General features: G+C 48.9%; 2 protein-coding genes and 1 long non-coding RNA gene across 4 annotated transcripts; 2 read left to right on the top strand and 1 right to left on the bottom strand.

The window, feature by feature from the left end:
* Positions 1-302: 302 nt before the first annotated feature.
* Positions 303-11,968, top strand: LOC102457691 (uncharacterized). Of its 2 annotated transcripts, none has more exons than XM_006120579.5 (2): positions 303-649; positions 5,788-11,968. In XM_006120579.5, exon 2 carries the CDS (start codon positions 5,920-5,922, stop codon positions 8,656-8,658), a length of 2,739 nt encoding a protein of 912 aa, XP_006120641.3. In that variant the 5' UTR covers positions 303-649; positions 5,788-5,919; the 3' UTR covers positions 8,659-11,968. The 2 variants fall into 2 exon arrangements, with proteins under 2 accessions (XP_006120641.3, XP_006120640.3); XM_006120578.5 differs by having other exon boundaries at positions 5,785-11,968.
* An 18,243-nt stretch (positions 11,969-30,211) lies between these two features.
* On the bottom strand, positions 30,212-71,992 carry GARS1 (glycyl-tRNA synthetase 1). The gene is made up of 17 exons (XM_075922871.2): positions 71,793-71,992; positions 66,214-66,315; positions 60,080-60,182; positions 56,618-56,759; positions 55,415-55,503; positions 53,474-53,550; positions 51,403-51,548; positions 49,819-49,968; positions 47,215-47,377; positions 45,209-45,373; positions 41,891-42,003; positions 40,845-40,985; positions 36,987-37,072; positions 36,352-36,461; positions 34,903-34,996; positions 33,276-33,466; positions 30,212-30,538 (listed from the first exon to the last, which is right to left on the bottom strand). The coding sequence occupies exons 1-17, from the start codon at positions 71,952-71,954 to the stop codon at positions 30,398-30,400; spliced, it is 2,175 nt and encodes a 724-aa protein (XP_075778986.2). The 5' UTR covers positions 71,955-71,992; the 3' UTR covers positions 30,212-30,397.
* A 20,434-nt stretch (positions 71,993-92,426) lies between these two features.
* On the top strand, positions 92,427-101,021 carry LOC142827401 (uncharacterized). Its single transcript, XR_012902134.2, has 3 exons — positions 92,427-93,029; positions 96,228-96,411; positions 96,990-101,021. It is a non-coding gene; the product is annotated as an uncharacterized LOC142827401 (long non-coding RNA).
* The last annotated feature ends 34,661 nt before the right edge of the window (positions 101,022-135,682 follow it).

Raw genomic sequence — 135,682 nt, 5'->3', positions numbered from 1 at the left:
AGCTGGTACAGGGTGCGTATTCCCAGTAGGGCTGCCAGATGGTTTCAACAAAAATACCGAACACACTTGACATTACAGCACAATCGAGATTCCATCCGATTTGGAAAACTCCGGACATGTCTATGTTCTCAATTTGTTTCCCAAACAGAAAGCTCAAATACTGGACTGTCCCGTTCAAAACCAGACACCTGGCAACCTTAACCCACCTGCCCAGCATCAGAACAAGATCCCAAATCGAAACTGCAAGCAGCACCTGCCCCCGCTGGCCAAGACTACAACTCCCAGCAGGACCGAGCACAGCTGCAGTGAGCATGCCCCTGCAGAACAGGGGCTGTGCATAGACGGCTGCAGGGCCGAGGGGTAGCTAAGGCTGGCCAGAAAGTCAGGGGGGCTGGATCCCAGTGGTTTCCAAGCCCGCTAGCTTGCCCTACTCCCTAAGCCCCTCTCATCCCTGAATCAGATTGTTTCTCTGACTTCCCTCCCCCGGTAGTTTTTCCATTCCTGACACAGACTTCCTGTGAGTCATCGCAGCAGACATTAGAGAAGTAACTGGAAGAAGAGATCAAGTGTGGTGATGGGGTATCCGGCAAGTGACAGCTGATGAATTAAACCCTTCTCCTTGGCTAATTCTGAGGGCAATGAGAGGAAGGTAAGTAAATGACTGACGTGGGATTTTAGGGACTGGGGTAACTTCTCTGTGCCCACAGCAGTCACCAGAGCGAAGTAGGAAATGTCAGGAAGTTTCGGTTGTTGCGAAACTAAAGTGTTTGGGAAAGGGTTGCTTCTGAGATCAGAAACAGGGCAGGCGTGTAAAGAAATCTTGGGACCCAGAGGGTCTCAGGTTGCGACGGACACGCTCGGGTTCTGTGTGAAGACTAGTGGCAAAGGCACCAGCTTCGAGAAAAGTACAACTAAAAATCACAGGAAGGGAAGTTGGTTTTTTTGTTTGTTTGTTTTTTTTAAAAGGCTGCCTAAAGGGATGCTGCAGAGAAATCCCCCACTGCCTTTGCTGCAGCATCACAGAATGGCCCTCTTTGCACCCGTCCCAGGGGCCACGGCAGGTCCCCAGGAGGTGTTTGTGTGTTAGTGGATCAGAGCCCTTTTCCAAGGAAGAGGAGCTGAGCAGGGATTCAGCAGCTGAGAATGGAGCTGGGATCTTAGATCATCTACAGAAAGAACTCACACGCTAAACACATTCAGCATCCCTGAAATGCAGCCACCTCTGGGGTACAGCCAGCATGCTGCACACAAGCCCTGAGAGAAAGTTTGGCCAGAATCATCTGTGCTTCTGAAAAGTGCCAGGGACCCTTTAGGGCTACGCAGAGCGGTTGGACCCCAGGTTTTAAAGTCTTATCAGAAATGTCTGCAACAGAGCAACATGCAAGGTACCAGGTTAATCTACACAGGCAGCGGGACAGTTCAGTACTTGAACAAGAGCAGGTGGGGCTCTAGGGCAAAGGAGATGGAAGAAGCATTGGCAGTGGGAAGGGAGGGCTGGATCAGAGTTTACTGCTCGACTGGAGGTGTCAGTCGGGAGAGGCTGCTTTGGGGCCTGGTGTCTCTCTAGGGCTGGAGGGGCTCCTGCAAGGTCTCACCAGGAATTTGGCTCTGGAAGCCTCCCCCACCCACAAGTGGCAGTGGGAATTCATTCCAAGGTGTGGTCCCAGTTTGCCCTTCTTGTACAGCATATGCAGATCCCCCTGTACTACCAGCTGGTCCACCTAGGAGGATAAACGTCTACTACTGCCAGTGAATGGTGTTACTCCTTCAGCTCAAGTAAGAGGGGCCCGTGCTTTTAGCACCCATGAGGGCTCCAGCTTTTATATCAAGCCTTGACTCAGGGATGTCAGATCAGTCCGAGCCCTCCATACACCCTACCCAGCTGCCAGGAGGGAGTAGGACCTCCCCGCATGATCCTTGAGGGAGCTGGTTCTCAGCTTCCCACAGCCTCCTCCACTCCTTTGCGTTGCTCAAGTGCCAGGCCACAGAGCAGCTGGGAGGTAGCTGTCAGTTTCACTTCTGCCACAGTAGGTCCGGTGGGGAAGCTGGGCCCAACTGCGCTCTGTTACTGCCGCTTTTCAGACAGACATCAGCCTCTTCCTGATACACTTAAAAACTAAGCCAGCACCCCGTGATGTTCATGGCGCTGTGAAACAGACAGGGTGGGAGCTGTGTGTTTAATTAGGGATGTAATTAAACACGATCATTTAAAAAGCTAAGCAGCTAAACACTGTTCAATGAGTTAACCACGCACCAGTCCCCTACCTGCTGCATGCAAGAAACAGCAAGAGGCAGGCAGGGGGCTGCTTCTGCCCGGCCAGGCCCTGCCGGGACAGGATACAGGCTGGACTGAACCTGCCATGCTGTGGGTGGGGGTTGCTCAGGCCAGACTGGGTCTGCCCACCGTGCCACAGGTGGGAGGCCTGCTCTGGCCAGGCCAGGCTGCTGGTTAGCTAGTAAGCATCACCCAATTATCCCTAGTTTTAATTTCACACCTGGGCTAAGACCATGGCCCCCTGGCGCCCGGCGGGCGAACGGCCACGCCCCCTGGCGCCCGACAACCTCAAAAGGTTGGGGACCACTGCACTAGGGCACTGGAGTCCTGCACTTGCCTACTCCTTCCCTCCCAGCACTTTCGGAGCACCATGAATCCGCAGTGGTCAAGCTCTGGGGGTATGTCTACACTGCCACCCTAGTTCAAACTAGGGCGGCTAATGTAGGCATTCGAACTTGCAAATGAAGCCCGGGATTTAAATATGCATGTTCCCAAGTGCTGCCCTTTTTAAATGCCCCGTAGTTCAAACTACCTGCACGTGGCTACACACGGCACTGACTAGGTAGTCAGAATTCAAGCTCCTAATTACTACTGTTACTCCTCATTGCATACCCCTAATTCATTCATGTTGCCCTTTTCTGAGTTACAAGCAGGGAGGGCCCAGCAGTACATCCAGTGACTACAGCAGTCCCCACCCTCCCATGCAGGGAGCCTTGATAGTGGGGCTGCAAGCAACATGAGCATGACCAACCCCAGTCACCCAAACAGCGGAATGTCACTAGAGCCACATGCTATTCCCATAGCAACACCGCACTCCAGCACAGGCCCAGGTTCAAAAGCTGGCCCCTCGGTGCAACAAGGCCAGCATGCTGAGCTCCTGCACAAGGACATTTCAGCCAAGCGCCCTGCCCCACACATGACAAACCCACACACAGACCCCTGAAAGTTCCTCATCTGCCATTTAGGCCCCTCACACTGCATGTATACCCCCAAAACCTTCAATCAGCCCTTCTTCCACTCATCCCAGCAGCTCGGACATACATCCCATTTACTGACGGCTTCAACACCTCAGCCACCACTCAGAACACCCCCCCAAAAACCCTACATCCCAGCCCCCCTTCCCAGCCTGCTCCCAACATCCCCCCTAAACACCCCCCTTCCCAGCCTGCTCCCAACACCCCCCTAAAACCCTACATCCCAGCCTCCCCGCCCAGCCTGCTCCCAACACCCCCCCCCAAAACCCTACATCCTAGCCCCCCCCCCAGCCTGCTCCCAACATCCCCCCCCAAAACCCTACATCCTAGCCCCCCCCCAGCCTGCTCCCAACATCCCCCTTAAAACCCTAAATCCTGCCCCCCACCCCACCTGTAGCATAGCCCTCGGGTTACAGGGCACCATGGCCCAATGGCCAGAGTCTCAGGGGTTTGGGGCAGCAGCCCTGGTAGGGGGACCAGAGCCCACCCTGCCCCAGGCCCTGTCAGTGGAGGAGGGATCTGCCACTCACTCAGCAGGGAATCCCATTGCCACACACTGAGCTCCCTTGGCTGGGAGACACCACTCATGCTCCCTCTCTGGGTCACTTCCTACCAGTACAGGTGTTGGGGTGATCCCCATGGCTTCCAGGTCCTCAGGCTCCACAGCACCAGTCTCTCCCTGAGGCTCCACCAGCTCAACATCATCTCCCATGTCTCCAGCTCCTGTCATCAGGGTCTCTCACTGGGTTCCAGCTGGAGCTCCTGCAGCAGCTCCCACCTCTTTAGCATCCAGCCTAAACTCAATGGAGCTGCTCCCTTTTATACTTGCCCAGCACTTGGAGCATGCCCAGTCTGGCTAGGGGGCGGGACTTCCTCTGCTCACGGGGGTTTTAACCCATTCTGTGCCAGTGCAGGATATGCACACCCTGTCACACCTACATCCAGGTCCCCTACCCCCACCTACTTCCAACATTCCCCCTAAAACCTTAAATCCCAGCTCCCCAGCTCCACCTGCTCCCAACGTCCTCCCTAAAACCCTGCATTCCAAGTTCCCTAGCTCTACCTGCTCCTAATGTCCCCCATAAAAGCCTATATCCTGTCCCCAGACCCTCCCACTTCCTGCATTCCTCCTAAAACCCTACCTCTCAGCAGCCTAGCCCTTCTCCCATGTCCCTCCTTCCCCCGGCACATCTCCTTAGCTCACAGCCTGTAGCCCCAGCAGTGCCTGTTGACCCCAGACCTCTTCAGCAACTCACCCCCAGGCTGTCACCCACCGCCCCTGAAACCTTCCTGGCCACTCACCAACCACCCCTAACTGCCACCTCAGCTCTATGCTCCGCTCCTGTCTTTGGTTGGAGTGGCTCTCTCCAATTCCACCCACCACTCCACTTGCTCCCACCTTCTGCCATATAGCCTCACAACCCCATGCTGCTCAGGTTTGCCCTGCCAGCCTGCCCCAGGATTGCAGCACAGCTGAGTTTTGGGGTTTGTTTTCCACCAATTGCCTGCTAAAGCCAGATATTAACTCTGGCAATGTCTAGACTATAGTCTTTTATTGGAAAAAGCTACACAAATTGCACTCCGCAATGTACGTAGGTTTTTCCGATTGCTTTTCCAGAAGAGGCTTTTTCCCCACTTGTCTCTTTCTAGACCGAGCCAAATGGCGGAAAAGCCTCCTCTTTCGGAGGAGCCCTTATTCCTTGTAGAACGAGATATACAGGGCACCCCGAAAGAGCGCATTTGCTCTTCCGCGAAAAAAGCGGAAGAGCAAACGCATTACCTGGATGTGGCGGGGGTTTTCCAGAATACCTCCAGTATCCTGAAAAACCCCTGCAGCCTAGATATACCCTCTGTCAGTGTTGGTTCTTCTCTGTATCCTTCCACTAGCCTTTAAATCTCACTGAAGTCAGTGGAGTGTGAGGGATGCTTAGTCCTCGACAATGATTGGCACAGTGGAGGGGTCTTTTAGCCCCCAACAGACCATTGCTATTTTCTTGGAAATGCTGATAGCACCACAGTGCAAGTGACATCACAATGTGGTCCGTTTCTCCAGGCTGCATCGGCATTGGTGGAGGTCGGTCCAAGGCAGCCCATAGAATCCTTTAGTATTTCTACAAAAGCATCTTTTCAATGTTACTGTAATTATCCACATTTGGTGGGGTTTATTGGCGCCCAGGAAATTTGCCATGTGTATTCATAGCTTCCAACTCCAGAAGGGACACTTGTGGTCAGCTAATATTACTTTCTGTACTACACCGGCCACGGGACTTCTCTAAATTCCTGTGTGAACTAGACCATAGCTTTTAGAAAAACCATCCAATAAAATAATTTAACGATTGCCAGTGATGGAGAATCCACCATGACCCTTGGTAAGTTGTTTCAATAGTTCATTACACTCACTATTAAAAATGTGTGTTTTATTTCCGGTCTGAATTTGACTAGCTTCCTCTTCCAGTCATTGGATCTTGCTATGACTTTTCCTTCCACACTGGCCTTTGAAATAAAATCTGACTGTTTTTTTATTTTTGAACCCAGCAGATGAAGGGAAATAAGAGTTACCACCCAAAGGGGAGTAATGAAAACTGGCATCAGCGCCTTTGGAGGCTCAGAACTTCCCTTGAGCCTCAATGGGCCAAGAAAGTTGGAGGACATGGCAAGAAAAGACCCTAGATGATCACTCTTCTTGTGCATGAGCTTCCTGCCAGCTCAGCCCCAAGAAACCGGATGATGGAGAAGCTGACGGTTATTAAGGTGGAAGCGGAAGACCTCATCAAGCACCCCCGGGAGAAGACGTACACTTGCACTATCTGTGGGGACAGCTTTAATCACAAGGGCACCCTGGCCGTGCACCAGAAGACCCACAAGGAGGAGATGCTGGTGGAGCCCCAAGAGCAGGAGGGAAGTGCCGTTGCAACAGGAGAGCTGATGAGCCAGCAAGCTAGCGGAAGGGAAGAGGATGCCAGCCAGGAGGGCACGAACCAGGAGGGAGATCTCTCAGCACAGAAAGAATCCCTGCAGAAAGCAAAGCCCTACTCTTGCACCGAATGTGAGAAAAGCTTCAAGATGAAGGTGGACCTCACCAAGCACCTCAGAACCCACACCGGGGAGAGGCCTTTCCCATGCACTGAGTGCGGGAAGAGATTCATCACCAAGTCGCAGCTGAAGGAGCACCAGAGGATCCACACAGGGGAGCGGCCTTACCAATGCTCCGAGTGCGGGAAATGCTTCACACAGAAATCACAGCTCATCGTTCACCGGAGAATCCACACTGGCGAGAAGCCTTATAAGTGCGGCAGCTGCCAGAAGAGCTTTGTGGACAAGTCGCAGCTGGTCGCCCACCACCGTATCCACACAGGCGACCGCCCCTTCAAGTGCGGGGTATGCGCCAGGGGGTTCCGCCAGAAGATCACCCTCATAAAACACCAGAGGGTCCACACTGGGGAGGGGGCACGGCGGCACGGTGGGACCCATGCTGGCAACGCCTCACAGCTCATCGTGCCCGAGTCGACACCGGATGGGGAGAGGATATTCCGATGTGGCACCTGTGGGAAGCAGTTCAAGAAGAAGTCGATCCTAGTGACCCACCAGAGGATTCACACCGGAGAGGAACCCTACCAGTGCTCCGAGTGTGGGAAGCGCTTCCGGCAGAAGATCCACCTGATCCGCCATCAGAGGACCCATGCCAGGGGGGAGCCCCACGTGTGTGTCGAGTGTGGGGACGGCTTCAGCAGCAAGGGGCTGCTGCTGAGGCACCAGCGGTGCCAGCACCACAGCGAAGGACCCCACACGTGTCCCAAGTGTAGGAAAAGCTTTAGCCAGAAAGTAGGCCTCACCGCACACCAGAGAGTCCATGACAGGGAGAAGGGAGATGGGAACATGGCCGCCTCTGAGGGAAAACCTAAGGAGGCAGCAGACGGGAGACTGCCTGCCAAAAACGGCGAAGGCAGCAGCCACCCAGGGGACCTGACGGTGCCATGTAAGAGCCAGGTCTATATGTGTACGCTGTGTGGCAAGACGTTCACCAAGAAAGGGAACTTTGCTAACCATCAGCGGGCCCACACGGAGGAACGGGCCCACCGCTGTGGCATCTGCGGCAAGAAGTTCACCAAGAGGGGGGAACTGACCAAGCATGAGCGGATCCACACGGGCGAGAGGCCGTACGTCTGCGCCGACTGCGGCAAGCGCTTCACCCAACGCACTCAGCTGGTCACTCACCAACGCATCCACACCGGCGAGAAGCCCTACCCCTGTGCCGACTGCGGCAAGTGCTTCATCGACAAGTCCCGGCTGACCGTGCACCAGCGCATCCACACCGGTGACCGGCCCTTCCAGTGCGCGGCCTGCGGCAAGGGCTTCCGCCAGAAGATTGCCCTTATCAAGCACCACCGTGTCCATGAGAGGGGCCGGACGGATGGGGATACACAAGGGGCTAAGGAGCACAAGTGCTCCCAGTGCGGCAAGGGCTTCGGCACGAAGGAGAACCTGGCCAGCCACCAGCGGCTTCACACTGCCGAGAGGCCCTTCAAGTGCGGCGAATGTGGGAAGAGCTTCACGCAGAAGGCCCAGCTGGTGGTGCACCAGCGCATCCACACCGGGGAGCGCCCCTTCCGCTGCGCCGACTGCCACAAGGGCTTCATCGACAAGTCCCGGCTCATCGTCCACCGCCGGATCCACACCGGCGAGCGGCCCTTCAAGTGCACGGCCTGCGGGAGAGCCTTCACCCAGAAAATCGCCCTGACCACCCACCAGAGAGTCCACGTGAGGGAGCAGGAGGCCACCCTGGAGCCCTACAAATACTCCAAGCGCAGCGAGAATGACATGGGCAAGACCGAGCCGGGCGAGGAGTGGCCCTTCCCCTGCCACGTATGTGGCCGGGGATTCCGCAAGGAGATAGCCCTCATCACCCACCAGCGGGTCCACACCAAGTACGAACCCAACAAGTGCAGCAGGTGCGGCCAAGTCTTCCCTGACAAAGCCCAGCTGCTCCTGCATCAGCCCTCTCACGCGGAGGACCGGCCCTTTAAATGCAACACCTGCGGGAAGGACTTCAAGCGGAAAGAGATCCTGATCACCCACCAGAGAATCCACACCGGAGAGGTGCCTTTCAAATGCACGGAGTGCGGGAAGAGCTTCTCCCAGAAGGCCAACCTCATGAAACACCAACTTACCCATATCCGGAGGGGCCCCTTCATTTGCTCCGAATGCGGGCAGAGCTACACCACCCTGGGGCATTTTAAAAGGCACCAGAGGAACCATCTGAGAAAGAGAGCCCCTTCTGGGGAGGGGAGAGACTCGGGGGAGGAGCCAGATGCAGATGAGCTGCCGGAGACGGGCGTGCACAACGGGCCCATTATCGTGGTGAAGACGGAAGTCGATACAGATGACTTTGAGGTCCTGCAGGTCCCGTGACCTCACTCCCAGCCAGGAGTGGTGCACGTGTAAAGGGATCTTCCAGGGGCAACGAAGGAGTGAGGGCCCCCGTGGAGGGTCAGTGCTGCCAACCCTAAGCACTCAAAGAATCCCAAGTCACGCCACCCCCTCACGTGAGGAAATTGACAAAAATGTCACGAAATTTGAGAAAAAAAAACACACTTGGGATTTTTTTTTTCAACCTTAGGGGAGGGGGGGGTGTCACTTTTTCAGGCTTTTCTCTGCATGGGCCAGAAACGTACTTTTTCAAATGAAATCCGTGATTTCGCATGTCTTCCCATGACTCCTGGAGCTGGGTCTTTATTGAAAAAATACCAAATATTCTGCAAGTTGGCAATGCTGACTCTTCTGTGGGTCCACGAGGGAGCTGGGTTGGCCTGTAGATCAAAAGCCTAGCACTCAGCAACACCAAATATCCATATTAAGCCAACAGGCCTGGGTTGCAGATGGCCCTGAGGGGAGCATCAGCAACTTACTGCCGCATAAAACCTCCATGGTCGTCATTCCATAGAGCAATAAGAGAGGCCAATATCATCACAGGGCACCAGAGGTGGTCCCATGCAGTGCCCTGTAGAAATTCACGGGCTCCCCATGAGACGCAGACGCCCCCTGTATGGAACAGTTTGCTGGGTTAGGGCTAAGGGACCTAGAAAGAGAGCACCTATTTGAAGCCTGGATCCTCCAAGGGATTTAGGTGTCTAATTCCCATTGACATTCAAAGAGAGGGAGGTGCCTAAGTAGCTTAGAGGATCTGGGCCATAGTGTTCACTTCAAAGCCTGATCTTTTGGGGATGAGCACACTTTAAAATACGCTCCCGTGTGCCAGTGGTGCCATTTTAATAAAGGACCTTCATTGCACAAGCGCCATGCTGGGGGAGATTTACACGCCCTGGTTCACTGTTCCGCTATTCCAGTTCCAATCGGCTGGCGGCGGTGCAGCGACACCGGTGTAAAACGGGGAGTTAGAAGGGGGAATCGGGTCCGAGCTAGATCCAATCCTGCTGTCAGCTCTTCCGCTGCTGCCCGTTGGCAGAGCTCGACTGACGCCACCGGAAGTGCCCCAGCTTGCTTGAGCAGAGAAGCTGGTCCATGGTTCCCACAGCAAGCGTGTCCTGTCTTGGTCAGTAGTCCCGCCGCCAGGAGCGCAGGGGAGGATGTTTGTGCAAGAGGGGGACGTTTGGGGTACTGGAAGGAACTGGAACTTTGATATCCTCTCTGATTTGCACTGAAATTCTTAAGCGTGGCATTGCCCGGCGCTAGGGTCCTTCCCCCTCTGTACAAAGCCCATCGGCAAGGGAAACACAGACATGATCCTGACAACCTGTAACTCCCCTGGCTTCCAACAGTATGATCCAAGGGGACTTGTGTCCCAAGTGTGCCAATCCCAGGCCATTTGGAAGGCAGCGTTCCCCCCTCTTCTCCCTCGCACCGCGCTCTCTGGCTGTACGTCTGGGTAAGGGCTTGTGCTGCCGTTGCTTCCTGGCACCCCTGAGTTAAAGATGCCAGGATGGCTGTGGAAAGCAATGGTGGCTTTAGGGACAGCCACGCTTGGCAGCTCCCTCCGTCCCACCTGCCCCGGGGCAGTAGGGGCGACTGCTGGGCTCAGCTTTGCTTTGGAAGGGACGTCGCAGCATTTCATCAATGCCTGCCACCGTCTGCGCTCTCCCCTCCTTTCCCAGGCGGGTCAGGATTCACATCACACGCAGGGTCTCGGGTCCTCCAAGCTGTGGAAGGGAACCCAGCCCAGGGAGTTAGCAGGGCTCATGCTAGCGCACTCCAGCATAGCTGTGTGGACATCCTGGCTCCAGCAGCGGCCAAGACTAGCCAGGCAAGCTCAGACTCCCCCTGTATGCTGGGTGGGAGCTCAGGGAGCTGGCCTCAGCCTCCGCCAGAAGCCACGGCGTCCACGCTGTTATGTTTGTACGTTCTAGCCTGAGTCCCACAAGCAGGAGTCTGGGTCCTCTCCTGTGCCCGAAGAGTTCACAGACCCGTCCTGACTCCTCTCTTCCTGAAGTCAGCATGCTCCATTCGCGCCAGCAGAGACGCATGGGAGCGAGAGGTGGAAAAGCCTCATTCGGTCACATCCCGTCCAGTGCAGGGTCTCCCACATCGCCCCAAGTTTTGGCCAGTCCAGTTATTAAATGTCCATTGCTGGCATTTTCCCAGGGAGGCCGTTCCCCAGGCTGATAGCTGTTGAGAAAGTTCCCTGGATATTCATCCTCAATGTTCCTTTCTTAGGCTCCTTCCATTCCACTGGATAGTACCAATACCGTGAGAATGAGGCACAGCGTTTTAGCACAGAGGGTCTGCTGAAATTCTGGCCTGGATCATGCAGTATGGAAGGGCATCGCTGATTGCAGGGAGTGCCAAGAGGAGCAGCATTAACTAAACAGTGACCCAGGGTACAATAAGTAGATGACTATACGGATGCTGTGAACCCCAAAGAGGGAGAGGAATGATGTAGGCCCTGGTCCTGCAGGTGTTTTACACAAGGTTAGGTCCATCAGAGGCTATTAGCCAGGATGGGGATGGTGTCTCTAGCCTTTGTTTGTCAGACACGGTGAATGGGCCACGGGATGGATCACTTGATTCCCTGTGCTGTTCATTCCCTCTGGGGCATCTGCCATTGGCCACTGTCGGCAGACAGGATACTGGGCTAGATGGGCCTTTGGTCTGACCCAGGATGGCCGATCTTATGCTCTTGTGTATAACTTTAAGCACATGTATAGGCCCTGTTGACTTAAACAGAACTATTCACATCGTTCAAGTTCAGCATGTGTAAGGGCCCTAATTACTCCTCTCCTGCTTCAGCGTTCACATCATTCACATAGTCATCGACTTATTATACACTTCCCCATTGTTTAGCTCATGCTGCTTTTCCCTGAATGCCCCTCCTCCTCTCAGCAATCCACTCCCATATCGCATAATCCAGACCAGGGTTTAGGCAGACCCCATGGGGTAAAACTGCAGCATAAATACCGGTCGAGAGTTGACAAAAAATAAATACTGTAAAACTTTTAACTGTTTCATTTAGCTTTTTTCCACAAAAAAACTGACTATTTTTTTCGGTTTTGAAATCTTCCTCCAACTTTTTTAAATTGTCTTCTTTTATTCTGAAAAAAAAATTTTTTTGATGTTGAAGTAGAAAATTTTTGGTTTAGAAAAATTCAACCATGTGGCCCACCCAATCAATCAAAATGGGCCCCAGAATGTGAAACGAGTAAACAAAGTAGGTGAAAAAAGAGTAGATTGAAAAAGGGAAAATGAAAAATAAAAATGAAAAATCCAACTGTTTTCCAGTATTTGCTGAGGGAGGGTTCCTAAAAGATGATTTCTTGGGTCCAGTATATTTTTTATTCAAAGATTTTTGATCAGCTCAACTGTTTCTCAGTCTGTGAGTGACAGTACAACAGCGGCTTCAGTGGACGATTCCATGTTTACTATATCTGGGTGTATCTACACTACAGGAGAAAGTTGAATTAAGATACATGACTTCAGCTACATTAATTGTGTAGCTGAAATCAAAGTAGCTTAACTCAGCTTTTGGCGCTGTCTACACTGTGGGAAGTCAAAGTCCAACTCATCCTTCAACTCATTTTTCAACTTCCCTTACTCCTAGCGAAAGAAGGGTTACCAGCATCAATTGGAGTGCCCCTCTCATTTCAAATTAGCTAGACCACTAATTTGAACCCTTTAAGATTGACAGTAGCAGCTTTGATCTTCCTCTGTAGTGTAGCTCCTGAGTTACACAACAGCTTTGAGTAAGTTAGGGGGCTGGAGCATATGACCTATGAGGAGAGGCTGAGGGAGTTGGGTCTGTTTAGTCTGCAGAAGCGAAGAGTGAGGGGGGATTTGATAGCAGCCTTCAACTTCCTGAAGAGAGGTTCCAAAGAGGCTGGAGCAAGGCTGTTCTCAGTAGTGACAGATGGCAGAACAAGGAGCAATGGTCTCAAGTTTGTGGTGGGAGGGGTCCAGGTTGGATATTAGGAAAAGCTATTGCACTAGGGGTATGTCTACACTAGCTCGGTAGTTCGAGCTAGGTAGGCAAATGAGGGCAAATGGAGTTGCAAATGAAGCCCGGGATTTAAATATCCTGGCTTCATTTGCATCTTCCCGGGCGCCGCCATTTTTAAATCCCCCTTAGTCCGAACTCCGTGCCCGTGGCTATACACGGCACGGAGTAGGTAGTTTGAATTAGGATATCTAATTCGAACTACCGTTACTCCTTGTGGAACGAGGTGTACCGGTAGTTCGACTTAGAGATCCTAATTCAAACTACCTACTCTGTGCCGCATGTAGCCGCGGGCATGGAGTTCGGACTAAGGGGGATTTAAAAATGGCGGCGCCCAGGAAGATGCAAATGAAGCCAGGATATTTAAATCCCGGGCTTCATTTGCAACTCCATTTGCCCTCATTTGCCTACCTAGCTCGAACTACTGAGCTAGTGTAGACATACCCTAGGAGAGTGGTGAAGCACTGGAATGCGTTACCTAGGGAAGTAGTGGAGTCTCCATCCCTAGAGGTGTTTAAGTCTTGGCTTGACAAATCCCTGGCTGGGTTGATTTAGTTGGGATTGGTCCTGCCTTGAGCAGGGGGCTGGACTTGATGACCTCCTGAGGTCTCTTCCAGTTCTATGGTTCTATGATTCTATGATAAGTTATCCAGCAAATGCAGCCCTTTATTCTGTGTCTCATTTTCCAACTGATCCTGATTTCTGACCCTCAATTGGCAATTTGCAAGTATGCCCCAATTTATATAAACAAATTTGAGTCCTGGTGAATTTGGGAACTGTACATGTGGTGATGTGTGATTGGTCACCTAAATTGCATGGCATTGTTTACCATCCATCTGGATAACTACCATTTCCAACAGGAGCACAACAAATGAAATAGCGTATGTTGTTTGCAGGCAAATACAACTATACAATAAAGACTAGACATTCCTCAAACAGCCATGCCAACAAAATCCCCTTTCATGCAAAGCTTCAAGAATAACCAATAATATGATTATAAAACCCTTTGGAAACTGACTTGACTCTGGATTGGCAATTGGCAGTTCTCCAGAAAAGTTTGACTTCAGAGGGGGATCTGGTAATGTGAGCAGATGTAGTCTTAAGATAACAAAGATCCTGTTTTCTTGCAAGTACTCAAAAAATAAAGTAGAAGAATAAAACTGATGCCTACTGTAGACAGATGCTCCAACTGGTCTATGAGATATCTGGGCTCTGTAAAGCCATGTTGGCCAGCACCTCCCGCAAGAGAAAGATCAACGGGAAAGCATTTTAAAGACAGTCAATAAATGATTGTCATGTGAGAAGAAGGGAAACATTAGATGGGTTGGGACTCTCTCTGCCGACAGTACCCAGAGAAGGCACTTTTGTCAACAGCACAGCAACAATAAAATGCCCTGTCAAATAACATCAGAACAGAGCAACCTTTCAACTTAGACTAGACTTCCCAGACACGGAGAAGAGATTAACTGGAATGGTTAAAAAGAAACCACCACTTGTATCTGTTGCTTTTCTTGCTCTATTGAGAAGGACAACAGTACCTCACGGTGCCTTGACTCAACCGTGGCCCACTTGTATCTCAAAGGTTTGCCTTTCCAATCACAGTTTGCAGGAAGGACCATCCAGCAGTTGGCACAAGAAGGAATGATTTTTATTTATACACAACCGCCTGCCTCAAGCGAAGCCGGAGATTCAGAAGAAGTGGAATGAGGAATTAGCACCACAAGAGGCAAGGATCTATTTGCTTTGCACTGTGCCCTGACCTGCTCCGTGTCTATGGTCCCATTTTGATTCCTAGATGGCACTAGAGGACGATAGAGAAGACAGGGAGATGTTTTGCAGAGAAGGAAGGGTGGGAAAAAGCCAGTACAGACCACACAGATGGGGATTTCAATTCCCCAGCTCTATTTTTACACTTTATTTATTATAATACCAACGGTATCACTGCAGAATATTAATTGACTAGCAAGAACCCTGAACCTCACCTGTTAATCCATGTTCAGAACATGTGTGTTCTCTCAGCAATCTAACATACATATCATTGATCTTATTTGCCACCTTTCTCCTCCAGGTTTCCTTTATTTTAAAATTAATATAATTTTTTCTGTTAGTGCTTTTTCATTCAATCGTTTCCTTTTCTGCGTTGTGTGCAATGTGATCCTTAAGATTATCCTCCTCCTTAGCTGAGATTTTTACTGTAATCCTCATTTTGAAGTGCTCTGTTTTTATTTTTCTGAATAAAAAGCTTTACTAAAACACAAATATGCAATGTCCCTCTTGCACCTACATCATCCCTCCCTGGAAGAGGGAGAGGTAAGAGCACAGACCTGGACTCTAGCGCCCTGCCTCCCTGACCTCTTTGTGGTATTCCTCACTGAAATCAGTGTGGGGTTCACCGCAAGACTGGGTCCTTGCTACAGCAACCCTGGTCAAAAGGCTCAGCCTCGCTGTGCCTCAATTTACACATCGGTAAAATAGATGTAACACATACCTCGGACACCATGGTCATAATGCTGTTGTAGAGAACAAAAGCACCATGTAAGGCCAAGAATATTTTACTAGCATGCGGGAACATGGGGTGTTTTCATCAGAGACCACTTGTCACATACCTTTAGATACTTCTATTTAAGGCACTGGAGAAGTGCACTAGCCCAGACTCTGGTTTCCAACCAGGCAGCAAAGGATGGTGCAAGAAATGCTGCCAGGGACAAGAAGGAAATATCTGTTCATAGGACACGATTCCCCTTAGCTCCAGCCACTTAGTCACTGGCCTGCAATCTCCTCCATGCAAGCAGAACCCTCTGCCCTCTCAGCTTCCCTCCGCCCCTCTCCAAAAGGTGTTCAGGACGGAGCCGTGTCCTTGAACAGGAGGGACTGCTGGCCTGTCTCGCCAGCCCCGGAAGGAACAGCTCCACATCCCATGGTTACTCTTCATTCCCAACTACCAATGGTAAAGGAACAATTGTTGGAGTGGGGGAAGGGACTGAGCTGTTGCTCCCCTTACCTCTGTTCACACCCCTCACAGCCCCTTAGAACGGAGGCCAGCAGCCAGGACCCCGCATGTGGGGCCAGTGGCCAGGGCGCCAGGACCTGGCGGCTGGGCGGGACCTGCATGTGGGGCTTGGCAGCAGGGACTGCAGCTGATTGGGACCCAGGGCCAGCAGCCAAGCTCCTATGTGCAGGGACAGCAGCTGAGTGGGACCCAGGGCCAGCAGCCAAGCTCCTATGCACGGGGACAGCAGCTGAGTGGGACCCAGGGCCAGCAGCCAAGCTCCTATGTGCAGGGACAGCAGCTGAGTGGGACCCAGGGCCAGGAGCCAAGCCCCTGCGCACAGGAATGGGAGCTGAGCAGGATGAGGGACCGGCAGCCAAGCCCCTGTCCACAGGAACAGAGCAAAATGGGACCTGGGCCTGGAAGTGGAGCCCCCAGAGAACAGCAGGCCTAGTGGTCAGAACCCTGATCAGCAGGGGCATGTGGCTGGGATGCTCAAAACATGGGGGTTGCTGCAGCACTCTTCTCCCCTCCCCCCGTACCCTTACTTACCACACCTATGCTAACCAGCTGATCTTATTGGGACTCTGTGAACAGAATCACCCAGCACCAGGTCCTTCTGGGTCAAAATAATCAGGGACAATAACCCTTGTCATCCTCCTTCAGATGATTTTCACTTTATTTTCCCCTCCACACCAGGACTCAGATTCAGTGACAAAAGTTTAGGTTCCCCACGAAGAAGTTTCTTGCTTTCCTAGGTAGTTACAATCCCCTCTCTCAGCCCCGTGGGTCTGCTACATTAAATAGTGTCTCCATTGTGACCTGTTCTGACCCACCTAGGGCCGTTTAGCCCTTTGGTAGAAGGAGACACTGGATCCTTCATACTGATTCTAGGCCAGGGATTCTCACAACCAAGGTTTGGTGGCCTCAGCATGCGGCCACCAACTCTTGCTGACACTTTTCCCTAAAATACTTACTTAACTGTGGGAAAATTAAATATGCACATCCAAATCATTGGCATTCATGTAGGCTGGGGTGGAGGGTGAAGGTGGACTCAGAAATGCTGCCGTGAAAAGTATTTGTATGTTTGTTAGCATCACTTTTCTCAGTAAGCCCCAGGAAAAATTATACCTGGGATTCAGAGGAGGCAATGGGGGCTGCGGCCACATGGATGGAACTGGGGGTCAGTGTCCAACCACCTGAGGACAGAAGGCTGAGCCCCATTTGAAAAGGGAGAGGACCAGTCATCCTCCACCAACTATGAGGGGAGAGATCAGCACAGCAGTCTCCCTTCTGCTTGACCTAACGGTGGTGCGTCATGTGATCCTCCTCCTGCCACTACTATTCACAGGACCACATGTACCTCCCATGCAGAACCTGAGGCCTGGCATTGGAACATATATGTCGATATGAAGCATGTGAACTTCAGACCTCTTATCCAGCATGAACGGAACTTCTTCACCCTCTGACCTTTGCCCGCCAGCAGCCTCGGCATCTGGACCAGACTGCTGGCCAGTCAAGGAACCTGATTTCCCTTCCACCTCCTCATGAAATACTTGTCCCTGGGAACAAAAGACTATGCTCCCATTTTGTTTAAGCACGTTAAAATTCATAGGCAGCAGCTGCAGGAAAGGCAAAACGTTTCTGAACAGCTTAGTCCTTGTCTGCACCGTACGATTAAAGTTATTAAAGACTTTTCCTTCATGCATGGCCTTTCATACGCAATGAGCCAACACAGGTCAAATGACGCTGCGCCTCAAGCCCTCTGGATTACAGGGGATTAGTACCCAATCCATCTGGCAGTATTAGGGCCCAGAGAGGTTTTGCCCAGCAGATATATATTTATTATTTCATATCTGATTTCCCAGAACAGGCAGAAGATTGAATAAAGGGGTTTTGCAGTGGTCATAGGCTCCTTACCCCTGCTCTATAGGCAGTTACAGAGCTGGTGAAAGCTGCCAAACAGCTGTGAGGGGCCGTGCATGCTCCCCGTTTTCCATCCCACTCCCCCAGAACAATGGAGTTCTGCCCACTGGTACCTAGGATATGCCACGGGGTTTGGGACTAATCGGCTGCAGCATTCCCAAGCGAGCCGGTTACTACAGGCCACTTAGAGAAATGCCATCATATTGAGCGCACGTCACGGCAAGCTTCTGCTAGTGCTTCCCCGTGAACATCCCAGGGGCACCAACCTCTCGCACGCAGCCCTTTTAGGCCCTACGCACTACATGGGAAGAACAACAGCCCTGGCAATGTTGGATTCCAACAGCTGAGCCTCCCCGTCACCTGCTCTCAGCCGGTCTCAGGAAACCATGGCGGCTTTGCTTTTATTCTGACAGCAAACCTGCGAAGCCCATTCACAAAAGCCAACGTCTGCTCAGAGTATTGTCCCGGAAGTCTCTTTGTTAGCCTGTAAGAGCAGCCCTTTGCATTTCAGCCGGGCACCCGTTGCAGATTGAGAGTCTCCCTTGGGTGTCAAGAAGACATTGAAAGGCTTTTAATACATTAGCTCCAACTAACGCGATTCTGCTCACGAGGTTTTCCATCTCTACCAAGCCACCTCGTTCCCAGTACCAATCCTCAATGCTCTTTGAACGTTGCCTTCTACCATTTGGCACCTGCCTCGTGTGTAAATCCAGAAAGTCCTTGCATTGTGCTATTCCTCTCCCTCCTTCAAATCCATCTCTGCATTCACCTTTGTGCAGAGCCTTCTGATTATTACATTAATGGGGATTAATTCCCTGCAACCCTTCTCCAGCTCACCAGCTTTAGAGTTAGTTGGAAACTGGGCATAAAAGGTGATGGCTGGTTTTCCTCTCCTTTTCCAGTGACATTCAATGTTTTCTCCAACTTTTGTGCCGCTCTTCTTTGTTCGGAGCCCGGCCACATTACACCAAAGACACTTGCAACAGCGACAGAAGGAGTTCGTCTGATCTACCTCTCCAAGAAGCAGTAGCAGATTGACAGAAGACTTCTTCTGATGGCCTACCAACGACTATGCTGGAGCTTAGATCAGCTTCCTTACACCACACAGGGCATGACGTTTTTCACAGCCCCTGAATGATATAGGTACATCACCCTATCTTTGGCTACGTCTACATGACAGCCTATGTGGGCAAAACTTACATTGCTCAGAGTGTCAGAGGGGTAGCCGTGTTAGTCTGAATCTGCAAAAGCGGCGAGGAGTCCTGTGGCACCTTATAGACTAACTGAAGTGTAGGAACATAAGCTTTCGTGGGCAAAGACCCACTTCGTCAGATGCCCACTTTGCTCAGAGTGTGAATATCCACCCACGAGTGACTAAGTTATAGCACTGTGCAGATGTCAATGTGTTGGCAGGAGAGCTTCCCTAGCTTCTGATGCTTGCGGAGGTAGGGTTTTAAGCACGCTCCTGGTGGCAATTAAACCAGCTGAACCCCCCCGTGTAGACAGCATTAAGCCGATGGGAGAATTCTTGCTTCTTGGGGAGATGGATGAACCCTAGCACTCGGAGAACCCCTCCCATCAGGTAATGTCTCCACTGAAGCGCTATAGCATTTTAAGTGTAGACAAGCCCTTAAGTTGCTGTGTAACGGGTTCGTCTCCCCACAGCACAGCTCTTCCTTCTGGGTGCTTTTGGGGAAGTAGCTGGCTGTTCCGAAGCGCCCCCTTGGGTGTGATGTTATCTTTAGGGCACTGCCCTCTGGCAGTGCTCACTCTGCTCTTTGTCTGCACCCCCTTCTGGGGAGTGGTGGTCCTTGTTCTTCCTCCACTTGTCCAGGGTCCTCCCTAGGGCCCCCAGTTCTTCTGTTTATGGCCTGGGGCTTCCCTGGTCTCCTGTCTCTTCCCTGTCTCTCGCAGCCCAGCCCTTCATGACTGCCTCTCACAGCCCCAACCCCCCGGCTGCCTCTCATAGCCCCTAGGGACTCTAGCCTGGGTTTGCTAGGCCAAAGTCACCTCAGCCCTGCCCTCTTCCAGGGATCCTCTTGCTTCCCTGGCAGTCATGTCTCTACTGCTCTCTGTCCAGAGCAGCAGGCAGGTCCCTCTCCTCCTCCCAGGAGTTGCTCTTTAGAGCCTCCAGCTGGGCTCTCATTAGCCTCCTCAGCTGGGCTTCCCTCAGACTCCTCTCTCAGCCCCTTAAAAGGCCAGTGCAGGGCAACGCACTGTCACATGCTGCCACACCTATTATAGCAGGTGGAAGTTGGTCTCTGTGAGCTGCGCGGGGGCAGGTAAATCTGGGTGCTGGACTCCTGACACACTGGCTGTAAGTGTCACAGTGGGAGGCGCTGAATGCTGAACAGAGGGTATGTTTACACTGCAATAAGGGACCCATAGCAGGCCTGGGTCAGCTGACTCAGGCCCTGTCTATGCTACAAAATGAAGTTGACCTAAATGACATTGGCATGCAGCCACCGCATCGCTTGTGTGTGTCTACACTTCGCTCCTTGTGCGTGTCCTCGCCAAGAGTACTTGTGTTGATTGGACAGCCACCCAGGAGAGATTCAAATGCCACCCAGCTGACTAGCAGTGCACCCAAAGCTTTTGCGCAAAAGGGCCAGTGTAGACAGCTCAGATTTGTTTTCCGCAAAAAGGCCCCGATCGCGAAAATGGTGATCAGGGATTTTTTGCGGAAAAGCGCGTCTAGATTGGCACGGATGCTTTTCCGCAAAAAGTGCTTTTGCGGAAAAGCGTCCATGCCAATCTAGACGCTCTGTTCCGAAAATGCCTTTAACAGAAAACTTTTCCATTAAAAGCATTTCCAGAAAATCATGCCAATCTAGATGCAGCCCATGTGTTTCTACTGGTGGTGCACATCCACACATGCCTTGGTGCACACAACAAAATTCATCCCACACATGGATGGAAACAATTAGAGGGAACACTGTAGACACTCCCATACTTAGGTCGGTGAAAGCTGCATTGCTCCAGCCTCACTCTGAAGACCAGGGCTCAGGCTTATGGGATTCAGGCTCCCATGCTATAAAGCGGCAGTGCAGACAGTCTGGCTCGGGCTGGAGCCCAGGAACAGATACTACGCGAGCAGGGAAGATCCCGGAGCCCAATCACCTACACTACAATTTTATAACCCCACAGCCGGCTCAAACCGCCTGGGCTGGTTGTGGGTTTTTACTGCAGTGGAGACAAACCCGTATGCAACTCTGGCCATGGTGAGATGCCTAAAGGGGAGCCGAGCTGAAAATCAACCATTTCGGTGGGACTTGGACACTTGCAAATCTGATCTGCCATCACAGAGCCGAGTCTACCGGCCGGGGCAGCCTCCTGTTTCAGAACATGCTCAGCCCATGTGGGAACAGACCAATAACTGTCCAGAGCAGTGAGGGGCAGGTGAGGCTAGTGACTGGGCTGCACACGTGCCCCCCCCTTCATCTCAGTGGGCCGCAAGATTGTCAGAACCAAGACGGTCTCCCGGAATAGGGCAGTTTTGCTCACTGCATTTGCAGGGGATGCCGATTAAACCGTAGCTGCGCTGTGATTGGATGCAGAGAGTGCTCACGGCTCTCGCTGTCAGCATTGTGTGCAATCAGCACGCGCCTCCCTTCATGAGCCCTTGCTTGACAGGTGTATCACTTCCATAACTCCGGTAGGAAAAAACAACATTTATGGAGACCAGTGGAATCTGGCAACCCTGCACAAGGGGGGACACAGAACCCCGATGGGCTGCAGATTGCCTACCATGGGGCTGGCTCCTTTAGCAGCCCATCGCCAGCAGTGCCGGAGGCTTCAAGAGAAGCTATGCGCTCCCCAGCAGCAACTTGGCTTTGCCACGCTGGCCCACGGCCGCAGCCCTGAGATGGCTTTTACCGTCACAACCCTTTGGAGCCAGGCCATGGATTATGGCTCCTGAGCCTCTCAGATTCTCTCTACACATATCTGGGAGGGAAAAAATGAGGATTCCATCCAGTTGCAAGTAACTCACTGCCTTAGCACCAGGGCCTACGGGGATCAGCCTGCCCTAGATCACTAGTTAGAAAGCATCCACTGGATTTGCCAGCTGACTTGATTTCCCATTTCGTAGCGTTAGCTAAATTAAAATGGAACGAATGAACAATATATGCCATGGCCTCGGAGAGTAGACAGCAGCAGATTAAAGCAGCCAACAGCGGGTTACAGGATCAGCTAGGACATGAACATGGAAATGAGCGTGGCAGAAGGATGAATTAGAGGCATGTTCTGTAGCCTTTGCCTATAAATATTTAAGCATCGTTATCTCTTTTGAAAGGCAAATTTCAGGTCACAGCAAAGATCTGAGTCCCAAGGGATTAAGCTGAATTTCCAAAGTACAAACCCTAACCTGTGTTAGCCCGGTTCCCAATGATCCTTATGCATCGCCGCCTGTTTTTTAGCATGGAGTGGTGCTCCTTTCTGCAGGAAAGCAATCTTTGCATGACACAGACCCCCCTCCGGTGTTTGCTCACTGCTTTCCCGTCACTGTAGTACGCTCTGATGGCAGCGGGCATTTTACACCTCCCGGCCCCGTTCATTTCATGCCGCCCGTCTTGTTCCAGCGCCCACTGATGCTGTCACAAACACTCCTACTGATTTCCAAAGCCGATAGCTTGGACCACGAGCGCACATCATGTGGGGCCAGGTGTAGCAAGGCAGTGGGCACTTCTCAGGAGGCACTGAACAGCCTGGATTCCCACTCACGTCAATGGGAATGGAGGGAGCCTAGCTCAGTGCAGAATCTGGCCTTTTAAAAAAATCAGCAAGGGCACTTATTTTCTTACTCGCTCTCTCTCCCCTCCCTGCTAGATGTTGCCTGACACTCACCGCGGCAGTGGGTCTGAGCCCGATAGGGTCCACATGCTACCAGGGATCCCATTCTGATCTCTGCTTCCAAACACAGGGCTTGCACTGGGCTGCAGCCGGTTCTCAGAGACATCAATGCCCACCTGGAGCTCTTTCACTGAGGCCACGGAGTTAGTCCAGGTTTACACCGGCACCACTAAGAGCAGACGCCACCCTGTCGTGTTTCCCCTTCCGCCCCATGCACGGTCAACCTCATCCTCCCCCAGAGCCCGGCCACAGACTCAGCTGTTGCTGAAACATTCCAAAAGAACTTCCTTCCTAAAACTGCCTGCTTGTAGTTCACTACTGGCTCTGGGCTGTGAGAGAACCCCCCAAGTTGGGCTCCATGGTGAGGGGCTGGGCAGAAAAATGCCTCAGGTAGGGCAGCTCTGTGGTTTTACATCACACCCAGGAGCCTGACTCTTTAGAAGTGGTAATATACTGACCAGTGCTATCCCAAGCCCTGCGCCGTGCCTAGTCAAAAGAGCCCGCATCAGATACCAGGAAACAGAGGTCAGAGCCGGTGTCAGGAATCAAACACCAGAAATCAAGCACCAGGAATAATGCATAGAAGCTGGGGGCTGGAAAAAGGCAGGCGGGCAGAAACCCCAAATATATAAATCCATAGAACACCCACATCTTGAATACTGCGGGCAGGTGTGATCGCCTCATCTCAAAAAAAGATATCTTGGCACTGGAAAAAGTTCAGAAAAAGGCAGCAAAAATGATTAGGGTTTTGGAACAGCTGCCATATGAGGAGAGATTAATACGATTGGGACTTTTCAGCTTGGAAAAGAGACGACTAAGGGAGGATATGATAGAGGTCTATAAAATCCTGACTGGGTGGAGAAAGTGAGTAAGGAATATGTTACTTGTTCCCATAACACCAGAGCTTGGGGGGGGGGGGGGGGGGGGGGGAGGGGAGACACCAAATTAAATGAATAAAAAAAGCAGGTTTAAAACAAACAAAAGGAAATATTTCTTCACATAACCCACAGTCCACCTGTGGAACTCCTTGCCAGAGGATGTTGTGAAGACCAAGACTTTAACAGGATTCAAAAAAGAACTAGATAAATTCATGGAGGTTAGGTCAATCCATACTTATTAGCAAGGATGGGTAGGAATGGTGTCCCTAGTCTCTGTTTGTCAGAGGCTGGAAATGGATGACAAGAGAGAGATCATTTAATGATTCCCTGTTCTGTTCAGTCTCTCTGGGGCGCTGGCATTGACCACTGCCAGCAGACAGGACACTGGGCTAGATGGACCTTATGTCTGACCCAGTGTTCTTATGACCAGAGCAAGGCAGGACTCGGGAGTCAGAAAAGAAGGCAGGGTCCAATGCAGCTGCTAACCAGATTTCTCAGGTAACATCCTTTGACTTCTTGTGGCTTAAATAGTGAGACTGAGCCAATTGGGAGCTTCACAGGGGGTGCTTTTAGTGAGCCAGGCTGCACCAGCCCCAAAGGTGAAAGTGGGCCGGGCTGGTATGGAGTACCAGTAAGAAAATGGCCACCAGTACACAGCTGCTGTTAAAGTGCTAGTAGAGCTGCTGCAGCACTTTCGGGACAATACCAGCAGGGGAGCAGGCCAAAGGGGTAGCTGCCGCAGGGTTCGGTGATTTAGAAGGGCCTGGTTCTCCCAGCCACAGCTACTGTGGCAGCATCCTGATCCCCTGTCCCTTTCCATCACTGCCAGAGACCGCTGTGTACTATAGAGCAATGGCACGTATATACTGAGTGTTTTGAACTTTTTGTTATTGCAAATGACATTAAAGAAGAGAAGGCAAGAGCTTGTATTTCTTGCCAAGGTGTGAGGAATGCACCTCAGTTGGCACCTCTACACCCATGGGACTGGCCTGAAAAACCGTGGCAACATATTCATGTTGATTTTGCTGGCCCATTTGAAGGTAGCATGTTATTGGTGATGGCAGACGCTCATTCCAAATGGCCGGAAGTCTGTATAATGACTTCCCCTACTGCTGAGAATACTATCCAAAAACTATGGGGAATCTTTTGTCGTTTTGGTCTTCCTGAGCAACTTGTGAGTGACAATGGTCCACAGTTTGTCTCCCAGGAGTTTGGAAATTTTATGAAAGCAAACGGGATCCATCACATCACTTCAGCGCCGTATCACCCAGCCACAAATGGATTGGCTGAAAGGTTTGTCCAGACAATGAAACAAGCTTTGAAATCGGCTAGAGGACATTCACTCGTACAAAAGAGTCTGGACACCTTACTATCCTACAGAAACACTCGTCATGCTACAACCAAAGTGTCCCCAGCTTTTCTAATGATGGGACGTCAGCTGCGCACGTGCTATGATTTGCTGAAACCTTCAGAACCGCAACAAATTGTGCAACGTCAGCAGCAAGGTCAAGTCATCAGGCGTGCGTCCAGAGCAAAAGATCGAATCTTTAGTCCTGGACAGCCAGTTTTGGCTCGGAACTATGCTCCTGGAGCTAAATGGGTCCCTGCCACTATTACTGCTGAAACGGGACCTGTTTCCTATACTGTCCAGGATCTCATCTGGCGGCGGCACGTAGATCAGTGATTGACAGGTTATTCCTGCCCTCAAGGCACATCTCCAGTTGAGCTACCCGTCCTTCCCACTGCTGGTGAGCTGCCGTGTCAAGAATCACCTGCTCCTGACTCTCCTCCTGCATCACCACCAGCCACGAACAATAACCCCCTCCCAGAGCAGGCTGATCCAACAGCCTCCCCTGTTCACACTTCAAGTTCCCAGCCCAGTGTCAGGCCTGCACCCATAACATCTTCGGGTGCGAGAACGCCAGATGTCTGCTGTAATCCACCTAGAGAAAGGAGGCCTCCTCAACGGCTGGACCTTCCGTTGAGATTAACTCACAGATGGGGCAAAATAATCCCCAGGGTTAGCTGGGAACTTGAGGCGGTCACCGTCATTTCCTAGTTAGTTTTTGTTTGCTTAAAGGGACGTTTTTATTAAGGGGGGAGGACTATGTTGTGTATTGGGTTGTAGATCTAGATCTTGTTGTCACAGTAACTGAGTGAGGTCACTGGGGTCAGCCCAGCTAGTCTGGGCTTGTTCTAGTGCTATGCAATAAAATGGACACTTGCAAGTATGCAAGTTTCCTATACTGTGAAACTCCCCACAACATAACAGAGACCTGAGTGGCATAGGCCAGGCAGCACTGAAGAGCTGCCCTGGGGAAGCTGGCCCCCAGCCCTGCCCCTTTTTCCTGAGGCCCCTCCCCTTCTGGACCCTATAAGACTTTTAAGTTACTTTCACTCCTGACCATCCCCTCATCCCCCCCCCTGCTTGTGCTAGCCAGCTACTGGGTGGTGACTGACACATGCCTGTAGGCTTGGGGACATAGCTCAGGGCCCCTCACAATACTCCGTGGAAGCTGAACCAGATGCCTGTGTTAAGGGCCTCAGCTTTGGGACGAGGCTGGAAATGTTACAAACGCTTAGTTGAAAGTACTGAATGCCTTAAACGCCAACACTGCCGTTCCTGAGCTAACGGGCGGAGGCACTAGGAGCAGGGCACCAGCCGCACAATGAAATGAGAGGCAGTCAAAATGGTTATTTCTTTATCATAGTGCTTTTACCCACTAGGGTTGCCAGGTGTCTGGTATTTGACAGGACAGTCCGGAATTTGCCCCCCTCCCCCCTTTTTTTTTTGCTCAACCAATTCCCCTCCCCCTCACCATTGGTATTTGTGAAAGTGTTACCTATTACCTGCCAATAACCCACACTTCAGCTGGGCTTGCTGTTTGCTTAGTCACAGCGCCCCCTTGTGGCCAGATGGCAAAGTCTAGCATCAACTCCCCCTTGTTCCAAATTAAAGGATGGGGCCTGATTCGTTGGCACCTCATGGCTGCTCTGGGTTGCTCCAGTGACTCAGAACAGCTGTGACTCCAGCTTGGCTAGCAGTTTAAGCCTGGTTCATGGCTGCTTTGGGAAATCAGGGCCCTGAAATTGACACTCTCTAGGAGCAATGAGGCATGGGCAGTGCTCCACATCAGCCTGATTGACAAGCTACCGAGGGAGTCGTGGGGGAAGGGGGAGAGATATATCTCCATGTAAGCTGGAATCTCCTGGCTCACAGAGTGAGGCCGAGTTAAGGAGAGAGCTGGGGCCAGAGCTGAGCTGGGGAGCAGAGCCGGGCCAGCCAGAGAGAGCCACAGAAGCAGCCCATGGAGCAGATCCATGCTGGGAGCAGAGCTGCAGCAATGAGAGCCAGCAAAGCAACATCCCTGCTGAGGAGAACGGAGCTGGAGCCGGAGCAATGAGCAACTGGCTCCAGCAAGGAGGGAAGGAATGGGCACAATGCAGGGAGACACCCCCAGTAAAGAGGCCTTGCAGGACAGATTTGGAGGGGGATCATAATCCCAGTGGGGGGGCTGATGCTGGGGAAAAGGGTCCTGTCACCTAAAGCCATGTGGCCATTGCCAGAGCAAACATCTAACCCACAGCATCCCTGCAGCTCAGCCAGGGCCCGAGACGTGTGAGGAACAGCTTGTGACCCGCCCTTACATCCCAGAGCCCCTGTTTGCGAGGTCCCCACGCCACAGTGAGGTGACATGGTTTCCTTTAGCCATTTGCATTTTTTTCCTTTTTAAAAAGGATCGCTGTCAAATCGCTTGTCTTTGTTTTGAACGGTACGCAGTGATGAGTGAAGTGAGCACCCCACCATGGGGACACTTTAGCCCCTGTCCTAAGGGAGCACTGTGCCCAAGTGGGGATGGCATTGACTCTGTTCACATCTAATGTTGCATGCAATGTCTACGGTCCTGTGCTGCCCTGTTGTAACTCTGTGTGCGCGCCTCAGTTTCCCTGGACACAGCACCGGTGCCCGGCTGAGGAGGGGAGTTTTGGGTGTGACTCTCACTGAGGGAGGTTGCCCAGCCTAACACCTATACAATGGCTTAGGCAGTCTTGTAACCTGAGCCTAGGTGGGAGATGCAACCAACTAACACCTTTTGCCTGGGAAGCTGGACAAAGGAAGAGATGGGGCTGCCTGCAGCGCTGGGACCAATTGCTGAGAGTGTCTCTCCCCACTGACTTAGGATAGAGGGAGGGGGCCCAGGGCCCTCCCTCCCCAAGATGAATTATACTGACTGCTTCTAGTTCTTGTGTTAACAAGTCTATTCTATGTTGTATCCCTGTGAACCAATAAACCTTCTGCTCTAACCTTCTGGCTGTGGATGGGGGTGCAAGGCCTGGTGGCTCCCCATGCTCCATGACAACCGCAACAAGGGTTGGGATCAAGCCCCATAGGAATCCTGGGCCCAGCCTTGTTGGGGTTATGAGGACTCTGACACACAAAGTATTGCAGTCTGTGTGGCTGGCAAACAAGAAAAACCAAGCGGGAACTTGAGCTGTGTGGAAGAATGTTTGTATGTAATTCTAGCTGTTTTCAAGGAGAAATGCTTCTTGTCTAAGACTGGTTCCCTGCATTGTGGACTAAAGTTTGGATATTGACTTAACTGGGAGCAGTATTTGACCAAAGTGTCCCTCTGGAGAATGTAATTGACTCTGGACATGAATTTATTTCCCTTCAGAGTGAAAGATGCATGAGATACACCAGCCTAGCTGGGGCAACCAGTAATGTCTTGGATACCACAGCTCCCCTGGTGCTGTGCGGCTATTCCTGCATTTAGAGACAAAAAGTGACTAGAAAAACCAGGCAGCCTAGGCTAGGAGCAGGTAGGTGGTGGGAGAAGGGGTCAGAGGAGGGAAGAACATAAACTTAGAATAGTGATAGAAATGTAGCCGTGTTAGTCTGGTGTAGCTGAAGCAAAATACAGGACTATGTAGCACTTTAAAGACTAACAAGATGGCTTATTAGATGATGAGCTTTCGTGGGCCAGACCCACTTCCTCAGATCAAATAGACCCACTTCCTCAGATCCACTATTTGATCTAAGGAAGTGGGTCTGGCCCACAAAAGCTCGTCATCTAATAAACCATCTTGTTAGTCTTTAAAGTGCTACATAGTCCTGTATTTTGCATAAACTTAGAAATTCTTTTAAATTAAAACAAAACCTACTTGCAAAGCTCCTGTTCTTGTAAACTGGCACGTCACATTAGCAAGGCTGCTGTTATTGCGTAGAAATGGGAGCCGAGACCTGGCAGAGACTGAGTGGAGCCTCTCCTCTTTCTGGCTTCAGAGAGCTTCACGGGAATAGAAGTGGCGTACGAGCAGGGAGCAATACAAATCTTGTCATTGCAGGGTTTACTGGGTGTCAGCCAAGCAACAGGGATGATAAGAAGCCACCCTCCTGATGGGAGCATAAGTGTCTGGAGAAGACAGATGGCCAGGGGAGCCAGAACAGAAAGAGCAGGAACTAAATTCTGGGCTTCTCCCAGATGCCGGAAAGGAAATGTTTGAGGCCAACCACTGCCAAGACTGACTGGTGATGACGGTGTCCAAGTAAGGTTGTCAAATTTCTAATCGCACCAAAGCAAACACTCCTGCCCTCCCCCTTCCCTGAGTCCTCACCCCTTCCCGGCTGCCTCACTCCCCACTCGCTCCATTGTTTGCTGTCCCTCATTCCCACCAGGCTGAGGTAAGGGCTCTGGGTGGGTCTAAAGAGGGGTTATGCCATATGTGCAGTCAATGGCATGCAATTGGGAATGGCACAACCTGCCTTCAAGCTGGTGCATCTAATAAAAAATGGCTGAAGTGCATCTCTGCACGGCCTTTTGCGGTAAAGGAGCATCTGGGCTCAGCCCATGTACAGTATGGAGGTGGGATTCATTTTAAATGATGCTCTGGCCCAATGACTTGTTTCGAAACATAAGCTAGCTGGTTTGAAAAATCCCAGAAGATAAAAGGCTGACGTCAAACTACTGTTTTGAGCGACCGGAACCAACAAAAAGTTCTGTTAAGCAGTTAATCGTAAGATTTAACGGATTAATCTGGATTTAAAATCCCTAGCCAGGGTGGTGCTGTGCTTGTTCTCCATTAGCCAAGCAGGATCATTTCCCTCCTGTGCCTCTTCTCACACGTGTAATATTCTGCAGGGCAAAGTAGGGCCTCTGTGACCTCATTACCATCAACGGGGCTAGCCAGGTGTAACAGTGACATTTAGCAAACCATGAGGTTAGCACCCACCCCAGGCTGCTGAAGGCAATGGGAAGGAATATTGCCGTTCTCATCTGTGAGGGCAAATCAAGCCTTCTCTCATTCAAGGAACAGACTCCAACTCTCTTGCTTGGCTGCGTTGGCTGTGCCAGGCTAGCAGGAATAACGACGCTTAACCCGAGACACGCAGCACAAAAAGCTCTCCAGCTGGAGAATGCAGAGCGAGGCTATTAGAGGGTTGGCTTCCTGGCATTCCACGGAGCTTCCCAAATAGCCAAGCCTGCCAACAACCTCACGGATGCTCGTATTTCTCTCTCCAGAAGAGATGAAGGAGCCCCTTCTGGGCACATGACCAAACTCAGCCCATGACTCTGTCCATCCAAGGTACTTACATGCCTCATTGTACCTGACTACGCCTCACACTCCAATGCATTTCACCTCACCACATGCCTAAGGGGTAAGGAAGTGTATTAACCCCACTTTACAGAGGGTGAAGGGAGGTACAGAGTAACTTGCCCAACATCACACAGGAATGCATGGTAGAGAAGGGACCAGAACCCATGTCTCCGAATGACTGGATCATCCTTCTTGTGTGCACCCAGAATACCCATTTGGGCCCACAAGAACTAACCAAAGGCCTCAAAGCAGAAGGCTGCACAAACATGGAGAAGCAGGCAAATGCAATGGTGTTTTTATTCATAACACCTTTAATTACCATTATTTCAGTTTAAAGTTAAAATCAGGCAGCAATTGAGGAAAAAAAACAGAGTCCCTGGGTGCACAAACGATGCAACTTTGAATAATACACATGATAGTTTATTTCATATTAACATGAACAGTAAAAAGTGGACAGCATGGGGTTTATTTCAGGTAATTGTCTTCCTCTATTGTCTCCTTTTTGCTCGTCTCTTGTCCCTCAAAGAGTGGATACTTTGCCTCCACATCAGCCCAAGCTAGACAACCATTTGCCAGGTCCCGGACTATGGTAGGCAGTTCAGAGACCTAGGGGAAGAGTGCAAAGAGAGAGGCAAGGCATGAGGCCATGCAATCACCAACTTGACTGCTTTCCTCCTACATGTATGTGGATAATGGTTAGCACTGTATTACAAATACCGCCACACGATCAACTGTCACCGCAGATCCGTCAAACACTTCCATGTAGTATTTTTCCAGCCATAAACTTTTCCTCAAACTCTGGAACATCAAGTGATTGAGTCTCCAAGCAAAAGGGCATTTAACGATCACTTTTCATTGTAGTGAATTAGGGATGTAAGTGACAAGGTTGCTCCCCCACACCTTGCTGCCTCTATCAGAAAGAGGCAGCAAAGGGGCAGGGCGGGAAGAAGGGGATGCTGGGGGGAGCGGGCTTAAAAGCTGGTCCCCCCCCACTCCAGCTCCATGGGAAGGGGCAGGGATGCAGTGATGGAGTTCCACTGGGGCTCTTGTACATTTCAAAGCAGAAGCACCTGCATGGAGCCTGGGGCCAGAGGGGGACTTGCTACATTTCAAAGCGGAAGCATCCTTATTAACTAATCGAATAGTCAATGGAAATTCCATCAACTATTGGATTAGCTGATTCATCTCATTTGAACAATATATAGTGAATAGTGATCAACTATTCAGAGCACTAGTGAACTGCAGCCATCTCTTGGGTGGAGCACAGCGGCACATGGCAATGTCACCCAACGCTTTGGGAAAGGCAGAGAAGAACGTACTAGCCCAAATGAACCTGCAAGCAGGGGATTTTGACAGGCCCATGGCAACATAACACAAGTATAAACAAGAGCTGCCTCAGGAGCTGGTGAGCTCTCAGCTATTGTGAGTGTGTGATCACGGAGGCCGAGTTAAGAGCTACAAAGACCAAGTATAAACTGACTGAAGGTCAAATGGAGAAAATCAGACCCACTAGATACACTGGCATTCCCTAAAAATCAATGGGAGTCTTTCCAGTGTCTTCAATGGACTTTGGACCAGGCCCAGGCCAGCTACTGTGCTGCCTGTACAAGGGGCCGAGCAAGAGATTGCTATTCACAGTGGATGCAGTGCCATCCCCGGCAGGCATGTGACCAGCAGGAGACTGTCACTGCAGGAGCATGTGTCCTCTGCATCATGTGGCTACCATCTTGGCTCCCTTCCTGCTGGAGAATCCCTAGGCTGTCACCGACCTCTGCAGGGACGCTCGAACGATTAGTGTTAGTGACAGCGTTTGGCGCATCTGACACATACTGTGGGGCAACTAGTTCATCACAGGGGCTATCTGGGGAGCTGAGCCTATCCACCTAAGGAAAGGGGGAGGAGACCCTTCCTAACAGTCACTTCAAAGTTTGCACTAAGGTTCCTTAAGAGCTATTAATCTTAATGGCTCTAGCCCACTCTCTGGGCAACATCCAAACCAGTTTGAACAGGGCAGTACGTCAGACAGAACCCCTCCCCTAGGCCTGGTCTTTCCTAAACACTAGATCAACCTAGAAAGATGAGTTAAGCCAAGCCAAGCCCCAGTTCAGACAAGGCTATGTCAACAAAACCTTCTATCCATTAGCTACTGTCTCCCATTGGGCCAGAATCATCCCTTCTGTTGCTGTGGCAAATGTTTACATCATGGTGCTACATTAGCACAATCAGGCCACTGTAGCCTCTGTGGTGTAGACAAAGCCTGAGACGCCCAGACTCCATAGACACACAGGAACATCTGGGCTTGCTGGGAGAATGTATGTTGGTTCTGTTCTGCTCCTATACTTAGAGAACCACTAAGGTTTATCTGCAGAAGGAAATTTACAGCAGAGCTACACTGGTGTAGTTTCACTGCTACAGTTATGCCGGTAACATAGCAGTGTAACTACCCCAGTACAGGTCCGCTAGTAAGTCTACCCATGTAGATCCACCTTTCGTTTGTTGTGATGTTTAAGATTAGACTAGCCCTGTCCCAAGTGCTGAATAAAAACATTGCTGTTGGTCACTATCACTAAATGCAGGTGCTGAAACCCGGTCAGACCTGCAGGGAGATCAGTGGCTGCTGGGCGCAGGGTGGCAGCCCAAATCCTGGTCTAAGTAGAACGACTGTGAGATTCCTCCCCAGGCGAGGTAAAGGCAAGAAGCCAAAGAACTCCAAGGACTGCACTCAGAGACAGGCCCGAGGTGTGGCTAGCTCAGGAGCCATGACAGTCACTTGAACAAGTCGATCTGACCAAGTGAAAACATCTCAAGAGGCCACAGGGGTTAGCTCACCAGAAGCAAGGGCTCCAAGATGGCCATTTATAGGGGACACGTGGCTGAACAAGCTGCAAACAGCCTGTGGAAACACCAGGCTGGTCGAGGGAGGGCATTGCAAATTCGCACTCATGTGAAAGGCGCCAAGGAGGGCCTGTCTCCTCCCCTCCCCGCCAAACAACTGAGACAGGCCATCGTGGGATTGTCTGAGAACAGCTCAGTGCTATGTACACAAGTTGGCAGCTACCCCCACAATGGCCCATGTTCACAGAGAGCGGTGCCAAAATAGCTCAAGGCTCCTTCAGGGGTAACCTCTCCTGCTGGCTCTCCAATTCAAAGCAAGCCCTGCGTTCATGTCACTGGCAGGCTGGTGGGCAATACTCTCTCACCCTCACAGCACAGGGACTGTACAGGAAGAGTCCTGCATAGCTCACCACCCAGCCAGCACACCCACAGGTTCAGAGGCAACAGGCCGAGCCCCGCACTAGCTAAGGCATTAGCTCCTTCCTGCACAAGCACGCAGGTGTGTTACCTCAGCTCGTATCTGACGCATTGAGTCCCGGTCCCTTAGAGTGGCTGTGTGAGGTATCTTGTTCACCGTGTCAAAGTCTATTGTGATGCCGAAAGCCACGCCGATCTCATCGGTCCTGGCGTAGCGCCGGCCAATGGACCCGGAGGAATCGTCCACTTTGTGGGAGATGCCGTTCCTGGTGAGTGCGTCAGCTGGAAGAAGGGGAGATTCCCAGGGTTAACAACAGGACACAGAACCACAGGGCAACCAACAGAAAAGGGGGAGGGGAACGCCAATGGACAGGTCTTACTGTCCAGGCAAGGCAGACCCGCAAGTACCCTGTGTGCCTCCCCAAGCTGGTTACTCGCTCTTAAGTGGAAGTTGTTCACACAGGGTGCGTTGGCACCAACTCTTCACTATCACTCAAGCCAGCGTGGGAGATTCAGGCTCTTATGTTTTAAGCTCTGCAGGGTACAGACTGGTCCTTACTCCATGCTTATAAAGCTCCTAGAGCAATCTGAGTCTAACATTAGTAATAACTTGGGGGAGGCCATATGTGCTTGGGAACCAGAAAGAAAGAAATGAAAAAAATATATATTTTTTTTGACAGAAGGTTTTGGGTTCGAGGCCCACACAAAGGTATAGGTTCATATCCATGCACCACGCAAACCCTCCATGCTTTGTGAAAACTCTTCTGAAAGAGGACACTGAAACAAGGATCTCTCCAGCCAGACAAGAAAGGTCTTACAGGGAAACACTAACTGAAGAAGGGGTTAAACTCAGAATCTGGGCCCTGCCACATTATCTTAGGGCTCGTCTCCACAACACTGGGGATCAACACTGCAGCGATGGATCCACCGGCCATTGATTTATCATGTCTGCTTAGAGCGCTCTCCCGTGGACGCCAGTACTCCACCAGAATGGGAAGGATAGCCGGCATCAACAGGAGAGCAGCCTCCTTCCCCCGAACCTTACTGCACCCAAGACACTGCAGTAAGAACATCGACTTCAGCTACGCTATTTGCCCAGGTGAAGTTGCGTAGATTAGAGCGATGGTGGGAGTTAGCATAGACCTGCCCTCAAAGAGTGACAGCAGGAGAATCAAGCAAGCCCTGATCTGACATTGTGGCCATCCCACCAACTCACACGGCGATTGCTACTGCTCTCCCCTGTATGCTTTGCAAAATAGGAGGCACTACTCTGAAGCTACAGCCCAGGACTGGGCACCAAGAGGTCTGGGTTTTATTGAGAGGCTTTATGGCAACTGAGTGTCTGAGCTGGGAATGGGATAGAGCAGTCTGCGCGCCTGCCCTGCGCCAGCCACTAAACACCCTACCCACCACAGCCATTACATCAACAGGGTGGGTCACTTCTTTATTGGCACACAAGTAAATCGTTTTTTCATTAGGACCCATGGTGAATTGCAAAGCAGCAGAGTTTGTGCCTAGGCTGAAAAATTTATGACACATTTGTAAGGCTGGCTCGTATCAGTCAATGCAGAGGTCTGAAATGACAGAAGCCGCTGAAAGCTTTGGAGTTCCTTGTACCCCAGGGGCGTGGCTTACACATGCGTTACGAACAGCTTCTGGAAAGAGTTATCTTTTCAATCCACAGTCACATGGCTACCCGCAGCGCTGCATTTACTCACAGAGCTCCTTGACGAAAGGCATGAATTCCTGATTCTGGCTCAGAGGCAGGACCGAGCATTTGAAGGGCGCTACCACAGCAGGAAAGCTGAAGAACTGCACAAACACACACACGTGTTAAATTATTAAGCAGGTACAATTTGGGCCAAGTTTTTGGCTGGGGTAGAGTCGGCACTGCTCCAGTGATATCAGTAGAGCTAAGCCAATTCCTTCCACCTGAGGGTACGGCTTCACTCTGCAGAAGATTGTTGCTGGCATGCTCTATCTTCCAGAGTTTGATTTAGCAAGTCTTAACTAGACTCGCTAAATTGAACTCTGAGGGTGCCCCTGCAGGCATCAGGTACACCTGCTCCTTCCAGGAGTAACAGAAGCCAATGGGAGCATTTGCTCCTGTCAGCCTCCCACTGCGGGAGACGCCACCAAGCTTGGTTTAAAGTAACCAACTCCATCTACGTATTTTACATAGTTAGAGTTGTGTACCTTAAGCTGAGCTAGCGGGTTTGGTGTAGACCTGGCCTGAAGAGCTGCAAATCATTAAAGCTTCAGAGGGAAAGGCAAACTTGCCCTGAATTGCCTGAAAAAACATGGAGTGACTCAAATGTTTAGTCCCAATACATCTCCCTCAATGGTGGTACTTAGAATCTAGTACATCCCCTTCTCCAATTCATACAAAGACTTGATTAAGACACAGAGCAAAGCTGTAAATAGTTCTACTGAGATCTAGTTCATTATTAAATAGTTAACCAATGTTCCAAAGGGAAGGGAACTGAGACTAAAGTTCTTGCTTCCGCCTTTGTGCTCCCATCTAACCCCCTCCCATCCCTACCTACTGAAAACAGTATATAGGCAGATCACAACTCAGAGAGATGAGATCACAGATCATCTTTCTTCCTCTCCCCCTGCACCTCCTCCACTTTTAATCAGTAGCTGGAAAAGGAAAGTTCTTTTAGCAGCTTCTTTAAATGCAGTTTAGCAGAAGGAAACAAAGGAGCCAGCATCAGGTGCTCTGGTGGCTCTCCATGGGCCACTTGCAAGGGCTCCTTGGACTGTAATTTGGGGAACAATGATAACACTATGGTCTGTCACATAACATGCACCCTTTCCCTCCAACCTCAGCAGCAGGGAGGTCTCACTAGCCAGGGTTGTGAGGATGCCTGCACAGAATGGAGATTGTAAAAGAGCACAGACAATTCACATTAAAGGACTTCGCTCCTTTAGAGGGAGACCTGCCAAGCTGCAGTCCACAGGAAAGAGTTGTCTGCTCCAAAGGTGTAGGGAGAGCTTACAGTGCAAATGGCCCCAGATAATTATAAGTGTCTGGGAACAACCTGCACCTGCTCTGTTTAAAATATACAACTCCACTGTATATTTTAAACCCCACAGCCATATGTGGTGGCGGGATTTTAATGAAATCAAACGTCCACAGCTGCTAAAGGTACGAGAAAGCTCACCGTTCGCTGTTCATCTCCCTCCCGGACATGGAATGTGTGTTCAAACACTGTGTACATGATCCTTCCAATACCGAATGAGGGCTCAATCACATTCGGGACTATTTCTTCCACTAGAGCACAAAACACATTGCATTCAGGAAAGTAGTCTATACAGCACAGGTATTTGACTGAAGCTGCATCCCTTCACACGAGTCAAGGTATTTTGCTGACAGAAGGAAGCCTGTCCACTGTAAATTATTGAAAGATTCTTTTAGGAGATTGAATTCTATAAATGACTGTCTGACCAGCCTTGAACTTGTACTGGAATTACCCTATAAGGAAATAGTTCATATGAAAATAGAGGGAACATTTCTTAAAAAACAGTGAGCCCCAAAGCTTGGTACATAAACGTAGGCAATGCAATAAAAACAGATTTATTTACTGAAGTGTTTCCATTGAAGCCAATGAAAGAACTCAGTTTTCAGCTTCGGGCACTGACCTACTTATTTAGGAGCCTATATGCTGATTTAGGTCATTAATTTTAGGCACCTAAAGTCTCCACATTTTGGCCAAAACTTTCAGGTTTGCTTAACTCTCCCGTGCTTCAAACATATGGTGACCAGCTTCCCATCTCCAAAATTAAAAAATAAAGTTACCATGCAGTGTTTTCTGGAATCTCTTCACACTGACCATGTCCTTTGTTAATTGAAAAGTTTTCCCTTCAGTTTCAACAGTGAATTCCCTGTAAAGAAAATATCAGTGCTTAAGTATTAGTCAACAAAACTAGTGATGCCACTTTCCCATAGGTAGCTTTGCTGGTTTAATATTTTTTTAAATAAAGAAAAAACGATTTAGGGACTATATGGGGGGGAGGGGGGAGAGAATATCAGCTCTCACTCTAGGGATCAAAGGAAGAAGTAATTAGCATGTTTCATTTTGGAAAATACTCAAAGGCTATCTAGCACTTTTATTATTGTTATAAAATAAAAATGTTCACAATCATTGGAGAACATAAAAGCAATGCGGTTAATAGCCAAGAGCAAATTCAATTAAAATATGGAAGGGTTCCAGGATGAAATATATAAAAAGAAAAATTAACCATAGGACAACCAGACAGTCACTCACGACAGGCGTTTCATGTCAGTTTTGCTCTGATGGAGAGTACCTGACGTCTGCATGGGAATTGGAAAAGTCAAATATATTATTGATCTGCTAAAGTTTCCCAAACAAGCAGAGGAGTCTTGGTGATTCCTACAGCTTGTGGTGCTGCTTTCTCTCAAGATGGACCCAGAAAGCTAGCCCACAGCCGCTTCACTGACAAACTAGTAACAGAGAATAAAAGCATAAGGCCAAAAAGAACCAGATCAACTGATCGGACCTGAATTGCACAGGCTACCAGCACCACCCAACACCTGCACATTAAACTAACAACCTAAATTAAGCCAAATTACTCCAGCGCAGACAAGAGACTAGACTTGTATCACAGGCAAAGAATGGGAAGGGCTGAGGCCCGCCACCATCTGAGGCCCACAGGACGGCAGGGAAATAAGTGAGATACTTGGCAGGATTATCTGGCTGTCATTTTTGCGCACACGCTGCAGAGGAAAGCAAAAAAGCCCTCAGGTCACCATGCATCAGACCTATGCTGGGAAAATTCCTTCCCAGTGCCACATACAGATGAGTTAGGCCCTTAGCATAAGAACAGGTTCTTGGCTGGCTGGTTCTTGAGAGACAGAGAATGGTTGGTTTGACTTCAGAGCCCTGGCCCTCCCCACCTGGTCTCCCATCTCCAGCTGTGGCTATCCATGGTGTTTCAAAGGAAACAGATTTAACACACACACACCCCTCTGCCCCCAATTCCAATATACACAGAGGGTGGGGAACAAATCCCTTCCTGAACCCCCAACTGTCCTGAGTCATAAGAATGGCCAAAAGTCCATCTAGCCCAGTATTCTGTCTGCTGACAGCGGCCAATACCAGATGCCCCAGAGGGAGGGATCACAATAGGTATTCATCATGTGATCCCTCTCCTGTCATCCATTTCCAGGCAAATAGAGGCTAGGGACACCATTCCTACCCATCCTGGCTAATAGCCAATGATGGACCTGATGTCCATAAATCTATCTAGCTCTTTTTTTAAAAAAACCCTGTTAAAGTTCTAGCCTTCACCACATCCTCTGTCAAGGAGTTCCACAGGTTGACTGTGTGCTGAGTGAAGAAAAACTTCCTTTTGTTTGTTTTAAAACTGCTGCCTCAATTTCATTTGGTGACCCCTAGTTCTTATATTGTGGGAATAAATAAATAACTTTTCCCTTATTCGCTTTTTCCACACCAGTCATGATTTTATAGTCCTCTATCATATCCCCCCCCCTTAGTCTCCTCTTTTCTAAGATGAAAAGTCCAAGTCTTTTTAATCTCTCTTCATATCGGACCTGTTCCAAACCCCTAATCATTTTTTTTGTTCTTTCCTAAAACTTTTCCAATACCAATATATCTTTTTTGAGATGAGGTGACCATGTCTGTACACAGTATTCAAGATGTGGGCATACCATGGTTTTATACAGAGGCAATAAGATGTTCTTGGTCTTATTTTCTATCCCTTTTTTAACGATTCCTAGCATTGTTTGCTTTTTTGACTGCCGCTGCACACTGAGTGGATGTTTTCAGAGAACTATCCACAATGACACCAAGATCTCTCTCGAGTAGTTGTAACTAAATTAGTCCCCATCATTTTGTATGTATAGGTGGGATTATTTTTTGCAATATACATTGTTTTACATTTTCAACGTTAAACTTCATTTGCCATTTTGTTGCCCAATCACTTAGTTTGGTGAGATCCTTTTGAAGCTCTTCACAGTCTGTTTTGGTCTTAACTATCTTGAGCAGTGTAGTGTAATCTGCAAATTTTGCCACCTCACTGTTTAACCCTTTCCCTAGATCATTTATAAATAAGTTGAATAGGATTGGTCCCAGGACAGACGGTTGGGAGATCCTACTAGTTAACTCTCTCCACTCTGAAAACTTACCATTTATTCCTACCCTTTGTTCCTTGTCTTTTAACCTGTAACCAATGCATGAGAGGACCTTCCTTCTTATCCCATGACAACTTACTTTACTTAAGAGCCTTTGGCGAGGGTTTTCTTAGATTTATCAAAGGCTTTCTATAAATCTAAGTCACACAATACCCATTGATGTCTACCTGGCCCCAAATAGACAGTTCACAAGAAGCAAAGATTTATTTTATTCAACTTCCAGCTGGCCAACTCCTGCTGTAGCACAAACTCTGCCTCGTTTTGTACAGTAGCCTCTGAGGCTATGTCTACACAGCGTATGCAATATAAATGTAAATGTATGTAAATGATTAGCATTGTTGCGCTTTATTTGCATAATCTGTTCAAGCCATTTTTGCGCAAGGGGTTTTTACAAAATCCAGGAGAGGCATAGGATCTTGCGCAAAAAGGGGGTTTTGTGCCAAAAGGAAATGTCCACACTGCTTTTTTTGGTGCGAAAACAGCTCAAATGAATTATGCAAATGAAGTACAACAATGTGTTAATCTGCGCTTCATTTGCATACTCTGCTGGCAAAAGCCAGCAGTGTAGACATAGCCTAACAGAAGAGAGTCATCTACATTTCACCATGCATGAAACAGGTCTAGCACAGGCCCATCAGTGCACAGCTGGCTCAGTGCACTCATGCTGGCAGTGGGGTTTCAGGTATACTGAATGGATGGCTTCCAGCAGTGTGCATCATACAGGAGTGGGGGCATTTACAAAAGGCTACGTGCCAAGCATCTGCATGGAGACCCATTTCCCAGGGGATATTATTTACAGAGGCACATTCTGAACGTGGATACATCAGGGAGTTGAGTTTGAACTAGAGCCACCATTGGTGGTTAAAGCTACATACACGGAAAAGCACTGCCATTGCTTCTCTCAAATGGGAGGGTAAGGAATGGAATTAATTTTCTTATGGTTTGGACTTCTGTAGGACCAATGCACGCAGTGATAATTTCTCAGTCTTGCAGCCTGGCTTGGATGTATTACAAGGACTGTTTTCCTTGCACTTTGGTTTCTTTGACACACGTAAAATTCTTGCCTGTGTCAGTGCTGGCCAGCTACGAACACCAACCCCCAAGCTGTTGGGCAGCCCCCACTCCCAATGACATCAGCGGGGGCCGAGGGCTCTCACCATCTCATAGGTGACTTACGGTACTTTGCAGGACTGGCTCCGGAGCCAGCAGGCTGCCCCGTGTTGGCATGTAAACACACATACCTTTTAAAAGCAAAGCATAAATGCACATAGCTAGAATATTTACAGGTAACTGGGTTCCATCCATCATTAAAGAATTGTCTCTTGCAAGAAAGACGGCCGATAATCCATTTATCGTAGCCTTCAGTTATAGGAAGGTTAGCGCAGGATGCACTGAGATTACTCATGCGGCTTTCTGGGTATCCATGGGATAAGTAATTGCTAAGGAAAATCTTATGCAGCCCCACACCTACTGCCGCCTTACCCTTTCTCATTCAGCAGCTTCTCCATCTCGCTGATGTAACATTCGTCGCAGATGGAAAGATATTCCAGCACCAGTTTGGCATCCTTCTTGTAGGCTTTGCCAATGGCTCCCTTATTTGCCTCAAACTGAACAACATTGGCTGTTTTGTACAGAGCAATTAAGGAAACAGAGCTCAGAGGACACTTTTGTTCACTCATATTGGGTAACATGTAATTACTATAGCACCTACCGAACCTGGGTCCCTGTTTTGCCATTCTATCCTATTCACCGCAGACACCAGTTTAAATAACTTACCCAAGAACAGGAAGTAAGCAGCCCCTATCGGTACTGTAGATCAGTATAAGCATGCAGCTCATCTAGTCCCTATTAGAGCAAGAATAAGATTTTTATACTGGGCTGGTTTCTTATCTTAGCTTACATCCGAGTCAACTGGAGTGATACCAATTGCTTCAGTGTACTTACAACAGATATATCCTGGTGCACCCAGAAAACAGAATCGAATCCAATATACTCAAGAAAAGGCCCACCAAGCCTTCCCCAAAGCCACCACCCCAATGGCAATGTGCTAGACTAGAGACTAAGGCTATCTGGAGAGCTGCCCCTCCTGACTCTCTGGAGGGGACAAAAAGGGGGTGGAAAAATCAGTAGTCCTGAGCCAGCCAAAAATCAGGCAGGTTGAATCCCCTGAGCAAACAACACCCATTTACTTTTTTATGGGTTCATGCCCTTCTTTAATGTTCCAATGTTCTTTTGCAAGTAGTTGGTATAACCTTTAAATTGTGCTTGAAAATAAAACAAATAAAAAAACAAGGATTCAGGAAACAAACTTTGGCCTATATTTCCTTTACTCACTTAAGTAAATTTACTCATATGCGGAAGTCTTTGTAGGGTCAGCCCCAAAGATATTATTTACATTGCTGTGAACATCAAGATCTACTGATTTAACCCAGACACTCAGTCTAACTTTGACTAGACTTATACTGGCCTTAGGACAGTTCAGTTTCAGAAGCGACCTAGCTTTAGGGAGAACTGCTTTATTCACAAAGGATATGGGTTCTTTCAGAGGCTTCTCAGCTATAAGAGGAACTTTGGTGGCTCTGGCATGGCAGGAGAGGTCATAACAGGAGCGATCAGCACAACCAACAATCTCAATCCAACCCTAGAAAAGAAAAAGTGGCAGCGTTTAATGTCTGTCTTTTTGTTCACTTAACCATCAAACATGTTTGTTTGCCCCGAAGCCCATCATGCTCCCAGCGCTGGTTTTTCTACCTAATTAGCTCTGTTATGATAAGCGGCACTAGTTCTACCAGCTTCTCTCTCTCATTTGAATGGCCCTCTTCAAGAAGTAACCAATTATGTAAATATACAAAGTGCATACATATGCAGAGCCAGGCTCTCTATTGAGGCTGGTGGAACTATGCAGACTTATGCCAGCAGAGGATCTGGGTAATAGCATTTGTTTTTTACAGTCACATAAACACGCACAAGATGGGCTGAGTAATCAGGCATCATCGGGTTTTTGTCACATCACGAGCTTGGGGCAGATAAGTCAGTCTGCCTCTTCTGAACTGTCAAAGATGCATGTGTAAGAGCTGCTAAGTAACACATGATCAACAGCTGACAAGCATTTCCTTGAATATGTTCATAGGCATGGAAAGGAAGAGTCTGTAAACTAATAAATGGCACAAAGCACCACCTGTGAATTCTAAATCGGTTTAGCCAAACCAATGAGCTGTTCAATTTACAATGTGGCTATAAATGCGACAAGGCGCTTTGATCTTCCCCATTCATTGTGGTGTGTGCGTCTGTGCATGCACATGCAATCAAAACCCGCTTGCAGGAAATTCCAGTTTGCAAGAGGAGGACTCCAAAGGTACATCTACACCACAATCACAAGAGTGTGAACACAGCCTGTGTGGACATACAGGCTGGCCATTCAAGTACATACCAAGCTTAGAGAGCTTCACTGCACTTATTTGAGGTGCCTAGCTCAAAGCTTGCTTGGGCATGTCTAGATGTGCTGTAAACAGTGCTGGTGTATCTAGGTTGGTCCCAGAATATTATAGACAAGGTGGGTAAGGCAATGTATTTTATTGGACCAACTTCTAATGGAGAGAGAGAGAAGCTTTTGAGCTTACATAAAGCTCTGCTTCAGCACAGACACACGCAACAAGGACATGTGTACAGGAAACATCCCTGTGTTCCAACACACTCCATGCAGGAAAATCCAACAGAATTTCACAGGGAGGAAACCAATAGGAAAACTGTTAGACATAACAGAGTAACCTTTCTACAGATTTCCTGTAGAAGTTATGTAGATTCTCTTAAATAATAATACCCCTGCTACATAAGTTGGTTTAAATGTTCTGTAGGAGCAGATACATTCTTCTCTGTTCAATGCTATACGATTTTTCTATGGAGGGAAAGGCAAGTGCCAGTGATTCTTGAGCTGAAAAGTTTGGTACAACTTTACACACAGTCACTCCACCCACTGGTGGGCTGAGGGAGCGCATTACTGATGGTCATTCCCCCAACTACTTGGCTGTGTCTACACTGGGCCACTTATTCCAGAAAATCAGCCGCTTTTCCGGAATAAGCTGCGAGCTGTCTACACTGGCCCTTGAATTTCCAGAAAAGCAACGATGCTCTACTGTACAAAATCAGCCACTATTCCAGAAAAACTATTCTGCTCCCGCTCGGGCATACGTCCTTATTCCGGAACACTGTTCCGGAAAAGGGCCAGTGTAGACAGCCCAGTAGTCTTTTCCGGAAAAAAGCCCCGATCGCGAAAATGGTGATCGGGGCTCTTTTCCAGAAAAGTGCATCTACATTGGCCACAGATGCTTTTCCGGAAAAGCGCATCTACATTGGCCACAGATGCTTTTCCGGAAAAAGGGCTTTTCCGGAAAAGCAGCCTGCCAATGTAGACGCTCCTTTTCCGGAAAAACTGAAAACGGAATAGTATTCCGTTTTAAGCAGTTCCAGAAATTCATGCCAGTGTTGACACAGCCCTTCAGTAAGGAGTTGCGATGATTTGTGTTCCACCAGAACACTTGTATTTTTACCCACAGAGCCAAACCTGGGGATTCTTACTCACACCAGTATATATCGCAAACTCCTATTAATGGAACAATCTATCCAATCCAAGAGAAGCAGAGAATTGGATTCTATGACTATGTTCCTGAATTACCCATGCTGTAATGAGCTTTTCATGGGCCTCCCCTTGGGCCTGCGGAAATCACACCGTTTGGCCCTCTTTACTTCAATGGCGCCTCTCCTAGGGGTATAAGCTCACTGCAATGATAGGACCTATGTTCGTAGTGGCTGGCCAAATCCCATCCACTTTTTGACCCCATCTTGTGATTCAATCCCATGGAGTTCACAAGGTATTTTCAGCACTCGGAGAATTAGTGGACCCTATTCCACTTGAAAAGACTTGTCACGTGCAAAGCGAGGCTTTACTCTAACAGAGGGAAAAAAATGCTCATTCACCCTGCCCAATTCCAGCCAAGGGATTGGATCCAATTCTCTTAAATATTAGGCTTCTTCTCTTTCCAGGAGCCATAACTGATCAATAGGAGAGCCCAGTAGGAAGCTTCCAATCAGAAATCTCATTGCTAATACAAAGACTGCGACGGAAGTTTTAAGCAGCAGCAGTAAGATCTCTACAAACATAATGTAAGGAGTGTTTAAAAATCTGCTATAGTCCTAACAAGCCTTCCTGTTCACCAGAAACACACACACGATCTTAAAAGTCCAACACACAATCAGAAGAAAAATCACAGTGTACTCTAAGTCGGGACAAGACAAAATTCTTCCATCAGCAAGGGACAGGGCAGGCGTCTAATGGGAACAGAGGTCCTGAGAAAACAGCTCCTGTACCAAGCTGTCCCAGCAGTCCCTTTTCAGATCGCATAATCAAAAGGGGGCTAGGGATGGAGCAGAAAAAGCTGCCCTGTGCAAACAGCTCCAGCAGGGCTCTCTCCTCTGCCATGGGTTTGATTGGCAGCAATGAGCTTGAAGCCAGAGGGCCCAATCTGGCGCTCATTAGGGTGCAATTCATCCACACAACACTTTTGTCCTCGGACAAGGGTTCACATTGCGTGTTCCTTCTGCACGGTGATGAACGTCCCCCTTACAGCATTTGTAAAGCAGGAGCGACTCTGCTGTACTTAATGCACTTGAGCAAGAACCAAGTGGAACAGAGAGGAGAACCAGCCTTAAACCTACCCGTTGAATTTCTTCACTTGAACAAGCAGAATTGTGAGACCATCTTACTAGCGGCATGCCAGGCTAGGAACATATCAGTTCACGGGGAAAGCGTAAATCCAGTCTCTGCTGGTAAATTTAATCCTGCGACTTACATAGGACGTTTTGGACTCTGCATCCCAGCAGTCACAGGCGTAATGAGCCATCTCATTCTCCATGTGCTGTCGGAAGCGTAGCTTATCCGGGGAAACACCGACCTTTGTAAGGTAGAGGTAGATTCTGCCAATGAAGTAACCTAGTACAGAGTTATTGATCACACCCTAGAGAGAGAGAGAAAGAAAACCACACCCCTCATTAACTTCCACATCATTGTGTAGCCTCAGATAGACAGGAGAAAGCAGATACTACTACACTTTAGAGGGACAACTTCACGTTGCCACATGTGCTCAATTGAGATAAGTTTCCTGACACCAACTGCATCACAAGTGCAGTACAGCAAAACCTTGGTGTTGTGCAGTAAAGTCTCCCTTTGGAAATTCTGAGAGAGCACCATGTGTGGCTGAAACTAGTAGATGTGCCGGTAGAAGAACACTCCACCATGGCTTTGCACTGTTAATTGTTTTTCTTTGAACACTCCCCTCGTAGGCCTGTTCATTGAGCCTGATAGGCAGGGATTCCCAAGGGTCTTACAGGCATTCCAAAATGTCCCGAGGTAGCTGTGCAGAAATATGATTTTAGAGTTGGAAAATCAATGTGGAGAGGCCAAATGACCTTACCTGAGGTCCCACAGCAAAGCAAAGGCAGTACTGGGAGCAGAACCGAGGAGTCCTGACTCCCAGTCTCCTTGTCTTACTCACTAAATCTTCCCTCCACAAGCTACAGAGCTGCACTTCTGAACTCTGGTATTGGAAGTTGGTCTTTTCATAGATCCCAAGCTCAGAAAGGATTTAGTTCTGACTTCCTGAGTGACACCCCATAGGATTTCCTGAAATTCCTAGAATGCTAAAATATCTAACCTCGATTTAAAAATGGTTTGTAATGGAGACTCCGTCACATGCTGGGGTAAACGGTTCATAGAATCCTAGAACTGTAGAGCTGGAAGAGACCTCAGAAGGTCATCAAATCCAGTCCCCTGCCCTAGGCAGGACCAATCCCAACTAAATCAACCCAGCCAGGGCTTTGTGAAGCCGAGACTTAAAAATCTCTAGGGATGGAGACTCCACTACTTCCCTAGGGAACCCATTCCAGGGCTTCACCATTCTCCTAGTGAAATAGTTTTTCCTAATATCCAACCCTAGTAAGTTCCCAAGCTTATTACCCTCACTGTTAAAAATTAACACCCGATTTCCAGTCTGAGTTTGTCTAGCTTTGACTTCCAGCCACTGGCTTGTGATATGTGTGTGTCTCTCTCTCTGCTAGACTGAAGAGCCAGATTTTGATTTCAGTTACCCAGGTGCATAGAAGGCGAGTTGCATGAGCCCATGGTGCTCAGGCTCCATGATTGTGAGGGTCCAGGGAGCCCAGCTCCACCAATGTCAGGGCTGGGTCTCTCTCCTGGCTCCACCTACAAGCCTCCACACAACTCCCTCAAGCTCCTCTACTGGCTGCTTCACCTAAGAGATCTGACCTGCAGCTCTGCTCAGTGTTCTCCCTTGTTTGCCGCTGCAGCCTGGCTATAGAGAGCAGCCCCAGCAGCAGGATGACTGCTGCATCTACCAAGGGAGGAGGCACATGGCATATCCTTCCCCACACCCAGGCAACTCCAAGGGGAGTCCTTCCTGCCTGGGGCTTGGGTGAATGTGTGGTGCTGGGAGTAGGGGAGGAGAAGAGGGGAGAGGAGGCGGCCTTGGCCATGCCCATACCCCAAATCACACACCCACCCTAAAGCCTACACATCAACCTTCTGCCCCAAACCTTAGTCCCTCCCCCATTCCACAGCCAGAGTCCTTACTCCCAACTCCTTACAAGGCAGGTGGGAGGCAGGGGGGAGGACTTGGAGCTGCTCTGGGCACCAAAAATTACACCAAGCTGTCGCCTCTGCATAGTTTGCCCATGTGAAGTAACTCCACAAAGGTGCTCCTGAATTGCAAGTCTGGCATTAGTTTACCCCTGTGAGTGTTCGATAGGATTAAGTTGCGGGTGGTTGTGCGAGTAACATTACCTGCTCAACAGCATCTCCCAGACGCATCACGTGGGCGGACTGCCCACTGACCTGGGCTTTGGAGGAGTACAGGAGGATGTGGAGATCCACCACACTCTGGAACTTGGGGTGATGCTTTTCACTGGGATCCACAAAGTGCTCAATTTCTGCCATAGTGAATTCTCTAAGCAGAACACACAGAACCACAGGCCAGCATTAATGCACGCTCCGCATACAAAGCGCCACCACACTTTCCAGGAAGAACCTTTCCCATCAGCCTTTTAAATGTGCTCTAGCCACTGAAAAACTCACATCAGGAATTTAACCAACACCACGTGCAGTGCCCAGGGAACAGAGTGAGGTTAGAAAGCAAGCCACTTCGACATTGAAGAGGATGCCCCCCACCCTTTAACTTCTATTAAAAAGGTACCTATACATTCCCTTGGAAGCCTTTAAGCCTTGGTTATCACATCACTGATCCAGAGAGAAGAATGCCATCTACTGAAACACCAAAATGCTTTCCTGAATCCTCTGTGTTCTCTGGAGGTCTCCCACCCAAGTTCTGACCTGGCCTCACCCTGATAATGTTGAGAGATCTCATTTAGAAAGCTTTATGGGGGGAAAACCATTAGTAGTATGTCTTTAAATGCAGCACCCTTCTATTTAAGGGCAAGGGAGAGATTTATTACTGGAGAGTTTTCCAGTATTCAACCAGGCAGTCTAACACACAGTTTGCTTATTTTGTTTACTTACTATGTTATACTGCAAACAAGCAAAGAGCTAGCAAAGTATTCTGCATGGCATCATAAACATAGAAATTAAAAAAAGATCTGTGATCCCCAATTCAACAAGTCCAATTTTAACTGCATGCTACTGGATGTGCCAGGAGACTGACTTAAAGACACAGGACAACATTTTCCGAAGCAAGCATTGGACACCTAAGTCATATTTATATGTCTATCTAATCCAGTGGTCCCCAACCCTTTGGGGCCGCCCACGTGATCGTTCAGCGGGCGCACATAAATGCCCCAGCAGGCGCCATGGCGCCCACGGGCACTGCGCTGGGGACCACTGATCTAGCCTGACTTCTAATGTTAATGGGAGATGGGGGTGTTCACTAATTTCAGTAGACATTGCAGGTAGCTTGCCCCTCTGTAAACCAGACCTTCCTTTGAAATGTTTACAATGAAGGCTCTTGTCCTGCCAGTTACTTTTTCCATCTGTTTGTCTGCAGTAAAACAGAGTAAATACATTCAACATCAGTTGCTCAGGGTGGAAAATGCTGCCCATATTTCCCCAGAGGCTTGTTTTTCTTCCTCAGAGATCATGTTAAACTCCAAGAGCCTGAGACAACAGAAGCCCTAAGATAGCAAATCCACATGTTCAACAATGGTGTATGTTCTTTTTCCATTATTGTTTTAACATGTGTATATTAAGTCTCTCTTAACCCTCAATACCTCAAATTGCTTTGCAATGAATTATCTTGTTATCCAGAACTTGGGGGGGGGGGGGGGGGGGGGAAGGGGGGAGAGTTTTGTATAATCACTAAAGATTTTAAGTTTATTTTGCAAGCACCGGGTATTGCCAATACGACAGCACAATTTCCTATAAAAGCGTCACAAGCCTATAATTTATACTGTGTTGGAAAATGGTTTCAGTGAACAGGACTGCCAGTTTATAGATGTAATAAAGAGAGTAGGAGGACTGAAAAAACGTAAGTACCAGTAATGCCACTGCACCCTGCTAGTGCCATAAATGTCATTATATTAATCAATTATCAATTTTACAACCTGCACTGTGGACATCTGCAGAGAAACTCCACTAACACCAGAAGCTAAAAAAGCTTCAATCAGAGATCAGAATCTGGGTCTGTGAAGGGACGCTGCAAACCCAAACATAGCACAGGATAAGGTATGTTCACAGAAAGATACAGTGTCAACACTAAGATGAGCATTTTTGGTTTTCCTTCCAAGCTATGATGAGCTCTGCCAGGTGAGCTATTTTTTTTTTTAATTTCACCCCAAAGCGATGAGCTGAAGGATAGATTCCTCAAAGCTTTTGCTGCACAATCTCTTACTCGCTAAAGCGTGTGGAAACTCCATGGACAGTTTAGGAGGTACTCCTAGTGCATTCTAGGTCAGGGAAGGAATATAGTACCCACTTCAGAAGTTAGATATTGTAATCAGAAGGCTTTAAAGATCTGATGGTCACCCTAAAACAATCACTTGACTATGTCCCTCCTCCAGTGCCTTATCTAAGAGATAAAATCCCTGTTTGTTCTTTGTCATATGATCTACGGTTGAGACAAAAAAAAAAAAAAAAAAAAAAAAAAAACCTACTCCAAGGTCTAATCATGTTTCAGTGCCAAGTTTTCATTCCTAATACAAATTCTTATCAATGGTCTCTGAAGCAAGAGTCTCCTAACCAAGATACTCCTTGCCAGTGAACTCGGATTACTTTTAAGACGTTTATTATGCAGCTCCTAAGAGCCCTTTGGGACATTCTCCCAAAGAGCAGGGTGGATCTGAAATCAGTGAGAGACAGTCCAGCCAAGGGAGCTTCAATTCTGCCCGTGGCAGCTGATCACCTGCCAGAGGTTCCGCCGCAGGAGGAGGTTTGCAATACCTGACTCTGATGAGACCAGAGCGGGGCGAGATCTCGTTTCTGAAGGAATTGCCAATCTGAGCAGCAGCAAAAGGCAGTTTGCCTTGGTTAAATTCCAAAAGACGTTTGAAGTTGAGGAAAATTCCCTGTGCTGTTTCTGGCCTCAGATAGCTGAAAGAAAAAAAAACCCAAGAAATCAGTGGGTGAATGTGGTGGGAAGTAAGACAAACGTAGTTTTAACAACAAAAGTGAGGAATCCTGGTTTTATTTCAGATCTCTAATTCCAGGCATAAAACAACAAGGCAACATGGGTCAGCAGCAGCAACACTGTGGAGTCCAACAGGAAACCATAGATTACAAATAAGCATCAAGACTTGTTTGATGGGAGCAGCAAAGGCTGACTCAGGGCTGCGTCTAGGGTTCAAGGAGAGCAAGGGATGGTCCATTCACTATTCTGACTGCAGTGCTCCTCTTTAGCAGCCCTGCCTTTCCTCTTTGTACCCCTCCAATATTGGATGTGAAGCCAGTCCAGCCATGATGTCCTTCTGAACACCAGCAATTACAGAACCCTCCAGGATAATTACACACACAGATTAGCCACGGCCTCGTCTTTTCCTAAGCTCACTTAAGGCTTCTAATGCTAATGCTTACCCAGTCCATCAGTGAGTGGGTGTTACGTGTCTTCCTCTCTGCCAATCTACAGAGGAGAGGTCTGTTAGGCTACGTCTACACTGCAGCCGGAGGTATCCCAAAGTAACTATTCTGCATCTTTTGAGCACACCCGTTATTTCAAAATGCAACGGGCTCACTATTCTGATGTCCCTGTCAATCTCATTCCATGAGGAGTAAGGGACATTTCAGAGTAGCAATTTATTTTGAAATAAGTGCTGTGTAAGACAGCATCCAATTTTGAAATAAGCTATTTTTAAATTGACTTAAAATAAGCTATGCAATCTGCGTAGCTCAAATTGCTTAGTTTATTTCAAGCTTCTGGTGCAGTACAGACGCACCCTTACAGCCCCAGCGAGAGAGCCTGGATCTGTAGCTTGAACTGTACCAGCCCATCCCTCTTAGCTCTTAAGTCCGCAGTTGAATCCTAGTGGTGTCCACCAAGACGACGGCCCCAGACTACCCAGGACGGCTACCGTTGCTGTGTAACAGACTAGCTTCATGTTCCTCCTGAGTATCAATGACACCTGGGGAACCCATGATGTTCCGCTGCATGGGGGACACGAGTCCAGATCTTGCACAGGGGGCAGCATTACCTGCTGCGAGTCACAGGGCCTTGCTGCCACATGCCACACAGGGTTTGGCCTGCAATTACATACCGCCATTACTACCCCACAAACAAAGTAGGAGAGTAAGAACTGCAGGGGGTTACCACAGCCATGTGAGTTGTGATGGTTCCTTCAGACCTCTGAGTCTATTTTGCAATAGCAGCTGCACAGCAGGCTGGGGAAAAGACTGGAACTGCAGAGGAAAGGCTGCTTAAGATGATGTTTGGATTGTTTTCAGTTTTGTATCTCTCTCATTGCTAATCCTGGGCAATGGAAAATTAAGAGTCACACGCCAAAAGATTATGGGCAGTATGAGGCTGCTACCTACCCCGGCATGTTTCCTCCAGGTCCAATGGAGGTCTTGAACATCAGATTGAAAGACACGGGAGGGGACAGGTCATTTCCTGTGACGGGCGACTTCACGTTGTAATTCACAAAGAGATCAGCGAGCTCTTGCTGACCGTAGTTGTCCAACTAGTGACAAACACAAGGATGGCTCTTTTAAAAATCACAAGACAAGGTCCCTGTTCACGCCCTTCCCACGTGGTACAAAACATGAAGTCAGCAACACACTGGAAGAAATTGTTACAGGTTTCTTTGGGAAACCTCAGCTAAGGTTTGCCAAGGGGTTGGAAGAAAATCTTTTGTGAAACTATGGGCCCACTTTAACACTGTGGGTCAGCCGCAGCACAGAGCCATGCAAGGCCTGCAATCTTTGTAGCAGTACAAACTCTACTTGGGAGGCTGGGTGTGAAGCAGCAGCAGAGTCACTAGATGGCAACACCACTCAGAGAACCTCCTTCACAACAGTCCCAAATCAAACCAGCCAAGGCAGGAGGGAAGCAGAAAAAATGGAATGGCTGGGAGGGAGAAAAAGAAAGTCAACTTCCATTTCTGCAAGGTTTTGCTTCCTTTCATGCCCTCTTCCTTCTACAACCCTGTAATTACCTGGCGCACAAGGCATAACACGTGCCAAGCATCACACCTTGCATGCTAGCCCTGCAGAGATGATCCGCAGTAGTAAAGCAGGTCCACAAGGGGACTACCTACTAACTCTAACAGCAATTTGTTAACCAGAAGTTTGCACGAGTGAGATGTTGCTACAGAGACCCAGACAGCTGCATGGGAGAGAACTGCAGTGTTCAATATTAGCTATGTCCTCTATCAAGGCAGTTATACCCCACAGTGACAGACAAACTTGAGAATTGGACTTGGTGATCAAACAGGCCTTGTCCCTCTCTTACGTCTATGATCCCTGGCATATCAGAGAAAGCTCCCAACCTAGGAGCAGACAGACTATTACGATAGGAACCCCACTAACACTGTAAGAGCAGTGCCAGGTTTGTATCAAGTGTGCAGCCACAACAGGGGACAGCCCAAAGGGACAAACATAACAGGATCAAAGTTCAGTACAGTAACATGGAAGAGAGTTATTGACCAGATGCTGATGCAATACACTGAGGTACACAGCACTGTATCTGGAGAGCGCCATCTGTACTGTATGCAGTTGGCTGTGAAAGCATTTATCCTACAAGCCGTGGGAACGCACATTACAGACAAACAACTAAATGAAGACAAACCTTTACACATTGCAGCCCAGGAACGTGTGCTTGCAGCACTATGGCAAACAAGGGCAACAGCACACGGAGAATTTTAAACAGAGAAAGAACTCCCAAGTGTTTAGAAGCAGAGACGTCACTAAAGGTTTGGATCCAATGTTAAAAACAAACAAACAAACAAAAAACCACACACCACTAAAAAAGCTACCACTGTATGTTTCAGATAGAATTCCTGTCCCTCGCATCGGCCCACATGGATGAGCTGTGCACGCAAGTTGGGGTGGGTGCCTCAACAAGGGCACAATTATCTTCCCCAGATTAGCCACAGAGATGATCTCTAGATCTGCCACCATACAGCAGCAGTAGCATGCCTAAGCCCAGTCTCCCGCTGAAGAGTGACAGATGGTGCATCTGCCTAACCATAAGGCCTCCTGCACACAGAGGCACAGTGAGCCCGAAGGGATTTTAATAAAGGCACATGAACAGAGGCCACAAACCCTGCCACTAGCCACAGAGTGACACTATAGCAGCTTCGAGGCACACAAGCCTCTGAGCTGTCTTCCAATACAACATTTCCTTTAAAAAAAGCCGCACCTCAAGTATACTTAGGAGACTATTGTGCACATAGGGGAACGTGCTTAGTGTGGACATTTACATCTAATGCTACAGCATCAAGTGTCTGCTTGGGAAAAAAACCCATTTCCCAGGGGAATGTTAACAACAGATGTGGGAAGCACAATGTGCTTCATCTCTTAGGGAGATGGGACAGGATGCCACTCTGGGACGTTTGTACCTCACCTCATCTATTAAGTTTTCATCCCCCTCTGCTCAAGCACTGACCTGCGTTAAAACGTTTTCCATTTCTGCCTTTTTCTCAGCGGTACACTTCTTGTCAGACATCAGCTTCTGCAAGTGAGCTGCAAGCATTGGAAGGAGGGAATTAGATCACGTTGGAGCAGTATCACTGAACTGCTCTAGCCCCCAAACTAAACGACTCAAGGTTAAAAAGCATCTGAATACATGGACGGATTCTCAGCTCAGGTGACTCACAGTAGCACCACAGCAGAGGATTTGGCCCAACAGTTTCAGTTTGTCATTTCTGACATTCTTTAGTGTCCTGCTGAGGGGGGGGGGGAGGGACACGATTGGGTATGCTGTGCTTATTTAGCAAACAGACCCCGTGCCACCCTTTCCTTCCCCACCCCTTATTTTAAATCCACTCTGGGCAAAGCACTGGAAGCTTGGGTGTGAAATCTGTTCCTATTTCAGAAAGGCTTTTCCTTCTATAGGTATTTGTACACATATATACAAATTCACTGTCATTGGCTCGTACAGCTTGTTTGGTTCTTTTATTAACGGTAATGGCCCTCCATCGGCCAAGTTATCAGTGGGGAATAAACCCAGGATCTCTGGATCCAAAGCATAGATCTCCACCACTTGAGCAAAAGGAGTTGGTCCACTGGCAAGTGGCTTTCCCCTGTGAATCAGCCACAGAGAGGGGAGACACACTTAGGTGAACATGTTCCATAAAAGCAAAGGGATATTCTGAGACCATTTCTTAATGCTGATACCTATGGCTGTGTCCAGACTCCATGCCTCCGTCGACGGAGGCATGTAGATTAGCCAGATCGGAAGAGGGAAATGAAGCCGCGATTAAAATAATCGCGGCTTCATTTAAATTTAAATGGCTGCCCCGATCTGCCGATCAGCTGTTTGTCGGCAGATCGGGGGAGTCTGGACGCGATGCCCCGACAAAGAAGCCTTTCTTCATCGACACAGGTAAGCCTCGTGAAACCAGGTTTACCTGTGTCGATGAAGAAAGGCTTCTTTGTCGGGGCATCGCGTCCAGACTCTCCCGATCTGCCGACAAACAGCTGATCGGCAGATCGGGGCAGCCATTTAAATTTAAATGAAGCCGCGATTATTTTAATCGCGGCTTCATTTCCCTCTTCCGATCTGGCTAATCTACATGCCTCCGTCGACGGAGGCATGGAGTCTGGACACAGCCTATGAGACTGCAGAACAGTATCACTAAAGGAATGATGGAAGGCCCCTTGGCACCAGCCATTTAAAGCTAGACTGCACCCATCCTTCACTTGACCAGGTGAGGAACAAGAGGCAGATCTGACCCATCTCCAATGTCTAAGATTCCACGGTTTGTTTAATACAAACCAACGTAAAGACTCACGCTGACTCTGCAAACCGAGAAAATGCCCAAGATACAAGTTTATAACCCCCAATGTTGGCTAGATTCTGAGCTTATCAAGCTCAAGAGTACCCTTGAAATGCCCCTTCCACGAAACAAGAGCAGTCCAGCAGCTCTGTCCTGCAACCATCTATCCACCTGATTTAACCGAAGGGTCGATCAAAAAGCAAATTTCAGCCAACACCAGAATAGGAAAAATAAGACCAAGGCATGGCCTTCCTATGCTTTATTTAGATGGAAGTCAGGCTAGATGATCGAATAGTCCCTTCTGACTTCCTCTATGAATTATTAGAAAACAGAAATCAGTTCCTGGGTGCCTGGTATTTCTGAAGGGTGAAAGTCACTCCACTGCAGAGGTCCCATGCACCACTTCAGATCCTAACACGACATTTAAATGGGGTGGAGGGCTTGCAAAGGTCACCGACATGGAGAAGAATGTCTTCCTTAGTAAGTCTCTTGCATGGTAACATTTACAGTTCACTAGGTCACACCATCCATACCCATGAACAGAGGATTCCCCCGGGGGCATACAGCACTCAAGAAATCCTGCAACCAGTCCTGGACTTACAACGTACCTTTTAACAAATGATCAGCACGAAAACACTCCCCATTTTTCACATCTTTCACCATGAAGTCAGCAAATTTGTCTACATGGCCTGAGGTCCTGGAACAGAAGAGGTTACTTTAGAACCATATTTTGTCACTCAACGGCCTCAGAGCAGCATGTGAGCCCACCATGAAGACAGCCATGAATCAGATCTCCTCTAAACCAAGCTGCAGGATCAATCTTGCTTCAGTTTACAGACCAACGTTTAGTAGTTCTCATTTAGAAATTGTCTATGGCCAGAAGTATCCTTGAGAAAGGACGGATACTCCCAAATTGATTTCAGGCTCACATGCTGGGCCAGTGATATAGCATGCTCCATGTTCTCTCTTTTGTTTGCTGCATTGTTACCGGAGCAAGGGAAGGATGCATTTGTGAGGGGAACTGGATAAGTCAGGTGACTGGCAAGGGCAAATGGACATTCATTGATGTCGTCAATTTAAGCATGACCCAAGCTGTTACCAGGTGAAAGTCTTTACTACTCGTTGATGGCTCAATGACCCATCTGAAGTGACTTGGTGGTCCCAGGCCAATTCCCAAACCACACTGTAAAAGCCAGGAGGACACTGAGCACCCTGGCTGGTTGTTTTAGCAGAGGTGCTTGGGACAGGAGAGGTACAGAGACTGAACTGCACTCTCACCCTTTGAGGTGTTGCCTCCCAGGGAAGGTTTAAGGCACACTTCAGGAGCTGTGTGAGGCCTATTGCTTTGCTGCTTTCTGTGTTCTACCTGCGCTGTGGATAAACAAAGGACTTCAGTCTCCATGACTGGCACCATTCACTAGCACTACCATCATTCTGTTAATGGATACAGTGGTGGTTTCTGCCATGTTGCCACTTGGAGAGGACACAGCATCCATCTTGGTTCAAGTCCCTGCTCTGCCAGACTTCCTGAGACATGTAAAATGGGGATAAGAATGCTACCTTCGTTCACAGAGGGTTATGAAGAGAAATCTTTTGAAGATTGTAGGGCTATTACTGTAATACAAGCCTTAAATAGTTATCTACTTGAACGGCAGCTTGCGTGAACTACCCAGCCAAGTGCAGCCACTTAGGTAGTCTGGATTGCTACAGGAAAGCAAACTGGACAACTGAGTCTCATATTCCTGTGGTTATTTTTACACAGGTGCTACCAGAAATGAACACACACTGCAGAGAAAAGGGCCCATATTTACTTCAGAACCGGCTCTGGGGTGAGCATGGTGCAGTCTATCTCTAGAATCTGATCCTCCTGTATAAAGTGCTGCCTCCATGCTTGGATAATGTTGTTCTTCAAAGCACATCCGACAGGCCCAAAGTCATACAGGCCACTTACACCTACGAGAGAAGAAAAATAGGGTTTACACAGCTGCTCTGTTTCAACAACCAAAAAAAAAACCCAACAACAATACCACCACCACCCCCTGAAACGTATCAATTATGTTTCAATTTGTTCATGTCAGTCCAAGTTTATTGATTGAACACCTTCGGAGCAGGAGCAGCTTTGTACGAATGAGAGTCAAAACAGGCTCTGAAAGCTTACAATGGGAGGGACTGATCCTGCCAAGCACTGGAAGTGCTCAGCATCTCTAAGAACTGGGCCCTCTGTGAGAAAGTTAATACATTTCAGAACCACAATGCACTGAATGATCCACTTGTGACCTAAACTCAACCAGATTCAGGTATAAGTTCTATAAATATACAAACCACACTTCCTCCTCCAGTGGATTATTCCTGAGGAGTCTGTGGAAGAAATGTATATGAACGCAGGAGCTGAACAGAGAGAAAAGGTGGGCACACGTCTATACTCTGCAGGGAAGCTACACGGTAACAGAATGCATCCGTCATACACCCACCCGTTTATACTTAAAGATGAAGGAGAGTAGCAAATGTGTCACAATGACAGAAAAGGGCAGAAAGGCCTAGACTGTCAGCCACATTGAAAATTTACTTCATGATCAGAGGTGAAATAGGAAAGACCGGCAGCCTAACAGACAATTTCATTCTAATGCAGGACTCTCTACTTTTTCAGACTACTGTACCCTTACCAGAAGTCTGATTTGTCCTGAGCACCCCAAGTTTCACCTCACTTTAAAATGACTTGCTTATAAAAATCAGACAAAAATACAAAAAAGTGTCACAGCACACTGCTACTGGTAAATTGCTGACTCATTTTCACCACATAAACAAGTCATCGTTTCTATGAAATTTTACTTAGCAATTTTACATAGTGTTTTTTTATGTAGCCTGTTGTAGATTAATGTCAAGATACCAAGATGAGTTAATGTACCACTCATCCCATACTCCTTGCCCAGAACCACTGCTCAAATAGGGTATGTCTACACTACAAAGTTAATTAGAACTAACAGACGTTAGTTCGAATTAACTTTCATAGGCGCTACACTAGTGCTCCGCTAGTTCGAACTTAATTTGAACTAGTGGAGCGCTTAGTTCGAACTACGTAAACCTCATTTTAAGAGGACTAAGCCTAGTTCGAACTTACTAGCTCGAATTAAGGGCTCGAATTAAGGGCCACTCTGGCCAACACCAGGGAAACTCTATTGCCCCCCTCCCGGCCCCGGACCCCTTAAAGGGGCACGGGCTGGCTACGGTGCCCGTGCCAGGTGCAAGCCTGCCAGCACCCAGCCAGCAGACCCTGCACCTGGCACGGATCGAGCCAGCCACCCGATGCCCCCCAGCCCTCCCCCTCTTCCCGGGACCAGGCTGGTGGCTCCCGGGAGCTTGCCCAGGACCGCAAGAGGCGGGCACCCGCCTGGTCCAGTGCAGACATCGTGGACCTCGTCCACAACCTCCGCACTAGGCACAGGAAAGCGGCCGTCTAGGGCAGGAGAGCTGCCAGCCTGGCCACCCAGGAGCAGGTTGGCATGAAAATCAAGGTGGTCCACTGAGACCCCCGACCCTGAGCCCTGAGCTTAGAATGGCCATACTGGGTCAGACCAAAGGTCCATCTAGCCCAGTAGCCTGTCTGCCAACAGCGGCCAACCCTAGGGACCCTGGAGGGGATGGACCAAAGACAGTGACCAAGCCATTTGTCTCGTGCCATCCCTCTCCAGCCTTCCACAAACTTTGGGCAGGGACACCACTCCTACCCCCTGGCTAATACCACTCCATGGACCCAACCTCCATCACTTTATCTCACTTCTCTTTAAACTCTGTTCTAGTTCTAGCCTTCACAGCCTCCTGCAGCAAGGAGTTCCACAGGTTGACTCTTTGCTTTGTGAAGAAGAACTTTCTGTTATTAGTTTGAAGCCTGCTACCCATTCCTTTCCTTTGGTGTCCTCTAGTCTTTCTATTATGGGAACTAATGAAGAACTTTTCTTTATGCACCCTCTCCACACCACTCGTGCTTTTATAGACCTCTATCATATCCCCCCTCCATCTCTTCTTTTCAAAGCTGAAAAGTCCCAGTCTCTTTAGCCTCTCTTCATATGGGACCTGTTCCAAACCCCTCATCATTGTAGTTACCCTCCCCTCTCCCACCCTCTCTCTTCCCCTTTCCCACTTCCTTTTCCCAGTCTCCCCCAGTTTTGTTCAATAAAGAGAGATTCTATTTTTGAACACAATTGTCCTTTATTTTGTACATCAGGAAGGGGAAGGAGGTGAGGGAGGAATGGGGTACGAGCCCCCGATGGGGAGGACTGGGCTGGCTCTGCGGGCTTCTGGGGGTGGAACCTCTCTTGCAGCCCCCCCAATTGTCCCCTCTCCCCAGATGGCAGCCTGCGGCAAGTGCAGCCGGTCTGATGGCCGAGTGCTGTGATGTGCCCAGTGTGGGTACTCTGGGCAATCCAAGCCAGAACTGCTTTGCAAGCGGGGCACCCCTGAGAACTGTCTGCCCGGGGTGGGGGTCGGGTCCCTTTAAGCACAGCCCTCGGCTAGCCTGAGACAGCAGCTCCACGCTCTAAGTCCTCCTCTGATGCCCTGCCAGCACTGCTTCCGGCCATCCTTAAGCCCGGTTCAGGGTCCACTCTGTGTGGACATGCTAGTTCGAATTAGCAAAATGCTAATTCGAACTAGTTTTTTAGTCAGGATGCGTTAGTTCAAATTAGCTTAGTTCGAATGAACTAATTCGAACTAAGTTAGTTCAAATTAGCGCTGTAGTGTAGACATAACCAGATGTGAGTCTGTATGGGTATCTGAAAAGACTAGACTCTCACATTTAGCCATTTGCTCAATGCAACTCCCTAACGAGAGTGTCACCGCCGTAATGGGATCAAAAGCACTAGCAGAATCTGGTATTTCAGGGACATTAAAATTAACTTGGCCAGGAAAGTTCTGAGAAAAATTTACAGATATTAGGAAAGAAGGTAATCACCTGGCTTTTAAAAAAAAATCCCCAGCCATCCTATTTCCATTAGTTCTCTGGACAGCTTACTCTCTTGCTGATCTTTTTACATTACAAAAGCATAAGATGGAACTTGAGCATACACATACTTGAAAGAAGGAAAGAAAGGTGACTTTTGAGAAATTTAGATTTGAGGAGACTTCTCCTAAAGCCAACTTTCCAAAAACTCAGTGATGTTTCATAGTATTGTAATCAACAATCACATAGCATGTCAGGTGAACATGGCACTGCACAATCGTGTAGAGAGAGATGCTTTTTAAAGCGACTAGAATTTAAATTGGCTTAAAGCTTGTACCTCCATAAATAGCAAAAGCTTGGTCATAGAAAAACCTCCGCTTCAGAGTGTCCTCCATTTTAGTTCTGTCCACAATATCATCCTTGGGCTGTAAAGCCAGCTCCTGTAAAAAAGGCCGGGAGAACATCAATAATGGTTCCAGTTATTGACAGTCAAATGAACCCTTCCCTCATTCACCATGACCATTCACAATATGATCTTTGTTCAAAAGTAGCTGTCACAGGCACCCAACTCTGATGTCCACCCCCCAGATCGCACATTGGAAGCTATGAGTTCACCTGCTGAGGTAAATGCCCAAATGCAGGATTTAGCCACCAAGTTTGAAAAGTGAGCTCACACATTTGCACAAGCATGTGAGGTTCTGGATACTATGGGGATTTTGATAAAAATTATAATGTGCAACTATATTGTGATCTGTTGAGGTGATGTTTCCTAGTCACCTGCGCAAGAGATGACTACTTCTAAAGCATGCTTCCTTGGAGACACTTTGTATTCTGGGTTAAAGATGTTAACTAGCAGTTAATTGACTAGACGAGTAGTCGATGGAATTTCCATCGACTTCTTGACTAATCGATAGGCACTTCTGCATTCCTCCTTCGAAATGCACAAGAGTGGAGTCTCTTAAACCTTTCAAAGGAGGAATGAGGAACTCCGCGTGCAGCCTGGGATCAGCGGGAAGCCCCGCTGACTCCGAGCTGCGCATGGGTGCCATTTAGGCAGGCAGGAGCCAGTATGCATGAGGAGCTGGCTTTTAAACCAGCTCCTATGGAGCCGCTTTCCCCACTCACCCCCAGTGTACACATGTACTTGCTGAAAATTTCAGAGGGTAGACGTTTACTAAAATAAACACAAAACTGTTGGTCAGAGTCCCCCACTGACCCCCGGCTCCATGCTGCGCTGCCGCTTTGAAATGCCACACTGGAGTTGGGGTCAACTGGGGACTCTCCAGCTAATCCGGGGCTCCAGTGTGGCATTTCTGCAGAGCCTGGGATCAGCTGGGGAGTCCCCAGCTGCCCCTGGGCTCAATGCGCACAGCGCTGGACAGCTGATACTGGAATTAGGTGTGCAGTGCTGCCCCTTTGAAACGCTGAGGCGACGTTCAAAGGGGCAGCCCTGCACAGCTAATTCCAGGATCAGCTGTGCAGCACGTGGAGCCCGGGGTCATCTGGGGATTCCCCAGCTGATCCCGGGCTCCAGTGCGGCATTTCTGCTGAACACAGGATCAGCTGGGGAGTCCCCAGGTTCTGGGGAAATGCCATACTGGAGCCTGGGATCAGCTGGGAGTCCCCAGATGACTCATACCTGTGGTGCCACACAGCTGAGCCCGGGCTCAGCTGTGTGGCACTTCCCCTTTCCATACCCCCCTTCCCTCTATCTGATAGAGGCAGCAAGAGCGGGGGGAGGGAGGGAAATAAACTAGTCAGATAGTCAACTAGTCTATAACATCCCTATTCTGTGTAACAGAATACAAGCTATAGGTACCAGATGTCTAACTGTACCATTTGACTGCAGCATAGGAATATGTTTTATACCATCCTCATGTTATCGGAATTCAAATATCAGAACAGATACATTTGCACATATTACACATATGATTATTGTAGAACAAGAATGATAATTAAAACCAACAGATGAGACTCAGATTGTATGCTGGAGATGTTACTTTTTCCATTAAGTTTTAATATCTATTATCCACACACATTATGACAAAAGATACGCAGAGAGAACACCTACTTTTGATTAAACAAGCATAGGATAATGTCTGTTTACTAGGGATGTAAGCAACTAGTGAAGTCACTACTCGACTAGTCACTTCTCCTTCCCTTTGCTTGAGGCAGCAAGAGAGGGAGGGAGAGAGGGAGGGAGGGAGCAGGAGCCAGTGCTGGGGGGAGCTGTCTCCATGGGGGGGCCAAGGGAGGAAGAGGCACAGTGTGTGTGGGAGGGTGGGGGGGTGGAGGGGATTCGTCCCCCGCTGCAGCTCTGTCTTTTAAATGAAGTAAGAGCCTCCTGGGCAGCTCTTACTACATTTAAAAGGCAAAGCTGCAGCCGGAAGCTAACCCTACTGCGGCTCTGCAGTTTCCCCTCTTATCAACTAATTGAGTAGTCAATGGAAATTCCACTGACTACTCAATTAGCTGATTAAAGTCAATTTATCATCCTTACCATCCACACACCTATTATAGAGTCTAATACCAAGCCCATCACTGCAAGCACCCACTAGGAATGTTAAAATGTGTTTATTTTGGTAAACGTCTAACCTCTGAAATTTTCAGCAAGTACACGTGTACATACTGGAGGTGGCAGGGGAAGCGGCGCCATAGGAGCAGGTTTAAAAGCTAGCTCCTCATGCATACTGGCTCCCGCCTGCCTATTTGCCCTCCATGCTGCTGCCTCTGTATCAGAGGAAGCAGTGTGTGTGGAGGGGGGGGAGGGGAGGGTGCTGCTCCATGGGAGGCAATATGCACAGGGAGCTAGCTTAAAAGTACCAGCTCCTCTATCTCCCCCTCCCCAACCATGCCGGGGGGAGGAGGCAGGAGAAGCAGGCAGAAGCAAGTGCTCACAGTGAGCTAGCTTAAAAGCCGGCTTTCACAGAGCTGCCTCCCCCCCCCCACACAAGTTGCTGCCTGATACAGACTGAGAAGAACAGGGATGGAAGGCTGCATGTAACTGTTGAAGGTTAATCAATGAGCAACCATTTACACTATCACATCCCTAACACCCACCCTACTGACAGTGGGTTTTCCCCCCCTATAAACACATTTTACCAATTAAATCTATGTTTACAAATTATTTATTTTTTGTTTGTTTCCAAAACAACTATATAAAATGAAATAGGGTACTGTGGAAAGGTTAAACTAAAGTCTTTACTGTAAATGTTCTTTGGCTTATGTCATTAACCTAAAAAATTATGTCCCATATTTTCACACTTGGGTGCTTGGAGATCAGTGCCTAAATCCACATTTAAGCACAAACAAAAGGACTGATTTTCAGAGATGTGAAAGCATCTGCAACTCTCATTAGCTTAAAGTAAATCTGCCTGATATGTTTAGTAACAGCTTTTTTAAAACTCATTGACAGTGCCAAAACAATAGCTTTAATGCACAGTTTGAGAAACTGAGGAAGACGATAAATACACTCTGTAATGAACACAGACATTGCAAAACTGTCAGGACCTCTTAGTAGGAGAAACAAATTTCTGGTGGGGGGAAAGAGGCAAATGAGAGAGGCCAGATACCAAAAGGAGAAAATAATCAATACTTCAAGAGGGACCCAAATAACAGCAGATTCTAGTAGGGACATAAAATCCTGTTGAATTGGTTAACGGGTTAAATGTTATGTTTAACTCTTTAACCAATTAAACGAGTGCGCAAGGGGGGCTCCTCCAGGCCCCACTGGTTAACTGTAACTGGGAAGCCTCACCCATTAAGGTTGAGGCTTGCTGGTTACCATTCTCATCCCTAGATTCCAGGCCCCAACCACCAATGCATATTGAGCCATTTAAACAGCAGGGTTAGCTCCCGGGCAGGGAGTTAGCCCTGCTGGGGCTCCCCAGCTTATCGACTAATCAACTAGTCGATGGAAAACACATCGACTGGTCAATTAGTTTATTAAACTAAATTTAACATCCCTACTGCATTCCACTCAAATTGTCACTGATGAACATGCACCTGCTAGAAGCTTTGCCAAACAGGAATGACAATAATCAACCCTCGTTCCGACCAGGACGTGTGCTGGTACTGCAAGGTCATCCTGGAACATAGATGAATACAGCCCACACAAATTGTGTAACTGACAAAGAAGCTTCTGCATCGCATCCTACACATGCCTTTCCCGGGGAAAAGGAGTGGCTGAAAGGGGTGCCAAGACGCCTAAACTGACTCACTGCCTCTCTCCTTTGCCAGAATTACAAGACATAACCAAAAAAGAGATTTAAAAAATTAGTCACTGTAACTGAGACTAGAAGCCACGATCTGCTCATGGGTAAAGCGTGGTTTCACTCTTAAAAGTGACTCATTCTTACACGGTCTGCTTCCTTGCAGATCTCCAGTCATAGCTGCTGACTTGAGACAAATAACTTCTAAATAACTCAATTAATTCTTCAAAGCAAGCCAGAGTGAGGTTTTATTCTGGTGCTCTAATTATTAGCTGAGTTACAAGTACAGGAGTGGCTTCTGCCCTAGATTTACACACACTCCTGAAGACAATAAGGTTGTATCTAATAACATAATTTCCCTATTTTTTTAAACCTGTAGTGAAACACAAGCTTGACAATACCCAGAATCTGCTCTTAAAGCTCAAGGTGAGTTTGCAGAACTGGCTATTGGAGGGAGGGGAATTTATTTTTGCTCATATATTGAGCAAATTTGATCCATAAATGAAGACAAAAAAATCTGGAGCCCCACATGTCATTTGTAGAGCTCTTTTCCGGGACAGAACTGTATCTTAAAAATGGACAACTGAAATTTGGCCTTCAATTTGAAAAAAATTAAGGAAATTGGGAATACTTTTTTAAAAAATGTGTTAAGCTACCATGAACAGAATTGTTTTCAAATCAAAATGTCCCCTACCAAGTTTGTAACTCAAACATTGTGTAAAATATATGGAAGTGAAACAGATCTAAAGTGACTATACAGGGTTTTCATTTTCCTAGCTGACAGAAATGCAAAGAGGAAATAAAAAATAGAGACATGCATATTGGGTTTTTAAAATTCCTTCACTTTTGATAATCTAAGCTGTTTTCAGCAATGTAGGAAAGAAATATTTTTTTTTTATACAGTAATGTGATTAGTAAATTGACTGCAAGTTATAAAACAACTCTATTGGCTGGAAAGGAGTCATGAGCATGCAGCAGAAGACATCCAAACAGACAATGGTGAAGGGCTCTTGAATATCTGAGGTGCAAACAGCAAGGAAGGAAAGAGAAAGCGAGGAAAGCCAAAGAAGAATTGGCAGAAGACAGCGACAGAAGATATTGAATGCACTGGTATCACATGGAAAGTAGTAGCACGACTAGGAAGCAACCATAATCAGTGGAAGAACTGGACTGCATGTGTCAGCTACACAATAGGAACTAAGGTAAGAAAAGTTATCAAGTGGCCTTTATAATTAGTTTTGCTATCCAGGCCACTGAACTCATCATTTTATAATTAAAAGGTGAGAGATGACATTGTCCCATGCGGATACAACAACAAGATGAAGCCGTGTTAAAAAAAGTAGATTGCAACGTAGCATGTACTGGTCAAGATAATCTATCATAAACACAGAGAGGGAAAGTGGGTGAGGTAATCTCTCACTCTTCTGTTGGTGGGTAAGCTCCTCCTCTTTGCATTTAAAACAAGTAGCCCTGTGGCACTTTAAAGACTAGCAATTTTATGATGGCATAAGCTTTCATGACTTGCAACTCCCTTCATCAGTTGCATGGAGTAAGGATATAAAGAGTCATTTAAAAACGTAACTGTGTAACCACTAAAAATCCTGAAGGCTCCACTCCTGGAGAGCCAGTATGGAACCTGCAGCAGAGGGACTGGGCCAGGCCTGCCACAGCGGACAGGGACTTGTTCTGGCCATCCAGCTGGAGCAGCCCCTGCCTGTGGCAGGAAGGCTGAGTGCACCACAGACTAGAGCTGCTCCAGTGGGACCCATGGGCCTGGAGCAGGGCCTTTCCCAGGACAGGTGGAGAACTGCTCCAGACACTACCAGCTTACTGCTTACCCCATTCACCATTTACATCCCTGGCATGAAGAAGTGAAAGAAAAAGAAACAAGACAGTAGGGATGCACAGATCAGAGTGTTACATCAGAGCTAATTCAGTCAGGGTGGATATGGATAAAAAGATGAGAATACCTAAAGAGGAAAATTAATTGTTGCAATGAGAGCCACTCCCAGTCTCTAGTCAGACCCATTCTGATAATGTCAAATTTGCATTTGAATTCCAGATTCAGCAGTTTCCAGTTGCATCCTGTTTTTGAAGATTTTTGGCTTGAGGATGGCAACTTTTAAGTCTGTTACTGCGTGTCAAGGGAAGTTAAAATGCTCTCCCACTGGTTTTCATAGGATACCATTCTTGATGTCCCATTTGTTTTCATTTATTCTGTTCTTTGACTCTAGACCACAGATTCAAGTCTGAGACTCACCTTGGCTTCTAGGATCCTCTTCCGAGTCTTGAGCTCTGCTACGGCTTTGTCTAGATCCACCTGGGGAGCCTTCTCTTCTTTCAGCTTTCTTACCAGTTCCCCCTGAAGAACAACACAGAAGAATTGGAGATGTGGATTCCATTCTGAAAGGCACTTGAGAAGGACATTCTGCTTTCAAGGCTGCCTGAGAGTTTCTACAACCACATGCAAACTAGCCATGGTACTGGAGGTGGGGGAACACTCTGAGATTGGAAAGTGAGCATCAGCAAAGTTTGATAGCATTACAGAATCTCAGAAGTAACTGTTTCCCACTCCCACTCGCCAATTATTTGTATCTCAGTATGTGAAAACACCTCCCTTAAAAAAAAAAGTCCAGGTGAATGGGCACAAGCACTCTTATGGTTGTTCAATATTCTCTGACATTCATGGAAAAGAGATCCGTGCTTTTTTAGGACAGTAGGCTATCAAAGCAGTGGAGGAAACAAACAACTTTATGAGAGAGCAAAATATGACAGGGCCTTGGAACCTGGCTGACTACCAGCAGCTTGCAAGAATTCTAGAAAGGTTTCCCTATCCCACATAGGGATGCGAATGGTTAACCAGTTAACCGGTAAAGGATTACCCTTACTGGGTGATGCTTACCAGTTATGATTAACTGGTAGTAACTGGAGCAGCTCCCCACTCGCTGTGGACAGAGGATGGCTCCAGCCCGCTGGGGCCCATTGCAGGTGGGAGTGCTCCTGCCTGGCTGGAGCAGCCCCTCCCCCCACCACTCCTGTTTAAGTAGTTAGCGGTTAAACATAACATTTAACCAGTTACCTGACTAAACAGGATTTTACATCCCTAACCCCACAGGTCAGGGTTCCTCACCCCCATGATCCACAAAATGTGACAGGCAAACAACCATGTGGAATTTTTAATCGCTACATACACATAATTAGAGATGTAAAAAAAGCTTTAAAAACAGTAACCGTGTGACAGTTTAAAATCCTAGTGGTTACACAGTTGACCATTTTGGGGGATGTACGGCCATGTGGGACTAGGGAGGGAAAGAAGGTGGAGGGGTGGACCTGCGATCTTGGGGAGCTGGATGCCCGATGCTCTGGGTTCTGCAGTAAAGCCAACAGGCTCCCGGGCAGAAACTGCTGCACCACACTGTGGGCTCTGTAGTATAAGGCTTATACTGCAGAGTGCAAGGTGGCAGCCGGCTCACCAAGACGGGGGCTGGCAGCCAGAGCACTCCAGAAGCCAACTTGCTCATAGTATCGTGTAAGGTCCTGGCGTATTCTGACACCCAGCTGCCAGCCCCGCTCCCGAGGAGCAGGCTGCCACCAGTTTATACAGCAGAGCATGTAGTAAGAGGTGGCACATACCTTCAGGGCAGAGTTTAACTGCTAACAGAAACCGTTTAACTGATAAGCATCAGTTTACCAGTTAAATTCTTACCAGTTAAGTCCTTAGCTATCATATGATTTTATAAATACTTTCTGGGACTAGATCAACATTTCGGAGCCTATTTAGCATAGCCCCGCCATGTGGACACTGCCAACATCAACAGAAGTTTTTCTACCAGTGTAGAAACACCATCTCCAGGAACAACTTTAGCTACACTGGCAGAAGCACTCTTCTGCTGGAATGGCTACACTTACACAAAGTTTTGTTGGCATAATTGTATTGATCAAGGTGTGTGTTTTTTCATGCCCCAAGCCAACGTAGCTGCATCAGCATAAACCATAAGCAGTGGCTATAGATAATTTAGTTCTGCTTCTTGCCTGCACTGGCTTTAAGTGAATGGACAGTTTTTCCCTCTTTTCCCTCAAAGGGAGCTATCTACATTTCTTGAATTATTGAGGGAGGACTATGGAGAGGCAAAGGACAGCTCTAGATGGGAAGCATGTGTAAAAACAGTAAGTTCCCATTTAATGCAACTAGTTTAGCATCTTTCCTGTATCTAACTTCTGCTCTTTCATTTATGAAAATGTGAAATTGATTTTCTTCTATGCTGTCAGCTTTGTTTACATTAATCTGCAAGATTTTGTTTTTCCCACATGATGCTCAGCCCTAGTGAAATCACTGTACACAGGCAATGAGACAGGAAACACAGGCTGGAACTGGGTTCTCATCCCTCCAATTGGGGAAAGAGAGGGTTGACGTTATAACAGGAGAGAACTGACAGTAAGTGAATTAAATAAAAAGGAAACAAAAAATGTGAAAGGCCAATCTAATAAATTTAACATGTCAGCTACTATAATCCAGTGGATAAAGAAAGTTGGCAACCTCACTAGACTGTTTCCTTTGTGGTAACCAGAGTAATCAAAATGTGAAAATTTCACTCCAAGGCTGATGGGTTGAACTGCAATTCCAGGCTAACGTGGCAGAGGGAGGGATCTGAATGAGGGGGAAAAAAGTAGTAATCCAAACCCTTCTTTTCTGAGTTAGGGGGTCTGCAATGAAACAAAGACAAAGAGTGTCCAAGGAATTACTGCAGACTCAAAAGAGTTCATCACACGCCTTTCAATTCCTCAACAAAAAATAGTGGTATGCAGCAGCTCTTTGTCCAGAATGAAAAGGAAAAAAAGTCTAAGACTTGGAGACAGAGGGAAGGGGGGAAAAAATGAAACAAACAATTATGCTTGCTGACTGGACACAATTTAATTAAAGACATGAGCCCAGCCCAGAGGAGGAGGAGCACACAGCACCATTTGATGTGGCAGATTTTGCTGCAGCTTTGTCCCACACAACAGTGAAAGGGATCCACCCCTGGATCACAACAGCTTATTGCATCAGGCACTGCTGCAGGAAGAAACACCGGCTTGGTCGCGTGGGTACAATCTCTCTCTCCTCTCTAGGTCAAGGCTTCCGCAGGGTTAATAAAACCACATCTAACCTCTTTTTGGATTGGACGAGAGCATCTACCTTCCTTATTCGGTTTTCTATTGCAAAGACACCTTGAACGTCCTCCTTTTACTATTACCACAGCACATCACACTGTGGAAGACTCCCCTGCATCATTTGCTCTCCCAAACCTCTTTCTTACACCCCATACTCCTGTCCCAACCCCAAAAGCATGGGGAAAGAAGCATTCACTATTCCTGTTCTAAAAGGCAGATGGCAACTCCCAAATTACTGGAATGAAAAAAGGTGAGTCATCCGGGTTTAGCTATTATAATTGCACTTACTCGGAGATTCCCCACCAAGGACACTCAGTTTGCTATGCAATGACTCATAACAAAAATTCACTGAAGTAGTGGTGTAAGTAAAACACAAAACCAGATCCATGAAAATAACGGAAATATGTGAGGGGCAACACACATACATAGCCCAAGCAATATAGAGGGAACATACACACATAGGTGAAACTAAACAAGCAACTAACTACGCAAAATTAGCTAGAAGACATTCAGGGCAACCCATGCACATATAGATCTAGATCAAGCTAGGAAAAGGTGAGAGGGATATGCAGAGGTAGACATGAGAATAGGCTGTAAAATCTTATGTAATATATTAACTGGTTAAACTACAGGTTTAACTTGTTAATCGCCTGCATCACCGTGGGCACGGTCAGGCTGGAGCACTGTGGCATGGGGCTCCTCCAGCCCAGCTGGGCTGGAGTGCCCCTTGCCCCACAGCATGATGCAGTGGGCACAGCCAGACTGGAGCATCTCCTCGCCCACAATGTGCTGCAGGCTTCTCTGGCCAGGCCCACATACTGGTTAACCTGGTAAGCATGTCGGTAAGACAATGCATACCACGTAACCGGTTAAATTTTGCATCCCTACATGAGACGGGTGCAGAGATATAACAAATCCAGCTATGTAAGAAGAAGGGGAATATACAGACTTCTCTAGGAGAGAGAGAAAACTCAGGCATAGATAGCTCTAACAGGCAAAGACAAGCACAGTGGTACAGTTCCAGTTTTGTAACAGGAAATACATGCACCTATCCCGATAGATGCAATAAAAGGCAGGAGAGATAAGAGTGATTCTTGGTGAAAATGGAACAACTGCTCTAGGGCAGGGGAGACCACACAGAAAGCCACCCCTGACGACAGGGAAGGGAGCCTCTATGGGGAGAGACATCTCACAGCACTGTGGGGGAGAACACCTCCTATAGATCTAGCTCAGAGAGAACAGGTTCCATTGGGCAACGAACAGAGGCAGAACGAGTCTGCAGGGGAAATGCCACCTGCAGAACAACAGAGGCCAATGGGGGAGGCACTCCCCATGCGGAGCTACCCCCTAGGGCAGAGAGGAGGCCGCACACCCCGCTCCAGAGGAGAGGACCCCCCCCATAGGACCCAGCCCCACAGAGCCCCGCTCCAGAGGGGAGACCCCCCCACACACAGAGCCCCGCTCCAGAGGGGAGACCCCCCCCATAGGACCCAGCCCCACAGAGCCCCGCTCCAGAGGGGAGACCCCTCCCCATAGGACCCAGCCCCACAGAGTCCCGCTCCAGAGGGGAGACCCCTCCCCATAGGTCCCAGCCCCACAGAGTCCCGCTCCAGAGGGGAGACCCCTCCCCATAGGTCCCAGCCCCACAGAGCCCCGCTCCAGAGGGGAGACCCCTCCCCATAGGACCCAGCCCCACAGAGTCCCGCTCCAGAGGGGAGACCCCCCCCCCATAGGACCCAGCCCCACAGAGCCCCGCTCCAGAGGCGAGACCCCCTCCCCATAGGACCCAGCCCCACAGAGCCCCGCTCCGCCGGGCAGACCCGCGTCCCCCCCGTAGGACCCAGCCCCACAGAGCCCCGCTCCAGAGAGGAGACCCCCCCCATAGGACCCAGCCCCACAGAGCCCCGCTCCAGAGAGGAGACCCCCCCCATAGGACCCAGCCCCACAGAGCCCCGCTCCAGAGAGGAGACCCCCCCCCATAGGACCCAGCCCCACAGAGCCCCGCTCCAGAGGGGAGACCCCCCCCATAGGTCCCAGCCCCACAGAGCCCCGCTCCAGAGGGGAGACCCCTCCCCATAGGACCCAGCCCCACAGAGCCCCGCTCCAGAGGGGAGACCCCCCCCATAGGTCCCAGCCCCACAGAGCCCCGCTCCAGAGGGGAGACCCCTCCCCATAGGTCCCAGCCCCACAGAGCCCCGCTCCAGAGAGGAGACCCCCCCCCATAGGACCCAGCCCCACAGAGCCCCGCTCCAGAGGGGAGACCCCCCCCATAGGTCCCAGCCCCACAGAGCCCCGCTCCAGAGGGGAGACCCCTCCCCATAGGTCCCAGCCCCACAGAGCCCCGCTCCAGAGAGGAGACCCCCCCCCATAGGACCCAGCCCCACAGAGCCCCGCTCCAGAGGGGAGACCCCCCCCATAGGTCCCAGCCCCACAGAGCCCCGCTCCAGAGGGGAGACCCCCCCCCCATAGGTCCCAGCCCCACAGAGCCCCGCTCCAGAGAGGAGACCCCCCCCCATAGGACCCAGCCCCACAGAGCCCCGCTCCAGAGGGGAGACCCCCCCCATAGGTCCCAGCCCCACAGAGCCCCGCTCCAGAGGGGAGACCCCCCCATAGGACCCAGCCCCACAGAGCCCCGCTCCGCCGGGCAGACCCGCGTCCCCCCCGTAGGACCCAGCCCCCGCTGGGTACCTGCTGGCGGACCGCCTGGCGGAGCGGCTGGAGCAGCGCCTCGGCGGCGGGTCGGTCCATGCCGGCGGCGCGGCGCGGGGCGGCGGGCGGGCGCGGCGGCAGCAGCGCGGGGAGGAGGCGGCGGCGCAGCGGCGGCGGCAGCAGGGCGCTAAGGGGCGGCATGGAGCGGCGCGCGGCGCGGCCCGCCCCGGCGCATGATGAAATCCCGGCCGCCAGGCGCACGCAGCCCCCGCCGCCGCGCGGCACTTTCCGCACGGCCGCCGCCCGCGCGCCGCAGATTCGGCACCGCCCGCCCCGCGCCGCGCCCCGGCCGCCCGCCAGGGGGCGCCAAAGGACAGCCCAGGGGCTGGCGTGTCCGCGCCCCGCAACAGGGTCCGAGCCCGGGGGTGCCCGCGCCCCGCGACAGGGTCCGAGCCCGGGGGTACCCATGCCCCGCAACAGGGTCCGAGCCCGGGGGTGCCCATGCCCCGCAACAGGGTCCGAGCCCGGGGGTGCCCGCGCCCCGCAACAGGGTCCGAGCCCGGGGGTGCCCGCGCCCCGCAACGGGGTCCGAGCCTGGGGGTACCCATGCCCCGCAACGGGGTCCGAGCCCGGGGGTGTCCGCGCCCCACATTGGGGTCCGAGCCCGGGGGTGCCCGCGCCCCGCAACAGGGTCCGAGCCCGGGGTGCCCGCGCCCCGCAACAGGGTCCGAGCCCGGGGGTGCCCATGCCCCGCAACAGGGTCCGAGCCCGGGGGTGCCCGCGCCCCGCAACAGGGTCCGAGCCTGGGGGTACCCATGCCCCGCAACAGGGTCCGAGCCCGGGGGTGTCTGCGCCCCACAATGGGGTCCGAGCCCGGGGGTGCCCGTGCCCCGTGTCGGGGTCCGAGCCCAGGGGTGTCTGTGCCCCGCATCGGGGGCTGAGCCCGGGGGTGTCTCTGCCCCACATCGAGGTACGAGCCCGGGGGTGTCTGTGCCCCACATCGAGGTCCAAGCCCGGGGGTGTCTGTGACCCCCAACCGGGTGTGAGACTGGGGGTGCCTCTGCCCTGCAACAGGGCTGCAGTCTAGGGGTGCTTGTGCCCTGCAATGGAGTCCGAGCTTGGGATTCCTGTGTTGCCCCAGGATCTGACATGTCTGTGCCCCCTGAAACACGCTGCCTTTGAGAAAGAAGCATGGATTTGTGAGCAAGGCAGTGGCCTGGGATTCAGAACGTGTGTGTCCTTTTCCAAGTCCCTTGCTACCTCTGTGACCTTGGGCAAGGCACTTACTCTCTCCAGCTCTGACCGTTTTAAAGCACTCATCCCAAAGTCCCTTCCTAGTCAGGACAGCACTTACAGCACATACTTAAAGTTAAACCTCAATTTGATGCCACTAAGTCTCAATTTCCCTACTTGTACAATGGGGGATAATGTCACTTTTTTGTCTTGTCTCTTTCGACTATGCGCCTTTTGGAGCATAGACTCCCTCCTGGTATTTGCATATACAATGCCCTGATCTCATTGGGGCCCTCTACTTGTTAGTGTAGTAATATTATAATAAGAACCTGCATTGCAGCTAAAGAGCGTACAAACGTGTAACATAAATAGAGGCCTTGGTTGCATTGAATGTTTTAACACTGTACAAATGTTTTAATGCACTAAAGTGACTGGTCTTAACATTTAACACAGAACCAGCTTGCTAGGCAGCTCTAAGAGTGTTGATTCATAGCGTCAATCCTGCCCAGTTTGACATCACCCTTTCTGTGCCTGATGGCTATTGGAGAAAATCACGGAAGTGTTAAAGACTAAAGGGAACCTGCTATGTTTTTCAATCTGTTAGAGTATTTGAGCTCAAGTAGCTTTGTCACTTTTAAAATTTATTATGTTTTGCTTTTCATTGATTCCTGGCCCTTCCTGAAATATCAACCAGCTGTTTAACCCCATCTTGGAAAGCATTCCCCTGGGAAATTGCTGCATTATGGCTCATACAAAAGCATCTTTTAGAAATCATCTTAACACCCCATCACATATAAATGGAGACTCTGATCCCACAACCCTTGCAAATGTGAAGAGCCCTTAATTGAATGGGTCTATTTGTGTGAGTAATGACCACTCAGATGTATGCTTATTTCATAGAGCTGAAAGGGACCTTGAGAGGTCAAGTCAAGTCCCTTGCCCTCATAGCAGGACCACATACTGTCCCTGACAGATTTGCCCCAGATCTCTAAATGGCTCCTTCAAGGATTGAGTTCACAACCCTGGGTATAGCAGGCCAATGCTCAAACCACTGAGCTATCCTTCCCCCCAAAGTGGAAAAAGGCCTGAATAGGACCAAGCCTTAAATGGGCACAATGTTCAAAATGGGACTGCAATGCTATTGTGCAGGCTGCTTTGAGTTATTTTAAGCGGTTGCTAGGGTGTTTAAAAGAATGACTGCTTCATTACAAATATGGCAGTGCGTTTTGTGCAGATGTGAGGTGCTACGTTAGCCGTCCTTAGAAACAAGTCCTTTGTTAAGGGAAACCCCTCACCCCCAAGAATCTGTTAAACAAAATCTGAGGCTGAATCAGGTTTACAGGGACAGAGTTAAGGTGGATTTTGGAATATGCTTCAGAGGGGAAACTGTGTTAGTCTGTAACTGAAAAAACTTTAAAAACAGCAAGGAGTCCTGCAGCACCAAGAGACTAACAAAAATGTAGATGGTATCATGAGCTTTTGTGGGCACAGCCCACTTCAGACTACTTGGGGATTTTTGTTTGTTTGTTTGGGTTTTTTTTTTAATATGCTGTTTGTTACCATACACCTGTCCATTTATTTAAGAGTGAACATGAACTTTGCTATAAGTGTACTGGAATATTCATCTGCTTTCCCTGAACTGTTGTATGTAGCTGTGTTGTAGCCACGTCCTTTCCAAGATATTAGAGAGACAAGGTGGGTGAGGGAATATTATTTGCTGAACCAACTTTTGGTGAGAGAGACAAACTTTTGAGTTATACAATGCTCTTCTTCAGGTCTCAGAAAGGACCTGAGTGTCCCAGCTAAATACAAGATCAAACAGATAGCTGTGCAGAAGTACAGGCAGTCCCCGGGTTACGTACAAGATAGGGACTGTAGGTTTGTTCTTAAGTTGAATTTGTATGTAAGTCGGAACTGGCTTCCAGATTCAGCCGCTGCTGAAACTGACCAGCGGCTGACTACAGGAAGCCCGAGGCAGAGTTGTTCTGCCCTGGGCTGCCTGGAATCAGCCACTGATCAGTTTCAACAGCAGCTGAATCTGGACGCCTAGGACAGAGCAGCTGGGGCGCTGCCGGGTAGGTAGGTCCCCGCAGGGGCGGCGCTGCGGGGACCAACCGGGCAGCACCCCAGCTGCTCTGCCCCAGGTGTCCCCAAGTCAGCCACTGCTGAAACTGATCAGCGGCTGATTCCAGGATGCCCAGGGCAGAGCAACTCTGCCTCGGGCTTCCTGTAGTCAGCCGCTGATCAGATTAAGCAGCGGCTGACTTGGGGACACCTGGGGAAGAGCAGCTGGGGTGCTGCCTGGTTGGTCCAGTAGCGCCGAGGAGCGGCGCTGCAGGACCAACCCAGCAGCCCCAGCTGCTCTACCCCAGGCGAGAAAAGCCTGGTCTGCGGGGGGCGCACTAGCTGCGCCCCCCAGCAGACCAGGGAAACCCGGACGGCGGGACCGCCCGCATCCTCCCCAGCTTTGCTCCGTATCTCCCTGGTCTGCTGGGGGGTCTCCAGGAAGACGAGGAGCAAAGCCGCGGAGAGGCTCGGGCAGCGGGGCAGCCCAGGTGCTTCTGGGCTGTCCCGCTGCCGGCTTCTGCCGAGGCTTTGCAAAGCCACGGAGGGGCTCAGGCAGCCGGGCAGCCCAGGCGCACTTGGGCTGTCCCACTGCCGGCTTCCCCCGAGGCTTTGCAAAGCCGCGGAGGGGCTCGGGAAGCCGGGCAGCCCAGGCGCGCCTGGGCTGTCCCACTGCCGGCTTCCCCCGAGGCTTTGCAAAGCCGCAGAGGGGCTGGGGCAGCGGGGCAGCTTTGCAAAGCCTCAGGGGAAGCCGGCAGCGGCTTTGCTCCGCGTCTTCCTGGTCTGCAGACCAGGGAGACGCGGAGCAGCTTTTCTCGCCCCGGAGTACACGGGTGGCGGGACCGCGAGGTCCCACAGTCCGTGTCCTCCGGGGCGAGAAAAGCCCCGTTCGTAACTGCGGATCCGACATAAGTCGGGGACTGCCTGTAGTTTACACATTTTAGGGATCATTCAAGGTGAAGTGCCCTGTTATCTCCTTACCCAGTGGTCACCAATCTTTTTGAGCACAAGATCACTTTTTGAATTTCAGTGCAATCCAAGATCTACCTCAAATATAAATACCCTTGCCCCACCTCCTTCTTACCCCTTCTCCACGGCCCCGCCCCTGTTCACTCCATTCTCCCTCTCTTGCCCATCCTCACTCACTTTCATCAGGATAGGGCAGAGAGATGAGTGCAGAGTCTGGTCTTGGATTAAGGGATCTGGAGTGTGAGAGGGGCTCTGAGCTGCTCTGAGGGCAGGCAGTTGGAGTGCTAGAGGGGGTTCTAAGTGCAGGCACTGGGACAGCGTTTGGATGCAGGGGTGCTCGGGGCTAGGGCAGAGGTTTGGGGTGCAGGATTAATGACTAGGGTAGGAGTTTGGGATGTGGGCTCCAGCTGGGCACTGCTTACCTCAGGTGTCTCCTGGGTGGTGGTGCAGTGGGGCTAAAGCAGACTCACTCCTGCCCTGGCCCTGCACCACTCCTAAAAGCAGCCAGACACTCCATCCCAAGTCCTGTTGTGCCCCCTCTTTGCTCTGTGGAGACAGGATACTGACTGAGAGGGGGCACCTTGACATCAACACCCTCCTCTCCCTCCGCTGCCCCGCACAGAAAGCAGCAGGCTCCCCAGGGAAATGCACAGCAGTGGGGGGAGGAGCAGCTGACGTGCCAGCATTTGATAGCTCTTGGCGAAACCAGTCAGGATCACCTGTTAGCGGCCCCAAGATCTACCAGCAGATCCCAGTCTACAGGTTGGTGACCAGTGTCCTTACCCATAGTCATAGGACAAAAAAAGGGAGCCGATGCTTACTGACCTGTGCATTTCTATACTCTGAAATGCTTAGTTGTCGAGTGTTGTTACTGTTTTTCACTAATGTTCCTTGGTGCATGCACATAGAAGTAGCCTGAACTTAATGTTAACAAACCTTTTGTCGGTTTCCACATTTGTTTGTTGTAAGAAGGACCGGTGAGGAGCTCAGTATCTCCACAGTTCCCATCTGTCCTTCAACATAGAACTAAAGAGATCTGCTGGCTCCCTCTTCCTCTCCTGCTCTGTAGACCTGTGAGCTTCCCAGCTCACCTCTACCACCCATGAAGTCCGTGTATCGGCTCTTTCTGGCAACACAAACACTACCTTCCAGGCCCAGTCCTCAAAACGTCAGCTGCTACCTAGACCCTTACTTGTACCAGCAAGGAGCATGGGCTGCTGGACTCTAGTTTGCCAGAGGCACTGCCTGCGAAGCCCCCAATTGGAGGAGTCATGCAATCTCTCTCTCATTGGTTCATACTCCTTATTAAGTCAGACAGGGCCAGCTTTAGGAAGTGCGGGGCCCAATTTGAACAGTTTTGACGGGGCCCACGCAGCCAGGATTTTTTGTTGAAAAAAAAAAACCACCACACACAAAAAAAGAGTCACGGCCCCTTTAAATCCAGGGAACCTGCTGTGCTCCTCCTACGGGGGCCGACACCCCCTCCTGCAGCGCGCTCTGCACGCCACAGAGCTTTGGGAGGGGAGGAGCCAGCACGGGGCCCGATTCGGGGGAATCAGTCGAATCGGCCTAAAGCTGGCCCTGAAGTCAGACGATGTCATCATAGAAAGTTGTCTGAGCAGTTGAGTGGGTCCCTAGTTGGCTGCTGTATGGGCCCTGCCTGATTCCTGCCTTCCTAGGGTTGCCAGATGATTTCAAAAAAATACTGGAGACACTTGATCGCAGATGCGGAGGGGGCCGGCTGGGAGGGAAGTGGGGCTGGACAAGAGGAGGTTGTGGGGAGCAGGGCTGGCTGGGGCAGATCGGGGGATGGAGGGAATCAGCAGGCGGGAAGCAGGGCTGGCCGGGAGGGAGTTTGGAGGAGCGGGGCTGGCTGGGAGGGGAAGCGGGGACAGGGAACCGGCTGGCGGGGAGCGGATCTGGCCCGGGCACATGCTGATCCCAGGGTGCTGCCCGTCCCTCACATGGTCCCGGCAGGGAGCATGGGCGAGTCTGGCCCCGGGAATTCCATCCCGCCCCAGCCCCGCCCCACCCTTCTCCTCTCTACTGTGTAGTTGCATACTGCAACTTAATCTACCAGCCAGGCAGCACACAACTACGTACTCATGATAATAATAAAACTTACTTAATTAGAAAATACTGTACATTTATATATCTGATATTTTCTCAATTTGTTTCCCAGACAGAAAGCTCAAATACCGGACTGTCCGGTTCAAAACCAGACACCTGGCAACTCTATGCCCTCCTAATTTGTTCTAGTTCCCTATTTCTAAGCCCACTCCTGGTTTTGACCCTTGGCTTGACTTCTGGCTCCGGTTCCTGGTCCCCAGCTCCAGCTCTGAGCACTAGGTTTAACAACCTACAGCCAGTCCATGGCACTCACTCTCTGTGTACAAGTCAGTGATAGGCGCAAAACAACTCACCAGTCCTTCAACTGTAGTGCTCACCCCTGTTCCACTGGATGGAATAATACACCCAGTGTAATACATCTAAGATTCGGCTTAAGACCCCCATGCTACTTAACACACAGCAACTGTAGAAGGAGAGAGTGAAAGCAAGAATAACGTCATTAGCAAAGAACAGAGATTCTAGTAATAAAAAGAATACTGGAAACAAAAGATTAGTTATAGAAATGTAGCCGTGTTAGTCTGGTGTAGCTGAAACAAAAAACAGGACTATGTAGCACTTTAAAGACTAACAAGATGGTTTATTAGGTGATGAGCTTTCATGGGCCAGACCCGAGGAAGTGGGTCTGGCCCACGAAAGCTCATCACCTAAGTCTTTAAAGAGCTACATTGTCCTGTTTTTTGTTTCGGAAACAAAAGAGTAACTGTAGCATGCCTTAGCATTTAGCTCAGGCTGTACGTGGATGCCCATTGTCAAGTACATCATATGTAAATTACACATAACCAACCAGAGAAACATTTCTTGCCTGAAAGAAACCCTGCTTTTCACCTTCCCGGTGACCAGTCCCTAGTCACAGGCCTTAAAAATCTAATTTCCAATATATGCATAACACCTGACAAAACATCTGTACATTTCAAGAAAGATGTAGAGAAATTGGAGAAGATCCAGGGAAGAGCAACAAGAATAATTAAAGGTCTAGAGAACATGAGCTATGAGGGAAGACTGAAAGAATTGGGCTTGGTTAGTTTGGAAAGGAGAAGACTGAGAGGGAACATTATAGCGGTTTTGAAGTATCTGAGGGTATGTCTACACTACCACCCTAGTTCGAACTAGGGTGGTAATGTAGGCAACCGGAGTTGCAAATGAAGCCCGGGAACTAGTGCGGACTCCGTGTGGACTAGGTAGTTTGGACTAGGCTTCACAAAGAGCCTAGGCTTCACGAGGAGTAACGGTAGTTCGGACTAGGAAGCCTTGTCCGAACTACATAGTCCGTTCCGCGTGTAGCCGCGCGGCACTAAGTCCACACTAGCAGACATTTAAAAATGGCGGCGCCCGGCTTTATTCAAATGAAGCCCGGGAAATTCAAATCCTGGGCTTCATTTGCAACTCCGGTTCCCTACATTACCACCCTAGTTCGAACTAGGGTGGTAGTGTAGACATACCCTGAAAGGGTGTCATAAGGAGTAGGGAGACAAATTGTTCTCCTTGGCCTCTGATGACAGGACAAGAAGCAATGGGCTTAAACTGCAGCAAGGGAGGTTAAGGTTGGACATTAGGAAAAGCTTCCTAACTCTCAGGGGGTACGTCTACACTACAGCGCTAGTTCGAACTAACTTAGTTCGAATTAGTTAATTTGAACTAAGCTAGTTCGAACTAACGCATCTAGAACTAAAAACTAGTTCGAACTAGCGTTTTGCTAGTTCGAACTAGTAAGTCCACATTGAGTGGACTCTGAACAGGGCTTAAGAATGGCCGGAAGCAGTGCCGGCAGGGCATAAAAGGAGGACTTAGAGCATGGAGATGCTGTCTCAGGCTAGCCGAGGGCTGCGCTTAAAGGGTCCCGACCCCCACCCCGGACACACAGTTCTAAGGGGTGCCCCGCTTGCAAAGAAGTTCTGGCTTGGAGTGCCCTGAGTGCCCACACTGGGCACATCACACCACTCGGCCATCAGCCCGGCTGCACTTGCCGCAGGCTGCCATCTGGGGAGAGGGAGTAATTGGGGGGCTGCAGGAGAGCTTCCAGCCCCAGAAGCCCGCAGAGCCAGCCCAGTCCTCCCCATCGGGGGCTCGTACCCCATTCCTCCCTCACCTCCTTCCACTTACCCTTCCCTAGCCCCCCTTCTTATTGATGTACAAAATAAAGATAACGTTTCTTCCAACACTGACTCTGTCTTTATTGAACAAAACTGGGGGAGACTGGGAAAAGGAGGTGGGAGAGGGGAAGAGAAAGGCTGGGAGAGGGGAGGGCAACTAACATGATCAGGGGTTGGGAACCGGTCCCAGATGAAGAAAGGCTACAGAGACTGGGACTGTTCAGCTTAGAAAAGAGGAGACGGAGGGGGGACAGGATAGAGGTCTCTAAAAGCAGGGGTTGGGTGGAGAGGGTGCATTCAGAAAAGTTCTTCATGAGTTCCCATAAAGAAGGACTAGAGGACACCAAAGGAAAGGAATGGGTATCAGGCTTCAAACTAGTAAGAGAAAGTTGTTCTTCTTCCCAAAAAAAAAAAAAAAAAAAAAAAAAAAAAAGGGCAAATAGTTAACCTGTGGAACTCCTTGCTGCAGGAGGCTGTGAAGGCTACAACTAGAACAGAGTTTAAAGGGAAGTGAGATCAAGTCATGGAGGTTGGGTCCATGGAGTAGTCTTAGCCAGGGGGTAGGAGTGGTGTCCCTGCCCAAAGTTTGTGGAAGGCTGGAGAGGGATGGCACGAGACAAATGGCTTGGTCACTGTCTTCGGTCCATCCCCTCCAGGGTCCCTCGTGTTGGCCGCTGTCGGCAGACAGGCTACTGGGCTAGATGGACCTTTGGACTGACCCAGGACGGCCATTGTAAGCTCACGGCTCAGAGTCGGGGGTCTCAGTGGACCCCCTTGATTTTCATGCACACCTGCTCCTGGGTGGCCAGGCTGGCAGCTCTCCTGCCCTAGACGGCCACTTTCCTGTGCCTAGTGCGGAGATCGTGGACGAGGTCCACGATGTCCGCACTAGCCCAGGAAGGTGCCCGCCTCTTGCGGTCCAGGGCAAGCTCCCGGGAGCCGCCAGCCTGGTCCCGGCAAGAGGGGGTGGGCTGGGGGGCATCGGGTGGGTGGCTCTGTGCCGTGCCAGGTGCAGGGTCTGCTAGCTGGGTGCTGGCAGGCTTGCACCTGGCACGGGCACCGTAGCCAGACCGTGCCCCTTTAAGGGGTCCGGGGCCGGGAGGGGGGCATAGAGTTTCCCTGGTGTTGGCCAGAGTGGCCACCAGGGAAACCTGGGGAGGGCTAGCCTCCCACTAGTTCGAACTAAAGGGCTACACAACCCTTAGTTCGAACTAGCTAGTTCGAACTAGGCGTTAGTCCTCGTAAAATGAGGTTTACCTAGTTCGAACTAAGCGCTCCGCTAGTTCGATTCAAATTCGAACTAGCGGAGCGCTAGTGTAGCACCTATTAAAGTTAGTTCGAACTAACGTCCGTTAGTTCGAACTAACTTTGTAGTGTAGACATACCCAGGGTGGTTAAATTGCCTAGGGAGGTTGTGGAATCTCCATCTCTGGAGATATTTAAGAGCAGGTTGGATAGAGGGAGGGGAGGGTCTTGGTGCTTGGTCCTGCCGTGAGGTCAGGGGATTGGACTCGCTGATCTCTCAAGGTCCCTTCCAGTTCTATTGTAGTCTATTTGTTTTTCAATGGTTCTAATGACCAGTGTGACCCAGGCTTTCATTGGAGATGTTATATGTTCCCTTTTCGTGAACCCCGGGAAACCCTGTATCCTAGGTACCCAAGCACCTTCTGCTAGTTGACATCCAGAGGTTCTTGGGTCACAACCTTCCTCCTGGCGAAAGTCTCTCCACCCTAAGTGATGGTCATAGTTTGAACACCCCTTTTATTCTAAAACTCTTTCCAATTCTACCCCACTGAAAAACCTACCTCAAGCAGAGTTTGACCCTGAAAAAGGAGAGATGTCTATCCAGGAGAGACTTTGCTATTGCTGTTAATTTTACATGGAAGGTGCACAGATATTACAGTGGTGGACAGCAGTATAAAATCCCGTATAAATCTTGTATAAAATCCTGAGGGTGCATCTATACTGCACCTGTAGCTTATTTAGAGTCAATTTTGAGATCGCTTATTTTGAAATTTGGCGCTGTCTACACAGCATTTATTTAGAAATAAATTGCTTTTCCAAAATATCCCTTACTTTTTGTGGAATGTTTACAGGGTCGTCTGAAGAGTTATATTTCGAAATAATGGGATCACTCAAAAGATGCTGAATAGCTATTTCAGGATACCTCCAGTATTCTGAAATAGCACTGCAGTGCAGATGGAGCATCTGATAGCTAGATGGATAGATATTAGTGAAAGGGGAACAAAATGGAGAATGCAGATTGGAAATCTAGATTCACTATAGATAGCCTGGAGGAAGTGGGCCTTTAAGAGGAAATTACAGAGATCAGGCCCTGAGGACTTTAGCGCCTTCTGCTACATCAAGCAATCAGGCCATTTTTTGTTGTTAAATCCTTCCTACCATTTTGACACTGAAATGTTGAGGGAGATTAGAGAGGCTACCAAAATAAAGAACTCTATAATAATGGGGGATTTTAATTATCCCCATATTGACTGGATACATGTCACCTCAGGAAGAGAAGCAGAGATAACATTTCTCTATGGCTTAAATGACTGTTTCTTGGAGCAGCTGGTACAGAAACCCACAAGGGGTGAGGCAATTCTTGATTTAGTCCTGAGTGGAGCGCAGGATCAGGTCCAGGAGATAACCATTACAGGACTGCTTGGGAAAAGTCACCATAATATAATAACATTTAACATTCCTGTGGTGCGAAAAACACCTCAGCAGTCCAGCACTCTGGCATTTAATTTCAAAAAGGGGAATTACACAAAAATGAGGAGGTTACTTAAACGGAAATTAAAAGGCACAATGACTAGAGCCAAATCCCTGCAAGCTGCGTGGAAACTTTTTAAAGACACCATAATAGAGGCCCAACTTAAATGTATACCCCAAATTAAAAAACATAGCAAGAGACCTAAAAAAGAGTCACCGTGGCATAACCACCATGTAAAAGAAGCAGTGAGGGACAAAAAGGCATCTTTTAAGAAGTGGAAGTCCAATCCTAGTGAGATAAATAGAAAGGAACATAAACACTGTCAAATCAAGTATAAAAATATAGTAAGAAAAGCAAAAAAAGATTTTGAGGAACAGCTAGCCAAAAACTCAAAAAGAAATAACAAAATGTTTTTTAAGTACATTAGAAGCAGGAAGCCTGCTAAAAAACCTGTGGGTTCCCTAGACAATCGAGATATAAAAGGAACAATCAAGGACGATAAAGCCATTGCAGATAAACTAAATGATTTCTTTGCTTCAGTCTTCACAGCTGAGGACGTTAGGGAAATTCCCAAATCTGCACCGTCCTTTGTGGGTGATGAATCTGAGGAACTGTCCCGGATTGAAGTGTCATTAGAGGAGGTTTTGGAACAAATAGCAAAACATAATGTTAACAAATCTCCGGGACTGGATGGCATTCATCCAAGGGTTCTAAAAGAACTCAAATGGGAAATTGCTGAACTATTATCTGTGGTTTGTAACCTATCCTTTAAATCGGCTTCCGTACCGAATGACTGGAAGGTAACCAACATGACACCAATATTTAAAAAGGGCTCTAGAGGCAATCCTGGCAATTACAGACAGGTAAGTCTAACTTCAGTACCGGGCAAATTAGTCGAAACAATAGTAAAGAATAAAATTGTCAGGCATGTAGAATAACGTAATTTGTTGGACAAAAGTCAACATGGTTTCTGTAAAGGGAAATCATGTCTTACTAATCTATTAGAATTCTTTGAAGGGGTTAACAAACATGCAGACAAGGGGGATCCAGTTGATATACTACACTTAGATTTTCAGAAAGCCTTTGACAAGGTCCCTCACCACAGGCTCTTGTGTAAATTACATTGCCTTGGGATAAGAGGGAAGGTCCTTTCTTGGATTGAGAACTGGTTAAAAGACAGGAAACAAAGGGTAGGAATAAATGGTAAATTTTCAGAATGGAAAGGGGTAACTAGTGGTGTCCCCCAACGGTCAGTCCTGGGACCAATCCTTTTCAACTTATTCATAAATGATCTGGAGAAAGGGGTAAGCAGTGAGGTGGTAAAGTTTGCGGATGATACCAAACTGTTTAGGATAGTCAAGACAGAAGCAGACTGTGAGGGACTCCAAGAAGATCTCACCAATCTGAGCAATTGGGCAACAAAATGGCAAATGAAATTTAATGTGGATAAGTGTAAAGTAATGCACATCGGGAAAAATAACCCCAACTATATGTACAGTATGATGGGGTCTAATTTGGCTATGACAAATCAGGAAAGAGATCTTGGAGTTATTGTGGATAGTTCTCTGAAAACTTCCACACAGTTTGCAGCAGCGGTCAAAAAGGCAAATAGGATGCTAGGAATTATTAAGAAAGGGATAGAAAATAAGACTCAGAATATCTTACTGCCCCTGTATAATACTGTGTACAGATGTGGTCTCCTCACCTCAAAAAAGATATTTTGGCCTTGGAAAGGGTTCAGAAAAGGGCAACTAAAATGATTAGGGGTTTGGAACGGGTCCCATATGAAGAGAGGTTAAAGCGACTGGGACTTTTCAGTTTAGAAAAGAGGAGACTGAGGGGGGATATGATAGAGGTATACAAAATCATGAGTGGTGTGGAGAGGGCCGATAAAGAAAAGTTATTTATTAGTTCCCATAATAGAAGAACTAGAGGACACCAAATGAAATTAATGGGTAGCAGGTTTAAAACTAATAAAAGAAAGTTCTTCTTCACACAATGTGTAGTCAACCTGTAGAACTCCTTGCCAGAGGAGGCTGTGAAGGCTAGGACTATAATAGAGTTTAAAGAGAAGCTAGATAATTTCATGGAGGTTAGGTTGATAAAAGGCTATTAGCCAGGGGATAGAAATGGTGTCCCTGGCCTCTGTTTGTCAGAGGCTGGAGAAGAATGGCAGGAGATAAATCGCTTGATCTTTGTCTTCGGTTCACCCTCTCTGGGACACCTGGTGCTGGCCACTTTTGGCAGACAGGCTACTGGGCCGGATGGACCTTTGGTCTGACCCAGTACAGCCGTTCTTATGTGAACTAGACCTAGATTTCCATGCAGTTTAACTGCATGTTGAGTCTGAAGTTTTACAGTCCAGTTATTTTAAATTAATGAATTCAGAAAAAGCTGGACAGTTCTCCTGCGTGAAGTTAGGGTGAGTGATTTATAGTGAAATCCTGGTTAGAGTCTGGGCTGTGGAGTTGCTCTGGAGTCATGATAAATGTTAATACTCTCTAGCCCCCAAATAAATTAACTAATTGTCTTAGGGTTTACCGGAAAAAAAAAAAAAGATGGGCGCCATTCTGTGACTGATCAATTACCATAAATGAATCATACCATTAAAAGATAAACCGCACAGCTGGGATTAGAAACCTAGTCCGTAGTTTTCAGATAGACCAGGCATCTAATATTTGAGCTAATTGAAAATCTTCGTGTCAGTGCTGAACTGTATGGAAGGATCCTTACTGTTTTCTCACCTCTGAAACCAGCCATCAGGGGGCAAAGTGGTTATAGGGTGAAGAGCAGTTCAGTGCCACAAATTGTCTGATTCCATCATGTTTCTGGGAGGTTGCTCGATTTCCAAATCAATCCGGACACAGATAACCTAGACGTAGCCATATCAGTGGTGTTGGCAGGGGCTTGCAATAAGTCGGACATTGTGGCTTGTGTCAGCAGGCTTAGAAGGATGCAGTGTGTCACTAGAACTGCTTTCATTTCCGGCTGCTCATGCTGACTTCAAACATAAAGCTACAGCTTCAGGGAGAGGTTCAGGAGGGAAGTGGCATTAAATCAACTTGTAAGCTTCTTGCACATTCGCCTGGCAGCATCTTCCCTCACTCAGTGCAGCCTCAGCTCTCCTGTCTGTCACAGCCAGAGGTTAGCAGATGTTAGCTCGCTGTTAATTGCCGCAAATCATTCCCCTCTGAGTGGCATACAAATCTGTGGTGAATGACGGGAGCCCAGAAGCATGTTAGCTCCATTAGTTCTATCTAGGGATATGCACTTTCCATAGCTGTTTCTTTTACTGCCTGACCTTTTCTTGACCTTCTTGTTCCGCACACTGCTGCTGTGCAAGACAGAGGGTTGCATTTGCTGCTTGCTTACTGCTGAGCTGGCTCCTCCATGCAGCTACGCCTGGTCAGTTGCAGGCACCAGGCACAAAGGCAGGGGAGAGAGGCGTTCCAGCCCCAAAACACTCCCTCTGCAGCATCATCCTATCTGGAAGCAGGGAGAGGAAGCACCAAGGGCAGTCACTCCAGCCTGAAAGCTGAATCTGAGTTTCCCCTGGAAACCCTGTTTTGGCAAACCCTCCCAATCCACAAAGAAAGTCATGAACGCTCCAGAATGGGAAGACGGGGGCCTTGAGCTGAGAGAGAGTGTGAGTTTGGTGGCTCTCAAAAGGGGAGAGGGCAGAAAAAGACAGGGTGGACCAGGTCTCTGTGGGTTCTCTAGTCCCCGTGAGACTTCTTGGGGTGGTCTTGTGAGATTTCGAGCTACAAAAGGAGTCTTGTCATCCGGGCCACCTCTTGTTTGTCCAGCAGTCAGGACCAAACTGACTCTGACATTCCGCACTGGTGAGGCCACATCTGGAGTATTGTGTCCAGTTCTGGGCCCCCCACTATAGAAAGGATGTGGATGCATTGGAAAGGGTCTAGCGGAGGGCAACCAAAATGATTAGGGGGCTGGAGCACATGACTTATGAGGAGAGACTGAGGGATTTGGGTTTGTTTAGTCTGCAGAATAGAAGAGTGAGGGGGGATTTGATAGCAGCCTTCAACTTCCTGAAGGGAGGTTCCAAAGAGGATGGAGGAAGGCTCTGTCTCAGTAGTGGCAGATGGCAGAGGAGCAATGGTCTCAAGTTATAGTGGGGGAGGTCTAGGTTGGGTATTAGGAAAAACTATTTCACTAGGAGGGTGGTGAAGCACTGGAATGGGTTACCTAGGGAAGTAGTGGAATCTCCATCCCTAGAGGTTTTTAAGTCTCGGCTTGACAAAGCCCTGGCTGGGTTGATTTAGTTGGGATTGGTCCTGCCTTGGGCAGGGGCTGGTCTTGATGACCTCTTGAGCTCTCTTCCAGCTCTATGATTCTGTGATTCTATGACCAGAGCATGCAAGGCAGCCCAGCTGAGCATGTATCATAGGCAGCGGTCTGGCAGCGTCCAACTCCTGGTCATTTCTGCTGGCATGCAGTTGACTGGCTTCAGGCCTGGGGGCAGGCCCATGCAAGTAGGGCCGGCTGTGTGGGTACGTCTGGACTACAGGCTTCTGTCGACAAACAGCATCTAGACTACATCCAATTCTGTCGACAAAGCAAGCCACTTTGTTGACATGACAGTGTAGACACAAAGGACAGTGTAGATGCAATAACGCCTTCTGTCAACAGAACTCTGTCGAAAAAAGGTGTTATTCCTCATAGAATGAGGTTTACAGCCGTCGACAAAACTGCTGAGTTCTGTCGATGTTATGTCGACAGAACTCAGTGGCAGTGTAGATGCAGGTATAGTTTTGTTGACAAAACCCTGTAGTCTAGACACACCCTGTGAGCTTGAATGGCAGCCTACCTCGTGACATCTCAAGACCTGGTGAGGCAGCAGGGCTGGCAAACTAACCCCTTCCAGCTGCTTGATGCAGGGGGCGGTGTGTCGGCTCTCAGACCAAGAAGCAGGCAAAGGATCAGGAAGGAGAGACAAGAGTGTGAGGAAAGAGGGGAGCCACGAGCAAAGTGGCCAGGATAGAGCCACTCATGAAGGTAATGCAGGTTGGCTTGGAACCCTGGAAAACAATGGTCAAGTACAATAGGAGAAACCCCAATCCCTGCAGTAGGGTGGGTTCGCAAATGTTTGGGGCCCAAAGGGAGAGCAGGGGGCAGGCCCTGCAGGTCTAGTCCAGTGTTCCCTGGAAGCTGAGCTCTTGGGCTGCCATCCAGGAGAGATTCAAATGCTGCCCCACTGATTAGCAGAGAGCCCACAGCTGGCAGCAGTTGGCAGCATGTGTTTCTATTAGTGGTGCACATCCACACATGCCTCGGTGCACGTAACAAAATTTATTTTGCACATGGATGGAAAAAATAGAGGGAACATCAGCCTGGTCTGTTCAGATGGGGTTCAGCACATTCCCCCAGTGTGTCTGCCAGGTCTCAGACAGGCAGTTCTGATGGGAACAATGATGGTGCTGCGGGGGTGCTCAGGCTCAGGCCCATGAGGGAACACAGGGAGGGCATGAATGGTGGGGAATCACAGACCAAGCTGTGGAGTGGCAGAGCCCTGGACCCCCAGGTTCTGGCCCTCCAGCCTCTGGCTCGTCATCTGAAGGCCTTACAGCATGACAGCTGTTGGCCCCACAGCTCCTCAGACTCTGACTCCCCCCATACCTGGCCCCACAGCCTTTACTGAAACAATCCAATTTCACCCAGGGTATGTTCTCATAGTCAACCCCTTCTGATGAACTGGGCGCCCAGTTTCTCCAGTCAATGCATGAAAAGATAAGGCAGGTGGAATATGGGACATATTTTTCCTGTTGCTCAGGGAACCTATAGTGAAGGAGAGCCATAAGGCCAAGAGAAGTGAAAAAGATGGGATGCCCTGAGAGACAAGAATTGGGATGACTGAGTTGAAGCCTACATCAACTACATAGGGTGGTGGCATAGTTATACCTGGCAGCATATGGGCCCATGGTGAGGTATTTGGATATTATAGGTAGGGCATATAATTCATTTTCAGGTTCTTCTCTGATGAGCACTGAAGAACTTGGCTCACAGATGGGGCCAGCAGATGAAACAGGCAGCTGTATGCAAAGTTTTAAGGTGGCCAAAATGGCCTGCCAATGGAGCGCAGTGACAGCGACGGAGCTCTTCTAGCTGGGGGTATCCCGGGGAAATGTACATGGGCCCACCAAGGCAGGTGATCCCATCCTGTGAGCAACATTGCATTTTGGTTCTGGGCCTTGCTTCCTCAGGTTGTACAGCCACTTCCTGGGCTCCTGGACCACTCTGCAGAGTAAGTCAAGTCAGAGCCGTCTGGTTTTGGTGTATTTTGGCATTAAGGAAACGGCGAGGTTTTCAGAGACACTAGTCCCCCCCGACCCTGGTCAGCGGGGTATGCTCCAGAGCAGCGCAGGAAAAGGAACGCATTGAGGTTTTGGTGAGTCCCATTAAAACACTCAGGCAGTGGGACTGTGGGACTCTGTTCTTCCATTCTAAAAAGACCTGGACTTTCCTTCATGGGATACTGCTAGCTGCTCTTGGAATGGCTGATTTTCTCTTAGGGGCTATGCTGCTTGGGACCATAGCAGATGGTTCTCGGTTTGGAGTGGTGACACCCACTCTTACAGATTCAGTACCCCCTGGGGTCCAATGGGGGGTGATGAATCCACCCCTTCCATATCCCTGTTAAGGGCCTCCCATAAAGGGGGTCAAAAGTGAGTCTCAGCAAGCTGTATGGGACTGGGGCATAGGCCTAGCAGTCACAGCTGGACTGGGGGCCACATGTCAAGAACAGATGTAAAACAGATGTCTGTGTGCAGAGGTGCAACAGGGCAGTTTACCCCTCACTGGAATGAAAAGGGTTAAAATAGCCCTGGGAGAGGGCTGAGGCTTGGAACCAATTGGGAGAAGGCTTGGGGACAGCCAATCAGAGCCCAGCAGGCCTGTATAAAAGGATGGCTGGCCAAGCATCATCCATTCTTACTCCAGCTCTGGAAGGAGAGGGTTCTGGTCCTAGCTGCCTGTTAGTAGGGTACCTTGGACAGAGCAGTGCTGGGAGAAGGCCAGATGAGCCAGGGGTGTTCAGACCTGAATAAACCCCAGGCTAAGGCCTAGCAAAAGGAACTCAGGGAGGCACTAGGGCTGCAAAGGAGCAGCCAGGGCAGGAGTAGGTCCACACCCCCTTGCCAATGATGAGTAGTCGTTTCAGGCTGCAGCTAGCCCCTGAGATAGGGGCTGGATGACAGCTGGCAGTGAGTCACTGAGGCAAGGTGGATATAGAGGGTTGGAGTTCCCTGGGAGGGGAGGACCCTTGAGTGACAGGTCAGTGTCATGGAGCAAGACACCACCAGGAAAGCTGAGGCTGGACTTTGCTAATTCCCAGCGTGACCAGCAGGAGATGCTGTGACAGTGAGACACAACCCATTACAAAGAGTTGGTGAAATCTCCAGAGCACAGTCGGCTAAGAGAGTTGGAGGCAGGCTGCAGTCAGACACAAGAGCTAGTGCCGAGCTGCAATCAGAAGGCAAGAGTCAGGATCCGTGTCAGGCCAGGGTCGGAGATTGGAAGACAAGATAAGGTTGGGAGTTGCAGCGAGTCAGAAGTTTGGATGGTTGCCCAGACAACTTCCTGGGCCACCAGCCAGGGTTAAATAGTGCACTTGACCAATCAGAAGGCCACAGGGTACAGTCGCTCTGGATCTTTTGGGCGGTACTTCCTGTGTCTCTGCCCATCCTACCAGTGGCATGTGGGAATGTCAGTTATCCCAAACCCTGCAGGGTCTTCTCCATGGATCCTTACAATGCTGAGCATAAAAATAGAGCCTATATAAACTGTCTGATATAGGGGGAATCCCTTTTTATATAAAAAAAGAAGCAGTGTGCAACAGGGGGAGAGGGAGGGGGACAAATGAAGAGAGGATCCAGGTTGCTCTCCTCACCAATAATTTTCAGTTTTTCCCAGGAACATCTGATGCTGTCCCCCAGATGGATTATGCCCCTTTTTCCTTCCCAAATGTGTTCCTCCTTCCCTCTCTAAGGCTAGGGCTGGGGAAGAGAGGCAGGTTCAACAACATCCAGCTTGTATATGGTAGTTTTTTTTATCAGTACACCGCATAGCACTTTGCATTATCCCCATTTTACAGGCAGGGAGACTGAGGCACAGCTTGGTGATGTGACTTGCCCAAGGTAACCCAGCAAGACAGTGTCCACCAGGGGAAGGGGAATGCCCAGGGAGGAGGGACATTCAAGGGGGTGCAAGAACAAGGGGGACAGAGAGATGATGCTGCAGTTAGCAGAGAGAAGGGGGGGGGGCAGGAGGCAAACAAACTGAGGTAGAAGTGGGAGGTAACACAATGTGGGGCAAATGAGAGACAGGGCAGAAATGGCAAGGAAGCAGAAGCTGTTTTTCAAAGAAAGGAAAGGAGAGGGAGCTGTTTAATAAAAGAATAAAATCCAATAATATATGAATAGTTTAGAAAATGTCAGGATGTTGTTATGGAAAAATTAGCACAGCAATTATGTGCCCAGCAAAATAGACCGAGGGCAAAGAGACACTTAGATATTTAATTACCTTTTATTCAAAGTACACTTACCTGCAAAAACCAAAACCACACCTGTCCAATGTTTATGGCTGTTACCATTTAATATACATGCCTGGTCTGTTCAGTGTGTGTGAGCCAAGATTTTACTGTATTCAATTACATCACTAGAAATGACATATCATAGTTGTTGTAGAGATGCTCGCACTATTATTTTAACACCCTGTTAAAGAGAGAGCTCTGGTAGTTATAGTCCCCAATAATGTCTCTTTCAGCAAAAATCTTCCTGTTGTAGCGATTGTTTTGTTTCTGATGTTTGCATGGCAAAGATTTGTAACCTGGTGAATGATTCCTCAATAAATGAATAGGGGGGAAATGGAATAAAGAACAGGAAAAAGCCGGTTAGTCTGTAAAGGGATAGAATGAATCAGAGGTAGCAGGAGAGAGAAAGACAGGCTTAAAGGAAAACGGCAAGAGAAGCCATTGGATTCAACTCTTTTAGATCAGTGGATTTTATTTAATGCATTTATGCTTCCACATCTCATCAAATTTCTTTGGCAGAGGTACCTGATAGCCCAGCACGGCTGGAGAAAGGCAGAGCAGCCACTAATATCACTGGGTTGTGCCACTCAACTGGTAGAGAAAAGAACACAGGGAAATAACGTGAGATTCCCCAGAATGTAGGCACGTTCCTTTGTGTTTCCACGCTCCGACTTGATGTGCATTAAAAACAGTTTGGGGTGTTATTTATCCCCCCCTCCCCTTAGGCAGGTTATATAACTGCTGGCCTGAAGCAGCCTGCAAATTCCACTAGATGGCAGGCTATCTCCTTCCTTTCTCACATATTTTTCTTTGCAGACATTACTGTTCATTCCTTCCCTCAACCCTCCCCCATATTCCCCCCTCCCCCCGCCTTGGAACGGGGCCTCTTCGCTTCAATATTCCTGTTTTTCTGGACTACGCAGCCTACGCCAATGTCTTCAGGGTGCCTCACAGGAGGGGCACTTGCAAACCCAAAAAGGCCTTTCACAGTTGAACCAGATTAGACATTCCTTTGAGCTCTTACTGCCCCTCGCGCTACCTTCCCTGAAGACAGAATCATCTCTTTTTACAGAGCCTGCCTTTGCTCGGCTTCACGTTGGATGCATTTAAAACACAAAACCACACGCCCACTCTCAGGACACAAACCAGCCTAAAACGACAGCCACCCGCGCTAGGTTCACGGCCCGCGTCGGCTAGAAGACTGCACAGACGGTGACAGCCGCTGCCCCTTGGTTGCTTTCCTCACAGTAATGGAGCAGTTACATCTGTCTCTCCATGCCTCTTGCCCTGTGTTAAACTGGGGTCAGTCAGGGTCAGCCGCCGTGGCTGGCCTGAGGATCTAGGGGGCTCTGAGCCGAGCCAGGCGTGTGGGAGCCTGAGGCAGACGTTAGCAAACTGTGGAGGAGGACGGTTTGGCAGCAGGGCGATGGCCCCGCCGTGACAGGGAACATCAAGAGTATATTGGTGTGAATCCGTCTGGATGTTAACAGCAGGGAAGTGAATCAGGGAGCTAAGGAGCCGGGACGGTCTGTATCTTTATTTTGCAGGGCCAGGAGGGGCTCCCAAAAGTGCTGTTGCAAACCGTGGGGCCGACAGCCTCATCGAGCCCCTGGGCCAGGTGGGATGGGGCCCTGCGCCGGACCCTCTGAAGGGGCGAGACCTCAGGTGGAAGGTGCGGGGGCTGGGGCACTGTGCCTCCCCTTCAGTGCTGCTCATAGCGCACCACGCAGTGCTCTGGCAGCCATTTAAAAGGCTGCCGCTGCCGTAGCAGTGGTGGCCAGGAGCTCTGGGCCCTTCTTGTATCACTGGGCCCAGGGGCAGTTGCCCGCTTTGACACCCTCCCTCCCCATCAGCAGGCCTGGAATGTGGCCACCATGAAGGATGGAGAATAAACATGGGTGTCTGGTAGCCTAGGCGGGGAAAGGGCACAGCCGTCCCAAACCACCAAGCATGGCCCCACCCCTACAACGCCTGCTGTAGGCATTCGGGGGGCGGAGTGTTGCTTCCCCCAGCACCCGCCCTCCCTGTGCTGCGGGGCTGAGGAGGCTCGGGCTGCACGGCCTCCTCCCTCCCCAGTGCTCCGGGGGGAGAGAGGGGTCTGGGGCGCATGTGTGCATGTGTTCGCCCCCGCCTTCCCCATGGTGGCGCTTCAGCAGAGGGGGCGGGGCTGTAAGTGGAGCTGGCGGCCTGGCTCCCCCAGCCCTAGCTGCACCGACCACCCATGAGAATGAACCAGTTGAACTGACTCACCCGAGTAGAAAAGAATTTGATGTGCTTCCGACTTCCCTCCTTTCGGGCAGAACTCGGAAGCAGAAATACCAGAACACCCATTCCCGGCCCCCTGGTTGAACAACGGAGTTGCTGGGAAAGGGACGAGACACCCTATTTTCCTGTTATTTCTGCCAGGCCAGTTTCTACAGGGCAGAAGTTCATTTGAATTGTTGAGAAGGGTCCAGCCTTTCAGTTGCTTTCCCACACAGAACCACCATCCGATTTGCTCATCACTCCTTACATGAGCATAAACCACCGATGTGTGCAGGGTTTTAGCTCCAACTCCTGGTTTTAAATGACTTTTCTAGTCTTTAAGGTTGCCACGTTCAATTTCTGAGTGTGAAATCAGTTTAGACAGCACAGTTTCTCCTTCCCGTGGTGGTAAATGAACAGCACCGATGCCTTTGCTGCTGCTCAGAGATTTGCCAAGCAGTGGCAGAGTGAAAAGAACATGACATAGATCAGGCATTCAGAGCTCCAGTACCTCTGCTGATGCCTATGAATAGTAGTAGAGGCACTTCTGTCAGTCTGCAGACTCAGGAAGATCACACTGCACTGAGTTTGTATTTATATAATATTGTCTCACTGTTTCTTTGCATTGCCCCACTGGTTTGTCTATGATTCACGTGTTGTTTCTTGTCTTATGGTTAGATTATAAACTGCTTAGGGCAGGGCCTATCTTTTTGTTCAGTTTGTACAGCACCTAGCATAGTGGTGTCTAGTCCATGACTGAGGCTACTAGACACTATCGCCATATAATAAAACATTAATAACATTACAAAGACCACTCCTGGAGTCATTCAGAGAGAGAAGGCCCCCAAAAAGCTAGGTTGGGAGTGGGAGGCAGAGTAGCAGAGAGCCCGTCAGATTTGGGATCAGAAGTGCAGATGTGGAGGGGCCAGATAAAAATGCTTATCCAACCCAGCATCTAGTGGCGAGGTTTCCAATGGATCGGACATTATTAATTATTATTATAAGGGCCTTAGCCAGGGATCAGGACCCTCCCCACCCCCTTGCTAGGTGCTGTACAAACAGAGAACAAAGAGAAGCTCCCTGCCCAGGAGGGATTACAATCTAAGGACAGCTGCTGTCCCAAGGCTGTCTAGGAAGACAAAAGCCCCAAGCAGGATTTGGGGACAGCATCCCCGTGTAAGGGCCAGGATTACAAAACTCCACAAAAGTGTGATGCTTCCATGGCATGTCTGAGAGTGACAATGTGCAGCTCCTTACATTGCATTGTAGTGGATCACTCCTCACCCTGCTCCTGCTCGCTTGGTATACTCATGCCTGATATTATCCTAATTCCCCTCTCTCCAGGAGACTGGCCTTTATGTGTACTTAAATAGCAAGCATAAACCTCTCCCTGCACTTCCTCTCGAACCTGGCTCTTCCTGGGGCTTCTCCCTGCAGGACCTCTCTTTTCTGAGCCTCTGGGCCCCGATCCAGCAAAATCCTTGAGCATGTGTTTAACTTCAATGAGACTAGTCATGCGCTTCAGTGCTTAATTGTATCAGGACACCGGTTCCCTCTTGTCCCAGAGATACTCTCAGCCTTGTGTGCTCTGACGTTGGAACCAATGTGTCTCACCTGATCTGGCTGCCAGCAGGCGACTCAGTCACATTGGCCTACAGTTCCATGCCACATCCTAGAAGCTGACCCCCATCACCAGCACATAAGCAGGGACAGACCCTATTAACGAATATGCAGGATGTGCAAAGTGGGTACATTAACAGGGCCTCTGAGGGCCTGGAGTTCACCTACCTCTGCCTTGCTATTGTGCTTGAGGCAATACCTGAGAGGAAGGCATCACCTCTAGGGTTGAGAGGGCAGCTTGGTCTCCATGGCCCGTTCCCTCCTGGGCCTCTCTGATGTGTCTGCCAGCAAGAGGGTCCATTAATACATATGTAGCCCAGGGAGCCAGTTATTATGAATATAGGCCACACTGCCAATAAAGGTGCCTATTGCACTTACAAATGAGGATCTCTGACTCCTGACAGACACTTGTTCCTGAGGCGCTGGGCAGATACTAAAAATTCATTGCCACATAAGCCTGGATTGACCCGGCCTGGATTGAAACCACTGACTTACAGGTGATAGCCTCTGTGTCTTCTTACCAATGCCCCATTCAGTCTCCCTGCCCCTTTTTATTTTTGACCACACAAGAGTTCCATCTAATTGAAATGCTGATGGGTTTCCAATCCCTCATAGCGCAATGAATTTAAATTCTGCAAACCCTAATGCAAGGAATTCAAATGCATATTGGCTAGGGGTCTTTTATGGATGCCTTGCAGAGCATATTAAAAATAATTTAAAGCGCACATTCCTGTATTAATGGCTCTGGGCTCAGGCACTTTTCAATTATTCAGGCTTGACTTTTAATTGTAATACTTAGTTCAGACAAACTTTTTAAGTGAGACAATGTAACATGTCCCTCCTCGTGTGCTCCGCCTCAGAACGCAGCCCAAGGGCAGTAGAGGGAGAGGACTGACACTCATTGCAGCAAGCTTTACATTGATGATGCGCTGCTACAGAGGCGACTTTCAGGCTGGCCTACATCCTTCCCAGCAAACAAGCGTGGGTTCAAGGACTGGCAATGGGAAACAGCATCTGCAGGCTGCTAAGCTGAAACTGGCCCAGGTTGGTAGTGACTGAAAGCTGCAGGTATCTGCTGGCTCTTTGGTGGCCTACATGAAATGAGCCGGTGACCTCCTAGTGGGCAGGTTGCTACGGAAGACTGCTTCAGTAGAAATGTATTGAGTCCGACTGACACAGAGACTAACCTGCCCTTTCACTCCTATGGGGGGAGTCCTTCAGCCTGGGCTGGCTACCAGGCCTGGAAGGGAGTGAGATGTGAGCTGTGGGCTTATGTAAGGCCCCACCTGGTTGCCCTGGTTGCTCTCAGAGAGAGAGGTAGCAAGTGGGGGGAGCAGGAGTAGGTTCTGGGCGTTGCTAGCTTAAAAGCCGGTTTCCCCCCAGCACTGTTGCGGCAGAGGAGATAGAGGCACAGTGGGAAATTGCATGTGTGGGGACTGAAGCATTCTCCACTCATGTCGGTTCTGCTGTGATTCTGCTTTTGAAATGTACAAGAGCCTCGGTGAGGCTCTTGCTACAGTTGAAAGGCAGAGGCGCCCTTATCGACTAATCGAATACTTGATGGAAATTCCATCAACTATTCCATTAGTTAATCAATCTAAATTTAACATCCCTAATTCCAGGAGGTAGCTGGTGAAGGAGACAGCCTGAGCCATTTCAGGGAATTCTTCTTAGACCGCACACAGAGGGATGCTATGGACTGTTCTTCCATTTCCTGCAACCTGCACAGGCCTACAGAGCTGCATTCCATCCCCCGAATTATTTAACCTCTGCATGGCACCAGTAGGGAACGCAGGCTGTAGAGCCAACAGTATGCAGCTGATATCCACTGACAACTCCTGTCTGGCAAACCGCACCATCTCCCAGCTCTCTCAACTCGAGCTGGAACCAGCGCTGGAGAACAGCAGCTGGCTAAAGCTGCATCCAGGTCACATTGGTTAGATAGTCACTATCCTGAGGAAGTAACAAGCTTGTGCTCTGTGTGTGTACAGTGCCTAGCGCAGCCGGGTTCTGATCCTGAATGGTGTCTCTAGGCACAAATGCAATACAAATCAGAAATAATCATTACAACCGGGGAAGGGGTGAAAAGGAAAACAGAATTGCTCACTGCTTGATTTTTTTTCAAATCAGTATTTGTTGTGCTTATTCTTTGTTTTTAGCTTGTCACTGAGTTTGAGGCTTCCACCCTGTTCCTAAGTCTTCATGGGCAGAAGACTGATAGTTCTGCTGACAACCAGGCACTCAACTCCCCTCCCCGTCCCTAGCCTGTTCCAGGCCACTCCTGACCTCAGGACTTTTCTCCACTACAGCTGGGATTGGCGCTGCAGCAATTGATCCTCTCGGGGGTAGATTTTGTAGGTCTAGTGAAGACCCACTAAATGGACTGTCAATCACTTGGACGTTGACTTTGGTACTCCACCAGAACAAGCGGAGTAAGGAAAGTCAATGGGAAAGTTTCTCCCGCCAGCCCATCATAGTATGGACCCTCTGGTAAGTAGATCTAAGCCATGTTGACTTGAGTTACGCTACTAAAGTAACTCGAATTGTGTAGCTTGGATTGACTTCCCCCCACATAACAGGGGTAGCCGAGTTAGTCTGTAATTGGAAAAACTTAAAAAACAACTAATAGTCTAGCAGCACCTTAAAGACTAACAAAACATGTAGTCATCTGAAGAAGTGGATTGTGTCCATGAAAGCTCATGATACCATCTACGGCTGTGTCTACATTGGCGTGATCTTGCGCAAAAACGGCCACTTTTGTGCCAAAACTTGCTGCCTGTCTACATTGGCCGCGAGTTCTTGCGCAAGAACACTAATGTTCTAATGCATGAAATCAGTGCTTCTTGCGCAAGAACTATGATGCTCCCGCTCAGGAATAAGCCCTCTTGCGCAACTGTTCTTGCGCAAGAGGCCAATGTAGACAGGCAACATGAATTTCTTGCGCAAGAAAGCCCTATGGCTAAAATGGCCATTGGAGCTTTCTTGCACAAAAGAGCATCTACACTGGCATGGATGCTCTTGCGCAAAAGCACATCTCTTGCGCAAAGACACATGCCAGTGTAGACGCTCTCTTCTGGAAGAGTTTTTGCACAAGAACTCTTCCACAGAAGAGTTCTTGCGCAAAATCATGCCAGTGTAGATGTAGTCGTATACATGTTTTGTTAGTCTTTAAGGTGCTACTAGACTATTCGTTGTTTTTAAGTTTTTCCCCCCAAATGTAGCCCTCACAAGACTTCAGTCTCATTCCACTGCAGCCCCTCTTCTGAGAAGAGACAGAGTCTGTTACATCTGTTACTTCTCTAGTGGACAAAGCACTAGATCAGGACTAGGAACTCCTAAAAAGAGTTGAGCAAAAAATTTCAGTTAATACTTTTTTTGGCAAAATAATGCAGAGTTGGCAACTGTGAAACATTCCATACATTTGTGTCAATTTTGTTGAATTGTTCATTTTAAAAAAAAAATCTGAAATCATTTTACTTCAACCGTTTCAAACTGTAACACTTCAATGTTTTGCCTTCAAATGAGATTTTATTCATATATTTCCTTTAATTTTATTTTAAAATCTCAAAGCATTTAAAAATGATCAACATTAAAAAAACTTTTCAACAGGAACAGGATTTTTCTTCAACTTTTCAAAATAATCAATGAGCTGAAAAATCCATTATTTGCCCCGTTCTGGTATTGAATTCTATTCCCCACTCTATGGTTTTGAGTAATCGACCTAATCTCTCAATTTCCTCCGTGGATATAAATGAGCAGAATGCCAATGAACTAATTAATTACAATGACCAAGGATTCTGCTCTCTGTGCCTATGTTTTCCCCATCAGTGACATGGAGAGTATCCTGACCTACCCATCCATCTCAGTGAGAAGTTGAAAAGATTAATCAGCCCGTGTTTCCAGCATTGCTAACCCTTGCTGTTTCATCATGAGCAGTATTTTTTAAACTTTTTAAGACCAAGGAACACCAAAGATTTTTTGTTGAGCCAAAAAAAAAAAAAAAAGTGGCCATTTTGCACTCTGTTGTTCTCTTGTTCTCCATGGCACACGGGTGTGCCGTGGAACACAGTTTAAGAACTCTGATCATGAGTTTCACAGCATTCAGTGTTTCTCTAAAAGTTCCAGCTTCCGGAATGAAATGATTAGGTGAAAATCAGCTTTCATTAAAGAGCAAAGGAAGACAATAGCCCTGCTGCTTACAGAGAACCATTGATGCTCCCCCAGAAAATATTGTTTTAAACAAACAAACCCATGATTTTCAAACCAATATGTCTCGTGACCTGTTGGGGTTGACTACAGCACATTTGCACTCATTACTCAATATGTTAGCAAAAGCACCAACAGGTTGGACCTCCCTGGTCCAGCTCCCTCAGGACCAGACCGGTCCCAGACCAGAGAGTTTGCTGGACCAAGGGAGGTCTGGGAGAGGGGACACCAGCCTCCCCGCTGGGCTCCATTCCCTAGCCACTAGGGCTCCTCTCCCCAGCCTTCCGGTCCCACAAGCTGTGGCAGCCTCGCTGGAGCTCCTGGCTCTGTGAGCTGCAGTAGCCCCACCAGAGTTCCTGGCAACCCTGCCAGCCTTACGGCAGCCCCACTAAAGCTCCCTGTGACCCAGCCAACCTTACAGCAGCCCCACTGCAGCTCCATGCAGCCCTGTCACCCCGCCAGAACTCCTCTCCTGCCCTCCCCCTGCTGACTTCCCTGCCCCACTGGCTGCGGGTTCTGGTGCACTGCTGGCACCTGCTGTCTGGTTGTGCTCTGAGTCGCCAGCAACTTCTGCTGCTGGGGCACTCTAGTCCTGCAACATCTGTGGTCCTTCCAGACCATGGATGTTGCCAGACCAGAGACCCGGACCATAGAGGTTCAACCTGAATTAGTGTACTGCTCAGGAGTTTGGATATGGGGAAACAGGACCACTGGAGAGTGCATGAGATTTCCACATTGTTTGCACTTCATCTTATCATAAAGATACATAGTACCTCGCCCTAATTTGAAAAAAAGGAATTCTACCGAAATGGTCCAGAGTCCTACAGCTGACGATGGCTTTACGAAGAGCTCTGTGTAGCTCCAAAGCTTGTCTTTTCCACCAACAGGAACTGGTCCGATAAAAGATATGACCTCACCCACTTTGTCACTCTCACAGTGTCCTTTGTTTTACCAGCGTGATAGCAATCATCTTTTCAACTTTTCTGAAATTCAGTAGCTTTGGGGGTTTTTTTGTTTTGGTTTGGTTTTGCTTGTGGCGATTTTGAAAATCGTTTCACGTCCCAGGCTAAGATGACATTCAGGCCATTTTAAGAGGACGCTTTGAGTCACTTTTATACATGGGAAATGGAAGCAAGATATTGTTAACCTTTGCATAGACTGTATATGGATGTACCTGTCATGCTTCTGCTCTTGCATCCAGCCAGATCCTTGGATAGATGTGCATGACAGTCACTCCATGCATCTGACGAAGTGGGTCTTTGCCCACGAAAGCTTATGCTCCTACACTACAGTTAGTCTATAAGGTGCCACAGGACTCCTCGTCGCTTTTCCATTATTAGAGCATCCAATTTAAATCAGATCCTCCTGGGAGTCAGAGCTGGAATTTGTTACTCTCTACAGTTGCTGGGTTTGGTGCAATTCACAACATTCTAGCAAGCAAAGTCTTCCTCAAGGGCAGCTATTGCAACATTGATTTCTCTCATGCTTCCTCCTTCCTCACTTCATAGCACCATACACTGGGATACTGGTAACTCTTGCCTTCCTTCTTGTTTTAAAGGTGTGCAGTGGTCAGGTGAAATCTCTTTAGAGCTAGGGTTAAGATGGGGGCAGGGGGAGGGAGAGGGGTTGACTACTTCCCTTCATTTAAGATAGTTGTAATAAGCCAGGTAGGCCTAGATCCTTAATTTCAAATGGAAGTTAGGAGCGTATATGCTTTCGGTCATCTAGACCTAAGCTGCTTTAAGTAACCAGGTAATTGAAATAATAGCAGCCTTCACTCCAAACATAGGCATACATGTTGCCCAAAAGTCAGGCACGTGTGGATGACTGAGTTTCACTGGCTATTGTGTTGTGAAGGTCCGTGTGTCTGTAAGAGAAACAATAGAAAGACTGGGGAGAAAGGACCATAAGGACATGTCTACACTGCAGCATTATTTCAAAATAAGATTAGTTACATTATTTCAAAATAACAAGGTGAGCGTCTTCACAGCAAGTCGCTCTTCTTATTCTGAAATCTGTGACCCTCATTTCACGAGGAATAACGCCTGTTTCGAAATAAGCTCTTTCGGAGTTTTTATTCTGAAATAGTTTGTTTTGAAATAAGCGCGTAGGGTAGATGTGCCCTAAGGGAGCACCAGATACAGCAACAGAAGCACTGGTAGAGTGAGCCCTGAGAACAAGCTAAGCCAGAGCACTTTCGGGCAAAGTGCTGGCTAACTGAGGCTTGAAGCTGTGAGCAAAGAAACTGGCTCCTGCTGTTTGGTGTCACCTGTGTTCAAAGAAAGGGGATTTTGTACCTGGCCTCTGTCTGTAAATGAGTGACAGGGGAGGGATCACATGAGATTTACCTCCCTCTGGGGCATCTGGCATTGGCCACTGTCGGCAGACAGGCTACTGGGCTAGATGGACCTTTGGTCTGACCCAGTATGGCCATTTTTATGTACATTCCTGGTAAATAGACAGGACTGCACCATGGATACCTTTCTCCAGCCTCAGTTTCTCCTCTTAACAGAAACAGCCCCAGGCGCCTCAAACTTTGGCTAACTGCCAAAAGTTAGAAAAGGAGTAGCAGTACCAAAGCCAGTTCAGAGAAAGGTAGAGCTCCCTGCAAAGTCACTCACTTCCCCCTGCCATGCCCCTCCCCCCTGCTCTAAAATGCTCTGCACTGGACTACCAGCATCTGCTGGGTGGATTCTGTCTTGCATCGGAGAGGGAGGGAGGTGGAACTAGGAGTATGTGCTGTAAGTGCAATACTCTATTGGTTAGCTGTCCAACACGACCGGACACATCTCAGCTGTGTCTAGACTGCACCCCTTTTCCACAAAAGGGGTGCAGTCTAGACACAGCCCTCCTTTTCTGCTGGGCCAATAAGGGGTCCTGAGAGTGGAATTCCTTAGTGCTCTCATGAGTTGCATAGATTGGCGTGGTCCCAAAGACAATGTTGTTCATTAAGGACTGTGTTCATCCTGATCAGTGAGGGGCTGTATCTATCCTGCCCTGAAATCCTGGATGCCTTTACAATGCTTTGCTGGGAGTAACTTCCCCTCACCCCAGGCCACTCACAAATACCCAAACAGCAGGCAAGTCACATCCCGGGGTGGAGGGGAAGAGAGAGAGAGAAAGTGCTTACAGCCTACCAGCCACACTTAGGCTATAATCTGGCTCTTGCTAGCCTTGGCTATACTGCCAGGTCGGCTCAACACATTCCCAGTCCAGGATTTTCCCCAGAAGTGTATGTCTTGTACTGCCCAGCACACTCCTAGACAGTCCACATATATTAAGTGAGTTCAAGCAATGAGACATTAAAGTCAGAAATGGTTACAAGAAAAATAAAAACACTTTCTACTGTGTGACTTAAACTCTGTTACATTCAGAGCAAGTTTCTCACTGCCTGCTTCCAGCACCATTACTAACTAAACTTTCAAGTCCGGACCCTCCCTCCTTCCCCTCCCAGCACAGGACTGCAACAAAACAGAGCAGGACCAAGGACTGTCCTGCTAGCAGCTGAGGATTCACCTAGTTGCACAGACAACTTCCTGGTGTCCCCCCTCCCCAGGATTAAGTAGTATGCCTGGACCAATCAGGGACCCTGGGAGCACAGCCAATCAGGCCCGCTGTGGGCAGTATATCCTGGACTTACAAGACTCATAGTCCATTGCTCAGTGCCCTCCTAGAGCTGCGGATTGGCGGTGTGGCTGTGGTAGTCAATCAAGGACCAGGAGGCCTAGGTTTTAATACTATGGGTCCTTGCAGCTATAGTTGGGGATGGGGGGAATGGTAATAAAAGTCCAGTGATATTCAGCATGTTGATGCCACATTTTTCTAAATAATTTGTTTAGCTAATGCTTCTCATCCATGTAACTTTGGAGTTGATCAGCATTTAAATCTTGGTCAAGATCCCAGTTTTGCTAAAGGATCCCATCTGTCTAACAGGATGAACCAAATGCTTGGATTCAGGTACCCCCTGGAGTTTGGGCTATTTGAAATCTGGAATGGAGCTCTGTAGCTCGAGCCCATGTCTAATTATGCGGAGTTTGTTTACACTACAAATCAAACAGTGAGCATGAAGTGTTCCACAGGCAGACTCCATCAATCACCATCCTGTTCATTTTTCTCCTAGACAACAGAGACAACACTAAAGAATAAAATTAGGGTTTGGAGTCTGTGGAAGAAATCTAGGAGGAATTGTATGAAATATTGTGCATTGGCTCTCAGAGGGATATGTCTGTAGCCGCCTGTCTCCAGCCTGCAAGGAAACAGGAAAATCGGAGCCGGCGTGGGGACGTCTCGTCCAGCTGGGAATCACATCCCCAGCTCAAAGTGTAACCATTCCTCAAGTCTCAGTGCTCTGTCATTAAATGGGAATAGCAGTGCTTCCCTGCCTCACATGGGAATTGTGAAGTTAAATTAGAAAATGGTTCTGATACTAAGATAAGGGAGCCAGCTAAGCTTGTAGACCATACTTACAAGATGGGAAGTCTATCGTGGGATGCAGTGACTCTGTAAAAGTTTAGGGGGCCATCGTAGATAATCAGCTGAACACAAGAGCCCAGTGTGACACAGACCAGAAGAGCTGTGGGAAACACCATTCTGGGATTCCTCAACAGAAGCTATTCCACTTCTATATGAGACACTAATGTGACCACTGCTGGAATCCTGTGTCCAGTTCTGGTGCCCACAGTTCGACAAGGATGTTGATCCATTGGAGAGGGTTCAGAAAAGAGCCATGGAAATGATTAGAGGGTTAGCAAACCTCCCATTGATTGACAGACACAAGGAGCTCAAAGATTGCAGGATGGCTTGATCACAGGGTCTAAGTACCACCACAGGGAACAAATATTTAATAACGTGATCTTCAGTCTAAGCGTGAAGGTACAATATGTTCCAAGACCTGGAAGTTGCAGCTAGACAAATTCAGACTGGCAAGATAGCATACATTTCCCAGAATTGGGAACCTGCGATGGTGCTCCAAACTCCCCCCCCCCCCCACTTCCCATCTCCCTACTGCCCCATTGAAGGACTAGAGCACACAAAATCTAATAGCATGGGACCCCCTAGGCTCTGGTGTATGAGGGGAATATGAGGCATGTCTTTTCCCTTCTCAGACAGGGGCCACATCAGTGAAAGTTTGTTTGTTTGTTTTTGCTTCTCACTTGTGGCCAGCCCCTGACTGAATTTATTGCAAGGGCCAGTGGCGTCCAACCCCAAAAACATTCCCCATCCCAGTCAATTGAACAATCTGTCCCACCTTGCATTTTGCTGTGATGCCAGGAGTTCCTTCCCCAGACCTGAAGCAGAGCTCTATCTAGCTTGAGAGCTTGTCTCTCACACCAACAGAAGTTGTCCAATAAAAAATATTACCTCGCCCACCTTGTGGCGGTGACAGTTTGATTCCTGCCAGCTTTTTCCAGGCCATTTGTATTTGCTGAAAGCCATCACAGAAAAAGTGGCAATTAGAATCATAGACTCATAGGACTGGAAGGGACCTCGAGAGGTCATCGAGTCCAGCCCCCCACCCTCAAGGCAGGACCAAGCTCCATCTACACCATCCCTGACAGATGTCTATCTAACCTGTTCTTAAATATCTCCAGAGAGGGAGATTCCACCACCTCCCTTGGCAATTTATTCCAATATTTGACCACCCTGACAGTTAGGAATTTTTTCCTAATGTCCAATCTAAACCTCCCTTGCTGCACTTTAAGCCCATTACTCCTTGTCCTGTCCTCAGAAACCAAGAGGAACAAATTTTCTCCTTCCTCCTTGTGACACCCTTTTAGATATTTGAAAACCGCTATCATGTCCCCCCTAGGCAATGAAGAACGTACAGGGTGTGCATTGGTAGGAATAGAGGCATCTAACAGCTGAGAACAGCCTCGTGAAACTGGCATTCCACGAGGGTTGCCTGGGTCAGATGCAGAAAGTGGAGAGATATTGCAGAACAGCATTCTTGGGTCAATGTGAAATATTATGACTAAAGCAAATATTGTTACTGTTTGGGACAGTAATCACAGATGGATAAAGTGAAACACAATTAATGGGCATTCCATCCTGTTAATTTATTATTTGGAGAATAATGCTGATCAGTAATGAATGGCCAAAGATGGTTATTTTTGCCTTGGCAATCAAGATGTCACCCGAGAAAGTGTAAGATGCATGCTTTAGTCTTTTTGGACATTTCTGACAAACATCATTCTGGAATGTATTAATAGAAGTGTTGTGAGCAAGCCACCAGAAGTGTTTCTTCCACTCTACTCTGCACTGATTAGGCCCCAACTGGGGTATTTCAGGAAAGATGTGGAACAAATGGGAAAAAGTCCAGAGACACAATGAACAAGAGTAACAAACAGAGAGACTGGGGCCAGGATGTCATTCAGATCATGTTAGCCCACCTAAGATCATCCTTCAGTATTCCTGGTTCTTGTTCTCCTATCCCAGGAAGAGGAGGAGCCTTAACAGGCCCCTCCCACTGGGGGAGTGTCCTGCCCCACATAGTAGCTGTGTGGAGAGGTCATTAAGGACATAAGAACATAAGAATGGCTACACTGCGTCAGACCAAAGATCCATCCAGCCCCGTATCCTGTTTTCCAACAGTTGCCAATACCAGATGCCCCAGAGGAAGTGAACAGAACAGGGAATTATCAAGTGATCCCTTTCCTGTCATCCATTTCCAGCCTCTGACAAATAGAGGCTAGGGACACCATTCCTAGCCATCCTGGGTAATAGCCATTGATGGACCTAAGCTCCATGAATTTATCTAGTTCTTTTTTTAACCCCGTTAAAAGTTCTGGTCTTCACAACATCATCTAGCAAGGAGTTCCATGGGTTAACTGTGCACTGCATGAAGAAAAACTCCCTTCTGTTTGTTTTAAACCTGCTACCTACTTTATCTGATAACCCCTAGTTCTTATGTTATTGGAACAAGAAAATAACTTTTCCTTATTCACTTTTTCCACATCAGTTATGATTTTATAGACCTCTGTCATATCCCCCCTTAGTCTCCTTGATGAAGAGTCCCAGTCTCTTTAATCTCTCTTCATGTGGCACCTGTTCCAAACCCCTAACCATTTTTGTTGCCCTTATCTGAACTTTTTCCAATGCCAAGGGGTTTTTTTTTTTTTTTTTTTTGAGATGTGGGGATCACATCTGTAGGCAGTATTCAAGGTGTGGGCATACCATGGATTTATGCAAAAGAAATAAGATATTCTCTGTCTTATTCTCTATCCCTTTTTAAATGATTCCTAACATTCTGTTTGCTTTTTTGACTGCCACTGCACACTGAGTGGATGTTTTCAGAGAACTAGCCACAATGACTCCAAGATCTCTCTCTTCAGTAGTTGTAGCTAAATTAGTCCCCATCATTTTCTATGTATAGTTGGGATTATTTTTTCCCAATGTGCATTACTTCACATTTATCAACATTACATTTCATTTGGCATTTTGTTGCCCAATCATTTAGGCTACATCTAGACTGCAAGCCTCTTTCGAAAAAGAGCGTCTAGATTACAACCAGTACTTTTGAAAAAGCAAGCCGCTTTTTCAAAAGAGAGCACCTAGGCAGTCTGGATGCTCTCTTTAGAAAAAGCACAGTTTGCATTACATAGCGCCTTTTTTCCAAAGAGCACTTTCGAAAAAAGGCGTTCTTCCTCATAAAATGAGGTTTTCCGCGGTCGAAAAAACTGCTGCGTTCTTTCAATTTATTTTCGAAAGAATGCGGCAGCAATTTAGATGCAGGGGAAGTTTTTTCGAAAAAAGGCCACTTTTTTCCAAAAAACCCCTGTTGTCTAGACACACCCTTCATTTGGTGAGATCTTTTTGAAGCTCTTCACAGTCTAATTTGGTCTTAACTATCTTGAGCAGTTTAATATCATCTGCAAATTTTGCCACCTCACTATTTACTCCTTTCTCCAAATCATTTATAAATAAGTTAAATAGGATTGTCCCAGGACAGACCCACTAGTTACCTCTCTCCACTCACAAAACTTACCATTTATTCCTACCCTTTGTTTCTTATCTTTTAACCAGTTATCAGTCCATGAAAGGACCTTTCCTCTTATCTCATGACAACTTTCTCCCACAGAGAAAGAGCTGATCCCAGTGGCCAGGAGGAAAAGGAGAAGGAGGCCCTGATCAGTGGGGCTGCCAGTGGGCGGGATGTGTTGAGAGTGGTGGTGGGGAGAAGACCAGGCAGGTGACACAGAACTGTTGCTCTTTGGCAATGTACATCGGTCAATTCTGGCTCCTTCTCAGGATTAGGTTGGCCACCTCTGCTCTAGTAGATAAGTAAGGCATGATTTCCATTTACAGAAACCATATTGACTTTTCACCAACAAATTATGTTCATCTATGTGTCTGACAATTTTATTCTTTACTATAGGTTCAACTAATTTGCCCAGTATTGACATTAGACGCTGTTCAATTGCCAGGATCTCCTTGAGAGCCCTTTTTAAATATTGGCATCATATTAGCTGTCTTCCAATCATTAAGTACAGAAGCTGATTTAAAGGATAGTTTACAAACCACACTTAATAGTTCCCCAATTTTCCATTTGAGTTCTTTCAGAACTCTTGGGTGAATGCCATCTAAGGACTAGATATGAGAAGAAATCCATTGCAGAAGAGATTATGACACCTGTTTAGATTCTGATTCAGAACAAAACATGAACATTGTGACATTTTCTGGCTCAATCTAAATTTACCATATCAATTTTGACTTTAAAAAATTGCATTTTGTAATATATACTATCAGATACCACACAAAAGTTCAGAATGAAAGATCAAAACATTTCACTTTTCTCCCATTTTTTTCCTGCAAAACAAAATTTTGATGAAACTGACCCGGTTTTGCAAAGCAGTTCCATGTCAAGGGAACTTCACTTTCCAATGGAAAAATGGTTCTGTCAAAGCTTTTCCAGCCAGCTAAAGTAAGAACCACCATCCCCAGGGGCTGTCTACAATGCAAAGAAAAACCCACAATGCCAAATATCAGATCCCGGCTCATCTGACTGGGGGCTTGAGTTGCAAGGCTAAAAACAACAGTGTAGACATTTCTGCCCAGGCCTGGGTAGGAATATCTGTGGGTATGTCTACACTGCATCCCTAGTTCGAACTAGGGATGCAAATGGAGACAATCAAAGTAGTTAATGAAGCAGGGATTTAAATATCCCGCGCTCCATTAACATGATCTCGCCGGCGCGCTAGTTCGAATCACAGCTGATTCGAACCAGGAAGTGCCCGCCAGGACGCGTTAGTTCGGACTAAAAATGAGGAGTAACATTAGTTCGGACTAAGGGCTTTAGTCCGAACTAACGCATCCTGGCGCGCACTTCCTGGTTCGAATCAGCTGTGATTCGAACTACCGCGCCGGCGAGATCATGTTAATGGAGCGCGGGATATTTAAATCCCCGCTTCATTAACTACTTCGATTGTCTCCATTTGCATCCCTAGTTCGAACTAGGGATGCAGTGTAGACGTACCCTGTATTACTATTTTAGCTCTACAGCCTAAGCCCAAGTCGGTTGATCTGACTCTGAGACTCAGCACTGCAGGTTCTTTCCTGCAGTGTAGACGTACCCTCATTGTCCAGCATAGAGTAATGGCACATAAGATAGATGAGCATGAACTGTACATTCACTATTCTGAATATACATTTGCATCTTCTTAGCCTTGAGGAGGTACAATTTAGGAGAACTGAGATGGGGAGGGTGTGCAGCCATACACAGCCATGAGAAGCCAAGCTTGGTTAAAATTATCTTGCAGCATCTCTAATTGATGTGAGGGGTGGGGGGGAGTAAATTAAGAAGGCATCCTCCAGCTAACCCAAGAATACAGGGAGTGGGAAGGTCGAAACCACCTTTCCCACCTCCCCCTCTGCTCTGCTCCAACCACAGACATGGAGTAGTGGAGAATCAGGCCCCGTGTTTTAAGTGAATAAAATGGGGAATAAGCTCTGTAGAAAATCTGTAACATATCAGATTGCCGCAAACTAGATTTCCAAAGCTTTCTGTGTGAGGTCCAATAGACTTCAGTTGTTTCTCTTTCATTTTTATCTGTTCATTGGCATTTCCTTCCTCATTGGCAGGGCCCTGCCAAATTCACAGTCCGTTTTGGTCAATTTCACAGTCATGGGATTTTTAAAATAATAAATGTCATGATTTCAGCTATTTAAATCTGAAATGTTGTAATTGTAGGGATCCTGACCCAAAACGGAGTTGGGAGGGGGTCACAAGATTATGGTAGGGGGGTTGAGGTATTGCTACCCTCTCTTCTGTGCTGCTGCTGCTGCAAGCATAGCATTCAGAGCTGGGCAGCTGGAAAGCAATGGCTGGTGGCTGGGAGCCCAGCTCTGAAGGCAGAGCCACCGCCAGCAGTCGTGAAGGTGTAAGGATGGCTTGGTATGGTATTGCCACCCTTACTTATGTGCTGCTGCCTGCAGACCAGTCCCTCAGTCACTGCCACTCCCTCAGGCTACGTCTACACTACGAGTTTTCTTGGCACAAAATATACTAATGAGGGACTCATTTGCATGAGTCATGATCTCATTTGCATATTTTCTGCCCATCCATTTTTGCACTAGGGGTTTTTGCACAAAAACAAGCAGTGTGGACATTTTCTTTTTACACAAAAACCCCTTTTTCTGCAAGATCGGCATACCTCCTTTTGTGGGGCATAAGGATCTTACGGAAAAAGGGGGGTTTTGCACAAAAAGAAAACATCCACACTGCTTGTTTTTGCGCAAAACCCCCTAGCACAAAAATAGGCAGAAAATAGGCAAATGAGATCGCAACTCATGCAAATGAGTCCCTCATTAGCATATTTTGTGCCAAGAAAACTCGCCGTGTAGACGTAGTCTCAGAGCCCAGCTTTGAAGGCAGCAGCAGAGAAGTAAGAGTGGCATGGTATGATATTGCCAGCCTTAAAGCCCAGGTCTGAAGTCAATGACCTGCCAGCAGCAGCACAGCATCTGCCCAACAGTCACTGCTCTCCAGCTGACCAGCTCTGAAGGCAGCACAGAAGTAAGGCCAGCAATACCATGAGCTCCTCAAATAGCCTTAAGCGACGAGGAGTCCTGTGGCACCTTATAGACTAACTGAAGTGTAGGAGCATAAGCGTTCGTGGGCAAAGACATGCATCTGATGAAGTGGGTCTTTGCCCACGAAAGCTTATGCTCCTACACTTCAGTTAGTCAATAAGGTGCCACAGGACTCCTCGTCGCTTTTGCAGATTCAGACTAACACGGCTACCCCTCTGATACTCAAATAGCCTTGCAACCCTCCCTTTTGCATCTGGACCCCAATTTGAGAAACACTGGTCTCCCCGTGAAATCCATATAGCGTAGGCTAAGAGCACTGTGACGGGCCACCGCGGGCCCGCACTCCCGGGGATCCAGCTGACCGGGAGGCTTGTGCGGCAGTGGGCGAGACGCCTCCGCGCCGCAGACGTGGCCGCGGCAGCCGTAGCGGCTGGAAACTGCCTCCGCGTCTGTGCCGATGCAAGGCAGACAGCCCCCGCCCTGGGGAGTTAGGGGGAGGGGCCACGGCCGCGAGCGCCGATCACGGCGCCGCTGGCCCGACCACGGCGCCGCTGGCCCGACGGCCACATCATCCGGGGGGCGGGACTGAGGGCCGACGTTGGGGCCGGCGGGACACTTTAAAACGGCCCGCCAGCACAGGGAGGGGAGGAGGCCTCCCGCTGGGGAGCAGGAGGCAGCCAGCATCCCAGGACAGATCGGGGACGCACCCGAGCATGGCTGGTGGCCCAACCGCGCGCTCGGGGGTCCCAAGCCAGCCCCCGCTGCAGACGGACCACAAGCCCGGGCTCCAGCAGTGACCCGGATAGTGCGCGGCAGCTGCGGACAGAGCGGCCTGCCTGAACTGGGAGGCGTGACCGACGGCTGGCCCCCGGGTTCGCTACGGACCAATCACCAACCCCTCCCAGCAAGGCACGGTAAGCCGGGCGATTGGACAGATCCTCCGCGAGGGTGGGGGGAAGGGAGGAAGCAGCCCGGGGCAGAAGCCTTCTGGGGCCCGTGGGTAGACGGGTTACGGGCGGAGTGACCCCCGTTCACCGCGTCGGGGCGCAAGCAAGCCCCGACGCTCAGGGCCCTGGGCTGGGACCCGGAGAGAGGGCGGGACCGGGTTCCCCTCCCTCCCCCTGAAGGAGCATTCAACTCCGAGCAGCATCGGATTGGGGCGGGCAGCCGAACGAAGACACACACCTCCAGTAGGTGGAGGGCGGATCGAGGGGCTCAGGCCCCATCCTGCAGGGACGGGTAATAACTGCTGGGTCTGCTGACCCCCCTCCCCCTTCCTTCCAATTGCTCGGGCTTCCCACCGAGGGCCTGGCCACGAGACAACCCGGAAAGAGGTAAAGGGGTCCACTGAGCCCCCCTCTCGGTCAGAAAGGGGGTGATCGCACCCCAAGCCCCTCACACGCACACAAAAGATCAGATTTCATGGTGGGAGACTAGATTTCTCGGTGGCAGACCAGATTTCACAGTCTGTGATAGATTTTTCATGGCTGTGAATCTGGTAGGGCCCTTCTCATGGAGTATGCGTGCAAAAGGGGAGTGTGGTCCAATGGCCAATCACACTCAGCTTCCCCCATCCACTGGAGATGCAGCGGGGAGGAATGGGGGGGTCATTTGTTTCCTTTCAGATCACAAATCCCATGGCCAAAGTGCGTGCTCTCTTCCAGAAAATATGGTACGTGTTCAGCCTAAAAATGTAAGGCTGATCTCATGACAGAGGGTGGCCTGCATTCCTCACCTCTGACATAACCCGCTGGGAGTGTACTTGCAGAAAAAACACAAACAAGATGTACTCGCTGAGTGACTGGCGAGCCAGCGTCTGGCCGATGTGCTTACAGTAAAACAGCCCTAGCGCAGCCCCAGACATTTGGCTCATTTAAGGCACCACCCAGCCCACCCTAGCTAGAACGAAACCATAGGACTGACAGCGGTAACAGAGGCCTGCTTATTCCCCCCTTGCCAAGCAATGGCAAAGCTTGTATGCACCCCCCCCTCTAAATGTAATCTACTTCCCCCTTCCACTTGCCACCCTCCCCAGCGTACTTCTGACAGACACTGAGAACAGTGACAGGAGGGGGCAGGGAGTCATATGCCTTTCTATACAGTCACCCAGGCACGCAGATGTGTGTGTGTGTGGGGGGGGGGGGGGGCTGCTCCGGGCCTGGTGTTTGAAAAGGGCCGAGTCTCTTGGCCAATGCAGCCTCTTTGGCAGTGGCTGCAGCCCCCTTTAAATCCCCACCAGAGTGCCACGCAGCACACTGAGGGCTGCCTGGTGGGGGCGGGCCATGGTGTGCTCCAGGTGGTGTTTAGGACTGGCTGCCCCCAACCCCACCCGCTCTGCCTGATGCCCCGCACCTTCTGGGATCCCAGAGCTGCCCCCCCTCCAACTTACCCAGTGTCCCAGCAAGTCTGTCGCGCCCCCCCCCTTGCAGTCACCTCAGGAGAAATCTGAGCTCCCTTTGGTTGTTCCTCCTGCAGACGTACGGAGAACAGTTCCAAGTCCAGGCTGGCGCAGGCCGGGGTGCAGGGAGCCTGAAGAGTAGGCTGTAGATGCTACTCAGCAGGGATCTTCAGGTGGCAGAGGCAGCTGACTGGGGATATGGTGAATCAACGCACCTCTGCTGGTGAGGCTCCAGGGAAAACTCAGGGTCCATCATCCATTAAGGTCAATGACCAAATTCCCACTGACTTCAGTGGTGCAGCTGCTTACTGTGGGTGTGTCTAACACTGCTCCTTCTTGATGTAACCCTCCATCAAAGAGCTTGCTTGTCCTCATGGGCAGTTCCCTGTGGCAATGTAGGGCTACGTCTACACTGGCATGATTTTCCGAAAATGCTTTTAATGGAAAAGTTTTCCGTTAAAAGCATTTTCGGAAAAGCGCGTCTAGATTGGCAGGATGCTTTTCTGGAAAAGCACTTTTTGGGGAAAAGTGTCCGTGGCCAATCTAGACGCTGTTTTCCGCAAAAAAGCCCTGATCGCCATTTTCGCCATCGGGGCTTTTTTGCGGAAAACAGCACTGTGCTGTCTACACTGGCCCTTTTGCGCAAAAGTCTTTCGGAAAAAGATTTTTGCCCGAACGGGAGCAGCATAGTATTTCCGGAAAAGCACTGACGATCTTACATGAGATCGTCAGTGCTTTTCCAGAAATTCAAGCGACCAGTGTAGACAGCTGGCACGTTTTTCCGGAAAAGCGGCTGATTTTCCGGAAAAACTTGCCAGTCTAGACACAGCCTAGCTGTATATCACAGGCATCCAGTAGCCTACAGGGGGGCAGGCTTTGCCTTCCCAAACTGCAGGACTTGGCCCCGCCCACACTCTGCCTTCAGAACATCTGCTGTAGGCATTCTAGGAGCGGGGTGTTGCTGCCCCCAGCACCCTCCCTCCCAGTGCTCCAGGGCTAGGCCGCCAGACACACCTGCCTCTCTACCCTCGGTGCTCTGGTGCAGGAGATGCTGGAGCAAGCGCACACCCGCCCACTCCCTCTCCACCAATGGTTGGGGTGGGGGGATGTGCGGCGTACTGCCCCATCTCCCAGTGGGGGCGGGGAAGGGGTGGGACCTCAGCAGGAGGGATGGCGCTGGAGATGGGCTTCCCCAGCCCCTGCCTTCACCAACTGCCCATGCTGTATAGTCATTAGTTGCACCACAGGAATGCCTGGACATAGCAACTGAGATCCAGGCCTCGGGGTGCTAGGAGGCCCTATACAGATACATAGCAAGGGGCTGCCCCTGCCCTAACAGACAAGACAGACACAGGGGTGAAGGGAAGGCAACATTCCCCTCCGTGCCACAGATGGAGCACAGACGTTAAGTGATTTGCTCAGGAGTTTGTATCAGAGCCAGGAACTGAACCTTGGGCAGTTGAGTCCCAGTCTGGTGCATTAACCTAAGACGACCCTTTCTATGTTAGAGTGAGGGATCGGCCTCTGAAGTCTATTGGCCTCTGAAGTCTATTGGCCACCCTTGCCAACTGCCAAGCACTCACTGCTCATAGTCTCATAGAGGCCGAACGGGGCCATTGTGGCCATCTACTCTGACCTCCCGCACACTGTAGGCCACAGAACCTCACCCACTCACTCCAGGGCCTGTGGCTGAGTTACTGACGTCCTCAACACTTGACTTAAAGACTTCAAGCTACTGAGAATCCACCATTTTCTCTAGTTCAAAGCAGCAAGTGATGCATACGGACAGGAAAGGCCTCCCCTCCCCCGAGGCCTCTGCCAGTCTCGCCCAAGGGAAAATTCCTTCTTGACCCCAAATGGGGCAATCCGTTAGACTTTGAGCATGTGGGCAAACCCCAAGAGCATCATTGACTTCAAACAGCCGGTGTGGTCACTCAGCACCTTTTATGATCTGGCCTTTCGTTATGTTGGTAGCTGAGGCAAAACAGAAGATGTAGCTGTTTTTGGCAAACAATCCACTTCCCTAAACCACAACAATGACCTGGTTTTGCTTCTGCTTTACAAAGCCTCTTTCCTGGAAAGAAACATTAGAACATTAAGTCACTGAGCTGAATACCCTTTGGTGCTAAGTATCATATAAATCAGTGGGTGAGACTCAGATGCTAGGCAGGTTTGGTTTGGGAAAGAAACCCTGGAGGCTGCAAAGCTTAGCTGGCAACCTGCTGTGGGAGTTTCAAATAAAATCTAGTTTCAAACCCATTCTCAACCCTATTTTTTCACTCCCCAAAAAAGAAAAGACACTAGAAAAAAATCTTTGATTAAATTTTCAAGAATCTGTCCTCTTCTGACCCCTGCCACTATTTTTGTCACTAGTTAGTCAGTTGTCAAAATGTTTGGATTTCTTTTTAAACTGATGAATTTTCATGATTAAAACAAAACATATTTTCATTTTTTTTTAATTCCCTTCCTGACCGACTCTGACCTCTGCTTCATCACCAAGTCTTTTCTTGTTAACCCTTTGGGCCCAAATCATCCGCCACAATTATGGGAGCGTGCTGGTTGTTTCAGTGAGGAGGGGAGATTAAAGTATTTGTTGGATGAGGTCCTGTTTGTTTACAGTGACTGTCCACAAAGTTCTTGTTTCCTGGAACACAGCGGGAAACAAACAGTAGGAGATGGTTCTTTTGCTCACAGCTCCAAGCCCATTTCCAGACAGCACTTTACGCAAAAGCTCTTTTTTTGGCTTTCCTCAGGGCCATGTTCTCAGGCTTGTTCCCTTTGTTTTCTGCTGCTTCTTTCTCAGCTTTGCTCATGTTGCTTCTGTCTCCAGGCCCACTGACCGGGGGAAGTAAAGAGGGCTGTTGCCCAGGGGCTTGGCAATTCAAAAGGGCCTGGAGCTTCTAGCCACTACCACGGCTATTGCAGGGCCAGGGCCCTATTAATCGCTGCTGGAGCACAGTGCTGAACACTCTGTGTGGCTCTGAGCACTGGGAGGGAAGCAGGCCACAGTCTGAGTGGTGCTGAGGGCTGGCTGCCCCGGCCACGCCCCTTCTGCCTGAGGCCCCGCCCCTTCTGGGAGCACACCTTGCCCCTCACACACACATGTTCCTCAGTGGCCCAGGGAGGCTGTCGGTGCCCCTGTCAGCTCCCTACATACAGACAAGTTATTCAATAATTCCCCAGCCCCCATGGCTTTTATGGTTTCACTGACGATTCCATAAAGGAATTAATTGTTTTTCAAATAAAGGGCCCTGGTTTTACCCACCAGCTTCAGCAAAGTTTAATGTGACTCCCCAGCATAACAATATTACTCATTTATTTGTACTGTGGTAGCACCTAGGAACCCCTCTGTGGTAGGTGCTGCACAGCCCCACAATGAAAGCAACAACCGTGCCCCAAATCTCGTACACTCTAAGTATATGACAAGAGACAACTGGTGGATATGGGCAGAGCACACAGAAACAATAAGGCAGCAATGGTATTAGTCCTGTGAGTTATCAAATAAGAAAGATCCCTCTTTGTCTAATAAACACGTTTGTTTCTATGTAGAACATTTTTCAAAAAAATCCCACCCAAATATTATGCTTAAGTCCAGGAGACATCCCACATGTGAATCACAGGCAGAAATAGTGGCCTATGGTGTACACATATCCCTGGGAGTACACAGTGGTCTTCCAGGGGATACAGTAATTAATCTAGATATTTGCCTAATGTTACAACAGGCTACATAAAAAGGACTAGCGAAGTCGGTCCAAACTAAAATTTCATACAGTGACTTGTTCATACTGTTGTATATACCATACACCGGAGTGGGCAATAATTTTCAAAATTTCTGAAGTGGCCCCGGGCCACCCCAGAAGGGGCGGGGCCTTGGATGGAAGGGGCAGGACCAGAACACTTCTTCCCCCCCACCCTGATTGGCGCAAGAAGTCTTCCCCCTTTCTCCCTGCCCTGCCCCCTAGAGAGAAACACCAGTGGTTTTAAAACAGCTGGCGGTTACCTCTAGGCACCTAGCAGGAGGAGACCTCGCACAGTCTCCCTGCCCCCAGGCCAATCAGGGTCTGAGGCGGGGGAGCACGCAAAGTCTCCTCGAGCACATAGCGGCTAGAGAGACATGCCGGCTGTTTTAAAACAGCTGGCGTGTCTCTAGCCCAGGGTGAGAAAAGGGCCCTCCGTGGGCTGGATCAGGCCTACCAAGCTGGTGGATCCAGCCTGTAACCGCCCTGCCACTCCTCCACCCCCGACCCAATCAGAGTCTAGGGGCGGGGAGGTGCATAGCGGTTAGAGAGACACACCAGTTGTTTTAAAACAGCTGGTGTGTCTCTCTAGCCACTGTGCATCCCTGGCAGGGCGGGGACAGGATGCACTCCCCCTGACAAAGGCATGCAGCAGCTAGAGATAAATGCCGGATATTTTAAAACAGCCTGTGTGTCTCTCTAGCTACCATGTGCTCTTGTGGGAGCAAGGAGACTTCACGCTCCCCAACCCTGATTGGCCTGGGGGTGGGCCGGATTCGGAGGGTCCTTTGCTCACCTCTGCCATACACTGATATGTAAGCCCACTCTTTATATCACAGTTGATTTATTTTAGGATTATATGGATAAAAATTAGAAAGTAAAGAGTTTTTTTAGTAATCATGTGCTGTGATGCGTATTTTCATGTCTGATTTTGTGAACAAGTTGCTGTTACACGAGGAGAAATGTGGGGTTTCAAGGCTGTTCCCCACTCTGGCATGACAAATGCAGAAGTGGGGGCCCGCAAGAGCCAAAGAGCTTGTCTGTACAGGCTCTGGTACAAAAACTTTCCCCCAGAATCCTAATACCCAGATTTTGGAAAATCCGCTGCCACCACCCAAGTAATTCCAAGAAAATCCAGGAAAGAGATCTCGTGGGAAACCTCTTCCCTAAGGTAAAATTATCCCCTACTCCAACCTCCGTTTTGCTTGGAATTGGGAAAAACAGAGAGGACTCACAGGCAGACCTTCCAGGACACAAAAATCAACCTGTACCGGTTAATTAGAAAAAGAAAACAAACTTATTATCAAAACAAAACTACAGTTGCAAGCATAGTAAACTTGGGAAGACCCACCAATTGATATATTCAGGGGAAATCCTTGGGCTAAAACTTTAGTTACAAAAGAGAAAAAAAACACTTAACAAGCTCAGACATTAGCTCCAAATTCCCAAACAAGGAAAACAACACAAACTGATTGACTAGCTAAACTTTTCCCTACTTACACATTGTAAGAAGTCCGTTCTTGGAGAGAGAGGTGTCTTCCATCTCCCTTAATATCTGGAAGAAACTGCTCTGCCTTTTCAAACAAAAGAGGGAAAGATAAAAATTCCTCTGTCCCAGTTTGAAATTCCTACCTGCATTGTTATTGGCTGACCAGATACCTGGCTAGGGACAGAGTTAACCCCTTAGTCACCAGGTGCTGGTCAGCACTCCTGATTATGACATGGGGGTACACAGGAAAAATGAGAACCTGAAAGGGGTACCGTAGCCTGAAGAGGTTGAGAGCCACTGGCCTGTGGCACCCAAAGGAATGCGGCGCACAATGAGATAATGACAAGGATACAATCACATGATGTTGCCACCTTTCTTGAGCTTGAAGATCAAAGTGCCAGCTACTGCTGGAGAAAGAAGCATGACACCCGAAAGCTATGAGCTCTGAAAGACAAGTATCAAAGCCAAGCACAGGACAAAGCAGCAAGCTGCAGATTTACTTCTGCCTGATGATGGGACTAAATGCCTGTTTCTGGCAGGGAAGCTCAAGCAGAGCTTTGCTGGAGCAGCTGCATTCCTCGGGGAGCCATTATAGGCCAGTGGCTCTCAACTGCTCCAGGCTAATGTACCCCGGTGCTTGTCTGACAATGACCCAAGGGGAGCGGGTGAAATGAACACAGAGAGGGGTATGCTGATACTACAGTGCTGCTTTATTGGGGTGGAAGGAAGAGAGGTGTTTCCTTTTCAAGCCACCCGAGGTAATGCTTTCACTGGCGTCATTAGGTCGGATGACTAGCTGCAGTTACAACATTCCAGTAATTGACACAATTATCAGGAGCCTTGCGATCCAATCACTGATAGTGTCAGTCAAGGTGTGAATAGGCACTGCGACTTGCTGGCTCACTGCAAAAGCAATTTTCCCTCTCTTGGAATTCACAATTCCCCATCAGCTGCTGGGAGAGGGCCAGATCCTCCTTGCCTGAACGGGCCTGGCTAGTACTGGTCTTCCACATGATATGGTAACTCCCTTCTTTCCATGTGCTAGTGCATTCATGCCTGCCTATAATTTCCACTCCAGTGCATCTGACAAAGGGGGTCTTTGCCTACATCAGAACGGCCATATTGGGTCAGACCTAAGGTCCATCTAGCCCAGTGTCCTGTCTGCCGACAGTGGCCAATGCCAGATGCCCCAGAGGGAGTGAATAGAACAGGGAACCATCAAGTGATCCCTCTCCTGTCATCCGTTTTCCATGAAATCCTATGCCCAACTACATCTGTCAGTCTTTAAGGTGCCACAGGCAGGAGGCTGCTCCAGTCTGGCTGGGCTGCCGATTAACCATTCATGTCCCTATCTCATACATCTGCGAGGTGACGGTGGATGAAGGCTAACACTGTGTCTTGGTATTTTCAGATTAGGAGGTGCACTCTAACCCCTCCCCTAAATGGATCTGTTGTGGCATTAGAACCACAAGAGCCTGGAAGAGGATTCCACAGGTGTAGGAACACTATAGAGCTGACGTAAGCCCTAGTGTACAAGATGGGAGGGGAGCAGCATGCCCATAAAGATGAGCACCACAGGGGATTCTGGGCTGCTGCACAGCCCATAGGCAGGCTACGTCAGAAAGCTCTAACTCATACCAGTCTCCATCAACCAGTGTCCAAGGGCGTGTCTTAGTCTCCCCTCTTGTTTTATCCCTGTGGTTTTAGTCTGCAACATTTACAGCTGCATGACACACCTAGGATTACAACAGAGGTGCAGCCAGCAGCATTCAACTTGACAAGGTTCCCTGCTGACAGTTCATTGACACTTCAAGACTGCCCTTGGCTGCACTTCTGAAAATCCGGCCCTTTATGTAGATTCCTTTGGCGCCAGATACAACCTGCACAACAATCAAGGGAAAGACGCCGGTTTGTTTCAATGGGATTCAGATGGCGTCCTCAGCTTGCCTGCCTTTTGGCCCTGAGAGAGAGGTGTGTGTGTTCAAATGTGGATAGGATGAAAATGAAAAGAATGCATTCCCCGAATATTGTACAGGCAGGACCCAGATATGAAACTGCTCCTTACAATGCCTTCTTTTCTTCAGCTCCTCTGTGCACAATCCCATTCTTTCTATTGTTGATTATAAAAATCCTTTCTGGATCAGTTCTGACACTGCACTCATCACCATAGTGCAGGAGCGTCTTCCAGCAGTGCGTACAGCTGTCAAAATGCTGCGGATCTGAGCTCTTCCTGGTAGCTGGGGGCTGTGCCTTACAGCTCAGCAAGTATTTTGCCTTGGCCATCTGACCAAGGTGCCATGAGGTATGAATGGTCTTCAAGCAAGAGTGATTCAGGCAAACAGATAAGAACATAAGAACGGCAGTACTGGGTCAGACCAAAGGTCCATCCAGCCCAGTATCCTGTCTGCCGACAGTGGCCAGCACCAGGTGTCCCAGACGGAGTGAACCGAACAGGTAATGATCAAGCAATTTCTCTCCTACCATTCATCTCAACCCTCTGACAAACAGAGGCTGGGGACACCATCCCTTACGCATCCTGGCTAATAGCCATTAATGGACTTAACCTCCATGAATTTATCTAGTTCTCTTTTAAACCCTGTTATGGTCCTAGCCTTCACAACCTCCTCAGGCAAGGAGTTCCACAGGTTGGCAGTGCACTGTGTGAAGAAGAACTTCCTTTTATTTATTTTAAACCTGCTGCCTATTAATTTCATTTGGTGGCCCCTAGTTCTTATATTATAGGAACAAGTAAATAACTTTTCCTTATTCACTTTCTCCACATCACTCATGATTTTATAGACCTCTATCATATCTCTTCTTAGTCTCCTAAGCTAAAAAGTCCTAGTCTCTTTAATCTTTCCTCATAGGGGACTCGTTCCAAACCCCTAATCATTTTAGTTGCCCTACTCTGAACCTTTTCTAATACCAGTATATCTTTCTTACGATAAGGAGACCACATCTGTAGGCAGTATTCAAGATGTGGGTGTACCATGGATACGGGCAATAAGATATTCTCCATCTTATTCTCTATCCCTTTTTTAATGATTCCTAATATCCTGTTTGCTTTTTTGACTGCCACTGCACACTGTGTGGATATCTTCAGAGAACAATCCACGATGACTCCAAGATCTCTTTCCTCATTAGTTGTAGCTAAATTAGCCCCCATTGTATTGTATGTATAGTTGGGGTTATTTTTTCCAATATGCATTACTTTATGTTTACCCACATTACATTTCATTTGCCATTTTGTTGCCCAAATATGGCATTTTGGGTGTGTTTCTAAATCAAAGAAAGAAAACAAAAAAGTGCTTGGTCACTGGAGGCTCTGCTGGCCCCATGGGCTGGACATTGGGCATATGGTGTGTTCCAGTGTGTATGTGTATCAGTGCAGATACATCTAAGGATCCAGACCCACTCCTGCCTGATGGTGGGTGCCATTCCCAGGTTTTCAGCCCTACACACAACCAAGCCCCCGTGATGGGGATTACAGTTCCATAAATATCACTGTAGACACCTAACTGGCTCCCATCATGACGCTAAGACAAGGAATTGTCCAACTCCCAACCACTCCCTGAAGATATAATTAGTGATCTGTAGGTTCTCTTTAGTTTACGGACCCTTCAGTGCATAGATGGGTGAAGTGCCTCCGTTTTCTGACAAATGGATCTGTTGTGGCGACAGAAGCTACACAGGAACTAAAAGAGCCTGGAAGAGGATTCCATTGGTGTAGGATCACTACAGAGCTGACGTAAGCCCTAGCGTACAGGTTTGGGAGGGGAGGGGGCCTGGCTACAATGATGAGCACTGCAGGGGATTCTGGGATTCATACCACAGAGACTTATTTTTAGTCAGCCAGCTTGCATGCTATTGGGTCTGGAACATCCCTACCACTAGGTGGCAGTGTAGCAGCACACCCGCACACACATAAGGTGTGAGCAAATAGGGGAGAGAGACTATCCCGACTGGGTCAAATGAAATACGTTCTCATACATTTCTTTTTTAAAAAACTCATGGAAAATGTAATTGGATACATAATTTTGGAGCCAAATAGCCAATACTTTAATTAATATTATGAGCCATTTTGTGTTGTAGTATTGGCTATAGGCCTCAGTCAGGGATCATGCACTCATATATATAGGTGCTATATATAGATAGTCCCCAAAATCTTGCAATTTGAGAAACAATAAGTGGATACAACAGAATAAGGGGCATAGTGGAATTTGAGGACACAAGGTAACAGTGCAATGCTCTCATGGGCCTTTCCCTCACTGGTGACCTGTGGCCTACCCACTAGGACTGCTGGCCCCTAAGTGAATCCTGCCACAACTCCAGACACACATGTCTTTTTTCCCCACTTCTCCAGCCATCTTGCTCTGAGCCCGACTCCACAATAGTGTATTTCATTTCACTCACAATCAGAAAACCAAACCAGCAGCATACCCCTTCTTGTTCAAGGCATCTGCTGCCTGGACATCTTGCAGTCATAGCTGATGGTGTGAGCTGCAAAAGCCACACTATTTTACTCTGCACTGCAAAGCCAATACAGAGGAGTAAAGCCAACTGGAATGTGTTCCCCCACCCCTCTCATCCACAGAGCTATCAGCTGAATTCTGATCCTGTAACCTGTGAACGGGATTGAAGGGTTAATTCATTGCTTGTTTTTAAATCCCTTGACTTGGGCACTCAGTAACTCTTAGGCTACGTTTACACTGGCATGATTTTGCGCAAGAACTCTTTTGCGGAAGAGTTCTTGTGCAAAAACTCTTCCAGAAGAGAGCGTCTACACTGGCATGTGCCTTTGTGTAAGAGATGTGCTCTTGCGCAAGAGCATCCGTGCCAGTGTAGACGCTCTCTTGTGCAAGAAGCTCTGATAGCCATTTTAACCATAGGGCTTTCTTGCGCAAGAAATTCATGTTGCCTGTCTACACTGGCCTCTTGTGCAAGAACAGTTGTGCAAGTGGGCTTATTCCTGAGCAGGAGCATCAGAGTTCTTGTGCAAGAAGCCCTGATTTCATACATTAGAACATCAGTGTTCCGGACCTATGGATCGATGACAAGGCAGCATCCCTCCAAGCTAGACTTCCACCTCCCTGGGTCCCACTTCTCCTGGCAGAGCAATGCGTTGAAGGTGTTATCATGCTGCAGGCCAAGGATTACTCACTGCTCAGGTATGCGCTATTGAAGGAATTCTTGTCTCCACTGCATGCTTGAAATTCATTTTCACACTCACCACTAGCTCCCGAAGCTCAAGAGGAAGGAGCCCAGCTACATAAGTGACCGCCCTTGGACAGAGGCGTAGCGAGGGTGTTATGCGCCCGGGGGCAAAGGAAAAATTTGCACACAGCCCCCGCCGCCTTGTGGCACAGCCCTGAACTTGGTGCACAGCTGAGGGAAATTTGTACCGCATCTTCCCCCACCCCCTACAGTTTGGGGCCGGGCTCCCGCATGCACTAATCCACCAGTGGAGATGGAGGAGGGTCAGGCTTGGAGCAGAGACGCAGGGAGAAGGCTCCAGCTGCTGGTGGCAGGCGGAGTAGGAGTACGTGAGCTGAGGGATGATGTGGGGAGCAGAATGAGATTAAATTGGCGCCTCCCTAGCATGGTGCTGACCCCTCCGGCCCCCTCACTATGCCACTGCCCCCTCCCCCTGCAGATCTATCGTCTTATGCATGTGCAAGATCTATGAGAGCCGTCCCATGAATCTGCAGTGAGTGTCTGTGGCGCCTGCTTCTGGGTGGTGTCTCAACACTGCCACATTCACCTCCAAAGAGGGGGCTTCCCAAAGCAGGCCCTTGCTGCTGATCCCCAAAGCATCCACAGGTCCAGTCTCCTTTCAATGGGCCCATTTCCCAGGGCTCATTGATCTTGGATCTGGCTTCCATCCCCTCTCCAATCTTTGCAACTGCCCAGAGGTGCTCACCTTCCGCTTTATCCATTCCCACCTCATTCGCCCCTCAGGGACAGTTTCTGCCCCACTTATCCTAGGGACTATTCTGCCAAGACGTAATACAAAGTTTCCATGTAAAAGGACTCACTACAAAGCTAAAAACTTCAATGAGAGAATGATTGATACAGAGACGTGTCTACATCTTCTGCAGGGAGACACCTCTGCCTGCCTCCAGCCCTCTCCCCCAGAGTCTACAGCCCCATTGCAAAGCGGGGGAGTGGAAGGAAAGAGTCTGAGGCCCATCAACGGGACTGAAGCAGTCATGAGCAAGCCATGCCTGGGAGCCATTCTCCTGTCCATTGCTGGTGCAGTGTTGCTTCAGGCACGCTGAAATGCAGTCACCTCTACGGTGGGCTTGACAGCTGTTTAACACCTGCACAAGGTTTCAGGCAGGGGGCAGTGCGGGCTGCCTTCCTGCAGAGCCCCCATCAGAACTATTGTGCCCTCCTGGCTTAGGAAAAGAATAAACAGGAAGATTGGAAATTAACCCACTCAGTCTCACGTCCCCTAGGCAGGCAATGAGCCATCTACATTAGGCCCCAGCTGGAGTATCATGTTCAGTTCTGGGTGCAACATTTCAGGAAACGTGGAGAAACTGGAGAAAGTCTAGAGAAGATCAACACAAATGATGAAAGGTCTAGAGAACATGAGATATGAGGCAAGGCTGAAGAAATTGGCCTTGTTTACCTTGCAAAAAAAAAAAGACCGAAAAGGGACATGAGAGCAGCTTTCAAGTATCTGAAAGAGTATCATAAGGAGGAAGAAAAATTGTTCTGCTTGGCCTCTGAGGTTAGGATGAGAAGCAATGGGCTTAAATTGCAACAAGGGAGGTTTGGTTGGACATTAGGAAAAACATCCTGCCTGTCAGGGTGGTTAAACACTGGAATAAATTGCTTAGTGAGATTGTGGAATCTCTATCACTGGAGATATTTAAGACCAGGTGAGACAGACACCTGTCAGGGATGATCTAGGGCAACTCAACTTGGAAGCCCCAGGGGCCACACTGATACTTACAGAACATGCTGAGGGCCTCAACTTAAGTGTGGTTGTATATGCAAGCAAATATACACAAATAGCTTCTCTCACACTGACAGGCATTAATACAAAGATCAAGGCAAGACAACACAACACACAGGACCCATTTAAGTCAGTTCTGCTGATATTAATAAAATGCAATATTTACCCGATTTTTACCCATGTGACAGCACTTTTCACGAGCAATGACAGTCCAAGAATTTAACTACTAAAACGCATATCAACAGAAGATCATTACACTGACTACTTTTTTGTTTTAGCTCCCACTCGCGGGCCACGTGTTGATCCCTACATAAACCCAAACTGCACCGCGGGACACAAACAAACTGGCCGTGGGCAGCATACCAAGTTATTAATAAATATTTTATAAACCTTTACCTTCTCTCTCTGCTGCCATGTCTCCTCTCCTTGCTCCATCATCTTCCCTGGTGCTTGCTGCCCTCCAGCTCCTCACCCTCCCCTGCTGTCCTGACTCCTGCCCTTCTCACTGCCCTCAGCCCTCCTGCGACCTGCCCCCCTCCACCAGCCCTTCTCTCCCCCATGTGCCCACTCCTCCAGTAGCCCCACTCTGATCATGTGAGCTACCCCTCCTCATCCCGTCTCCTAACACCTTCCTCTATACACCTGCCCTGCCTCTCTCCTCTGGTGCTGGTCCCTCCTCTGCAGGTGTCTGCCCTTCTGCTTCACCCCCAGAATTCCCTGGCACCTGCACCCTCCTGGTGCCTCCCCCTTCCCTCACTGCCCCTGCCCCCTTTGCCCTCTTTTTCCCTGATGCCCACCCCCTCACCACTCTCTGCCCCCGTTCTGCTCATGCCCCTGTGCCCTCACACATACCTTGCTCCTTCTCCACCTTTCTCATGCCCACCCCTTCTTTCAAGCCTTCTCCCAGCACCTCCCCCTCTCCCCTCTGGTCCCCAATGCTCTTACCCTCTCCTCTCCTCTTGCAGCATCACCCTGTCCCCCTTCCCACTGACACCTCCCCCCTGCCCTTTTCCTCATTGTCTGTACTTGGCCCCCTGGCATTTGTCTCTCCTCCACCCTGTCTCTTGGTACCTTCCCCTTTCTTCCCCCTCCCCTTCCCCTTCCACTCAAGCCCCTTCCTCTCCCCCTCCCCTCCCTCCGCACAAGCCCCTTCCTCTAGTTTTCCGCCCCCTTACCTTCTGCCTTCTGCCTTCTACTTTGCGGGGTGGCAGTCTGTGCTTGGGCCCCAGAAGTCCCCGAACTCTGAACCCAGAGCTAGGCGGTAAAACTGCAACACAGCACCTAGCAGTTTTAAAGTCCCGGGCTGTGACGACACGTCACACCAGGGCATCCTCCCTGCTCACCTGCAAACATCGTGCATGGCAGCAGCCAGCAGCGTGCGCGGGCAAGGGGGAGCTGACTGAACGCTGTGCAGGCAGGGATGGTCCAGGGCCGGGGGGGGGGGGACACACCCATATAACTCGCCATGCCAGCTGAACCTGCGCAGTGTGCGCTTGCTCTCACCCCAGCCCGGTGCCCCCATAGCATGGCGCCCAGGGGCAATTGCCCTCCCCTACCCCCCCCTTCTCTACGCCTCTGCCCTTGCACAGACACACACAGCCAGCACTCCATCCTCTAGCATGCAAGAAAGGCCTTCAAACGAGGTTGCAAGGTCACACCATTGTTTTACTGTCTTGTTCTCCACGGCGCTGCAACGAGCCCTGTGCCAGAGATTCAACAAGCCCCTTTAAGCTCACACGAAAGATGTCACCAACTCACTTTCCTCACTGGTTGGTGAGGAAAAACCAGCCTAGGCTCTGCCTATATTTACAGTTAGTGCATTTAAAGATTCATTCAGTTTTATCTGAGAGCGGGAGACCGGAAAGGCATCATGATGCCAGGGCAAAAATAGTCGCACTGCAAAGTTTTGTTATTTTTATTTTCCATTCAGATTTCTCTCTCTAAGCACAGAAGCTCTGGGAAAGTCCAGACATCTGGAAGCTTTCTCTGAATTGCTCACTGTTGTAGTTTTTCTGTGTGTAGTTTTTAATCATTTCCCTGCCATGGCGGGGTTCTTAGACAGTGGTGCACCTCAGTCACCCCTTTTCTCTGTGTGTGGCACATAACCGAGAGGTAAGGTGTGTGAGGCAACTCCTTTTCTGGGACCAACTTATCTTGGTGAAAGGGACAAGCTTCTAACCTAGACAAGCTTTCTCTGAAGAAAGCTCCGTGTTTCTCACCTACAGAAGTTGATCCAATAAAAGATGTGACCTTATCTACCTTGTCTCTCTAATGCTTCCGGGTCCAGCATGACTACAGCAATCTGGGCATTTTGGTCTAATTTTGATGGTTGGGTTTAGCGTGCGGGGATGAGTACATAAACCACAAGGGGTATTTTTCAAAGATGCTGCAGGCACTGGAGGATCACAAGGGCTGTTCCACTGACATCAACGTGTGGTACTCGGGAACGGTGCATGCCATGTGCATCTTTAGGAACTGCCTCTTCAGAAAGCTGCAAGCTGGAACTTCCTTTCCAGATGGGAAAATTACCATCTGGGGCGTTGAAATGTCAATAGCAATCTTTGGAGACCCAGCCTATCCCTTGCTCCTGGGGCTCATGAAGCCAAACACAGGCAGCTTGGACCATAACAATTCAACTCCAGCCTGAGCAGGTGCAGAATAGAGAATGTGCTTTTGGGCATCGAAAGGGAAGTTTCCGCAGTCTACTGACTAGGTTAGGCCTCAGCAAAAGCAACATTCCCATTGTGACGGCCTGCTGTGTGCTCTATAATATTTGTGAGAGTAAGGGGGAAATGTATAAGGCAGTGTGTGTGGCAGAAGGGCAGGGGGGGTGTTGAGGCACAGCACCTAGCCACTAATTATGAGCAGCCAGACACCAAGCTTTGAAATACAGCTTCATGAATGGCCACAGCAATGTAAGAGTCATGCATGTTGCTCTTAACGAGGTATCCCTGCATTCAGTGTACTTGCCTGTATCCTCCCCCCCACCCCTGCCACGAAACATAAGCAATAAAGGAAGATCTGTCTGAGGACAATAGGGATGTGTTACATAAACAAGACCATAGTTATGCTTTTAAGTGTCCCCTACGTTGCAGATAAACCTCAGAACTCTTTAGGGAACATCTGGACTCAGTTTGGTGGCAGGCCGGATAAAAGACAGGCCAGGACTCATGCCTGAGGGGTGAGGGGATTTGGACATGGCTGAAATACAGGACAGGGCAGGGGCTCACAAGGTGCCTGTATGTTCAGCACACCCACCCCACGTGCCAGGGAAGTACAACTTTTCTTTCCTGCAGGATCACGTGGATGGGAGGGGAAAGGGGATCCAGGCAGGGATGTTAAATTGCATGTAATCAACTAATTGACTAGTTGATGGAATTTCTCAATAAGGAGGGGAATTGCAGAGCCGAAGCTAGGGATGTAAAATTCTGATAAATTGACTATTCGATTAGTTGATAAAGGGCACCTCTGCCTTTGAAGTGTATCAACAGCGGGCTGTTGCTACACTTCAAAGGCCAAAGCACTACGGGGAGCACGGGGCCAGCAGGGGACTCAAACAGTCCCCCACTGGCCCTGTGCTCCCTGCAGCATTTCAAAGTGGCAGTGCTGCAGGAAGCCCAGGGTCAGCTGGGGACTCAAAGCTGATTCCCTGCTTGCACCTGGCCCCTGCTATGCCTCTGCCTCCCTTGCTCCCTGTGGAGATGGTGCTGGGGGGATCCTGCTTTTAAGACGGTTCCCTCCAGCACCAGATCCTGTTTCCCCCCTTGTTGTCTCTGATAGAGTCAGCAAGGGGGGGAAGCAACTAGTCAAGTCACTACTCGACTATTCGATAAGCTTATGCATCCCTAGACCCAGGCGTGGCAGCAGCGCGGAGCAGGGGCTTGCACCCTAGTTTAGCTGCTCAACTATGACAGCTGAAGGACTCTGTTCACCTGGTTCTGTCCATCAGGCTTCCTTGAGTCAGCTTTAAGGAACTCCCATAACTCCTCTGCCAGTCATTTGTCCTCTGCCTGTATCAATCATAACGGCACTGCCCATTCCAGCACCACCTCAGCTGCAGGCAGACTGTGGCCTGTCCATGCCACCTTGTCTCAACTTCTTCCCTGGTCCCCTCACCGGCATCGATGCGGATCGCTTATTCCTGGCCAGTCTTTACTGACTTTTAGAAAAGAGAGATTCTGACATTGGGGAGAGTGAAAAATGCCTCCTGACCAGGGCTGCCGATGGGGGGCTGGGGCAAAAAGGACAGTTTCCCAGGGGCCCGGTGATTTAAAAGGGCTCAGGGTTCCTAGATGCTACCTCTGCCACTGCAGCAGTAGCAACGGCCCAAGTCCCGGGCCTTTAAATCATCAACAGGGCCCCCCATGGCACAATCTGAGTGGTTCTGAGGTCTGGCTGAGGGAGGCTGGCCCCAGCATAAGAACGGCCATACTGGGTCAGACCAAAGGTCCATCTAGCCCAGTAGCCTGTCTGCCGACAGTGGCCAGCACCAGGTGCCCCAGAGGGGGAGGACCGAAGACAATGATCAAGCGATTTGTCTCCTGCCATCCCTCTCCAGCCTCTGACAAACAGAGGCCAAGGACACCATTTTATCCCCTGGCTAATAGCCTTTTATGGACCTAACCTCCATGAAATTATCCAGCTTCTCTTTAAACTCTGCAAAACCCCTTCTGCCCGAAATCCCATCCCTTCCAGAGGGCCCAGAGCCAAGCCCCTCCCACCTGTCGCCAGCTCTGCTCCAAAAGACAAGAAGCTGAATGGCAGCAGGGCCAGTGGGTATACAAGTGTTTACGTCCATGCCTTCCCCTAGAAGCACAGCAGTGTTCCCTGGAAGCTGAGTGCTTGGGCGGCCACCCAGGAGAGATTCAGGTATTACCCAGCTCATTGGCAAAGTGCCCACAGCCGGCTGCATTTGTTTCTACTGGTGGTGCACATCCACACATGCCTCGGGGCACATAAAATGTATTCTGCACACGGCTGGAAAAAATTAGAGGGAACATTGGAGCACAACCTCTAATAGTATGAGAGTGATTCAGTCTCCATGCCCCATTGACTCCTGGGCATTTCAGTGGGCAGCAGCAGCTCACAAGGAATTGTCTGAGACCACCAATTTATTTCACGGAGCCTATTCGTTAACTTGGGATAGACTGGAGCCTGCCTCCTGCGTATGAAAGTCATTGTATCTCATTACCAGAGCTCCGAGCCATCCAGTTCCCCTGCTGATCGCTTTTGATCACAGCTTTTCCAAGCTGATCTATTTTCAGCCCTACCCACTCAGTACCTTGATTGCTACATGGCTCTTTTAGCTGCTCTTTGGTAAACAGGCTGTCATTCCCTGGCACTTTGCCTCACTGAGCCCAGATAAAAGTTACACAAAATAAGTGAAATTGTTTTCCTCTGCCAGGAAAAGCAGTGCTAACTCTGCGGTAACCTGCCTTTGTCCACCTCATTGGCCTTCTATCTACTGGAGAATTAGGCTCAACGTGCCCGAGACACCGGACAATACACGTCCAAACGGGTCGTCTCTGGTGATGGTGTCTTGGTGTTCACGTCTCCCTTGGGGCAGTGCTCATATTTGTGCTTATTTATGTAGTGCTTGCATTGTAACAGCGCCTCGGGACCCCAGCTGTGAACCTGGGCTACTGTGAGAGGTGCTGTATGAAGACTGAACAGAAATACAGTCCTTGCACCCAGAGAGCTTGCAGGACAATTCAGGAGGCAACCAGGGATATAAATACCCAGTAAAAAAATTAACCGGTTAAACAATATAATTTTAATCGGTTAACCAGTTAAGCACAGAGTGCTGGTGGAGCCCCAATGGCAGGGGTCCTGCCAGCCAGCCTGCCATGGACAGGGGGGCTGTTCTGGCCCAGCTGGCCCCACAGCACTGCAGGCTGGGGGCTGCTCTGGCCCTACTGTCCTGCTGTGGCTGGGGTCCTTCTGGCCAGGCTTCCATGGGCAAGTGGGCTGCTCCTGCTGGCTGGGACCGCTGGTTAACTAGTTACCACGTAAATATGCCAGTAAGGTTAATGCTTACCAGGGTAACTGGTTAACCGTTTAATCTTTTGCATCCCTAGAGGCAACACATGGATTCCGACAGAGCAGTACCAAGAAACAATGAGACTATATTGGTCAGCATGGTAGGTGATGCTTTCAGGACACCAGCAGTTTTGAGGATGGATCTTAAGATGGACAAGGAGAAGGCTTTGCTTGCATGAGGCAGGAACCGTCATACCCTAGGAGTGCAGCTTTGTCAACACTGAAGGTTGGACTCTGTGTTAGAGTCACCTCTCTACACTGCATTTGCTGTTGCTCTTCTCAATGGTGGTGAGTAAAGATACACCCAGTAAGGACAAAAAACAGGACTATGTTGCACTTTAAAAACTAACAAGATGGTTTATTAGGCGATGAGCTTTTGTGGGCCAGACCCACTTCCTCAGATCAAATAGTGGAAGAAAATTGTCACAACCATATACAGGCAGTCCCCGAGTTACGCAGATCCGACTTAAGTCGGATCCATACTTACGAACGGGGCTTTTCTCGCCCCGGAGGACGTGGGTGGCGAGACCGCCCAAACGCGCTGCAGTCCCGCTGCCCGCGTCCTCCGGGGTGAGAAAAGCTGCTCCGCGTCTCCCTGGTCTTCTGGGGGAGGGGGCCCCCAGCAGACCAGGGAGACACGGAGGACGCGGAGTACAGGTAGTTCGGAATAGGAAGCCTAATCCGAACTACCTAGTCCATGCCGCGTGTAGCCGCGGGCACGGAGTCCACACTAATGGGGATTTAAAAATGGCGGCGCCCGGCAAGATGCAAATGAAGCCTGGGAAATTCAAATCCCGGGCTTCATTTGCAAGTTCGGATGCCTACATTAACCACCCTAGTTCAAACTAGGGTGGTAGTGTAGACATACCCATATAGACTAGAGTGCTAACTAACAACCCCCAGACAGGAGGTGGCAACTGGGGAGGTCTGTTACAGACCACTGACTCAAACCAGGATGAGTTATTGTTTAAGCATCTATCTGTGATGTGTGGAAGGAAAACCTGGGCTGTTATAGGGGGCTTCAAATTGGGAGACATATGCTGGAAGGCATATGGAGCCAGTAGTAAAATATCATTGGAATGTTTAAAAATTATAGATTATTTTTCTAAGGCAAAAGGTATTGTACCAAGCATACAGCTGGCTATTTTGAACTTCATTATGATGAATAAAGATGAATGAGTCACTGGACTGCATTATTATTGGTAATTCTACTATTCCCATCTAGCAATATATCAGTTCCATTGTTAGGATTCTTTTTGTTCCTAATATAAAAACTCCTTCTTATTGTCCTTAACTCTATTGGCCATAGATTTCTCCTTGTGTCTTTTTGCTTTCCGTATCAAATTTTCTACAAGTCTTAGCTTCTGATTTATATTCATGATGATCAACTTCTTCATTTTTCAATAGATTATATATATTGTTTATTCTTCAGATCTGCCTTCTCTTCCTCTCTAAAGTCAGGCGGGATTTTTTAAGCAGTATTGCTTTTTCTTGATGATGGTGTCGTGGCTTTTTGGGCATTGTGATAGGATGGACCAGGCCCTGAGACCTCTCTTCGAGTCCCTGTGGTCCTGCCACACCCTGCCCCAGAGAAACAATAGAGAAGCCCTCCAAGAAAGCTAGAGTGGCAGCAGAGGAAGCAGCTAATCAGGGTCCAGGAAGACCCTATAAAAGGAGCAGAGGAACAGAGCAGCAGTCAGTGCCTCTTGAGGCCTCAAGCTGTGTAGAGCAGGTGACTGGCTGGTGGAAAGAGCGGCAGCATCACAAACAACTCCATGTGGTGCACTTAGGGAAGACTGGACTATGCTGGGACTCTGAGGCTATGGCTACACTGCTGTTTTTTTACGGAAGAAGATATGCAAATCACACTCTCATTTGCATATATTCTTCCAATTCTTTTTGCGGAAGAAAATACAGGACTATGTAGCACTTTAGTGTTAGTCCTGTATTTTGTTTCAGCTACACCAGACTAACACAGCTACATTTCTATTACTTTTTTGTGGAAGAGGGACCCTGGAAGATATATACCCCAGAAGGGGTTTTGGTTGATTGTGCACAGGTTGTATGGCAGCTGGAGGGTTTTGTCACTCAAAAGCCCCACGTAGACGGGGCCATTTGTCGGAAAAAAAACCCCTTTTTCGCAAAATCCTATAAACCTCAATTTTTGAGGAATTCGGGAGCTTGCGAAAAGGGTTTTTTTTTTTCCAACAAATGGGGCTTTTTAGTGACAAAACCTCTTCCGGCAAAAAGAATCGGAAGAAGATATACAAATGAGAATACGATTTGCATATCCTCTTCCACAAAAAACCGACGGTGTGGCCATAGCCCAAGATAAAGCCCTGAGATAAGAACAAAGACTCTGCCTTCAGGAAGGGAAGCCCTGGGGGTACCACTCTCTGCCAGAGTGGAGAACAGACCAAGGGAACATACTCAGAGGAACACTGCAGAGGACGCCAAGATGGGACCCTGGAAGATATATACCCCAGAAGGGGTTTTGGTTGATTGTGCACAGGTTGTATGGCAGCTGGAGGGTGGAGTCACCGAAGAGGCTTTTAAATACAAGAGTGTGCAGGCACACACACTCAGCCAGAGGGGACGCTCACAGGAGGTGAGTGTTGCCCCATTACAGGCAGCTAATAAATTATTCTTGAAATACTTAGCACATTTATCCTGCATATTTTTCTTGTCCTTAAACATTTCAGGTCTATTAATCTAAGCAAGATAATGTTGGAAACCTGGTGGCCCCTGGCCTTTTATCTACACTTGAGCTCCTGGTCTTGTGCAAACATTTGTGTTTTGATCTAGTTGTCTTTAATATGCCCGTCTCTGTGGCTTCTGGGTACTAAATGAAGAATCACGTTGTAGCTGTCTGTTAATGGACCACTTCCCCTTGACTGGTCCCTTGAAATGTGTGTTAACTACTTACGATAATTAGGGTTGCCAGATGGTTTCAACAAAAATACCGGACACACTTGACATTACATCACAATCTACATTACATCTTATTTAGAAAATACTGGACATTTCTATTTTCTCATTTATATTTTCGCAATTTGTTTCCCCAAACAGAAAGCTGAAATACTGGACTGTCCAGTTCAAAACCGGACACCTGGCAACCCTAATGATAAACAGTCTGCTCCATCACCTATTTAGCGGTGACACTCTGAATAAGTTTCCCAGACCCGAAGAAGAGCTCTGTGTCAGCATGGAAGCTCTCTCTTCTGTCTCTCTCGCATAAAATATATGACCTCACCCACTCTCCAATATCCTGGGACCGGCACACAGAGCCATCCCGGCCATAGGGCTGTTTGGAGTAGCAGACCTGGGCCCCGTGCTTTGGGATTCTACAGATGGGATGGTCTCCCATACTGAGGTTAACCATGGCAGGGGCGGTTTTGAGGCCCCCAGAAAAATCTCCCCCTGCCACACCATGCAACTTTTTGAATTCCCTGGCAAACACAGGGCTCTCCTGGTGCAAGATGAAACATAGAAGAACTGAGGTCCCTGAATCTGAGAAGGTGCCTGGGCTCAGGAATAGGGCTGCGGCAAGGACGCCGCCTGTCAGCTCTGGCTGGATAGCAATCCGTGTTTGTGTGACAGAGAGGGGGGAGGGGGAGAATTCTGAGAAAAGACACCAGCAGGGGCCTAATGAAGGAAAACAAAATGGCAAAGAGTTTAATACAGCAAGAGGGAAGGTTCTTATGTAACTATCTATCTGGTGGCTGGGGGCAGAGTTCTCTTGTCTCAAGCTGAGTAGCTGTGTTACCCTTTTGGAGAAAGTCCCAGGGAAAAAAATAAGGGATGAACCAGACACAACTTTACAGAAGGAAAAGTGGATTCTGTGGGAACGACTCCCAAATCTCAGAGACTTTTAAAACTCTAGAGGAAGATGATCACTCACTATTCAATTCTATATATTCAATTCACAATCCAGCACTGCCTGGATCTTTCCCTATGGCCGTGTCCAGACTCAGGGGTTTTTTCGGGAAAAGTAGCCTTTTCCCGAAAAAACTTCCCCTGCGTCCAGACTCAAGCCGCGTTCTTTCGAAATTATTTCAAAAGAACGCGGCTTTTCTTTCGATGGCGGTAAACCTCAATTTACGAGGAAGAACGCCTTCTTTCGAAAGTTCCTCTTTCGAAAGAAGGCGTTCTTCAATGTAAAGAGGCCGTCTTCGAAAGAGAGCATCCAGACTCGCTGGGTGCTCTCTTTCGAAAAAGCGGATTTCTCTTTCGAAAGATCCGCCTGCAGTCTAGACGCGATCTTTCGAAAGAGCCTCTTTCGAAAGAAGCCTGCAGTCTAGACATAGCCTATGGCATTATGCTCCTGACCCAGCACACCCATAAATAAAATGAACCCAATTAAAATCAGAGCCCTCTGTGTTTGATGGTGGATAATATTTCTGTGCAACATCTTTTGACTCAGCTGATCTTTATTGGTCATGTTACCTTACCTA

This window comes from Pelodiscus sinensis, chromosome 2 (assembly GCF_052426305.1).
Source record: "Pelodiscus sinensis isolate ZL-2025 chromosome 2, ASM5242630v1, whole genome shotgun sequence".
In the NCBI taxonomy this organism is placed as follows: domain Eukaryota; kingdom Metazoa; phylum Chordata; order Testudines; family Trionychidae; genus Pelodiscus; species Pelodiscus sinensis.
The sequence above is the reverse complement of the archived record's forward strand: the minus strand, read 5'-3'. Positions and strand labels throughout refer to the sequence as shown.

Coding starts and splice junctions, on each gene's coding strand:
- LOC102457691 (XM_006120579.5), top strand. CDS start 5,920: ATGATCACTCTTCTTGTGCATGAGCTTCCTGCCAGCTCAGCCCCAAGA.
- GARS1 (XM_075922871.2), bottom strand. CDS start 71,954: ATGCCGCCCCTTAGCGCCCTGCTGCCGCCGCCGCTGCGCCGCCGCCTC. Junction 66,316..71,792: donor GCCAGGCGGTCCGCCAGCAG/GTACCCAGCGGG, acceptor GTTGTTCTTCAG/GGGGAACTGGTAAGAAAGCT. Junction 45,374..47,214: donor TGGGAGATGCTGTTGAGCAG/GTAATGTTACTC, acceptor CTCTCTCTCTAG/GGTGTGATCAATAACTCTGT.